This window comes from Ranitomeya imitator, chromosome 3, assembly GCF_032444005.1.
Source record: "Ranitomeya imitator isolate aRanImi1 chromosome 3, aRanImi1.pri, whole genome shotgun sequence".
NCBI lineage: Eukaryota > Metazoa > Chordata > Amphibia > Anura > Dendrobatidae > Ranitomeya > Ranitomeya imitator.
The window spans coordinates 380,851,107-380,983,184 of record NC_091284.1 but is presented as its reverse complement, the minus strand read 5'-3'; the positions used below and the strand labels follow the sequence as shown (position 1 = coordinate 380,983,184).

Sequence of the window (132,078 nt, the reverse complement as noted above, 5' to 3'; positions counted from 1 at the left end):
TTCAGTTGTTTGGCGTCAGTCTAAAACCGCCATTTTCCTCAAATAACAGATCCGTCAATTTTTTTTTGACGGATCCGTTATTTTCCCATAGACTTGCATTAGCGACGGATGGTCGTCCGTTCCATCCGCCATGCGACGGATCCGTCGAAATTTGGCGGACGTTTTCTGAAAATAGACGGACATTGAAACGTTTTTTGTCAACGCCGAAATGGCGGATCGCGACGGATCCGTCACGTCCGCCATTCCATAGAATGGCCGCCTATGGGCGACGGATCCGCCGCAACCGTTTTTTCAGCGGATCCGTCCCCCCAATCCGTTTTTTCAATTGCGCATGCTCCATATAGTAGATACTTTTCCCAGACAACCCCCAAGTAACGGATCCGTCAAAAAAACGGATCCGTTAGAACCGTTTTCTCAACAATTGTGATGGATCCGTCAATCCGTCACTAGGTCGGTAGTGACTGACGCCAAACAACTGAAGTGTGAAAGAGGCCTTACTGACCAGGTGCCGTTTTTCAGAGTTAACCAGTGTCTCTTTCTGTGGTAATAACAATGGATTCTGAGACTTTCTTGTGAACACAGTGTACTTTATATAAGTGGTAAATTAAAGTGAATCTGTCACCAGAAATAAAGCTACTACCCTGCAGCTATGGGGTTAATCTGCATGGTAATAGCATAACACTGTGGGGAGAAAATTAACTTCATTCCCCCAGCAGCGTTCGGGTGTCAGTCACGAGGACGGCGCAGGTTCAGTTACCGTTCTGAGTATAGAGAGCAGCAGCGGTAAGGCTACGTTCACACTAGCGTTGTGCGCCGCTGCGTCGGACGCAAGAAAAATGCAACTTGTTGCGTTTTCTTGGTCCGACACTTGTGGCAAAAAAGACGCATGCGTCGCACAACGCAACAAACAAAAACGCATGCGTCCCCCATGTTAAATATAGGGGCGCATGACGCATGCGTCGCCGCTGCGTCGCCCGACGCTAACCCGACGCACACTAGCATAACGCTAGTGTCAACGTAGCCTAACCGTGCTACAGTATTTTTTTTTTTTTTACATTTTATTTTTTATGTAGCGCTAACATATTCCGCAGCGCTTTACAGTTTTGCACACACTGTCCCCAATGGGGCTCACAATCTAAATTCCCTATCAGTATGTCTTTGGAATTAGGGCCGGCGGTGCGGATGCAGCCGCCATTCTGTATACTCAGAGCGGTGACTGAACCCACTCCGCCCCCATGACTGACACCTGAACCCTGCTGGGGGAATGACGTTCACAGGATTGTCTCCATCCTTACGCAGTTCTTTATCACATGCAGGTAGGAGTGAGGTTGACATTACTGGCTCTATGTATTAGGCCGGGATCACACACAGCGAGATACGGCCGAGTCTCATGGTTAAACCTGCTCCTGGCGCTGTGCCCCTGCTTCATCCAGCGTTGCATCTTCTTCCTGTATTGAGCGGTCACATGGAGGTGGAGCCGCATACTCATTACTGTAATGAGCGGTAACTGTGACCGCTCAATACAGGAAGAAGATGCAACGCTGGATGAAGCAGGGGCACAGCGCCAGGAGCAGCTGAGTATACAGGGAGGGGGAGCGCAGCGCTGCGCAATATTTACCACTCCTCGTTCCGGTGCGGCTCCGTCTTCATCAGGGATGTCAAACTGCAATCCTCAAGGGCTGCAAACAGGTCATGTGTTCAGGATTTCCTTGTACTGCACAGGTGATAATTTAATCACCTACACACATGATTCCAGCACCTTGTGCAAAGCTAAGGAAATCTTGAAAACACGCATGGTTTGCGGCCCTCGAGGAATGCAGTTTGACACCCCTGGTCTTCATCGTCATTTGACTGTGACGCTCAGGTCAGAGGGCGCGAAGAGAGGTGAGTATGTGATTTTTTTTTTTTATCGCAGCAAAAGCATAAGGGGCAAGTGACTGTATGGAGCATCTTATGGGGCCATAACGCTTGTGCAGCATTATATGGGGCAAGTGACTGTACGGAGCATCTTATGAGGCCATAACGCTTGTGCAGCACTATAAGGGGCAAGTGACTGTACGGAGCATCTTATGGGGCCATAACGCTTGTGCAGCATTATAATGGGGCAAGTGACTGTACGGAGCATCTTATGGGGCCATAACGCTTGTGCAGCATTATAATGGGGCAAGTGACTGTACGGAGCATCTAATGGGGCCACAACGCTTGTGCAGCACTATAATGGGGCAAGTGGCTGTGCGGAGCATCTAATGGGGCCATAACGCTTGTGCAGCACTATATGGGGCAAGTGACTGTATGGATGATCTTATGGGGCCATAACGTTTGTGCAGCATTATATGGGGCAAGTGTCTGTATGGAGCATCTTATGGGGCCATAACGTTTGTGCAGCACTATAAAGGGCAAATATCTCTATGGAGCATCTTATGGGGCCCTTATTACCCTTTATGCATGATTATATGGGACATATTTTAATATGGAGCATCTAATGGGGCCCATCAAACTATATGGAACATTATATGGGGCTCCTGATTCAATATGGATATTCAAAAACAGCCTACTGATGTCTCAATTAATTTTACTTTTATTGGTATCTGTTACGTACGCTGCGCATACTTACCCGGCTTCTCCCGTCCCTCGGCGCACTCGCGATCCTGTCCAGCGCCGCTCTGCTTCCTCCTTCGCCGGCTCACGGCGTCCGGTCCCTCTGCGCATGCACGGTCACGTCTCCTCCATCGCAGAGCCTTCTGGGAGGTCGCGACCCTGTGGCTCCGCCCCAACATGGCGGCGCCCATCGGGTATTTCTTCCCGGCGTCTCCCTAGGTAAGACGCCTTTGCTTTGTAGGTGCACTGTCTGCCGTCAGTGTCCCTATGCCCTAGGCTCCCCTGCACCAGTGTCTTCTCTCAGCCCAGTCTTTACTTTGTCTTAGTGTCCTGCCAGCCCGTGTTCCTGCTGTGTCTTGCCTGTCCATGTTCCTGCTGTGTCCTGCCTGTCCGTGTTCCTGCTGTATCCTGCCAGTCCATGTTCCTGCTGTGTCCTGCCTGTCCGTGTTCCTGCTGTATCCTGCCAGTCCGTGTTCCTGTTGTATACTGCCAGTCCGTGTTCCTGCTGTATCCTGCCAGTCCGTGTTCCTGCTGTATCCTGCCAGTCCGTGTTCCTGCTGTATCCTGCTAGTCCGTGTTCCTGCTGTGTTCTGCCAGCCCGTGTTCCTGCTGAGTCCTTCCGGTCCGTGTTCCTGCTGAGTCCTGCCGTTCCGTGTTCCAGTCATTTTCAGTTAAGTCTTGTTTTCCTATTATTCCCTGCCATCCTTATAGCCTTTGGTTTCCTTCTTTATCTTGGGTCGCCCCTTTGGCTCTAGCTGTTGTGCCTCCATTCCCCCGAGGTCCTGCTCCTAACACTCCCTGTATAGGGGGTGATTCCATCTGGTCCGCTCGACCCCGGGGGCTCTAGAGTCACGACCTAGAGGGTCCACTCTCGGATTTCTGCCCGAGTACTTACAGTAAGCAAAGGCCATGGACCCCGCTGGGGCCTCTGCTGCGCAGAAAGAGCTACTCTTTTTGCGAGAGAATCAGTCCCGCATGATGTCTTTTATGAAAGCTATGGATTCTCGTTTGTCCACGCTCCAGTCCTCCGATCCTGGCAACGCCGCTCTACTCGTTGGCTTACAGCAAGAGTTAGCTCAGCAGCGTGACACCCAGGCCCATATACTTAGTTATATGTCTTCTATTGACGATCGGCTGCTTTCCATCCAGACAGCCACTTCTACGTCTGCTCCTGCGTCCCACCCTCCACCCCGCTTGGCTAAACCGCCTCGGTACAATGGGGATCCTAAGTCCTGCCGAGGATTTCTAAACCAATGCCGTCTTCACTTTGAGCTTCAGCCCCAGCATTAACCAACGGATCGGTCCAAGGTTGCGTTTTTGATTTCCCATCTGGAGGGTGACGCCTTGGCATGGGTTAATCCACTCTGGGAGCGAGACGATCCTCTAGTCTCCCGGTTGTCTGAATTTTTGGAGACTTTCCGTCTTGTCTTTGACGAACCTGGACGTCTGGCCTCTACAACTGAAGCTCTATTTTCTCTCCATCAGGGGTCGTTATCCATAGGCCAGTACGCTATTCAGTTCCGCACACTCTCCTCTGACTTGGGCTGGAACAATGAGGCGTTGGTGGGTGCTTTTTGGCGGGGTCTCTCTGGGCGCATAAAAGATGAGTTAGCCGGTCGGGACACCCCTACTGTTTTGGAGGAATTAATTTCCTTAGCTACCCGTATTGACCTTCGGTTCCAAGAACGCGCCCGTGAGCGGAGGTCTCTTCGTCCTCCTTCTGCCACCCGTAAGCCACTCAGTCCTCAGCCTAGAACCTCCTCTCAGGCGTCCGCACCGGAACCTATGCAAATGGACCGTCTTAAGATGTCCGAACAACGTCGTAAAGAGAGGCGCACTCAGGGGTTATGCTTTTACTGCGGGAGTGCTGCTCATTTATTACGCTCTTGCCCTGAACGTCCGGAAAACTCCTCCGCCTAGGTCAGGTAAGAGAGGCCTCCCTAGGTGTGTGTGATCCCTCTCAACCCCTTACTTTGTCCGTTCTTTAGCATATTGCGGGCAAAGGCATTTCTCTGGATGCGTATGTGGATTCGGGCGCAGCAGGGAATTTTATTAGGTTGGAGGAGGTTTTGAAATTCTCCGTTCCAGTCAAAACCTTAGAGGCTCCTGTGATTCTTGCATCTGTGGATGGTAAACAGTTACAGGAGACCATTACTCAAGTAACACTTGAGGTGGAACTTCAGGTTGGGGCTCTACACATGGAGAGAATTGCATTTTATGTTTTAGCGGGTCTGTCTCATCCTATGCTCTTAGGTCTTCCTTGGTTACGGAACCACGAGCCCATTTTAGATTGGCGCAATGGTAATATCTTGCGCTGGGGTGAGCTTTGTCGGGAACGTTGTCTGCTGCCGGTGCGTCCTGTGGGATCTTCCTCTAATTCTTCTCCTTCCTCTTCTTTTCCCGCCTTACCCTGTGTCTACAGCGCTTATTCTGATGTCTTCAACAAGAAGGAGGCTGAGGGTCTTCCGCCTCACCGGCTCTATGATTGTCCCATAGATCTCATGCCTGTAACTAACCCGCCCAGGGGCAGGATCTATCCTCTCTCTCCTGCTGAGATTCAAGCTATGTCTGAGTACATTCAAGAAAATCTTGCTAAAGGATTCATTCGCAAGTCTTCTCCGGCCGGAGCAGGGGTTTTTTTCGTGAAGAAGAAAGACGGTTCTCTCCGTCCCTGCATTGATTATCGAGGCCTAAACAACATCACGGTGAAGAACAAATATCCTCTGCCACTCATTCCGGAACTCTTCGACCGTCTTCGAGGTGCGCAAATTTTTACCAAATTAGATCTACGTGGCGCATATAATTTGGTTCGTATTCGTGCAGGCGATGAGTGGAAGACTGCCTTCAATACTCGTGACGGTCACTACGAGTACTTGGTTATGCCGTTTGGTCTCTGCAACGCCCCCGCGGTTTTCCAGGAATTTGTGAACGATGTATTTCGGGATCTTCTCTACTCCTCGGTCGTAGTTTACCTTGACGACATTCTCATCTTTTCTCCGGATCTCTCCACCCACAGGCGAGATGTCCGTCGTGTTCTGCAAAGGCTAAGAGAGAATCATCTGTTCGCTAAGATTGAGAAGTGCGTCTTTGAACAATCTTCTCTTCCCTTCCTGGGATATATTGTCTCAAGATCTGGCTTAGAGATGGATCCAGAGAAGGTTTCTGCTGTCCTGAATTGGCCTCGTCCTCTTGGAACAAAAGCAATCCAACGTTTTCTTGGCTTTGCCAACTACTATAGACAATTTATTCCTCATTTTTCTTCCATGACCAAGCCTATCTCTGCTCTAGTTCGCAAGGGAGTCAACTCCAGTCTTTGGACCCCTGAGGCTGAAGAGTCCTTTCTGTCTCTTAAACAAAGCTTCGCTACGGCCCCTGTGCTTCATCGTCCTGATGCTAATAGACCGTTTGTCCTTGAGGTCGACGCATCCTCTATTGGAGCTGGTGCTGTACTTTTGCAAAGATCCTCGTCTGGACGTTTGGTGACCTGTGGTTTTTTTTCTAAAACCTTTTCCGCTCCTGAGCGTAACTACTCTATTGGAGATAAAGAACTTTTGGCTATCAAGCTAGCCTTGGAGGAATGGCGTTATCTCCTTGAGGGGGCTCTTCATCCATTCACCATTTACACAGACCACAAGAATCTGGCCTATATTCAGTCTGCCCAAAGACTAAATCCACGACAGGCCAGATGGTCTTTATTCTTCGGTCGATTCGAATTTGAACTTCATTTCCGACCCGGAAATAAGAATGTCAAAGCAGATGCTCTTTCAAGATCCTTTCAGCCTCTGGACCTAGAGGATTCTCCGGCTCACATCATTGATCCTGCGAAGATCGTCACTCTTGCTCCTCTAAGAGTGATTTCAACTCCTCCTGGCAAGACTCTTGTGGCTAACCAAGACAAGGAGAGAGTTTTACGTTGGGGTCACTCCTCCAAAATTGCAGGTCACGTAGGAGTCAAGAAGACACTTTCGCTTATCTCTCGGCATTACTGGTGGCCATCTCTCTGACAAGACGTCACCAAATTCATCGCTTCTTGTCCTTCTTGTGCAAAAAGTAAAGTCCCTAGGCAGCTTCCTTCCGGTCTCCTGCATCCTCTGCCTGTGCCTTCCGTCCCTTGGAGTCATATAGCTATGGACTTCATCACTGATCTACCTTGTTCCTCGAATTGCTCTGTCATCTTGGTTGTTATAGATCGGTTCTCCAAGATGGCTCACTTCATCGCATTACCTGGTCTGCCTTCCGCTCCTGAGTTGGCAAAGATCTGTTTACACCAAGTCTTCCGTCTTCATGGTTTTCCTCATCATATCGTCTCAGACCGTGGAGTACAATTTACCTCACATTTTTGGAGAGCTCTCTGCAGTCTATTAAAGGTTAACTTGGACTTTTCTTCCGCCTATCACCCTCAGTCCAACGGACAAGTGGAGCGAGTTAATCAAGTCCTGACTACATATCTGCGACATTTCTCCAATGCACACCAAGATGACTGGGTTTCTCTTCTCCCCTGGGCCGAATTCTCATATAACAATCTTCCCAGCGAGTCTTCCTCCAAAACCCCCTTTTTTGTAGTCTATGGTCAACATCCGAACATTCCTCTTCCTGTTTCTCTTTCCTCGGGGGTACCGGCAGCGGATTTCTTGTCCCGGGAATTCTCTACGATTTGGAGTGAGACCAAAGTGGCTCTTGAGAGAGCTAGCCTTAATATGAAAAAGTTTGCTGACAAAAGGCGTTTGGATGCTCCGCCATATTCTCCGGGTGATAAAGTTTGGCTTTCCTCTCGCTATATCAAGCTTAAAATTCCCTCTTGCAAACTGGGTCCCCGCTATATTGGTCCTTTTCCTATCTTGAGTCGCATTAATGATGTTTCTTATAAGTTGAAGTTGCCTGCCTCTTTACGCATTCCCAATGCCTTCCATGTGTCTCTTCTCAAGCCTGAAGACCCAAAAGAGAATAGTGAAACCAAAAACACTCAGTTTGAAAAAATGTTGCAGTAATCCGCAAGTGCTAGTAAAAGATGTAAAAAACAGGGTATTTGGTTGATACGTTTTTTGCAAAAAATGTATACTAAGCTGCTCTACCAATCTTCACGGTATACCCTTATCAGAGCAGTCCTAACTAATGTATGCAATCCCTATCTGATGTATTTAAAAACCTGATCATCTGTATATAACCTGTGTGAACAGGGTTCAGAGAGGAAAAATCCATGTGTGCATACAGGGTAGAACAGCTTTTGTGCAGATAGCCCAAGAGGAGTGGTGGAACTCCCCAGTCTTGTAGACACAAGAGAACAATTATGGAAACAGGAACACATGGGCTACTTGCAGAGTGAACAAGTCTGTATGATCATGTTCACACACCACCAAGAAACCTGAAGACACAAAAGAGAATAGTGAAACCAAAAACACTCAGTTTGAAAAAATGTTGCAGTAATCCGCAAGTGCTAGTAAAAGATGTAAAAAACAGGGTATTTGGTTGATACGTTTTTTGCAAAAAATGTATACTAAGCTGCTCTACCAATCTTCACGGTATACCCTTATCAGAGCAGTCCTAACTAATGTATGCAATCCCTATCTGATGTATTTAAAAACCTGATCATCTGTATATAACCTGTGTGAACAGGGTTCAGAGAGGAAAAATCCATGTGTGCATACAGGGTAGAACAGCTTTTGTGCAGATAGCCCAAGAGAGCTCTCTGCTCTTCTCAAGCCTGCAGTCTTTAATCGTTTTCACTCCGCTACCTCTTCCTCTCCTCAGCTCTGTACTTCTGATGGAATCTTTAATGTTAAAGACATTCTTGCCAAAAAGGTAGTTAGGGGTAAAACTTATTTTTTGATTGATTGGGAGGGATTTGGCCCTGAGGAGAGGTCCTGGGAGCCCCGAGAGAACATCAATGCTCCTCTTATCATGAAAAGATTCCTTTCTAGCCTTAAAAAGAGGGGGACTAAGGAGGGGGGTACTGTTACGTACGCTGCGCACGCTGCGCATACTTACCCGGCTTCTCCCGTCCCTCGGCGCACTCGCGATCCTGTCCAGCGCCGCTCTGCTTCCTCCTTCGCCGGCTCACGGCGTCCGGTCCCTCTGCGCATGCGCGGTCGCGTCTCCTCCATCGCAGAGCCTTCTGGGAGGTTGCGACCCGGTGGCTCCGCCCCAACATGGCGGCGCCCATCGGGTATTTCTTCCCGGCGTCTCCCTAGGTAAGACGCCTTTGCTTTGTAGGTGCACTGTCTGCCGTCAGTGTCCCTATGCCCTAGGCTCCCCTGCACCAGTGTCTTCTCTCAGCCCAGTCTTTACTTTGTCTTAGTGTCCTGCCAGCCCGTGTTCCTGCTGTGTCTTGCCTGTCCGTGTTCCTGCTGTGTCCTGCCTGTCCGTGTTCCTGCTGTATCCTGCCAGTCCGTGTTCCTGCTGTGTCCTGCCTGTCCGTGTTCCTGCTGTGTTCTGCCAGCCCGTGTTCCTGCTGAGTCCTTCCGGTCCGTGTTCCTGCTGAGTCCTGCCAGTCCGTGTTCCTGCTGTGTTCTGCCGTTCCGTGTTCCAGTCATTTTCAGTTAAGTCTTGTTTTCCTATTATTCCCTGCCATCCTTATAGCCTTTGGTTTCCTTTTTTATCTTGGGTCGCCCCTTTGGTCTAGCTGTTGTGCCTCCATTCCCCCGAGGTCCTGCTCCTAACACTCCCTGTATAGGGGGTGATTCCATCTGGTCCGCTCGACCCCGGGGGCTCTAGAGTCACGACCCAGAGGGTCCACTCTCGGATTTCTGCCCGAGTACTTACAGTATCTATTTTTACTTTTGAAATTTACCGGTAGCTGCTGCATTTTCCACCCTAGGCTTATACTCGAGTCATTAAGTTTTCCCAGTTTTTTGTGGCAAAATTAGGGGGGTCGGCTTATACTCGAGTATATACGGTAATCTGTGTCTCCTCCCATTCAGTTTCATCCCATTGCTTCTAGTCTTTCCTTGTGCAAATGAGAATAAAGATGATCCCTCTACAATGTGACAGCCCTTGAGATATTTGTAGACAGCTATTAAGTCTCCTCTCAGTCTTCTTTTTTGCAAACTAAACATTCCCAAATCCTGTAGCCGTTCCTCATAGGATATGGTTTGCAGACCGGTCACCATTCTGGTCGCTCTTCTCTGAACTTGCTCCAGTTTGTTGATGTCTTTTTTTAAATGTGGTACCCAAAACTGGACACAGTATTCCAGATGAGGTCTGACCAAAGAGGAGTAGAGGGCAATAATGACTTCACGTGATCTAGACGAGAGGTGTCAAACTGCAATCCTCAAGGGCTGAAAACAGGTCATGTTTTCAGGATTTCCTTGTACTGCACAGGTGATAATTTAATCACCTACACACATAATGATTACAGCACCTTGTGCAAAGCTAAGGAAATCTTGAAAACACGCATGGTTTGCGGCCCTCGAGGAATGCAGTTTGACACCCCTGATCTAGACTATATGCTTCTGTTAATACATCACAGAATTGTATTTGCCTTTTTTGCTGCTGCATCACACTGTTGACTCAGTGTGTTGTTCAGGCTGTGATCTATTAGTGTACCCAAGTCCTTTTCACATATGCTTTTGCTTAGCCCTATTCCTCCTATTTTGTATATGCTTTTTTCATTTTTATTGCCTAGATGTAGTACTTTGCATTTTTCCCTGTTAAAAAACATTCTGTTAGTTGCTGCCCACTGCTCCAGTTTATTTATATCTTTTTGAATCCTATCTCTTCTCTAGTATTAGCTATCCCTCCTAGCTTTGTGTCATCAGCAAATTTAATCAGTTTACCCTCAATTCCTTCATCTACACTCCCTGACAGAAGTTATGTCGCTTATCCATGTTATGTAAATAAAAGCTTATAACCTGATGTTAAATTCATCCATTGGTTGTATAAATTATTCTTTTGAAAGCTGAAACCCTCCGAAATGTGGTTTAAGGTAAGAAAATAAATTGGCATCAAAGCAGAAATATTGATCAGTCAATGGACACAGAATGGTCAGATTTTGGCAAGAAAAAGTTTTGTCGCCTGGTCATATAATGCACACAGTCCTAGTTTACATCCCCACCTGTGTTCAGTAAATGATCGGTTAATTAGTGTTTGTATAAAAAGAAACCCAGCACCCGAGACCTTCACTTGAACTGAAACTTGAGCTCTGACAACATGACAAACATCCACCCTTAGACCAAAGCCTGGATTATCAAGAGGCTGAAGACCAGATCCACTGCAGAGGTGGCTGGCACCTTTAATGTGTCTCAGCATCAAGTACAAAGAATTAAAAAAAGATTTTAATGAGACCATTCTGTGTCCATTAACTGATCAATATTTCTGCATTGATGCCAATTTATTTTCTTAACCTAAACCACATTTCGGAGGGTTTCAGCTTTCAAAATAATAATTTATACAACCAATGGATGAATTTAACGTCAGGTTATAAGCTTTTATTTACATAACATGAATAAGCGACAACTTCTGTCAGGGAGTGTAAATCATTGATAAAGATGTTGAACAATACAGGGCCCAGGACAGAGCCCTTTGGTACCCCACTTGAGACATTCTTCCAACTGGATGTGCAGCCATTTACAACCACTCTTTGGGTCCGATCACTAAAGCCAGTTATGAATCCACCTAACAGTTGCCTTGTCCATTCCATACTTAGTCATTTTTTCAATAATGATTGTGTGAGATACTTTGTCAATTGCTTTGCTAAAGTCAAGATATACTATATCTACAGAATTTCCCTGATCCACCCAGTCAGTGATTCTGTCATAGAAGGAAATTAAGTTAGTCTGACATGACTTATTAGTTACAAACCCATGCTGACTCTGGTTAATCACTTCAATCTTATCCAGGTACTTACATACATGTTGTTTAATAATTTGTTCAAAGATCTTTCCTGGTATAGACGTCACCGGCCTATAGTTCCCTGGGTCCACCTTCTTCTCCTTTTTGAAGATTGGAGCAACATTTGCTCTTCTCCAGTCTTCTGGGACTTCTGTTCTCCGAGAATTTTCACAGATTATGGAGAGTGGTTAAAAAATTTCTTCTGCTATCTACTTCAGTACTCTGGGGTGTAATTCATCTGGACCTTGACATTTGAATTAATTTATATTAGCAATAGGGTTGTCTAGAAGAGATGCATTCAGATGCCAATAGCACTGTTCTGTTTTACTCTAAAGGCTGGAATAGCGACTGTGACACTTACCAACATGTGATCTGAAAAGAAGATATTATCTATATTTGCTTTTTGAAGCAGGGGTAAGTCCTGATGTCTCAGCAGAAAATAGTCAATTCTTGTGTAAACATTGTGGGCATTTGAGTAGAAGGAATAACCCCTGTCTGCTGGGTGAAGTACTTGCCAAGAGTCTACTAATTGGTGGCCCTGCAATCATTTCTGTATGCGTCTTTGTGTGGGACATACGTGGGAATACACTCCCTTGGAATTATCTATAGATGGGTCAAGGGCTGTGTTAAAGTCACCCCTTATAATCTGAATACCCTCCGTGAATACTGCTAGTTGTTCTAGATAAGTGTAGAGTGCTTTGTCTTGACCAACATTGGGTAGATATAGGGAGGCAAACGTGACCCTAATAGAACCGAACAGACCTTTTACCATTAGCAGACAGCCCTCTCCATCAGTGTGAGACTCAGTGAACGTCAATGGAACTGACCGTTAGATGAGGATACAAGAACCTCTGGATTTAGAATCGGGTGATGGGCTGTGGTAACACGTGGGGAACCTTTGACTCGAGATCTTGTAGGGTTTGTTTTGACAGAAATGGGTTTCCTGTAAAAACACTACATCTATCTTTTTTTTTTATATAAAAGATTCAGTAAGATAGACCTTTTCTCAGGGCTACGTAGGTCTTTGATATTTAAGGAGCCGATTGTAAGTTCCAGTTGATGCTCCGGCTGCATTAGTATATAGGGTTGGGACACATATTCTGTTACAGAAGGGGGTAAGGTATAAACACAAGGGAGAGACACTATCAGAAGATGAGTGAATAGGAGTGAGGGAAAGAAAAGAAAGTAAGAAAATAACAGATATTAGAATAGACGCCCCACCAACTAAGGGGTAGATTATACAAACAGATGAACAAAGAAAAGAACAAAGCTATCGCTAATTACCAGGCAAAAATCCTGGGTAGCCTCCAATCTCTTGGAAGCGATCAGAGGGGGCAAACCGCGGTTAGACAACCACCAGGGGGAAATAGTGCCGAATGTCACCGGACATCTCTTAGTTAAAACACTGAGCCAAATCCACATCTCACCCACCCGCCACTCAGGGGAGTCCCCATGGGGTGAGGGGAGGTACGATTATTTAACTCGTTAACAGTCTTATAATGTATAATCCTTGAAAATTAAAATGAAACAGCATTAATATTACATGTAGGGTAAATACCGAAAAACAGAGAAATTAACCACACATATACATAGTATTCAATGTTTCCCTCCACACTCTTTCCCCCCTTATATATCCCATCCATATCCTCTGCTATCCCTTTCTCCTGATGAAAATCTGTACAACCTTTAAAACTCTAAACCCATATGTTTTCAGTTAATGTCTCGGAGTCCAGCCAAACTTTCCAGTGATATCTTCTGGTAATTGTAAGGGAAACAAAGGATATAGGAGAATAACCAATTTGGCAAAACACTATAAATAAAATCATCCTTTATTACAATTGAGAGAGACTACTAAACTTAGTCAAGTTGGATCTTGTGAAGAACGATCACGACGTCTTGGATGGGGACGTTGTGCAGAGGAGGGTATCCGTCTGTTACAAGCCAATTGGTGATGGGAATCAGATCCTGGCCTAAAAAGTTGAAGAGTGCGGGCAGATCTGCATGTCTTTTGAGAAAAAAGTTGTTCTTTCCTTTTTCACAATGAGATTAAAGGGGTGTCCCCATCTGTAAGTGGCTTATATTTTTCAAAGTAGAGGCTGCAGGAGACGTCTCGTGTAAATGATACGGCCAGAGACAACATCCGGTAAGAGTTTGACCTCTGCATCTTCCATAGTTATTGTGTTGGCCAACCAACCATATCTTCCTTATCTGTGAAGTCTGCACAATACAGTTGGTATGGTAAGTATTCAGACCCCTTTAAATTTTTCATTCTTTGTTTCATTGCAACCATTTGGTAAATTCAAAAAAAGTTTTTTTTCACATTAATGTACACTCTGCACCCCATCTTGACTGAAAAAAAAACAGAAATGTAGAAATTTTTGCAAATTTAATAAAAAATAAAAACTGTCCATTTCCTTGTGATCCTACTTGAGATGGTCCTACTTCTTCAATGGAGTCCAGCTGTGTTTAATTAAACTGATAGGACTTGATTTGGAAAGGCACACACCTGTCTATATAAAGGTACCGTCACATTAAGCGACGCTGCAGCGATCTAGACAACGATCCCGATCGCTGCAGCGTCGCTGTGTGGTCACTGGAGAGCTGTCACACAGACAGCTCTCCAGTGACCAACTATGCGAAGTCCCCTGGTGACCAGGGTAAACATCGGGTTACTAAGCGCAGGGCTGCGCTTAGTAACCCGATGTTTACCCTGGTTACCAGCGTAAACGTAAAAAAAAAAACACTACATACTTACATTCCGGTGTCTGTCCCCCGGCGTTCTGCTTCTCTGCACTAATAAGCGCCGGCCGCAAAGCAGAGCACAGCGGTGATGTCACCGCTGTGCTTTCCGGCCGCTGCGCTTACATAGTGCAGAGAAGCAGAGCGCCGGAGAGGACAGACACCGGAATGTAAGTATGTACTGTTTGGTTTTTTTTATGTTTACGCTGGTAACCAGGGTAAACATCGGGTTACTAAGCGCGGCCCTGCGCTTAGTAACCCGATGTTTACCCTGGTTACCAGTGAAGACATCGCTGAATCGGTGTCACACACGCCAATTCAGCGATATCTGTGGGACTTTCTGCGCCGACCAACGATGGCACAGCAGGATCCTGATCGCTGCTGCCTGTCAAACTCAACTATATCGCTAGCCAGCACGCTGCAACGTCACGGATCGCTAGCGATATCGTTCAGTGTGAAGGTACCTTAACCCCTTACCGGCATCGGACGTACTATACCGTCCGATGCCGGCTCCCCTGCTTTGATGCAGGGCTCCGCGGTGAGCCCGCACCAAAGCCGGGACATGTCAGCTGTTTTGAACAGCTGACATGTGCCCGTAATAGGCGCGGGCAGAATCGCGATCTGCCCGCACCTATTAACTAGTTAAATGCCGCTGTCAAACGCAGACAGCGGCATTTAACTACCGCTTCCGGCCGGGCGGCCGGAAATGACGTCATCGCCGACCCCCGTCACATGTCCGGGGGTCGGCGATGCGTCTCCATTGTAGCCATAGAGGTCCTTGAGACCTCTATGGTTACTGATTGCCCGTCGCTGTGAGCGCCACCCTGTGGTCGGCGCTCACAGCACACGTGCAATTCTGCTACATAGCAGCGATCAGCAGATCGCTGCTATGTAGCAGAGCCGATCGTGCTGTCCCTGCTTCTAGCCTCCCATGGAGGCTATTGAAGCATGGCAAAAGTTAAAAAAAAAAGTTTAAAAAAATGTGAAAAAAATAAAAAAAACATAAAAGTTTAAATCACCCCCCTTTCGCCCCAATCAAAATAAATCAATAAAAAAAATATCAAATCTACGCATATTTGGTATCGCCGCGCTCAGAATTGCCCGATCTATCAAATAAAAAAAAGTATTAACCTGATCGCTAAACAGCGTAGCGGGAAAAAAACTCGAAACGCCAGAATTACGTTTTTTTGGTCGCCGCGACATTGCATTAAAATGCAATAACGGGCGATCAAAAGAACGTATCTGAACCGAAATGCTATCATTAAAAACGTCATCTCGGCACGCAAAAAATAAGCCCTCAACCGACCCCAGATCACGAAAAATGGAGACGCTACGAGTATCGGAAAATGGCGCAATTTTTTTTTTTTTTTTTTTAGCAAAGTTTGGAATTTTTTTTCACCACTTAGATAAAAAATAACCTAGTCATGTTAGGTGTCTATGAACTCGTAATGACCTGGAGAATCATAATGGCAGGTCATTTTTAGCATTTAGTGAACCTAGCAAAAAAGCCAAACAAAAAACCAATGTGGGATTGCACTTTTTTTGCAATTTCACCGCACTTGGAATTTTTTTCCCGTTTTCTAGTACACGACATGCTAAAACCAATGATGTCGTTCAAAAGTACAACTCGTCCCGCAAAAAATAAGCCCTCACATGGCCAAATTGACGGAAAAATAAAAAAGTTATGGCTCTGGGAAGGAGGGGAGCGAAAAACGAACACGGAAAAACGAAAAATCCCCTGGTCATGAAGGGGTTAAGACCTCACAGCTCACAGTGCATGTCCGACCAAATGAGAAACATGAGGTCAAAGGAACTGGCCAAGGAGCACAGAGGCAGAATTGTGGCAAGGCACAGATCTGGCCAAGGTTACAACAGAATTTATGCCATACTCAAGGTTCCTAAGAGCACAGTGGCCTCCATAATCCTTAATGGAAGAAGTTTGGGACTACCAGAAGTCTTCCTAGACCTGCCGTCCAGCCAAACTGAGCAATCGTGAGAGAAGAGCCTTGGTGAGAGAGGTAAAGAAAAACCCCAAGATCACTGTGGCTGAGCTCCAGAGATGCAGTAGGGAGATGGGAGAACGTTCCACAACGTCAACTATCACTGCAGCCCTCCACCAGTTGGGCCTTTACAGCAGAGTGGCCCCACAGAAGCCTCTTCTCAGTGCAAGACATATGAAAGCCCACATAGAGTTTGCTATAAAACACATGAAGGACTCCTAGACTATGAGAAGTAAGATTATCTGGTCTGATGGGACGAAGATAGAACTTTTTGGTGATAATTCGAAGCTGTATGTGTGGAGAAAACCAGGCACTGCTCATCACCTGCCCAACACAATCCCAACAGTGAAACATGGCATAGCATCATGCTATGGGGGTGTTTTTCAGCCTCAGGGACAGGATGACTGGTTGTCATTGAAGGAAACATGAATGCGGCCAAGTACAGAGATATCCTGGATGAAAACCTCTTCCATAGTGCTCTGGACCTCAAACTGGGCCGAAGGTTCACCTTCCAACAAGACAATTACCCTAAGCATGCGGTTAAAATAACAAAGGAGTGGCTTCAGAACAACTCTGTGACCATCTCTGGCTACCCATCCACTCCAGAATCCAGTACAAAACTACTACCCTCATCCACAAAGCACTCCATGGCTCAGCACCACCCTACATCTCCTCCCTGGTATCAGTCTACCACCCTACCCGTGCCCTCCGCTCCGCTAATGACCTCAGGTTAGCATCCTCAATAATCAGAACCTCCCACTCCCGTCTCCAAGACTTTACACGTGCTGCGCCGATTCTTTGGAATGCACTACCTAGGTTAATACGATTAATCCCCAATCCCCACAGTTTTAAGCGTGCCCTAAAAACTCATTTGTTCAGACTGGCCTACCGCCTCAATGCATTAACCTAACGATCCCTGTGTGGCCTATTTACAATAAAAAAAAAAAAAAAAAAAAAAAAGGTTCCTCGCATCATGTTCTCATACACTTTATGCAGTATTAGCCCTCTGTGTCTGTACTGCTACATACTTAGGCAGGTAACTGGTTCATGCAGCTTTACATGAACACCTGAGCCTTACACTATAGCTGGTCCGAATAACTAAAGCAATTGTTACCATCCACCTCTTGTGTCTCCCCTTTTCCCCATAGTTTGTAAGCTTGCGAGCAGGGCCCTCACTCCTCCTGGTATCTGTTTTGAACTGTATTTCTGTTATGCTGTAATGTTTATTGTCTGTACAAGTCCCCTCTATAATTTGTAAAGCGCTGCGGAATATGTTGGCGCTATATAAATAAAATTATTATTATTATTATTATTATCTTAAGTGGCTCAGCCAGAGCCCTGACCTAAACCCAGTTGAGCATCTCTGGAGAGACCGGAAAATGGCTGTCCACCAATGTTCACCATCCAACCTGACGGAACTGAAGAGGATCTGCAAGGAAGAATGGCAGAGGATCCCCAAATCCAGGTGTGAAAAACCTGTTGCATCTTTCCCAAGAAGACTCATGGCTGTACTAGCTCAAAAGGGTGCTTCTACTCAATACTGATCAAAGGATCTGTATACTTATGACCATGTAATATTTCAGTTTTTCTTTTTAATAAATTTGCAAAAATTACTACATTTCTGTTTTTTTCAGTCAAGATGGGGTGCAGAGTGTACATTAATGAGAAAAAAATGAACTTTTTTGAATTTACCAAATGGCTGCAATGAAACAAAGAGTGAAAAATTTAAAGGGGTCTGAATACTTTCCGTACCATCTGTATATCTGTACAATAAGGAATGGACAGATATTGTGTGTACTTATGGAAGAAATACCATATTTTTCAGATTAAAAGACCCACTTTTATGATCCCCAAAATTAGTGGGACAATGGGGGTGCGTCTTATAACCCGAATACTGTTGTTACTAGGGGGTCAATGCTGCGGGCCCAGAGCCGGGAGTGTTGCGGCGGTCCTGTGGTGTGCAATGGTGGTCCTGCGACGGCCACCATTTTTCCAGGATCCGGTGTCCAGCCTCTCACTAGGCACAGGCGCAGATGGAGGAAAGCCAAGATCTCCATCCACGCCTGCCTGTACGCGATGTCTGTAAGAAAATGGCAGCGGATGCGGCGTGGATGGAGCTCTCGGCCCAGCCGTAATGATGTCACCGCTGGTCAATGATGCTGCACTTGCAGCAGCTCATTCACCAGTGGTTCTCAGCCTGGACGGTCACATCTTGGCACCGTCCGGGTTGAAAACTGTTTCTACCCCAGAAATGGATTACGGTGTGGGACAGCACAACCGACAGGTATGATATATTGTTGTTTTTTTATTCTAGTTTTATTACAGGAGAACAAAGCCTGCAGTGAAATTAGGCGTTAGGTGAGTATAAGGACGGGGTCACACAGCGTAGGGAAATACTTTTTTTTTTACACTCGTAATATGCAGAAATGTTTCCTAAACAGTGTTCCGTATGTAATCCGTTGGCAAGGTGTAGCAGCGTATTTTGCGCATGTAATCCTGCGTATGTAATCCGTATGGCATCCGTACTGCGTTTTTTCTCGCAACCTTCCAAAATGGACATTTAACCGTTTTCAGGCCTGAAATTAATTTGAATCATCATCAGCAACCCTATTTAAGGCATGTACAACAGGTGGCAGCCTCCAATCTGGCCATTTTGTTGCTGTGCTTCTGTTGGTGGTACTTTGGCAACATGTCGCACCTACTGCACTTCACCCCAAATGAGAAAGTGTTATATAACTGAGTGTTGTCACGTCGCTTTGGCCAGCCATACCCAGTGATAGTGGATCCACGGAGGAGGAGGAGAAGAATGTGGGTGCATCCACTTTTGAGGCAACACCTCACTAAAGGACATTTTCACAGGCTATATACATCTCTGCGGACACATCCCGACAAATTTTACCAGTACTGTCGCATGACCATATCCACCTTTGACATTTTGTTGGAGACAGTACGACCAGGCATTACGTATCAGAACACCAGGATGCGGAAATGTATATCCGCAGACGAGCTTCTTCTCCTTACTTTATGGTATGTATTCACCATCCTCACATACTGTATGGTGATAATGTTTTCCTAATCTAAATGTGTGTTTTTCTCTGGCCTAACAGTTGATTTAAATTGGTTAATATTATATTGATAAATTATACCAAAATCCAAAAGAAAATATGTAGTTAATTTTGAATTCCTGTAGGCAGTGTATATTTTTGAAGGTACACTGGTATCCTTCCTTTTTATATCCACACATTATTTGTGTTGATTGTGATTTTTCACAAACATTCTTACATTGGTAATAATTTATATTTTTGTCTGCTTTCAGCTTCCTATCAAATGGATTTTCATATGCTGGCCTCCATCTTGAATTTCTAATTGGGAGGTCCACTATTTCCAGCATAGTGCAATCAACGTGTATGGAAATTTGGGCAAGACTACACAAACTGGTGTTGCCTGTGCCCAAAATGGATGATTGGGTGAAGATAGCATGTGGATTTCAGGACAATTGTGATTTCCCACTGTGTATTGGAGCCCTTGATGGGAAACATATCTGTGTGCGTAAGCCGCCAAACTCTGGGTACCAATTCTACAATTATAAACAGTTTTTCTCTGTAGTTCTGTTAGCTGTAGTTGACACTTCAGGTTTATAATTGTAGATATTGGGGCTTATGGGAGAACTGGAGACTCTAGAGTCTTCAGTTCTTCCATTATGGGTCGGCGGCTGCGTGAAAACCAGTTGGACCTACCACCAGCACGATAACTCCCAGGCTTCAATGTTGAAGCAGTGCCATATGTCCTTGTGGCAGATGAGGCCTTCCAGTTGACAAGGCATGTCATGAGGCCCTATCCTCATCGCAACCTGGACCACCGGCGGAGGGTCTTTAATTTGCACTTATCACGGGCACGGCCACTGGTGGAGTGCGCCTTTGGCATTCTGTGTGCGAAATGGTGGGTCCTCCAGTCTGTAATTCAGTTGAGTGAGTCAAATGTCAATGAAGTAATCAAAGCTTGTGTAGTTTTACATAACTTCACCAGAATACATGAGTGCTCCTCAGCTCATAGTGGTGAAGGCATGTTGACCAATGTGGGTAGGCCTACACCACCTGGCCTTCCTCAGCGTCGTGCCCTTTGTGGACTCAATGTTCGGGATATTTTTACCAATTATTTTGTTTCACCTCAGGGTTCTACTCCCTGGCAAAATCATGCTGTTTCTGTGTTGTGATTTGTTAAGTTTATCTTTTTCGATGAAAAAATATATAAAGTAAGTTACTTACTAGTGATGAGCGAATATACTCGTTACTCAAGATTTATCGAGCATGCTCGGGGTCCTCAGAGTATTTTTTAGTGCTCGGAGATTTAGTTTTTCTTGCCGCAGCTGAATGATTTACATCTGTTAGGCTACTTTCACACTAGCGTCGGAATCTCCCCGTCGCAATGCGTCGGGCAGAGATTCCGACGCTAACGTTTGACGCACTGCACAACGGGTGCAGCGGATGCATTTCTCCGGCGCATCCGCTGCCCCATTGTGAGGTGGGGGCGGAGTTCCGGCTGCGCATGCGCGGTCGGAAAAAGCGGTCCGTCAGGAGCAAAAAACGTTACATGTAACGTTTTTTGCTCCCGGCGGTCCGCCACAACGCGGCGCAACCGTCGCAATGCGTCGCTAATGTTAATCTATGGGGCAAAAACGCATCCTGCAAGCAAGTTTGCAGGATGCGTTTTTTGCCATAAACGACGCATTGCGACGTCTGGCAAAAAACGCCAGTGTGAAAGTAGCCTTAGCCAGCACAAGTACATGTGGAGATTCCCTAGCAACCAGGCAACCCCCACATGTACTTATGCTGGCTAACAGATGTAAATCATTCAGCTGCGGCAAGAAAAACTAAAGCTCCGAGCACTAAAAAATACTCGGAGGACCCCCGATCATTCTTGAGTAACGAGTATATTCGCTCATCACAAGTAACTTAAGTTTATTTCATCTCATTCGCTCATCACTATTACTTAACTGTGTGTGTTGTATTGACTTATTTAATAGATGGGTTAGAATATAGTAATTGTGTATGGTGTGTTAATGATTGGTCCAACAACAGAAAATTGTCTTTTTACTAAATTATTTTATTTTAGCAAAAGCCTAATTAGTTTTTTTAGAACACCATATTAGCATCATATGGCTTTTGAGGCCATTTAAAACTTGGCCAAAATATTATTATTATTTTTTTTAAATAAATGCTATCACAGCAGACTAACAAATCTGTGGTTATTAACCAAAATTTGCAACAAAGTCCAAATTGTTTTACAGATTCCAGTAAGTTAGTGGAGGTGATGGCGGCAGTTCGGGTTGTTGTTCTGGTGGCATTTGTTGGGCCAATTGTCCTTCACCCTGTGTGGATGCTCTCAGTTGGCCCTGCTCCAAATAGTGGGCTTGCTCCATTTGGCCAGTTGTGGATTGGCCATAAGAGTTCAGACTATGGGCCTCAGGAGGATAGTAATAATCACATGCCTCATAACATCTTCCACTGCAATGACAGAAGAAAATAATGTATAAGGCCGTTGTGCACAGTGGTACCACTATGATTTTACAGATTAATGTGGCCTAGTAAGCTGCATTTTTTACAAAATATCTTCAGTAATCAAAATACACACACAAACAGCACAATAGGTTATAAGGGGATCCAAATAGAATGTAAGTCCACAAGGACAGGGGCCTCTCCCCTCTGTACCAGTCTGTCTTTGAAAAGTTTTGAACTGTAAACGATATCTATAAACTCTGTACGTAACCCCTTTCTCATGTCCAGCACCATGGAATTAATGGTGCTATTTAAATAATAATATTAATAGTATGAAATAATGCTAGTTACTGCATTTTAGAATATTAAGAATAGAGAAACATGAGTGTACTTATTTGCCTCTGCCCCTCACGTGGCCGCTGTTCATAATCAGGGAAAAGGAGGCCACATATGCTCCTCCCAGCAGCCTCTTTTCTTGCTCGGCTTGAGTAATGGGCATCCCTTTGATCCCAAATTTCAGGCCTCTCTTGGACCAGGAGCATATCGACATTTATGATAGACCAGATGGTGGCCCGATTCTAACGCATCGGGTATTCTAGAATATGCATGTCCACGTAGTATATTGCCCAGCCACGTAGTATATTGCCCAGTCTCGTAGTATACAGCACAGAGCCACGTAGTATATTGGCCAGTCACGTAGTATATTGCCCAGCCACGTATGTTACAGGTTAAAAAATAAACATATACTCACCTTCCGAGGGCCCCTTGTAGTTCGGTCACATGACCGTGACGTCATGGCAGGTCCTTCTCGTGCAGGGTCTGTGATGACGTCGCGGTCATGTGACCGCGACGTCATCACAGACCCTGCACGAGAAGGACCTGCCATGACGTCACTGTCATGTGAACGTGACGTCATCACAGGCCCTGCGCGCGAAGGACCTGTGATGACATCGCGGTCACATGACCGTGACGTCATGGCAGGTCCTTCTCGCGCAGGGCCTGTGATGACATCGCGATCACATGACCGTGACGTCATGGCAGGTCCTCCCATTCACGGCACCGGAACCTGCCGCTTGCATGGAGCAGTCACCGGACCGTCGCGAAGGGTGAGTAATGATTTTTTTTTTATTAATTTTTAACATTAGATGTTTTTACTATTGACGCTGCATAGGCAGCATCAATAGTAAAAACTTGGTCACACAGGGTTAATAGCGGCGGTAATGGAGTGAGTTATCCGCGGCATAACGCGGTCCGTTATTGCTGGGATTAACCCTGTATGAGCAGTGACTGCGGGGAGTATGGAGCGGGACTGCAGGGGAGGGACTAATCGGACTGTGGCCTTCACTGATTGGTCTCGGCAGCCATGACAGGCAGCTGGCGAGACCAAACAGCGACTTGGATTCCATGACAGACAGAGGCCGCGACCAATGAATATCTGTGACAGACAGAAGGACAGACAGACAGAAAGACGAAAGTGACCCTTAGACAATTATATACTAGATGCCATGCTGCAGGAGACTCCGTGGAGGCGTGCGTCAGACTTCCAGAATGTCTGGCTTTTTCAGCTAATTAGCATGTCTAAGCTTCCTGATTGAGGGCTTGGCACATTTCCTGTCACCTGCAAAAGTCTTGCGTATTTTTCGCAAGTCACACTTGTGGTCCGTGTGTAATCCATATTTTCATCATCCCCATAGACTTTCATTGGCGTATTTGTTGTGCAATACGCTGACAAACGCAGCATGCTGCGATTTTTTCAGCCCGTAAAATACGGATGCGAAATATACACCAGATAGGAGCTGCCCCATAGAGAATCATTGGTCCATGTGCAATGCGTAGTTTTTGCACATCGCATACGTCCGTAAAACTCTCTAGTGTGACGCCGGCCTAACTGTGTTTGTTATTTTTAAATTAAAAAAAAGTAAAACTGTTTAGTCTTATTTCTAATAAAGGACTTTATTCTGGCTGTGTCTTTATTTACAATACAACTATAGGATTAGTAATGGATAGGTGTTATAGACCCCTCTCCATTACTAAGCCGTGGGCTTGATGTCACCTGACAATACAAAGGTGACATCAACCCCAGAAATATGAACCCGATTTGCCACCGCTACAGGGCAAGTGGGAAGAGCTTTGCAAAGTGCCAGAATTGGCGCATCTAATAAATGCACCTTTTCTGGGCAGCTGCGGGCTGCTATTTTTAGGCTAGGTGGCCTATATCAATGGCCCCTTACTGACCTGAGAATACCAGCCCCCAGCTGTGAGCTTTAGCAAGGCTGGATGTCAAAAATGGGGGTGACCACACATCGTTCTTTTTAATTAAATCATTAAAAGGGCGTGGGGACCCCTCTATTCTTGTTAGCCAGCCTTGCTGAAGTTGACAGTTGAGGGTTGCAGCCCTTAGCTGGGAGTTTTGCCTGGCTGGTTATAGAAAATACGGGGGGAACCCACGCTGGGTTTTTTATTCATTTGTTTAGTTATATCGCATTCGGCGTGTGAGGAATACCCCCTCATCAGCTCCTGCTGGCACTGTGATGTGCGTCAGCAGGTGTAGGTTGATGGGAGTAACATTCCAAAAAAAAACCACGTGCTGTCATTGTTCTGACTTCAGTATAACTCATCATTCTCCTCTGCTCGCGCCGATCGCCGGCAGAGCATGGGAGAATGATGAGTCAACTTCAGCACTCGGGAACAGAGCTTACCGTAGCGCTTCTTCCCCGATACCAATGCGTGTCATATGGATGACATCCATGCATGTTCTCCGTGTGCGGGACGTTTTGCCGTCCATGCTGACGGTAAAAAATGGACATGTCTACGTGTGGGGCACATGGACACACGGTCCGTGAAAACACACTGACGTGCACAGATACGTGTGTCAGTGTCTCCAGTACGTGTGAAAACTGTCACCACACGTACCAGTGACACAGATGTGAAAGAGGCCTAACGCTGAGGAGGGAGAGAAGAGCGATTCTCCTCCACCTCTGCAGGGATGGATAGTGATTGGTGGAGGGAACTGTTGCTGAGCTGCCTCCACCAATCACATATCTGTCCCTGCACACTATTTAATGTTGCAACTACAGTACTCACAAGTGCGAAATCCTTTTAGGAAAGGTGAGCAAACAACCCCCATCATCCTTCAGAATATACTGTATCAATGGGTATATTCTGAAAGATGATGGGGGTTCTAGACATATTTAGTGTACACACTGTAAGTGTCCAAAGCGTTTATTGCAAATGTGACTACCACCTCCCTCTTCTCTCCGAATACATCCATGTATACAGTAAGTGGGTGTATTCCTGAGGATGGGGGTGGTAGTCACAATATACGGTACTGGAGGCACTATACTGTAATTCACAGATCCCCATAACAGCGTCATCCACAGATATATTTTTGTATTTTATTAAAGGTTTTTGCACACTAATTAGTTCAATTTTTTTTTTCTTACTTATCTGAAATCTAGGTGCGTCTTACAATCAGGTGCGTCTTATGATGCAAAAATACGGTATATATTGTGATTGCCCCTGCTATGTAATTTGAGTGTGGTGCCAATTACTGATTTTCCCACTTTATTATTATTACACTCATATTTTGTATATTTAATAACATTTCATGTTTTATATTATGGTTCATTGTCATTTTTTCTCTTGGATTGCATTCTTTGTTGTACTGAACCGTGATCATTCCATGAGCTATATTGGGCACATACATTGCATTATTGAATCTTTAGTGCCCTCTGTGTCTGCTTCTTCTGCTTCAAAGATAAAACTGGTAGAAAACACATGATTACAATTTTCATGGAAAGGATCATAATCTCACTTTACAAGAAGCTTTGGAATGTTTTTGTTAAAGCTAAGCTAGTGCATTTGTATTCATCTATAGGTCACCTTACTCAAAAATCATTGGCATGATATTTTTATAGGATTTAGACCTTCAAGAACTCAAATAGTCAGTTACCTTTTCCAACCATTACTACTGCTGTTATTTGTATGTTTCATTCTTATGATCGTTATTAATGTGTTTTCCTTTTGTAAGTTAAGGCTTCGTTTTCGAGAAGACTCCACCTGAGGGAGGAAAGAGTGTTATGGGTTCTAAGAAACTCAAAGTTATCCGATGTCCAGAATCCGGTGAAGAGTTGATAAATTCGGTAGGACAGATTAGCCCTTGAAGTACGGGCACCGGAACATTTCTGGTGTTATAGAATCACAAAAAGGAGGGAATTGTGGGAAATCAAAATCATTTTGTCTTTTCAGTTCTCATTTTATACCCAATCTATCATAAATGCACCAAAGAAAAAAGCACTAAGCGAAAAAATAAAATATAGAAATTTTATTTATAACAACAATAAAACCAATAATAAATAAATACCATACATAACCAAGGGGAACAAAAAAATGCAGAAAAAAACCCACCAGGTATGGCTGGAGAAGTGGTAACAGTCAATATGGAGTAACCTTCACAGTATCAGTATCATCATAATAGCAACCACATGTTCAAAGAACTTATGTATGAAACATTAATAATTCACCTGATGCCACAGCCGTCAATGATTGTGAACCCAAAGCCAGTGCGTATATATCATAAAATAGTACGGTAATTTATATAGAGAAAAGGTGCAAAATACCAGCTAAGAATAAATATAAACAAATAGTAGAATTTTTAAGGGTGCAGGATCATTGTGAGCCGAAGCATCAGAGGATATAATGACATCATTAGAATAAGGCAATTAAAAGGAACATATTTACCCAGTTTAAACCACCAGCCAGGGACCCATGACACCCGACGCGCGTTTCGCTGAGGAAAGCTTCGTCCAGGGGTGGTGGGTAACTGGAAAGGAGGCCTATTTATGGTTGTCATTGGCCAATGACAGAGAGGCACATTGACTCTCTGATAATCTACCCAAAAAAAAAGACCTTTACAAGATATGCAAACCACAGACGCATTATCCAAAGCATCAGATATATACATAAAAATAGAATATTAGTTAATTCAACATCTTAATAAAATATTGATATCGCTGATCAGGCAATCACTTCCGGAGTATCTCCCTTTGTTTCCGGCTCCTGTGAGTGCGTTTACTACTGTAGTCATAGTGATGGAGCTCCGGTCACGTGAGCGGGAAAGACCCGCATCATTTCCGGTTAGTGACGAACACATTGCCATGGAGATGAGACGCTCCTCCGTCCATGCCCCATCATATGATCTCCATACGACATACATGATATAGGTGAGTGTAACAGCCATAGTAAAGAAAACGTAGGCGGCATATCATCCTGAAGAAAAGACACCCGACAGAGTGTCCTGTGCTGTCTCTACGCAATAACAAATGAATAGCAGCCATAGCTGCAATAGCAGATAATGCTCATATGCGCGCCGCTCAGCATATACTTCGAAGCATGACATTTGGAATGCCACCACAGTTGCCATAACATCAAAAGGAGAAAGGACGTCCTTACCCATCATGTAGATCCAGAATGGTGGCACAAGCGCCAGGCTGTATAGCACACGGGGCAAAAGCGACCCACATCCTCCATGGAGTCCTAGAAGCATGCAAGTTGGTAGGATTTAATATAATTCTTTTAGCATGGTCGCCAATTATGCCTCCAGCTGGATGTACCTATTGGATTCAAACTCGTATGCTTCTGGGACCTTATGGAGTATGGAGGTCATCTTAGCCCGGCGTGCTATACAGCCTGGAGCTTGGGTCATTATTACTCTGGATCTGTATTATGGGTAAAGACGTCCTTTTCCCCTGTGATGTTATGGTAATTGCGGTGGTCCTCCAAATATCGTGTCTCCAAATTTGTTCCGAGTGGTGCTTATGACAGCTTTGTTTGCTATCGCAGCTATGGCCGATACGTGCTTATTATTGCGTGGGGACAATTTGTCTCCATGCAATGATGGGTACGTTTGATAGACGTATTGGCATATTCACACCTTTATCACGTTATATTTATTATTCATTTTTTATTCTTTATTTTTCACTTCATTTTAATAATTGTGTATTTATTGTTATGCATCTTGATAATCACTTGTTTATTCATTATTGTGCAAAGGGTTGGTATAACTTATTATATTACCTTCATTGTGTCAAATAAGTTGTACGTTTCACTTATATTTTTCTTTTTTATTTTTTTCTCACGTGGCACTTATCATAATTCCTTATTAATGACTAGTTTTTTGTAGGATCTAATATAAAAAATTTTTTTAGTATCATCTTCAAATATGCTTTCTGCCGGACGTACCTGTTGAACTCGAACTTGCATGCTTCTAGGACTCTATGGAAGATGTGGGTCACCTTTGCCCCATGTGCTATACAGCCTGGCGCTTGTGCCACCATTCTGGATCTACATGATGGATAAGGACGTCCTTTCTCCTTTTGATGTTATGGCAACTGTGGTGGCATTCCAAATGTCATGCTTCGAAGTATATGCTGAGCGGCGCGCATATGAGCATTATCTGCTATTGCAGCTATGGCTGCTATTCATTTGTTATTGCGTAGAGACAGCACAGGACAGTCTGTCGGGTGTCTTTTCTTCAGGATGATATGCCGCCTACGTTTTCTTTACTATGGCTGTTACACTCACCTATATCATGTATGTCGTATGGAGATCATATGATGGGGCATGGACGGAGGAGCGTCTCATCTCCATGGCAATGTGTTCGTCACTAACCGGAAATGATGCGGGTCTTTCCCGCTCACGTGACCGGAGCTCCATCACTATGACTACAGTAGTAAACGGACTCACAGGAGCCAGAAACAAAGGGAGATACTCCGGAAGTGATTGCCTGATCAGCGATATCAATATTTTATTAAGATGTTTAATTAACTAATATTCTATTTTTATGTATATATCTGATGCTTTGGATAATGTGCCTGTGGTTTGCATATCTTGTAAAGGTCTTTTTTGGGGGGAAGATTATCAGAGAGTCAATGTGCCTCTCTGTCATTGGCCAATGACAACCATAAATAGGCCTCCTTTCCAGTTACCCACCACCCCTGGACGAAGCTTTCCTCAGCGAAAGGCGCATCGGATGTTGTGGGTCCCTGGCTGGTGGTTTAAACTGGGTAAATATGTTCCTTTTAATTGCCTTATTCTAATGATGTCATTATATCCTCTGATGCTTCGCTCACAATGATCCTGCACCCTTAAAAATTCTACTATTTGTTTATATTTATTCTTAGGCCGGTTTCACATGTCCAGATAATGCCAGTACCGGAAAAAAATCGGTACCGGAATTATCTGTGTCCGTGTGCCCCTACGTTTCTGTGGCACATCAGTGTGGCACACGTGTGCCCACTGGGTACCACACGCACTGTGCTGGGTACCACACGTACCAGCATCTGGTGCTGAAGCCGCTATTCATATCTTCCCTGCAGCAGCGTTTGCTGCAGAAAAGATATGAATAATAGTGTTTAAAATAAAGATCTATGTGCCCCCTGCCCTCCCACCCCCTGTGCGCCCCCCCGCTGTTCTGAAAACACCAAGCTCCCTCGTTGGCTGTCGCTGCTTCCTGTTCTGGCCGCATCTTCTCCTGTATGCGGTCACGTGGGGCCGCCGATTACAGTCATGAATATGCTGCTCCACCCCTATGGGAGGTGGAGCCACATATTCATTACTGTAAATGATAGATAGATCATAGATCTTTATTTTAAACACTATTATTCATATCTTTTCTGCAGCAAAAGCTGCTGCAGGGAAGATATGAATCGCGGCTTCAGCACCAGTGGGGGAACAGCGCTTAATGTAGCGCTGTCTCCTGCACGGCACACGGACAACGTCCGTGTGCGGTACGTGTTTTACACGGACCCATTGACTTTAATGGGTCCATGTAATACGTGCGCTCCCACGAACACTGACATGTCTCCGTGTTTGGCACACGGAGACACGGTCTGCAAAAAAAAAAATCAATGACATCTGCACAGATGCATTGATTTTTATGTGTCTACGTGTGTCAGTGGCTCCGGTACGTGAGGAAACTGTCACCTCACGTACCGGAGACACTGACGTGTGAAACAGGCCTTAGCTGGTATTTTGCACCTTATCTCCATATAAATTACTATTTTATGATATATACGCACTGGCTTTGGGTTCACAATCATTGACGGCTGTGGCATCAGGTGAATTATTAATGTTTCATACATAAGTTATTTGAACATGTGGTTACTATTGTTGCTATTATGATGATACTGATACTGTGAAGGTTACTCCATATTGACTGTTACCACTTCTCAAGCCATACCTGGTGGTTTTTTCCTGCATTTTTTGGTTCCCCCTTGGTTATGTATGGTATTTATTTATAATTGGTTTTATTGTTGTTATAAATAAAATTTATATATTTTATTTTTTCGCTTCGTGCTTTTTTCTTTGGTGTATTTATGATTACTTGCCTTTCGTAATAGTGACTTAGGTGCGGTTTATAGGTGTAATAATACCCAATCTATCATGTAGCACCTTTACACAGAAAACCCCATACACATTCTGAAAACCTGAGAAACTGAATAAAAGCAGACACATCTATGTCTAAATCCCACAAAGCAATTGCTTTCTTCTTGGTTTAAAGCCCTTTCTGTCAGGGGTGTATACAAACCTCACCCGCATTTCATTACGGTGGAATCTCTTTCTGGATACTGTGTGCAGTCTGTTGATTCTCTTACCTTGTTCATCACAACACCACTAATCTGGCCTTGCAAAATAACACTGTTGGGCCCACTGTGCCCAGAGTAAGTTCTCAGTGTACCTAGGTTAGGGCTCCTTTCCACTTGCGAGATAAACGTCCGTGTCTCGCATGTGAAAACCATGCTCTGGCGCCGGCACTTGGAAGCGGAGCGTGCGGCTCCATGTAATTGCTATGCAGCCGCACTCTCTGCTCTGGAATGCCGGCACCACAACTTGGTTTTCACATGCGAGACACGGACGTTTATCTCGCAAGTGGAAAGGAGCCCTTAGGGTGTAGTACAGTCATGGCCAATAGTTTTAACACCCCTGCAATTCTGTCAGATAATACTCAGTGTCTTCCTGAAAATTATTGCAATCACAAATTCTTTGGTATTATCTTCATTTAATTTGTCTTAAATGAAAAAAAACACAAAAAGAATTGTCCTAAAGCCAAATTGGATATAATTCCACACCAAACATAAAAAAGGGGGTGGACAAAAGTATTGGCACCGTTCAAAAAATCATGTGATGCTTCCCTAATTTGTGTAATTAACAGCACCTGTAACTTGCCTGTGGCACCTAACAGGTGTTGGCAATAACTAAATCACACTTGCAGCCAGTTGACATGGATTAAAGTTGACTCAACCTCTGTCCTTGTGTGTACCACATTGAGCATGGAGAAAAGAAAGAAGACCAAAGAACTGTCTGAGGACTTGAGAAACCAAATTGTGAGGAAGCATGAGCAATCTCAAGGCTACAAGTCCATCTCCAAAGACCTGAATGTTCCTGTGTCTACCGTGCGCAGTGTCATCAAGAAGTTTAAAACCCATGACACTGTGGCTAACCTCCCTAGATGTGGATGGAAAAGAAAAATTGACAAGAGATTTCAACGCAAGATTGTGCGGATGTTGGATAAAGAACCTTGACTAACATCCAAACAAGTTCAAGCTGCCCTGCAGTCCGAGGGTACAACAGTGTCAACCCGTACTATCTGTCGGCGTCTGAATGAAAAGGGACTGTATGGTAGGAGACCCAGGAAGACCCCACTTCTTACCCCGAGACATAAAAAAGCCTGGTTGGAGTTTGCCAAAACTTACCTGAAAAGCCTAAAACGTTTTGGAAGAATGTTCTCTGGTCAGATGAGACAAAAGTAGAGCTTTTTGGGCAAAGGCATCAACATGGAGTTTACAGGAGAAAAAAAAAAAAAAAGAGGCATTCAAAGAAAAGAACACGGTCCCTACAGTCAAACATGGCGGAGGTTCCCTGATGTTTTGAGGTTGCTTTGCTGCCTCTGGCACTGGACTGCTTGACCGTGTGCATGGCATTATGAAGTCTGAAGACTACCAACAAATTTTGCAGCATAATGTAGGGCCCAGTGTGAGAAAGTTGGGTCTCCCTCAGAGGTCATGGGTCTTCCAGCAGGACAATGACCCAAAACACACTTCAAAAAGCACTAAAAAATGGTTTGAGAGAAAGCACTGGAGACTTCTAAGGTGGCCAGCAATGAGTTCAGACATGAATCCCATAAAACATCTGTGGAGAGATCTAAAAATGGCAGTTTGGAGAAGGCACCCTTCAAATAACAGGAGCCTGGAGCAGTTTGCTGGAATTTTAGACCATTCTTCTTTGGCAGAGCATTGTAAGAAACTCATTGATGGTTACCGGAAGTGGTTGGTCGCAGTTATTTTGGCTAAAGGTTGTGCAACCAAGTATTAGGCTGAGGGTGCCAATACTTTTGTCTGGCCCATTTTTGAAGTTGTGTGAAATGATCAATGTTTTGCTTTTTGCTTCATTCTCTTTTGTGTTTTTTCATTTAAGACAAATTAAATGAAGATAATAATACCAAAGAATTTGTGATTGCAATCATTTTCAGGAAGAAACTGAGTATTATCTGACAGAATTGCAGGGGTGTTAATACTTTTGGCCATGACTGTACAAATAAGTATTGTACCAGGTGAAGTATTACACCACACATGCCCAAATATCACAAATGTAAACATTTTATTGAGCCAAATCAGAACATATACAAGTTTTATTAAACAAAGAAAAAAAATATTGGTACATAATTACACACACATACGTAAACCTATGTATATTTAAGGCAATAGGGAGTCAATTGGTTGGGTCAGTAATCTGTGAATCTTTTCACCTCCTGGCTCCTCTTTTGATTAGACATAATGGTGAGACATCATCTGTGCAAGTGACACACACCGGAAAGATGATGTTGCGCCAGCATGGCAAATCAAAAGAGAAGCCATGATTGCTGAGAGGTAAGGAGGTTTCGTTTCTCCCATCAAGTGGTCACAGATTACTGACCTGGCTGATGGATTTGACTCCTGCGATTTTACTCTCCCACCTCTAGTTCTGAAGAGTTAAACAATTTGTAATCTACGGTAGATCTCTTACCCAAAAAAAATGTTTTTAAATCTAAAGCTCTCATACACTGATTAAGATGGTGACAACTTGGAGCTTTCGTCAGGTCTGCCCGAGTATGTAGCAGCAGTGATCTCCCCTCTCCTCATTTAAAAAAACAACATTAACGATCGTCCAAGCTGAAAGTCCAAGTGTATTAGGGAATCAAAAAAGAGCAATAGGTTGAACAAGCCATCAAAAATGTAAGGCCTTAATTCACAGACTATGGTCTGATTTTCTGACTTGTGTATTGTGGCAGCATTTAGATTGTTAGAGGAGAGAAGGGTCGAGCAGTTTGAATTTTAACTCCTGAGGTTTTTGTTTTGTTTGTTTTTTATTACAGGCTTTTTCTTCTCCACTCTTCCTTTGAAAACACATGAACATTGTGACTAGTGATGAGTGAGTGTACTCATTGCTCAGGTGGTTCCCAAGTATTTATGACTGCTCGGAGATTACGCTTTCATCTCCTCAGCAGCATGATTTATAGCTGATCACAGCTTGATTACATTTTGGGATTACCTAGCAACCGTCAACCTCCACATGTACTCAGCCTGACTAATAGCTGTAAATCATTCAGCTGCCGTGATGAAAACGAAATCTCCGAACACTAACAAATACTCGGAGGGCACTCACTCATCACATACTGTGACGAATCAAACATTCATGCGTACACGGAGTTGGAAGAGATAGCTGTCCTAATGTCTATGATGATCTTAAGGCTGGATTCACACATGAACCATTAAATGCAGTTTTTAGAGACAAAAGGAAACAATATGCATCCCTTCCTTTATACATTTAGACTAGTGATGAGCGACTGTACTTGTTGCTCGGGTTTTCCCGAACACGCTCTGGTGACCTCCGCGTGTTTGTTAGTGTTCGGAGATTAAAGTTTTCATCGTGGCAGCTGAATGATTTACAGCTACTAGCCTGCTTGATTACATGTGGGGATTCCCTAGCAACAGGCAACCCCCACATATACTTAGCCTGGCTAGTAGCTGTAAATCATTCAGCTTAGGCAATGAAAACTTAATCTCCGAACACTAAGGGTATGTTTCTATGTTCAGGAAACGCTGCGTGCTTGACGCTGCGTTAAGCCGCAGCGTCAAACCCGCAGCGTCCAGATGTTACAACATAGTGGAGGGGGTTTCATGAAATCCCGTCTCCACTATGCATTAAAAGACGCATGCGGCAGACCCGCGGAAACGGACATGCGGCGCGTCTTTTAAGAACGCAGCATGTCCTTACATTGCTGAAACAACGCAAGAATAACGCAGGTGACCTGCCAGTGGCCTCAGGTGCAGATTTGGTCAGGATTTTACCTGCATAAAATCCTGACCAAATCCTGATGCAATCCTGAACGTGGACACATACTTTAACAAATTCTCGGAGATCACCCGAGCGTGCTCGGGAAAACCCAAGCAACGAGTATACTCGCTCATCACTAATTTAGACCTACACATGGTTTTGGCTGTAACAACTGTGCACATCAATGCAGTATGATACATATCTGTCTCATGAAACAATGTTTTGTAAATTAGTACATTTTGTGAAGTAGTATCTGTATGTGACAAAATCATAGTTTTCTTGCTACCAATATTCCTATTTAAAAAGTAAACTTAGACTGTAATATCTGTTAGGTCCTTTAACTCTGAGCTGATTGTTGGGACTCCAGGTCCTGAGAATCCCACTGATCGTTCAAAAGACCCCTTAGAAATGAGAAGATCAGGAGGTAGGAGCACACAGTTCCTGCCTGAACATGTGCGTGTGTGTACACACACATGTATATGGATGCAACAGAAAGCCCATGACTTTTTACTGCATCCATACTTAGCTACGTGCGCACTTTCAGACAAGAGCTATGTGACTCCTAAACTGCGCACTTCTCAGAGGTCTTTTGAGTGATCAGTGGGTGTCAGAGGACCCAGACCCCCACCGATCTGTTGAGGGCCAAAAACACACACACATTATATAATATAGCATAAAAGCTAACTTAATCTTTAATGTAAACCTTACGCAATATGCTATATCTGGAAACTTTGAATAATCATTTTGAACCCAATGCTAGATGTCTTCATCCATTTTCCCCTGGTATTTTAGAAATACAATGAGCATAATAATAGCAAAAACAGTACACAAAGAGCCAAAAACAAGATACGCAATTCCCAGGAATGGATTCTTTCCTCCCATCCAGGACACAGTGCTAAAAACGATTTTTTTTCTTCCATTAAAGCTTAAAACGTGAAAGTCTGTTGAGCAACAGTTAAGGTTGAACATGAATATAAGCTTTATTTTCTACATGGGGTCATCCAGGACTTTACAATTGATTAAATACGTCATGGAAGAGGTCCAACGCTCAGAAACCTGACTCCGCTGTCTCAGAGGGATGTAGAATTCTGGGATTACTGTTGCTGTGAATATGAACACATACTGGTATATTTCTATATCCACAATTAACTTATTACACTGGGGAACACAATTTTTTAGGAGTTAGGTCAGACAACTGTTCTTAACTAATTTTTGGATGCTGAATCCAGAAATGATCTGTTTTTCTCCATCACGTCAAGTTTTTGAACTATAGGATTTTTGTCTTCTCAAAAATATGTAAACTACTGTACCTAAAAAGTTTTTTTTTTTTTAAATAGTACAAGTATGAACAAAAAATGAAATATATAAGAAGCAGACATGATTTGAAACAAAAGAAATATGTACATATGTAAATAAAACACTGAGATGGAAAGTTACAAGCTTTGAAAACTAACAAAGAAAAAAAATCATAAAAGATATATAAATTACGACTAAGCGCCCAATGTAAAGAGAAAAGCCATCACAAATCCTATTTATTCCTACTATGATAAATTTTGTGTGTAAAGATATTGATAATTATGACGTATTGGGAGCTGCACACACCTCTCACCACACTGTCTCAGTTGTGACTACTCTTACAAGTTGCCACGTAGCTCTATAGGAGTCGAATTGTAATCAGATAACAAGTCTTATTACAGATATCAGTGCAATTGTGCTTCTCTGGCAGGTAAGTTGTGGAGGAAAAACTTGACGTGCTAGAAAAAAAACTGACTACATTTTTGGAATCAGCATGCCAATTTTAGTATAAATAAGCTCAAAAACCTAACTCAACAGAATTTTTTTTTTCAAATTGTTCCCCAGTGTTATTTATGCTGCACTGTATTTATACTGCATCCTCTTAGAGTTGTTATACCCAATCATGTTTCCATACCCTGATATTTTCCCTCTAGTGAGGTCACCCCATTTCCCTTTCATGTGATCCCATTTTTTCATCTCTTTAATAATCTTTAGTGCATATAATCAATTAATACATGCTATTGTGTAATTATTACCTGGCATGGGGTCATAATGTAGGCGTATAGTCAATTTTGCTGATGCTTATCAGGTAGCAGGTATCAAAATAGAATTACACACCACGGTATATTAATGTACTTAATACAAATTCCTTTTTGTGCTTAAGTCATTTTGGCATTTTATACATAAAAGGTGCACTGCCTAGAAAACAATTAAGAGGACAGAAGGTTTTTGCTTTTATCCCTTTCCCAACATGATGTACAGTTACGTCATATGCCGGATTCCGTACTTTGGCTTTCGAGTCTGCATCTTTCCAGACAGCCGCTCAGCTCAGCGCTGAGATCTCATCTCCCGAGATCTTGGTACCGAGATCTCCATCCCCGGCCGGCAGCCATTTTCCCAGAGTCGAGTCCACCATATAGGAAACCATGTAACTGCTAGGCTCTGGGCTTTCACAAGATATCAGCAGAGCCCCTGCAGCACCGAACACCCGCAGCAGCGCTCTGCACATCCAAACACCCCCTCATCCCAGCCTGCAGCAATGCTCAACTCTTGCCTCCTCCCGCGGTGACCCTGGGACGCCGCTTCACCGCAGCCACCACCACTGGTAAGCAATAAGACGCATGGATTATAAGAAGCACCAACATTTTATTAAAAAAGGTTTTTATTCCTATTTTTCTCCTCAAAATTTGGCGTGCGTCTTATAATCCAGTGCATCTTATAATCCGCAAAATACAAAGAGCAACATTTCCTACATGTGTGCTTTACATCAACAATTTTGGAAACAAAAGTCAACAAAAGTTTACCAGCTTTTTTTTTTCAGGGACCACATCATATTTGAAGTCACTTTGAGTGGTCAATATGATAGAAAATACCCAAATACCCAAAAGTGACACCATTCTAAAATCTGCACCCCTCAAGGTGCTCAAAACCACATTCAAGAGGTTTATTAATCCTCAGTTGCTTCACAAAAACTAAAGCAATGTGGAAAGGTAAAAAAATGAACATTTTACTTTTTTCACAAAAAATTTACTTTAGACCCAAACGTTATTTTCACAAGGGTAACGGGAGTAAATGGACCACTGTTGTGAATTCTGTGGCTGAATTCACTCCTGTGGTCACAAGTGGTACTGCAGCTTCTGAGCTCCCTCCCTCAGGTGTTCTGGTGAGCTCGTTAACTGCTTCATTACTTAACTCCGCCTGATGCTGCTATCCTTGCTCCTTGTCAATGTTTCAGTGTTGGATCTGAGCTTCTCCTGATTGTTCCTGTGACCTGCTGCTCTGTATAGCTAAGTGCTTTTTGCTTTTTTGTTGCTTTTTTTCTGTCCAGCTTGTCTTTTGTTTTGCTGGAAGCTCTGAGACGCAAAGGGTGTACCGCCGTGCCGTTAGTTCGGCACGGTGGGTTTTTTTTTTGCCCCCTTTGCGTGGTTTTGCTTTAGGGTTTTTTGTAGACTGCAAAGTTCGCTTTACTGTCCTCGCTCTGTCCTAGAATATCGGGCCCCACTTTGCTGAATCTATTTCATCCCTACGTTTTGTCTTTTCATCTTACTCACAGTCATTATATGTGGGGGGCTGCCTTTTCCTTTGGGGAATTTCTCTGGGGCAAGTCAGGCCTATTTTTCTATCTTCAGGCTAGCTAGTTTCTTAGGCTGTGCCGAGTTGCCTAGGTAGTTGTTAGGCGCAATCCACAGCCGCTTTTAGTTGTGTTTAGGATAGGATCAGGTGTGCAGTCTACAGAGTTTCCACGTCTCAGAGCTCGTTCTTGTATTTTTGGGTATTTGTCAGATCACTGTGTGCGCTCTGATCGCTAAGCACACTGTGTTTCTGGATTGCCTTCATAACACCTGTCATTAGCAAACATAACAGACCACAAAATTTGCTGTGCAATTTCTCCAGAGTACAATGATACCCCGTATGTGGAGGAAAGATACTGTTTGGGCGAATGGCAGGGCTCAGAAGGAAGGGAGCACCGTTTGACTCTTTAAATGCAAAATTTGTCTGGAATCAATGGTGGGCATCATGTCGCATTTGGAGAACCCCTGAAGTACCTAAACAGGGTTGGAGCTAGAATTGGGCTTTTTTTACTAACACCAACCCTAGCCCGAAAGAATGGAAAAAATACATTTTTGTTTATTACTTTTACCTAACTAAGCGGGTGACAAACGGGGGTTTGATTTACAATTTTTTTTATTTCGATCACTGTGATAGACCCCATCACACTGATCAAAATGTACCAATAGGAAAAAAAAAAAAAATCTACTGTTGCTGGGTACTGGCCAGCAGATTTCTACGGGTGCACTGCGTATGTGCCCGCCATGTTCTTCCAAGAAGACGACACTGGGGGACAGAGCCGGAGAGTCCAGGGATGGCAGATGTACTGTGGGGTGTGGGGACCCCATATCTCTATCCCTTCTAATATTTTAGATCATATCAGAGGAGAGAGAAATGGAAGGGAAAATTTGACTTTTTTTTGCGATCGCCGTTGTTCGGTGAAGAACGGCGATCACAAGACTGGGGACATTAAAAACTGACCCAAATCATGTTCTCCGGGGTCTCAACTATCCCCCGATAGCCGAGACCCCAGAGATTTTCCGACGTTGGGGGGGGGGGGGGCGCCCTTATTTCTCAGCGCAGTTAAAAAGCAGCACTGAGGAATAAATACTCTTAACTACCGCCGTTAAAGCACTACAGGAGCGCAAATGACAGAAATTTCAACGGGACTCCGAGGATTATTCCAATAACTGAGTATACAAATGGACGGACTCTTCCACCACTACGAACTCCTGGCGCCGACCCCGATACCCACGCAGAAATGGATCCTTCAGCTCGGAAAGCGATTCCTCAACAACTTCCAGCCATCAACGTTTTTTATCGAAGGGCCGCAGGGGAGGACACCAATACGCAGACCCTCAAGGCGATCCAGGAGAAAGAATGACCACACGGTCACAGGTGAGACTTCGAACCTGGTAATCAATATATCAGATCATCTTCTCTCCCCTGCAGAATTTTCGGTTCTACAAAAAGGACTTTCTTTTTGCCCTACACCAATTTGGGACGCGTTCCAGTTGAATAAGGACCATGAACATTTCTATCGGACTATCAGGCTGAAAACTCATTTTGGCCTAACCTGTAACTCTATTCAGGACCCGGTGCCACGCTCAGGGGTTGACCGGGTACCCGAACTGTATTTCATCTCTCGACCTTCATAACCGGAGCAATTTCTGTCCTCCACGTATGCACCACGAGACCTTTATCTCCCTAGTGGACCGTGAGGTTCGTTTTCTTTCACACCAGCAACAACTGGGTTTTTTTCATCACATTCTAACCTTTCATCAACCGGAAAAACAAGCTCTCTCATCTCTTCACACCAATAAAACTATCATTATAAAACCTAAGGACATAGGGGGAGCGATTGTGGTAATGAACCGCACACCATACATGAATGAAATAACCCGCCAATTGTCAGACACTGACACCTATGGTATCATATCTAGAGACCCGGTTGCCTGTATCAGCAACAAGATTCATAGACACATATCAATAATGTGTCGTGTGAGACACATATCTCACACGACACATTGACCAGAAAACGGCAACCTTTCTGGTTAATCCTCATCCTATCACACCAGTTTTCTATGTACTACCCAAGATCCATAAATCACTTCACAATCCCCCTGGCAGACCTATTGTGGCCTCCACAGATTCTGTCTTGTCTCCCCTCTCCATTTTCCTTGAAAAAAATCCTGACTCCATTGATTAAATCAACTCGCTCCATTCTCCTTGACACTGGGCACTTTTTAGAGGTGGTTAAACAACTGGGTACAGTGCCCCCAGATAGCCCCCTTGTCACTTTGGACATCAATAGTCTTTACACCTCGATTGAAAACAGCAAGGGAATTGAAGCCACAAAGTACCTACTGAATTTATCCACCATGTGAAGTGATTCTATCCAATTTTGTCTTGATCTTCTCTTACCTGGTACTCTATGAAAACTATTTTTTTATATGAGGATACATTTTACATTCAGAAGTGTGGCACAGCAATGGGTTCGAATGTCGTGCCTGCTTATGCCTTTATGAACCACTTTGAAGTCACCCATGTATTTACTAACAACTTATTTTTACAATACTTCTCAGGATATCATCGTTACATAGACAATATTTTTTTCGTCTGGATGGGCAGATCTGATTCCCTAATGACCTTTCATTCTTATCTTAACTCCATTCTCCCTGAGCTTCAATTTACTATCCACTTTAACACTGAATCTGTACCGTTCTTAGACACAAAAGGTTCTTAAGGACATCAATGGATGCCTCTCAACGGACATTTACTGTAAACCTACAGATTGCAATAGTCTTTTGCATTACACAAGTTGCCATCCTAGAACCTTTAAGAACAGTCTACCATGTTCTCAATTCAACAGTCACACGCATCGTCTCTGACTTTAGAACCCTTAATGACATTTTGGACACTATGGCTCAAATTTCAGGAAAGATGTTACCCTGCGAGACTTCTCAATGATGAGAGGACACGCACCCTAACACCTCCATCTCCCCCTCCTCAGGCACGTTCCAGGGAGAGGATTCAGTTCATACATACATTACATCCGTTGATGCCCAAAGTCTATTCCATCATCAGGAAACATTCTCCTCTTCTAACAAGAGCTTATCCCAATATCGATCCCTTCAGTGAACCAGCATTGATGTGTACTAAAAGACCATCCAATATTAAAGATAAACTTGTGAGAGCCGACATAGGCAGCGCACGTTCTACCACTTCACAAAGACTTTTAGCTACCCGACGAAATGGTACCTTTCCCTGTTTAAGTTGCGCGGCATGTTCGAATATCAAACCAGACAGTATAACCCATCCCAGGACCGGTAAATCTTATCCGATACATGGTTTCTACACTTGTGACTCCAATTTTGTGATATATCTGGTGAAGTGCTCCTGTGGACTCCTCTATGTGGGGGAAACCACACAACACATAAAAGACCAAATTGCAAGTCATAAATAAGTCCACCATTAGATGTGGCAAAACATGGCTACCTTTGCCAGACCATTTTGCAATATTTAGACATACAGTAGCTCAGCTCAAATTCCAGGTTATTGAGCATGTCCCCCGCCCTAGAAGAGGCGGTGATCATATTCGACTACTCAAGTCACGTGAGACTTATTGGATACATAAGTTGGACACTTTTGCCCCCCAAGGGTCTTAATAGGGAGATGGATTGGCTACTTTGAGAATTTATTAATATTTTCTCCACTATTTTACAGACTCGCTAATCTACTGTGACCATAGGAGAGTTCCCAACCCCCCTACTATTTTAAGATTTTAATATTACTCTATAATTACTCAGTACTTTCCATACATAATGATATCTTAGGTAATTCCCATTAAATAACTTTAGTATATACCTTATCCTGTTGCCATATTTATGCTCCGCTCTATACTTAATATTAGCCCTAACACACCACCGACACCAATACCCGGTGATCCATATCCTATACATGCATGTATTCCTGATCCCATAGAGGACACTAGCGCTGCTGCTTTACTTCAGAGATGCACACATAACCACCATCTATATAACACACGTTGCCAAGCCTCTGGTTGCCCTAGCGACGGCTGCACCTGCGCATTGGATACACAGCGGCCGCGACACGTCGCTTCCGGGTCCGGGCCACTCACTTCTGGTCCGGCATCACAGGGAGGCATTAAAAACAGGGATCCACAGCGGAGAACACACGCCGACCCAGCCAGGCGCGGGAGCACCGCTTTTAACAGCTATTTCCACAGGTAACTACCACTCTTATGACTCTGCTCCTAAATTATATAGATTTAGACATACCTGGTACATATATCTATTACTCAATTTGCAGATCCCCAGCTGCCAGCAATGTGGGTCTAACATTTACATATGGACATGGACATGAACATAATAATAGGTACTCTATAGTTCTATGGGCACTCAAGTTGAGTCTTTACATGCTAACTAATTTTCACTATTCCCCACAGTCTCTGTGTGACACTACTGGGGTCCTCATCCCCCTTCTCTCTGTACCTCTTTCTCGTCAGGCACTGAAACAAGGTAATCATGCTTCTTCTGTTACCTTTCGCTTCATTTGCTACAGGTCCTTAGACAGTCTATATATATGAAGAACTCTCTATTATTGAGCACATGGATTTTTATAGGGTGATCTACTTGATCAGAACACCAATTTGCACTAGGATAACCTTTTTATTGTATTCATTTTGGATGTTTTCTTTTTGGATTTATTGTTTGTTTTATCGTGCCCTCCGCTCCGCTAATGACCTCAGGTTAGCATCCTCAATAATCAGAACCTCCCACTCCCGTCTCCAAGACTTTACACGTGCTGCGCCGATTCTTTGGAATGCACTACCTAGGTTAATACGATTAATCCCCACAGATTTAAGTGTGCCCTAAAAACTAATTTGTTCAGACTGGCCTACCGCCTCACTGCATTAACCCAACGATCCCTGTGTGGCCTATTTAAAAAATAAAAACACACAACATAATCAGGTTCCTCGCATCATGTTCTCATTCACTTTATGCAGTTAATAGCCCTATGTGTCTGTACTGATACATACTTAGGCAGTTAACTGGTTCATGCAGCTTTACATGATCACCCGAGCCTTACACTATGGCCGGTCCGAATAACTAAAGCAATTGTTACCATCCACCTCTCGTGTCTCCCCTTTTCCTCATAGATTGTAAGCTTGCGAGCAGGGCCCTCATTCCTCCTGGTATCTGTTTGGAACGGTATTTCTGTTATGCTGTAATGTCTATTGTCTGTACAAGTCCCCTCCATAATTTGTAAAGCGCTGCAGAATATGTTGGCGCTATATAAATAAAAATTATTATTATTATTATTATTTATATGTTTCTATTTTTACAGTGATTATGTGAAAGGCTCTGATGGAGCTGAAATGTTTTCTTGTATATCGCTTCCATTGTGCTATTCTGTTACGCTCCCAGATTATGTAACAATGAAATTTATACGTTTTTTGCATGATAATCCACAAGAGTGTGCGGTGAATTATAAATTCTACTTTAGACTAGGGCCATCTGGTCCGTTACACCAGCACCTTGCTAAAACCATCCCTATACCGTCGTTAAAAAGGGGCATCGGTGGTCGTTAAGGGGGTTAAAGGAAAATTATTCATTTCATCTTTCCTTTAACTGGTTGATAGTGGTTTGTGGGATTGCTACTTCCAATTTGTATATATTAATAAAGTGAACTATTTTTATAATGTATGAACCAGTATATACTCAATGAATAGGAAATCCTAGTAATCACACCCATGATTAGTAAGTAGGCTGTATTGTAGGTCTGCATCAGTACTAACAAGGAAACTGATTTGCGGGAGTCTCAGTTTTTGGATGTTTTTTGTTGTAAAAGGATACTGTATTGAATTCTTAGTTGATATTCTCCAGCACGAAGACCATCTGTGAAATTTCCACTCTCGATTCTCCTGTATAGTTTCCGAAATGTAGGTAATGCTGCACTTCTCATCCATACAAGGAAGTCCTCATTTATAAATCCTGTATTGAATGGGTCACTTGACAGGTTCCATACTTCTGTTAGCCAGTTCTGAGGTTTTGATGTCCCTGTTGGTATGAGAAAAAAAAAAATATTATGGACAGAATAGATGATCACTTATGTTTATGCCGCACAGATAAATCTCATGACAATGCACAGGACACAGTCCTACATGATTGGACTACGCAGCTGAAAGCCTGGATATCAGGCATACATTCTGGAGAACTCACTAATCCATGAAGCATTGTGGCCCCTTTGGCTTTTATTTCACACAGCACCAATCAGAAGAAGTCCAGTGCCAGTAAACTTAAAAAGAACAGTTATGCATAACAGCAGCAGACCCTGGGATTCACTGAGGACCCAGTTGGGGGAACCATGATTAAGACCGGAGTGTCAAAACGCGTCGGTTGGTAGCTCTCTGGGATCTATAGGTTGTCCGCATTGTGCCAGATTTTATTAATTTTTTCCATTAAAGACGAAGTTTTATATTTTTCTGTGCTGGAGTACCTTTTTTTTCTTCATTCTTTGCAACTTGCATGCCCAACCCCAGGCGGCTACATGCGTGGAACTCATTCTTGGAAGGAGACTGCAAATGGTGAGCTTACTTTTCCCGTTCCCTATTCCTCCTTTACACACACCATAAGTCAATTACATCCCATTAGTGGACTGCAATAATCAGTCTGCACAAAAGTAAAAATTTGCTGCTCCTTTTGTAGGTCCGAAGAGTGTGTATGAAAGTTGTTTTTATGTGTTGCCCTCCTCCATTTTACTACCCCAAGCTATTTACCATAATATTATATACGGTATATTTATATTAACATGTGCAGCAACTATATAATTTTGTATTACCTGTATAACATGTTTGATAATTACCTTTAAAGAGGTCAGTTAAGCTCTGATTGCCATTTTCTGGGTTCCGGAACTTAATGTTGTAATCCGTCCACCAGGATATCCCTTTTCCATTAAGTGGAACTTCAACAAATGTGCCATTTTCATTGTAAAATAGAGTCAGGACATCTAGAAAAAAAAAATGACGACTATATACAGACGAGAACACATACAGGGACTAGTAGGATAGGGAGAATGGGGTTTTCTGATAAAGCAAAATTACTAAAGTATTTGGGGGTTAAAAATATTTATATAAAGGCCATTATATGTGTCAGACAACCCTTTTAAAAGACCCCACAAATTTATCTTTTTTTATCTACAATTTCTGAAAGATATTTAATTTCCGGTCTACAAAAGGTCTGGTTTTTTTCTGCAAAATGACTTAAAATGAAAAAGTTGTAGACACACACACACACACACTTCGTATCTCTGTGAACATAATGACCCACAAAATAAAGATAAGTCAATTAATTGCTATAACATTACACCCCCCAAAAACGATGGTAGAATTGCTGTCCACTTTCCCAGTTTTGTAGTAAAGATAAAAAAAGTGTAGTTTTTCTTCTTCTTTCCCATAATAATGCATTTTGTAAGCAAAAAGATTTAAAAAAAAAAAATTTTCTTCTTTAACCACACAATTTCCTACAGCATTTAAGGAGTTAAATTGTCAGGACTAGAGTAGGCAGGAGACTGTGCAGTCTTAAGGTACCGTCACACTTAGCGACGCTGCAGCGATACCGACAACGATCCGGATCGCTGCAGCGTCGCTGTTTGGTCGCTGGAGAGCTGTCACACAGACAGCTCTCCAGCGACCAACGATCCCGAGGTCCCCGGTAACCAGGGTAAACATCGGGTAACTAAGCGCAGGGCCGCGCTTAGTAACCCGCTGTTTACCCTGGTTACCAGTGTAAAAAAACAAACAGTACATACTTACATTCAGCTGTCTGTCCCTTGCCGTCTGGTTCCTGCACTGACTGCTGGCCGTAAAGTGAAAGTGAAAGGATGTTTACCCTGGTTACCAGTGAAGACATCGCTGAATCGGTGTCACACACGCCGATTCAGCGATGTCTACAGGGAGTCCAGCGACGAAATAAAGTTCTGGACTTTCTTCCCCGACCAGCGATCTCCCAGCAGGGGCCTGATCGCTGCTGCCTGTCACACTGGACGATATCGCTAGCGAGGACGCTGCAACGTCACGGATCGCTAGTGATATCGTCTAGTGTGACAGTACCTTTAGCTCACAATTTTAATTCCATGACAATGCTGTACATTTACATGTAAAAGTTTGGGCACCCCTGGTCATTACTTTTATTGTGAACAGTTTAGCAAGTTAAAGATGAAATGATCTCTAAAAGGCCTAAAGTTAAAAGGGGTTGTCCTGTCAAAACCAATAAATCTGCAGTCACTGTGTGACCCGCACACACTGTGGGGACTCTCCATTTTCAGACCTGGAGGGTATGTATGCGTTATACATACTCCCGGCAAGTGGGTGCAGCCTCACTCCATACAAGTGCATGGAGCGAGGCCGCACCCACTGGCCAAGGGTATATATAACTCATATGTACCCACCGGTCTGAAACCAGGGAATCCCTGAAGCACACATTGTTTTTGACTGGACAACCTCCTGAAAGATTACATTTCCTTTGCATTTTAGGCACACAAAAAATAAAAAAAAAATTTCCATATAAAATTTTTCTTCATCTATTACATTTTAGGAGTTAAAGGAAAATGGGCCAACGCAAATATTTGGGCACCCTGCATGGTTAGTACCTAGTAGCACCCCTTTTTTGTAGCCAGCCAAGAGCCTTTCAGCTCTTGTTTAAGGGATTTTCTTGTATTCTTCTTTGGAAAATTCTTCCAGTTCTGTGAGATTCCTGGGTTGTCTTCCATGCACTGCTATTTTGAGGTCTAGCCACAGATTTTCAATGATGTTCAGATCAGGGGACTGTGAGGGCAATTGTAAAACCTTCAGCTTGCGCTTTTTGAGGTAGTCTGTTGTGGATTTTGACGTGTGTTTAGGATCATTAGCCATTCGTAGAAGCCATCCTTTTTTCAATTTCAGTTCTTTTACAGATGGTGTAATGGTTGCATCAAGAATTTGTTGAAATTTCATTGGATCCTTTCTTACCTCTACCTGTAAAGTGTTCCTCGTGCCATAGGCTGCAACATAACCCCAAAGCATGATTGATCCACTTCTATGCTTAATGGTTGGCGAGAAATTCTGTGCCATTTTTTCTCCACACATACCTTTACTCATTGTGGTCAAAGAGTTTTATTTTAACCTCATCGTTCCACAGAACTTGTTTCCAAAATACATCAGGCTTTTCTAGATGTTCTTTTGTATACTTCTGACACTGAATTTTATGGTGAGGAGGTAGGACAGGTTTTCTTCTGATGACTCTTCTATGAAGGTCATATTTGTGCAGCTGTCTTTGAACAATGTACCAAAACTCTAGAGGCTGCCAATTCTTTCTGAAGGTCTTTTGCATTCAAGTGGGGGTTCCGATTTGCCACTCAAACGAGGAGCTCAGCACTCACAGCACGCCTGATTTTCTGCTACATAGCAGCGAACAGCAGATCGCTACTATGTAGCAGAGGCGATCGTGCTGTGCCAGCTTCTAGCCTCCCATGGAGGCTATTGAAGCATGGCAAAAGTAAAAAAAAAAAAAGTAAAACAAAATGTGAAAAAAATTAAAAAAAAAATATAAAAGTTTAAATCACCCCCCTTTCGCCCCAATCAAAATAAATAAAAAAAAAACTACACGTATTTGGTATCGCCGCGCTCAGAATCGCCCGATCAATTAAAAAAGGCATTAACCTGATCACTAAACGGCGTAGCGAGAAAAAAAATGCGAAATGCCAGAATTACGTTTTTTTGGTCGCCGCAACATTGCATTAAAATGCAATAACGGGCGATCAAAAGAACGTATCTGCACCAAAATGCTATCAAAAACGTCATCTCGGCACGCAAAAAATAAGCCCTCAACCGACCCCAGATCATGAACGAGTATCGGAAAATGGCGCAATTTTTTTTTTTTTAGCAAAGTTTTGAATTTTTTTCACCACTTAGGTAAAAAATAACCTAGTCATGTTAGGTGTCTATGAACTCGTACTGACCTGGAGAATCATAATGGCAGGTCAGTTTTAGCATTTAGTAAACCTAGCAAAAAAGCCAAACAAAAAACAAGTGTGGGATTGCACTTTTTTTGCAATTTCACCGCACCTGGAATTTTTTTTCCCGTTTTCTAGTACACGACATGCTAAAACCAATGATGTCGTTCAAAAGTACAACACGTCCTGAAAAAAATAAGCCCTCACATGGCCAAATTGACGGAAAAATAAAAAAGTTATGGCTCTGGGAAGGAGGGGAGTGAAAAACGAACACGGAAAAACGAAAAATCCCAAGGTCATGAAGGGGTTAAAATGTTAAATATTTTTTGGTTAAAATAAAAAGGAAATGTGTCATATTTAAATTCAGGCCTTTTAGAGGTCATTTCATCTTCAACTTGCTTAACTGTGCACAATAACAGTAATTTTGACCAGGGGTGCCCAAACTTTCACTTGCGACTGTATGGCACTCCTCAGGAATGAGCAGGCGGAAGTGGGTGCAAGTATAAAACCTGGGACACAAATAATTTCAGAAGCAATGGCAATGAGCAATTTAACAATTTTATTGAAAATGAAATCTAATCTTGCATAGAAATACAATAATATGACCTACTACATGGTGCATATTCTGTTCTGAAAATATCCATTTCAGTAAATTGAAAAAAAAAAAAAAAGAAAAATGTTAAACAGAAATTACACATACTAAAAGGTAAAATGATATTTCCAACTGCATGAGGAAGATTGCATTACACTTACCATTAAACATGCTGTTTGCAACAGCCCCACATGGAGCAATTGGCTTTTGTCCAGAATCCACTCTATACGGGGCACATTCATTGGCTGGATTCTAAAATAAAAATCAGGGGGAAAAAATACTTGGTTCAGCACAAATAAGGCATATATCCCTGTAAAGGTATATAAACACATTGAGTGGATCAAGGATGCCTATAAACATATCCGCAGTTTTAACCCCTTAACGTCCAGGGGTATTTTTGGTTTTGCATTTTCATTTTTTGCTCCCCTTCTTCCCAGAACCAGAACTTTTTAATCTTTTGGTCAAAATGGCCATGCGAGGGCTTGTTTTTTGCAGGACGAGTTGTACTTTTGAACGACACCATTGGTTTTACAATGTCATGTAATAAAAAACGGGAAAAAAATTCCAAGTGCGGTGAAATTGCAAAAAAAAAAAAAAAGTGCAGTCCCACACTTATTTTTTATTTGGCTTTTTTTACTGTTCACTAAATGCTAAAACTGACCTGTCATTATGATTCTCCAGGTCACTACGAGTTCATAGACGCCAAACATGACTAGGTTATTCTTTATCTAAGTGGTGAAAAAAAATTCCAAAGTTTGTTAAAAAAAAAAAAAAAAGTTGCCATTTTCCAAGACTCGTAGCGTCTCCCTTTTTTTTTTTGCGCGCCGCTCTGATGTTTTTAGTGATACCATTTTGGTGCAGATACGTTCTTTTGATCGCCCGTTATTGTATTTTATTGCAATGTTGCAGCGACCAAAAAAACATAATTCTGGAGTTTCAATACTACGCCGTTTACCAATTGGATTAATTCTTTTTATATATTAGATAAAATAGGTACACACTGGTGCTACACCAACTTTAAAAGGGGAAGGGGGGTTTGTGAGAAGGGGGAATAAAACTAGAGGCCGAGCTGCTGGTGATGTAACAGGGTCTGTGTAACTCCCTGTTTAGAATTAGAACATTAAAATATATATAAGTTGTCACCTGCGCTGAAAAGGTTTGTTTATGAGTGAAAAATAAAGATGGACATAGGGAGATTTAATACCCGCACTGAGGAAAAAGATGTTCAGTTCCGGTAATCAGGGAGCAATATAATGGCACCAGTTGCAACTTAATCCATCGCTACACATTGAATGTTTTGATAAAAGGACAGTTTGCGTACATACACTTACAGTGTTTATCCGTAATGATATCTTAGAGTGGCTAGGTGTGTCGGTCTTCTCCCGATAAATGATATGTGGTAGGTCCCGCACCGCAGGACCGTGGGGTTGGGAGATAGTGCAGGAGCGTTCTCCCCTGCAATGTTCCTCCTCGCTGGTCACAGGGAGCTAAGCTGAACCGCCGGCTTCGGGTGTGCCCTGGCCGGAAGCGACGCCGAAGCGGTGGCGGAGTGTGAAAGGGGCGTGAAAAAAAATTGTGACGTCACACAGCTGGATGGACGGGCGCGTGAAGGGACAAAGCAATCCACATGTTTTGAAGGATACGATCTTTCTTCGTCAGGGCTGCAGTTCCCTGTAAGGCCCATCCTTATATAGTACTGTATCACTGGCCCTTTCCTTGCCTGTTCAAATGACCTGCAGAGCGGATCAGATGGATGGTCCACTACCTGGAGCTTAGAATAGTGGTTGTAATAAACCTTTTTTTTGGGGTTCAAATATATAAAAAGACCAAAACTGGGCATTCCAATAAAAACAAGAACAAATAATAGGTGCACACGAGATCTGTTGCACATATTAAAAATATATATATATCATGCAATTATGCGGATTATTGAGTGATGGGTTATTCAAGCAGTAATGAATATTGCTAGGTATTGGATGTGTTTATCATAGAATAGATGGAACAATTCAGAAAATATGGGTTATATGAACAATATCTTAAAAACATGCCTTTATTAGAATAATGGGCTAGAAAATAAATATATGTATATGCGGACCTAAAAGAACAGGTCAGGGTCACCTGATCGAGAATTTAAAAACAATTAAAAGTAGGGCTGCCTTACTTTTGTGTAACATATAGTAAAGTTAAAATTAAATAAGCCATGATAGATTGAGTTTAAAGGATAGTATGTATTTCGAATGTAGCTATAAATCAATAAAATATGCATTTGTGATTGCTTATGGTTTTATTGGCAGGTTGGAGAACTAAAAAGCATATTGCTCTATCTCCTGATTGAGTCCTTTTGGGGCTAGGCTGTCTAGGGTAAAAATCCATTTGGATTCCACCCTAGACTTTAATTTTATAAAATTACCACCCCTAGCATTCTGCTGGACTGATTGGATTCCAAAAAAGAAACGTCAGCGCATGAGCGACTATGATATTTTACAAAATGCCGGGATAAAGGATGTCCTTTAAAGCCTTTATTAAATATTGTCTAGATGTTCTTTTATTCTGACCCTTAGGCGCCTTTTTGTCCGGCCCACGTAGATTTTGTTGCAGGGGCATTTCAGTATATAGATTACTCCTGTTGTCTTGCAAGATATATTGCTTTTAATGTGGAACTTCCTTGTCCCACTTGAGTCCATAAATGTGGTTTGTAATGATTTATTAAAAGTTGTGCGAGCACAGCACGAACATTTTCCACATGGTTTGAATCCATAATTTTGGCATATGATTGCTGTTTGGGGTACTCCTTTATTTAGACAAACCGGTTTTGTTTTTGTCAGAGTTTGACAGCGGCACTTAACATGTTAAGAACCACGGGTGAATTGAAATTCCACCCGCGGCTGTTCCAAACACATGTCAGCTATTTAGATCAGCTGTCATGTGCTGGACAAGGTGCAGGCTCATCGCCGGAGTCCACACCAAACAGGGGGAGGTGTCCAAGGGGTTAAGCACAAAGTCAAAAAGCTATGAGAATTTGCTAGAAACCTGCATGCATTGCTAGTGCTGCACCAACCACTACAGCTGAGAACTTTAAATGCAAGTTAACCCCTTCCCGACCCATGACGCCACGTAGGCGTCATGAAAGTCGGTGCCAATCCGACCCATGACGCCTATGTGGCGTCATGGCGGGAATGCTTCCCTGCGGGTCCGGTGACCGGGGTCATTCAAATGTCACCGTACCCGCAGGTGCAGGGGGACCTGTACTTCACCCCAGGGTGGGTGGCTTTGCCCCCCCGGGTCTACGATCGCTCCTGGTGACTTTTTTTTAACCCCCTCCAGCTCTGATTGGAGCTAGCGTCCATGTGACGCTAGCACTCCAATCAGAGCTGGAGGGGCGGAGAAAAACAGTGTCTGCCTCGCTCCTCAGCTTCATCCCATCCGTGGAAGCTGAGGAGCGAGGTGCCCGACTGCTCACCTGCCCCCCCAGACACCGCGATCGCCGCCGCCGCTGCTGCATACCGCTTGAGAGCGCCGCCGCCGTATCCCCCACTGCTACCGCCGCCTCCCCCACTGCTACCGCCAGTACCACCGCTGCTGCTGAGGACAGGTACCTCCCCTCTCCTGTCCTCCACTCCCCTCAACCTCCGCTCCCTCCCCCCTGCCCCCCCCGATCATCCCCCAGCCCCCCTTTATCACCAGCTCCTGCTCTATTTTCTTTTCTCCTATCGCCCCCTGCATCTGTTAGCCCCTCCTCCCCTGGTGATCACCCTCTTTAGTGATCACTGCTAATCACCCCCTGCCCCCCCCCCTGATCACCCCCTACCCCCCCGATCACCCCCTGCCCCCCTTTATCACCTGCTGCTGCTGCTGTGTTTTCTCTCCTACTGCCCCCTGCGTCTGTCAGCCCCTCCTCCCCTGGTGATCACCCTCTTCAGTAATCACCGCTAATCACCCCCTGCCCCCCCTCTGCTCACCCCCTACCCCCCCTGATCACCCCCTGCCCCCCCCTGTCCACCTGATCACCCCTCTGCCCCCCTTCATCACCCGCTGCTGCTGCTGTGTTTTCTTCTCTCCTACCGCGTTTGCGTCTGTCAGCCCCTCCTCCCCTGGTGATCACCCTCTTCAGTGATCACCGCTAATCACCTCCTGCCCCCCCTGCTCACCCCCTACCCCCCCTGATCACCCCCTGCCCCCCCTGTCCACCCCTCTGCCCCCCTTCATCACCTGCTGCTGCTGCTGCTGCTGCGTTTTCTTCTCTCCTACCGCGTTTGCGTCTGTCAGCCCCTCCTCCCCTGGTGATCACCCTCTTCAGTGATCACCGCTAATCACCCCCTGCCCCCCCCGATCACTCCCTGCCCCCCCTGATCACCCCCTACACCCCCTGATCACCTGCTGCTGCCAGCTTCATCTCCATCTGACGCTGCATCTCCTCAGCCCCCTCCTGTCCCCCCGCGCCTGACAGCCTCCTCCTGCAGAAGAGTTGCACCAAACACTCGCACATACACACGCACACGCAACACTATAATAAAGTTTAGATTTTTTTTTTTTACACACGCACACGCACCACACACACACAATGTCCCGCTCATCCCAGTCACAAAGGCTGTACTCAGCTGAGGAGGCATATTCCTTTCTTGCCTCCGAAGCTGATAGTGACTTTTCTGTATTCCTCCCACTCTTCCTCCCCTAGTGACACCGACTCGCCACCCCCAAGATGTCGCAGGTCGAGAAATCGTCCGGAGCCCAGGGGAGTGGAGCCAGAGCCCAGGGGAGGAGAGTCGGAGCCAAGTGTAAGTGACCCCCAACCTAGTGCTAGTGACGCCCAACCTAGCACTAGTGCCCCCGTCTGGACCCCCATCCCTGAAAACTTTGCTCCACGGATTCCTGATTTCATTCCCCAATCAGGAATCCAATTTGAGACTGCCAACCTCCGGGAGATAGACTTTTTCAAAGTCTTTTTCTCGGAGTCAATCGTCAGTCTCATGGTGGAGCAAACAAATTTGTACGCCCTGCAATTTTTTGCCCAAAACCCAAGTTCATCATTTTCTACTTGGAATCCCGTTGACTCTGTAGAAATGATGAAATATTGGGGACTGGTCCTTCACATGGGAATTGTGAAGAAACCAGAAATTCGCCAATACTGGAGTACTGATATTTTATATCAAACTCCAATATTTGGCATGGTTATGAATCGCAAACGTTTTGAGGCGATTCATAAATTTCTCCACTTTAGGGACAATACGGACATCCTTCCTCGCGATGACCCGAATTTTGATAGACTGTTCAAAATTCGGCCGGTCATCGAACACTTCAGCAACAAGTTTGCTGAAGTGTACATTCCCCAAAGGGAAATTTGTGTGGACGAATCCCTCATCCACTTCAAAGGGAGGCTTCAGTTCTGTCAGTACCTGCCAAGCAAAAGGGCGAGGTACGGGATAAAACTCTACAAGATCTGTGAGAGTACCTCAGGGTACACTCTCAGCTTTAGAGTTTATCAAGGAAAGGACAGCAGTATCCAGCCCCCAGATTGTCCACCTGCTCTGGGGGTGAGTGGGAAAATAGTGTGGGATTTGGTCCACCCACTGCTTGATAAAGGTTACCATCTGTACGTTGATAACTTTTATACAAGCATCCCACTCTTTCAATCCCTCTCTGCCAGAGCTACCGTCGCTTGCGGTACTGTGCGCAGAAACAAGAGGGGTCTCCCTTTGTCACTAATTGAGCAGGTTCTCCCAAAGGGTGAGAGCCGGGCCCAATGTAGTGGCAACATGCTTGCGGTCAAGTTCAAAGACAAAAGGGACGTCTTTTTCTTGACAACAATCCATGGTCCCGGCACCACGGCCAGCACTGTTCGAGGTACCCCAGCACAGGTCCACAAACCGGACTGTGCGCTGGGGTACAACAAACACATGGGGGGAGTTGATCTTTCTGATCAAGTCCTCCAGCCCTATAGTGCCATGCGGAAAACGAAGGTGTGGTATAAAAAACTGGCTGTGCACATCGTACAAATGGCACTGTATAACGCATACGTGCTATCACGATGTGCAGGCCAGACCAACAACACCTTCCTTCAGTTCCAGGAGGCGGTGATAAAGGCCCTGATTGGAGGCGTGGAAGGAGCGGGCCCCAGCACCCCTGGAACTCAAGGTTCCCGTATGGTACCGGTGCAACATTTTCCCTGTGAGGGGAGAGCAAAAAAAAGGTGCCGGGTGTGCTATAAAAGGGGGATAAGAAGGGAAACTCGTTTCCAATGTGAAACGTGTCCCGACAAACCTGCACTGTGTTTGACTGAATGCTTCAGAATTCATCACACGTCCGTGGACTAGCCACATCCTGATATTCCACTACAGAACTCACCCACGCCAGGCTGATATACACAACACCACACACACACACCAACCTGACATACACTACACCACACACACCAACCTGACGTAGTGTGTCAGATTGGTGTGTGTGGCGTAGTGTACATCAGGTTGGTGTGTGGTGTGGTATAGTGTACGTCAGGTTGGTGTGTGTGTGTGTGTGTGTGTGTGTGTGTGTGTGTGTGTGTGTGTGTGTGGTGTACACTACACCACACACACCTACCTGACGTACACTACACCACACCCCAACCTGACATACACTACACCACACACACCAACCTGACGTAGTGTGTCAGATTGGCGTGTGTTGCGTAGTGTACATCAGGTTGGTGTGTGGTGTGGTATAGTGTACGTCAGGTTGGTGTGTGTGTGTGTGTGGTGTACACTACACCACACACACCTACCTGACGTACACTACACCACTCACCAACCTAACATACACTACACAACCCAACCTGACGTAGTGTCAGGGTGTGTATGGCGTAGTGTACGTCAGTTTGGTGTGGTCTGGTATAGTGTACGTCGTGTGTGTGTGTGTGTGTGTGTGTGTGTGTGTGTGTGTGTGTGTGTGTGTGGTGAATACTACACCACACACACACCAACCTGACATACACTACATACCTTCCATACACAACATAGTGTCCGCTAAAGATTGGAGCTATTTTTTCATTCAAAAAGTCAAATGGCGCTCCTTCCCTTCCGAGCCTTGCCGTGCGCCTAAACAGTGGTTTACGCCTACATGTGAGGTACCGGTGTACTCAGGAGATATTGCCCAACAAATTTTAGCATCCATTTTACCCTGATGCCCATGTGAAAATGAAAAAAATTGAGGCTAAAATAAAATTTTTGTGAAAAAAAAGTACTTTTTCATTTTTATGGATCAATTTGTGAAGCACCTGGGGGTTCAAAGTGCTCAATATGCATCTAGATAAGTTCCTTGGGTGGTCTAGTTTGCAAAATGGGGTCATATGTGGGGGAGCTCCAATGTTTAGGCACACGGCGGCTCTCCAAACGTGACATGGTGTCCGCTAACGATGGAGATAATTTTTCATTCAAAAAGTCAAATGGCGCTCCTTCCCTTACAAGCCCTGCCGTGCGCCCAAACAGTGGTTTACCCCCACATATGAGGTATCAGCGTACTCAGGACAAATTGGACAACAACTTTCGTGGTTCAGTTTCTCCTTTTACCATTGGGAAAATAAAAAAATTGTTGCTGAAAGATCATTTTTGTGACTAAAAAGTTAAATGTTCATTTTTTCCTTCCATGTTGCTTCTGCTGCTGTGAAGCACCTGAAGGGTTAATAAACTTCTTGAATGTGGTTTTGAGCACCTTGAGGGGTGCAGTTTTTAGAATGGTGTCACTTTTGGGTATTTTCAGCCATGTAGACCCCTCAAACTGACTTCAAATGTGAGGTGGTCCCTAAAAAAAATGGTTTTGTAAATTTCGTTGTAAAAATTAGAAATCGCTGGTCAAATTTTAACCCTTATAACTTCCTAGCAAAAAAAAAATTTTGTTTCCAAAATTGTGCTGATGTAAAGTAGACATGTGGGAAATGTTATTTATTAACTATTTTGTGTCACATATCTCTCTAGTTTAACAGAATAAAAATTAAAAATTTGAAAATTGCGAAGTTTTCAAAATTTTCACCAAATTTCCAATTTTTTCACACAAACGCAAAAATTATCGACCTAAATTTACCACTAACATGAAGCCCAATATGTCACGAAAAAACAATCTCGGAACCGCTAGGATCCGTTGAAGCGTTCCTGAGTTATTACCTCATAAAGGGACACTGGTCAGAATTGCAAAAAATGGCAAGGTCTTTAAGGTCAAAATAGGCTGGGTCATGAAGGGGTTAAAAGAAATTGGTCATGTGCGAAAACGTCATTTACCTTTAGTTATAGGGTTAATCTGCATGTAAATAGCATTAAAAATATAATGTTCGGCTTTTTGGAACAGCTGCTATAAAAGGAGAAAATTTACTCCTATCCGCTCCCTGTGGAAGCCAGTCATTGGGGTGCTGCATGGAGCAGTTATAGTTACTGCTCACTATACAGTGAGCATGGTGCAATCACTCTCCAGCAAGTTAACAGCCTGTGCTGCACACACACTTTGCAGAGCTGGCTGTCAAAGTGCCAGGGAGTGATTACAGCACGCTCACTGTATAATGATCAGTTACCGTAACGCTCCATGCACTACCCCAATGACAGGAAGAGAGTGGCTACAGGGAGGATATAAGTTAATTTTCTCTCTGTAGCTGCTGCCCTACTTATACAGCCTAGCATGATCTTACCATTTACCTGAAGATCAACCCTATATCTGCTGGTAATTAGAGTTTTTGGACTTGACAAGTTCCCTTTAAACTGTGCTGCTCTCATACCACTTGTTACCCATGATTTCCAGACTCCTGAATAGCAAATCTTTATAGCAGTACACACTTTCTCCCCATGACTTTCGATTAACTGATCTTGTTTTAGTGTGCGACGTAATAACTCTGGAACACTTCAACGGATCCTGGTGATTCGGAGATTATTTTTTCATGATATAATATAATTAGTGATGAGCGAATATACTCGTTACTCGAGATTTCCCGAGCACGCTCGGGTGCCGACCGAGTATTTTTTAGTGCTCGGAGATTTAGTTTTCCTCACCTCAGCTGAATGATTTACATCTGTTAGCCAGCTTGATTACATGTGGGGATTCCCTAGCAACCAGGCAACCCCCACATGTACTTATGCTGGCTAGCAGATGTAAATCATTCAGCTGCGGCGCTGAAAACTAAATCTCCGAGCACTAAAAAATACTCGGAGGTCACCCGAGCGTGCTTGGGAAATCTCAAGTAACGAGTATATTCGCTCATAAGAAAAAAAAATTATGCCCAGCCCATGTTTCTGGAGACATGCACACGTAAGTTAGACTGGCTGTCATCACTTCAGAAATGCCAAACATGGACGAAATATGTGGTTTAGGTACACTGTGGGGCTTAGAAGGGAGAGGGGCATTTGGATTTGAGAGCGCAGAATTCACTGAATTTCTTCTGGCAAGTGAGGCGCCATTTCACTTTTCCAGAGCCTTTGTGCTACCAGTAACATGGAATCCCCCTATATTTCCATTAACAGATGACATGCCTGAGTGGGGACTAGCTTTTTTGTGGATTGAATTGAAGCTTTTATTGGGAATATTTTACATAACGTTTGGGATCACATTTATCCGGTGCACTACGCTGACCACTTACTTTGGGGTTTCCATCTGAGTCTCCAAGTGACGTGACAGATGAAACCACTGAAGGAGCAATTCACTATAATGAGGCAGCAAAGTTAGGCCGGCCTCACACTAGCGTGTTTTACAGATGTAAGAGAGGTGCTGAAAATACGGATTGCATATGGTATAATGCTTCTCTATGCCCCAGCTCCTATCAGCCGTATTTTACTGATCCTTATTATACGGTGTTCTACGGCCGTAGAAAATCGCAGCATGCTGCGTTTGTCACCGTATTGCGCAAAAAATGCCAATGAAAGTCTATGGGGGCCAGAAAAATACGGATTACACATGGACCAGCAGTGTGACTTGCGAGAAATGCGCAGCGGTGTTCTAGAGAAAAGCCGGCAATTCAGTGCGTTGTACAGTAAAATCACACTGACAGCTTACAATAGAATAGCTAAAATAAATGTCCACACATAGTATAGGGAGATATATATATATATATATATATATATATATATATATATAGTGAGACACATGTATATATATTAATATTTCATACAGCGCTAGATGGCTTAAAAGCCGGTAATTCAATTGCTGGCTTTTCCTATCTCCTTCTCAAACCCGACATGATATGAGACATGGTTTACATACAGTAAACCATCTCATATCCCTTTTTTTGCATATTCCACACTACTAATGTTAGTAGTGTGTATGTGCAAAATTTGGGCACTCTAGCTATTAAAGGGTTAAATCGCGGAAATTGGGCTCCCGCGCAATTTTCTCCGGCAGAATAGTAAAGCCAGTGACTGAGGGCAGATATTAATAGCCTGGAGAGGGTCCATGGTTATTGCCCCCCCCCCATCCCCCCGGCTAAAAACATCTGCCCCCAGTCACCCCAGAAAAGGCACATCTGGAAGATACTAACATTAGTAGTGTGGAATATGCAAAAAAAAAAAAAAAGGGGGATATGAGATGGTTTACTGTATGTAAACCATGTCTCATATCATGTTGGGTTCGGAAAGAAGATAGCAAAGCCGGCAATTGAATTACCAGCTTTTAAGCCATTTAGCGCTGTATGATAGATATATATATATTTATTACATACACACACACAGTATATATGTTTTTTACGATTTTTTGAGGACATGGATCCATTCTATGTCCGTATGTCGGTTTTGCAAGCCTGCAAGAAAATCTCGCAGTACGGATGCCATACGGATTACATACAGAGGATGCCATGCGCAAAATACACTGCCACACCCTGCCTACGGATGAGATACGGACCACTACTTTGGGGACTTTTCTGCGTATTACGGACCGTATTTTTATACACTGAGTGTGAGGCCGGCCTTACTCTGGCCTCTCTCTTCAGCGGTGTCCTTTTCAGAAGTGCAAAAAACTGTGGCCAATGGCACTTTAATGCAATCCGATAAAGACGGACACCGCCGGATCACAGGTCAGACAGCGTCCACAGTGTCTTCATCTGCCTCATTATAGGGAATCTTCCGCCAGAGATTCCGTCTGAATCATGCATTTCAGAGATTTTTATGGAAACCCCAATGCAATCGCTCAGCGTAGGATAATTGTGCGCCGAGCCTTACTGCAATCTTTGGGAGACAAAATGGGGGGAAAACACCACCAACAGCAGCTGAAGAAATGGTTTTATTTATTTTTACGCCGTTCCTCGTGCAGTATATCAGGCAACTTTATTCTTCGGGTCGGTGCAATTACAGCAATACCAGATTTATATTAGTTTTTATGATTGGCTGCTGTCACACACTAAAAGACATTATTTATTGTAAAAAAAAATAGTTTTTGCATCACCACATTTTGAGAGCTTTTTTTCCTGATATCATCCTCTGACCCCTCGTACCTGTACCTATTTTTACAGACCCACTAGGTGTCTAACGGCCCTCACCACCCAGATTCTGTGCTCCCGGGACACTTCTGCCCGGACTGGCTTTATTATAAGGTACAGCATAAGTTTACTCTGTCCCGTGTGTTGCTAGTTTCAAATGCTCTTGTGGTTCCCCTTTATGGTACTTTATCCCAGTACCCTACACCTATCAGTTCTATGGCTGGACTAACCCCATTATCTCCTATCTGCCCTTTTAGGCCCCCGTAGCATTATTATTCCTCTCCTATCTCTATAACCTGACACTACTCTCTAATATATGCCACACTGGATACACGTGTCCGGATCCCACCCTCCTCCGTTAGGCTCTATCGACATTCCCTACTCTTCATTCCTATTTAATTATGTCATCTTGCCACTATGACAGGTTGTGCCTTAACAAGGGATCGGTCGTATACCCCCTACCACTGCCACTATTATGCATCTATGTCAAAGGACTTGAGGTAATACACTGTACAGTTCATTACCATGCTTCTCTATTATTATACCTTGTTTATTATTATACCCTGTTACTAGAACCTTTTGTTGTTCCTGACCATACTACCTCGCCTTCTAGGTTGCTTTGTACGTAATAGTTCTTCTCGTTCTCTTATTGGTCTTTTATTATTGCATGTAATGTTTTGTTTTCTTGTTTTGTTCTCCTCTTGTAATTTTCTCCCCCCCCCCCCTTTTTTTTCTCTTTCTATAATGTTGCCCTATGTAAAACATTGTCTTATACAGTTTCTTTGCTTTTCAGTAACCCCATGAGTAAGACCCAGGAGGGTCGAAACGTCGGGTTTTTGTCTATTTCAAATGAATATGAATGTGGCAACCACTTAGTGCCGGGTGTCAGCTGTCAGAATCAGCCAACACCCAGTGGGAATCGCCCCAATATCCCCCGTGTGCTCAGGCGATCGCACAGACATAATAATCCTTCCCTGGTCAGTTAGACCCAAGGCACAGGGACGGAATATTACATCTAATGTCAGAAAGGGGTTAGATATGTTTTACATTATAACATGCATAAAAAATCCTAATGTTTCTAATAAGTTTTAAATGGTTTTAATCATTTGTATCCATTGCAATTACAACAGGGGCATCCTAATGTTTTCCACTACTGTTAATAAAACAGTTATCAAGACCACAGAATTACATTAGTTTCCATGGTGAAATCTCAATTTGTAACATGTCAAAATGTTACATTTGTGATAACTGTTGAAACATTGAGATCATTCATTACTACTTAGGATTGAGAAAGCCTCAGTTTAGTTTAGTTTATTAAAGTATGTTCGTTCTGTTTGACAACTTGTTCTGAAACCTACTGGTGACAAGCTCATTCTGTTTGTTGCCTAGATTAGGGTGTCATAAGATCGTTGAAAATATAAACTCCTCAACATTGAAATAGCAAAACCAAGAAGGAAACATCGTGGAATTATGGAAATCACACGATAAACATGATATCGACCCTACTTGGGGATTATGGTAGCCGGACCCTCTAGTCTTCATTTCAAGTACACCAACAGCTGAACGTTACATTGATTTGGTCGTGGAACCATGTTTTTTCAACACCAGACCAGATATTGCTCGTGTTACTGTGGACAACCTTCAAGTCTCAAATGTGCCATGCATCGTCTATGGACTTGTCTCCCATTGAGCACATCAGGGATGTCACATGCTGCCAAGTGCATTCAGCGTGGCTAAACATTCTTCAGGCAACCATTATTAACCTTACTGATAGCATGCCAATGTTTATAAGTGTGTGTATATATTTCAGGTTGTGGAGCTCATATTTGATACTGAATAAATCGTAGTGTTTTAAAAATTGAGTTTCCATTTTTCTTTATCATTCGAATATCGTTGACAATTCTATTGTTCTTCTAATTTACATAATATCTTGCCTTTTCCTTCTTGGTGTTACAATTGCAATGTTGAGGAGTGATATACAGCTCTATCTTTTGGATACACGTGTCGGTTATATTTAGTTTGTTATAGAAAAACAATGCAAAGTAAGATTTTTTTTTTTTTTTTCATTTTGCGTGTTGATTGAGAAAAATAAATTAAAATGGAAATTTAAAGAAAAGAGAAATTAAGTAAAATCAATATTTCAGTGTATCCACCCTTTGCCTTCAAATCAGCAGCAAAGCATCAGTTCTTCTAGGTACACTTGCACACACTTTTTGAAAGACCTTGGCAGTGACGTTGTACCAAACATCTTGGAGAACTAGTGGCCAAAAATGGGAAAAAGTGCTGGTATAGTAAAGCTTTTGGTAGTGAGGCAGGCTCTGTGTTCTAGCCTGCCAGCAAAGTGAATAAGTAGTAATAACAGTATTCACTACACGATGCTTTTGGTGGAGATATCTAGAGCCACTTGGTTGATTTACACCAACCTAAAATCGGGATATGTCCACTTAATACACCTGTATTCGATCTTGGTTTACATGCTTATGTCTATTCTCATCATAGCCAAATGTTTGTAAGTAACACAAAATCTATATTCATCATGATTATCAAAGTTTGCTCTTACCTTTAGGCTATCGAGGTCTCCACTTAACTGATTCTCATCCCTAGATATCATATAGCGATAATGATTTTGGTAGAAGTCAGATAATTCATAGTACATAAAAACAGGGGCCTAGAATGAGAGGATTTTACAACCATGAATATAAACCAAGATACTAGAATATATACAGCATCAATTGGAAATTGGAACTACTCAAAAAAAAAAAAAAGAAATAGGCTAATTGCATGTCAAGACACACTAGAATGACACTTCATGGCATGTATAGGAGCTGGGATTTCAATAGATTCATAAAGCTCACATTTTATGGCATGATAGAACTTACATAAGTAAACCTTAACTCTCTAATATAAAAGGATGATGTTCATGTATTGTTGGAGAGATATTACATATGAAAAAGAAGAGTAATCCAGCGGGAAATAACGTTGAATAAAATTTCACATGTTTATTAGTCAAAAAATATAAAAAAGGGAATTAAAGGGTAAATTCTTTTATAGAACGATAAAAAAAGAAAAAAAATGTAGAAGCAACATCGGAATACATTACATTCACATCTGATTACAGTCCACAATTTGGAGACAGTTAGTATTATTAAAAAATATATTCCTATATTAAATCAGGACAAAACTGACACAGATAATCAACAACACTATACAGCAAAAAATGCACCAACATTAAGTTCTATATTGTCGCCTAGTCTATATAATAGTAGAAGAAAAGAAAAGGGAATATCCAGCACGTCCATCCAGTGTAAGTAAAATATCCAAAATTTATTAGAGCATTTTAAAAAACAATATTAAAAAAAGAGAGAGAGACCCTCTCTGCCTGACGCGTTTCTGGCGCACCACGGCGCCCTTAGTCATAGGAACTAATACCATATAAATGAACAGGTTTATATATAGCAAGGAACCAATCACAGACATAGCAATCAATTACATTGAAAAAAGCTGCAGCTAAACACACATAAGACTTTTTTTCTATATAAAATACATTGAAATTGCATGAATATATACTTTAAATCAGGGGTCCCCAACTCCAGTCCTCAAGGCCCACCAACAGGTCATGTTTTCAGTATTTCCTTTGCATTGCACAGGTGATGCAATTATTACCTGGGCAAGACTAAGGAAATCCTGAAAACATGACATGTTGGTGGGCCTTGAGGACTGGAGTTTGGGACCCCTGCTTTAAATTGCCGCAAAATCTGTTAGTTCAATATATGTAAAAAAAGGTCATTCCTGTAATTCATACCGTGTGGATGTTTAGTGTCTAGAGTCCGAATCTAAAAGTTTTCCCGCAGTGCTAATTGTTTCTTCCAATCTCCACCTCTAGGTGACTGACTAACCCTTTCTATGCCAAAAAATCAAAAATCTGATAGGCATATAAAGGGTTAGTCAGTCACCTAGAGGTGGAGATTGGAAGAAACAATTAGCACTGCGGGAAAACTTTTGGATTCTGACTTTAGACACTAAACATCCACACGGTATGAATTACAGGAATGACCTTTTTTACATATATTGAACTAACAGATAGATTTTGCGGCAATTTAAAGTATATATTCATGCAATTTCAATGTATTTGATATAGAAAAAAAAAGTCTTGTTATGTGTGTTTAGCTGCAGCTTTTTTCAATGTAATTGATTGCCATGTCTGATTGGTTCCTTGCTATATATAAACCTGTTCATCTATATGGTATTAGTTCCTATGACTAAGGGCGCCGTGGTGCGCCAGAAACGCGTCAGGCACAGAGGGTCTCTTTTTTTAATATTGTTTTTTAAAATGCTCTAATAAATTTTGGATATTTTACTTACACTGGATGGATGTGCTGGATATTCCCTTTTCCTTTCTTCTACTTCAGCTGAAATCACCAGCAGGTACGGCACCCACCAGCTACATTCATTTGCAACGGCTTACAGATGCATGTCTCGGCGTGTCAAGCTCCTAACCTTCCCTCTCCCCCCTCCTCTTTTTCTCGAATGTCTATATAATAGTAATCAATCTTAATCTAAGAAATAAGGAAAGAAAACATGGTTGGATGTCAAGGTGTTTTTTTTTTGTTTGTTTTTTGTTGTGGTGCCCAACGCTGCTCAGTGTGTCAGTATGTATGGAAAACAAATATATATCAATCACGGGTTAATTTCATGGAATTTCATATTAATGATTTTATTAATTGTAATGATAACTATGTAGTCTACCCTATTGAATGTACGCTTTGCTAATTCCAATATGTGGGATGCACTACATGCCCATTAAAAACGAGAATTAGACGTCACTTATCTGATGTAGTTAACCCTGCGGCTATTTCCTCGTCAGCTGTATCAAGACACTTTTTGAATGTCCATAAAGGAGATACTTCTGGTTTTGTTTTCTGTGGTATAGAAAAGGTCTACAGACATTACAGAGGCCGAGTTCACAGAAGGAAACTCCTGAACTGGGAGGCCTTTTGGATTTCCTTCTGGAAACAAGAGTACCACATGGCTTAAACCATAGACAGGATCTCATCCTACAATATTAATATATTAATTTTGTATTCTTTGGGTATTTTTCCTTCATTATTCTTTTTAATCCCTTTGTGTGATGTTTTCACAATGTGTTATCTTGCTTTGTATTTGTATTCTCAAGATCTGTTCCCTTGTATATCCCAATAGCCAGCAGATAGGTTTTTCTAAATTAATGGACACTATTCGAAACAGCTGTGCAATGGAGCAAGAGAAACTATAAGAACTCACTCAATCTTCATGGGACTAGGCCATGGATAAGACGGATGTCGAAACGCGTTGGCTAAATGCTATTGTTTGTGCATAATGCTGTCAAGTGCTGTTGAGGTTTACCCCTTAATTCCTTTTTTATAATTTTGGACTAATAAACATGTGACCCTTTATTCAAGATTATTTCCCGCTGGATTACTTTTCTTGTCCATGTCATACAACCAGTTGCTCTAGCCATTCTGTGCGGGAATAGATGTGGAAGAGTCTTGATGCAGGTGAACTGACTTTTCTTATTTTTCTTCTACCGAGATATGACATATACTGTAGTACACTGGGTTTGCTGACTTTCGACATCAACTTTAATTTTTCTAGAAAAAACAATTTATACCAAAGGTTTTAACATACCACCATGTAAAAGGCCTAAAATATCACTTGCCCTGGTTTTGGCAAAAAAATGGTAGTCCACCATAACAAGGGCACGGTTTATACCTAGTCCAAGACAACTTTGATTGGATGAATCCAATGTACCGTTTTCTTAAAGAAGATCTCCCATGAAGGTTTATAGACTCTTAATATACTGCAATCATATTATATTGCAATAATATTATATAGCATTGTGTACTTACAATTGCTCATTTAGCCTTTCTACACAGCTAATTCTTCTCTTTTCTCTGCTCTATGGAGAAACAGGAAGTCTCTTTTCCCTGCATTTATCATTCCTTTCTTCAACTCTTGACCCACCAGCTGCTCTCTCCTCCCATTGCCATTGACTTTTGCAGTGACTGATGACTCATACAGGAAAAAATGACCTCCTGTTTCTACATAGAGCTTGGAAGAAAAACACGCTAACAGAAGTCCACGACCATGTGGACATGAGAATTGTGGTGTATACTAAAATTGTCATTATAATAAAGTCAACACAATGGAACTTACCGGAAAGAATTCTGTTATATTAAAGGTAAAGTCACAGAGGCAGCGGTCGGAGGCATTAACACAATTATTGCAAGGTTCTCCTGGCTGGGCACCTGTGTAATCATACTAAGAAGAAAAAAAATATATAATTATAAATTACTGTATGGAAAGCCATAAAGGTGCCAAGCAAAGATAAGTGTAGCTTATTGGTTAACAAATGTCCCTGTTATGGTATTTGTGGAATTTGTTATTCTGCAATTATCATTTTTGCAGTGTTCATGGCAAATAAATGTCAAAACTTTTTGGTACAATTTTTTTGGGGGGGAAAAAAATTATATTTTCTTTACATAAATACATATTAAAATAAGAATGCTACCATCAATAGGTAAACATCCTGGAAGTATTTTGCTGTGTTCCGTAACATAGTGCACTGGTAATGCTTTTCGGCTTTGCCCACAGTTGGGCAAAACATACTGCGCATGCGCGAGCGAAGATTGCATTGCGCACGTGCAAACTATGGAGTACACAATCAAATTCCCGAAAATATTGCGGACAACAGGGAAGGATGGCGTGGAGGAAAGAAGAAGAAACACTGCCCATCAGACCGGACACAGGGCATTTACATAGCCCCGCCAATCTGAGGTGACAGATTCCCTTTAAAAGCTTTGCAGACCGTCTCCATTCAGATTTTTTTTTTGGTTGGAGTATACCGTCCGGAAAAAAAAAAAAAAAAAAGCCTGAATGATTGCTACAAGAAGAACACAACGGTTACCAAAATTCATGACAGACTACAAACATTAATAACCCATTCCCACAATAAAATGTAAATAAACATCCTTGAAAAGAGTGTGTGGATGGGGCTCAGAGGATCACGATTTGCACTTTACACTGCAATACTGTGTGTCATATATGGAGTTACAAGTTATACAGATCCAAGGACATTGGATCTCTGCCTGCACCCCCCTGCCATGAGCAGGTAATTGAAGCAGGTTATCTGATGGATAGCAGACATGGAGTATACAGAGTAATTAACAAGTAGGAAGTTCCATATTTCCCATGCCATATCTATCAAATCTGAGTTTGACACAATCCGTGGATATATCCGTGATCAAGGAGCTTTTGTGGGTGAACGTTTTGGTAGCTGGCAACCCACAAGAGTGCAGTCTCTCCTTGATTTATGGATATATCATTCATGTGTGGCATGTATAGAATGCTTAAAGGATATTCAGTAAGAAGACGGCCATATTGTTTTTCTAGGAGGTTCCTGGGGGAAAATATTACAGCAGACATCTGGCCTAAAACTGGTTTCGAATAAAATCTAATTAGCCGTACTCTGATCTCAGCTGAGGGAGAAGTGAGAGGGGTCTGGTAGACCTTTTATAACATGTCATCTAAGGAATATCCATATCCGATCCCTGGAGAAGCAATGAGTATTGCAGATCTGTCTGTTTCAGGCAGCATTCTCCTCTGCTAGAAGCTCTAATTCTTAAGACTGTATGTTATCCTTTTTATTTGTTTTTGCCTATACGAATGTCTTTATTATTTAATCTCAGCTTATACACGAGTCATTGTCCAGAAAGACGGCGAGCGAGGGGGAATGGCGGAGTAGCAGCAGGAGCCGGCGACTGTGGCACAGTGACAGCTGCAGTCATCGGCAAACAGAAGACATCATACCTACCCTCCTCGCACAGTCGCTGCATCTTCGTCCTGGCAGCTCTTCCTGTGCTCAGCGGGCACAGGGTACCCCTCATTAAGATAATGAATATGCACGCATCTCCACTCCCATAGGTGTGGAGCGCATATTCATTACCTTAATGAGCAGTACCACGTGACCGCTGAGCACACATACAACAGGGGGAGCCACACAGCAGGACATGGATGTGGGGTCAATGCATACCCAGCTTATATCAATAAGCTTACCCAGTTTTCCGTGGCAAAATTAGGTGCCTTGGCTTATACTCGAGTAGATACGGTAAATCAGAATTACTTTTTTTTTTTTTTTTTGCTGGCGCAATATTCCAATAAAAGGCTAAAACTGGTATCAGTAAAAATGTCTGCTCAGGGCGCAATAAAGAATCTCCATATTCCGAAAACGGTTCTCGAAAAATGCAAATATATTTTAATTTTTTCTCCATCACTTGAAAGGGAACCTGTCAGAAGTTTTTTGCTACTTCGTCCGAGAGCAACATGACGTAGGCAAAGAGATCCTGAATCAAACGATGTATCAGGTTACTGGGTGCAGCCGTTCTGATAATTTTTTTGTAATGTGTAGATTCAAACCAGGGATTCAAGCTTCAGGAGGCTAATTTGCATATTCCAGGTGCCTTCTGGGAGAAGCGAAGTCTCCCTAAGCTAGAAGATCGTTGGGTACAGCCGGGACCAGCTGCTTCGAAAGCATCACCAAACCGCGCGCCGTAAGGCGCGCGAATTTTTGCCTGTAGGACATTATTGCAAGAGAGCTTGGCTGAGTAGATTACACAAGAAGGAAAACACACAGCAACTCAGCAGGATCTAGGAGCAACATGGCAGATGTGACAACCTACTTGGTGAGCTGCAGCATGTGCTACATGTTCACAGATCGACCAGAAGAAGAATCCAATTTCACCTGTCAGAAGTGTAGACTAGTGGCCCTTTTAGAAGAAAAGGTGCGGGGTCTGGAAGAAAGAATAGCAACTTTGAAACTCATCAAAGAGAATGAAGACTTTCTAGACAGAACAGAAGCATCTCTACTGGTCACAGAAGGTGCAAAAAGTGTCAGAGAACCTCCAAAAGCAGATGAGTGGAAGCATGTGACCAAAAGAAGCAAGAAGACCATGGAGAAATCACCAACCACACAACTGAAGAACCGATATCAAATCTTTGTAGAGGATGAAGATGGCACACCTAAGAATGAAGCAATACCAGCAAGCAAAAAAGAAAAGGGCACACAGCAACAAGTGACAGCAAAAAGTACAGCCAAGAAGCAACGAAGAGTGGTGGTGGTGGGAGACTCACTACTGAGAGGCACCGAAGCAGCCATCTGCAGACCGGACATAACTGCAAGAGAAGTATGCTGCCTTCCAGGTGCGATGATCAAGGATGTGACCGATAGGATACCAAAGCTCTTCAGCTCCAAGGACGTCCACCCATTTCTTCTGATACATGTTGGCACCAATGACATGGCAAGGAAGGACCTACCGACAATCTGCAAGGACTTTGAAGAGTTGGGGAAGAAAGTAAAGGAACTGGATGCACAGGTAGTTTTTTCTTCTATCCTTCCAGTAGACGGGCATGGCACCAGGAGATGGAACAGGATCCTTGATGCAAACAACTGGCTAAGACGATGGTGCAGACAACAAGGATTTGGATTCCTGGACCACGGTGTGAATTACTGGTATGATGGACTCCTCGCCAGAGACGGACTACACCTCAACAAACCTGGGAAACACACATTCGCCAGAAGACTCGCTACACTCATCAGGAGGGCGTTAAACTAGAAGAAGAGGGGACGGGAAGAAAAACATTAGACTCGAACAAAGACGACCCAGGAAAACATACTCAGAAGGGAGGTAAGAACATTTCTAAAACAATCCACAGTGAGGAGATTGGAACAAAACAAAATCCTCTAAACTGCATGCTCGCAAACGCCAGAAGCCTGACAAACAAGATGGAAGAACTAGAAGCAGAAATATCTACAGGTAACTTTGACATAGTGGGAATAACCGAGACATGGTTAGATGAAAGCTATGACTGGGCAGTTAACTTACAGGGTTACAGTCTGTTTAGAAAGGATCGTAAAAATCGGAGAGGAGGAGGGGTTTGTCTCTATGTAAAGTCTTGTCTAAAGTCCACTTTAAGGGAGGATATTAGCGAAGGGAATGAGGATGTCGAGTCCATATGGGTTGAAATTCATGGAGGGAAAAATGGTAACAAAATTCTCATTGGGGTCTGTTACAAACCCCCAAATATAACAGAAAGCATGGAAAGTCTACTTCTAAAGCAGATAGATGAAGCTGCAACCCATAATGAGGTCCTGGTTATGGGGGACTTTAACTACCCGGATATTAACTGGGAAACAGAAACCTGTGAAACCCATAAAGGCAACAGGTTTCTGCTAATAACCAAGAAAAATTATCTTTCACAATTGGTGCAGAATCCAACCAGAGGAGCAGCACTTTTAGACCTAATACTATCTAATAGACCTGACAGAATAACAAATCTGCAGGGGGTTGGGCATTTAGGAAATAGCGACCACAATATTGTGCAGTTTCACCTGTCTTTCACTAGGGGGACTTGTCAGGGAGTCACAAAAACATTGAACTTTAGGAAGGCAAAGTTTGAACAGCTTAGAGATGCCCTTAATCTGGTAGACTGGGACAATATCCTCAGAAATGAGAATACAGATAATAAATGGGAAATGTTTAAGAACATCCTAAATAGGCAGTGTAAGCGGTTTATACCTTGTGGGAATAAAAGGACTAGAAATAGGAAAAACCCAATGTGGCTAAACAAAGAAGTAAGACAGGCAATTAACAGTAAAAAGAAAGCATTTGCACTACTAAAGCAGGATGGCACCATTGAAGCTCTAAAAAACTATAGGGAGAAAAATACTTTATCTAAAAAACTAATTAAAGCTGCCAAAAAGGAAACAGAGAAGCACATTGCTAAGGAGAGTAAAACTAATCCCAAACTGTTCTTCAATTATATCAATAGTAAAAGAATAAAAACTGAAAATGTAGGCCCCTTAAAAAATAGTGAGGAAAGAATGGTTGTAGATGACGAGGAAAAAGCTAACATATTAAACACCTTCTTCTCCACGGTATTCACGGTGGAAAATGAAATGCTAGGTGAAATCCCAAGAAACAATGAAAACCCTATATTAAGGGTCACCAATCTAACCCAAGAAGAGGTGCGAAACCGGCTAAATAAGATTAAAATAGATAAATCTCCGGGTCCGGATGGCATACACCCACGAGTACTAAGAGAACTAAGTAATGTAATAGATAAACCATTATTTCTTATTTTTAGTGACTCTATAGCGACAGGGTCTGTTCCGCAGGATTGGCGCATAGCAAATGTGGTGCCAATATTCAAAAAGGGCTCTAAAAGTGAACCTGGAAATTATAGGCCAGTAAGTCTAACCTCTATTGTTGGTAAAATATTTGAAGGGTTTCTGAGGGATGTTATTCTGGATTATCTCAATGAGAATAACTGTTTAACTCCATATCAGCATGGGTTTATGAGAAATCGCTCCTGTCAAACCAATCTAATCAGTTTTTATGAAGAGGTAAGCTATAGACTGGACCACGGTGAGTCATTGGACGTGGTATATCTCGATTTTTCCAAAGCGTTTGATACCGTGCCGCACAAGAGGTTGCTACACAAAATGAGAATGCTTGGTCTGGGGGAAAATGTGTGTAAATGGGTTAGTAACTGGCTTAGTGATAGAAAGCAGAGGGTGGTTATAAATGGTATAGTCTCTAACTGGGTCGCTGTGACCAGTGGGGTACCGCAGGGGTCAGTATTGGGACCTGTTCTCTTCAACATATTCATTAATGATCTGGTAGAAGGTTTACACAGTAAAATATCGATATTTGCAGATGATACAAAACTATGTAAAGCAGTTAATACAAGAGAAGATAGTATTCTGCTACAGATGGATCTGGATAAGTTGGAAACTTGGGCTGAAAGGTGGCAGATGAGGTTTAACAATGATAAATGTAAGGTTATACACATGGGAAGAGGGAATCAATATCACCATTACACACTGAACGGGAAACCACTGGGTAAATCTGACAGGGAGAAGGACTTGGGGATCCTAGTTAATGATAAACTTACCTGGAGCAGCCAGTGCCAGGCAGCAGCTGCCAAGGCAAACAGGATCATGGGGTGCATTAAAAGAGGTCTGGATACACATGATGAGAGCATTATACTGCCTCTGTACAAATCCCTAGTTAGACCGCACATGGAGTACTGTGTCCAGTTTTGGGCACCGGTGCTCAGGAAGGATATAATGGAACTAGAGAGAGTACAAAGGAGGGCAACAAAATTAATAAAGGGGATGGGAGAACTACAATACCCAGATAGATTAGCGAAATTAGGATTATTTAGTCTAGAAAAAAGACGACTGAGGGGCGATCTAATAACCATGTATAAGTATATAAGGGGACAATACAAATATCTCGCTGAGGATCTGTTTATACCAAGGAAGGTGACGGGCACAAGGGGGCATTCTTTGCGTCTGGAGGAGAGAAGGTTTTTCCACCAACATAGAAGAGGATTCTTTACTGTTAGGGCAGTGAGAATCTGGAATTGCTTGCCTGAGGAGGTGGTGATGGCGAACTCAGTCGAGGGGTTCAAGAGAGGCCTGGATGTCTTCCTGGAGCAGAACAATATTGTATCATACAATTATTAGGTTCTGTAGAAGGACGTAGATCTGGGTATTTATTATGATGGAATATAGGCTGAACTGGATGGACAAATGTCTTTTTTCGGCCTTACTAACTATGTTACTATGTTACTAATGTAGCAGAGCTGAGAATGCTAACCCCGTCCGCACCAGGCTCTCTATATGAGCTGCTTATCATATGAGGGGGTGGAGTCTATAATGCTTGGAGAAAGTATGTAACGAAGACCATGTAGCTGCCCTGCAGATCTGTTCTGCTGATGCACCTGTTCTTTCTGCCCAGGAGACTGAAGTGGATCTAGTTGAGTGGGCCTTGATCCCCACTGGGGGACTTTTGTCTTGAGCGAGATATGCTTCTGCTATAGCTCTCTTGATCCAGTTAGAAATAGTGCTTTTCTCTACTTTCTTCCCTTTATTTTGTCCAGAGAGATGGACAAATAGATTTTGGTCAATTCTGCAAGAGCTGGTTTGCTCTAAATAATGTAGTACAGTACGTCTGACATCAAGAGTATAGAATCTTTCTTCTTTTGTATTTGCTAGATTTTGGCAGAAAGAAGGTAGAACGATTTCCTGAGAGCGGTGGAACTCGGAGACTACCTTTGGAAGAAAGGAAGGGTCGAGACGAAGTACTATGAAGTCATCCCTAATAGACAAGTAGGGCTCTCTTATTGATAGGGCTTAAAGTTCTCCTACTCTTCTTGCCGTGGTTATAGCCACCAGAAAGATTGTTTTGTAGATAAGAGTTTGCGGAGAACAAGAGGATAAGGGCTCAAATGGTGGACCTGTAAGCCCCTGGAGTACTAAATTAAAGTCCCATAAGGGAACCACGGACTGCATTTTAGGGTTAATTTTGGAGGCTGATATCATGAACCTCTTAATCCAGCAATGACCTGCCAGATCGTGGTCGAAGATAGAACTGAGGGCAGAGACCTGGACTTTTAATGTGCTAGGCTTGAGGCCTATCTCTAAGCCTTCGTGTAGAAAATCTAGAATTTTCGACAAATTTGGACAGGGGGGTCTGGTAGATTAGGAAAGCAGAAAGATGAAGATTTCTTCCAGACCTTACTATAGATAGCATTGGTTACTGGTTTTCTTGATCTCTGAAGTGTAGCAACTACTGAGTCCGACGGCCCTTTAGCTCTCAGCACCTGGGCTTCAGTAACCATGCCGCTAGATTCCATTTCTGGTGATCCAGGTGATAAATGTGTCCTTTCAAGAATAGGTCGTTCTCTACTGGTAATTGGATCGGGCCGTCTAGTCGGAGTTTGTTCTTCTCGGATTTTCTGTAAAACCTTCGCCAAAATCGTGACTGGAGGAAACGCATAGGCCAGGCGAAAATTCCACCTCTGGGCTAGAGCATCCACTCCTCTGGAGCCGTCCCTGGGATTTAGAGAGAAGGCGGCTTCGACCTGAGTGTTTTGACAAGATGCGAAGAGGTCGATTTCCAGCAGACCCCATCTGTCCACAAGCATTTTGAAGCTTCGACTGTTCAGGCTCCATTCCCCTGGCTGTATATCTTGACGACTCAGTCTGCCTGGGAGTTGGACGAGCCTTACAAGTGGACCGCTGTCAGAGACAGTAGGTATTTCTCTGCTCAGGAGCATATTCGGGTGGAGATGCCCTTTAAGTTGTTGAACTTTGTACTGCCCTGATGTCGGATATGAGCAACTGCAGTCATATTGTCCGAATATACTCGGACACGTTGTCCTATGATAAGTCGACCTGCTGCAAGAAGGGTCTCGTCTACAGCTTTTAGTTCTCTGTAGTTGGACGACTTCCTGCTCGTTGTCTGTTCCCAGAGTCCTTTGAAAGGGATGTTGTTTGCCATCGCTCCCCAACCCCTCTTGCTTGCATCTGTTGTGATTGTAGTCAGTGGGATCTGAGTCTAGCTGACACCTTTGTGGAGATTTCTTAGGTTTACCCACCATGCTAGAGAGGCTCTGACTCGACCTGGCGTGTGTAGCTTTTTGTTTAAAGAGCTGGGATGGCCGTTCCAATTCTCTAGAATATGAGTTTGAAGGATTCTGGAGTGGGCCTGAGCCCAGGGTACTGATTGGATGCAGGCCATCATGGAACCCAGAAGCGACATGCCCTCCCTGAACGTAGGAGATCTCGTGTCTCTGAATGTCTTGACCTTTGATACCAAGGTTAGACGGTGGTCTTCTGGAAGAAAAGACATTTGTTTTGCGGAGTCCAAAAGCACTCCCAGGAATTTCCTGGATTTGGAGGGCCGTGGCTGAGATTTCTTCAGATTCGGGACCCACCCCAGGGATGTTAGGCCATGTTCACACTATGCGGTTTTTACTGTGGAACCGCGGCGATTTTGCCGCTGCGGGTCCGCAGCTGTTTTCCATGCAGGGTACAGTACAATGTTACCCTATGGAAAACAGAAACCGCAGTGCACATGATGCGGAAAAACCCGAAAAAAAACGCGCAGAATTGCTGTGGAAAAAAAGAAGGACCATGTCACTTCTTTGTGCAGAATCGCAGCGATTCTGCACCCATAGAAGTGCATTGATCCGCTTACTTCCCGCATGGGGCTGTGCCCACCATGCGGGAAGTAATGCGGATAATGTGCGGGTTATACCCGGGGTGGAGGATAGGAGACTCTCCTCCAGGCCCTGGGAACCATATCTGTATTTAAAAAAAAAAGAATAAAAATAAAAAATAATGCTATACTCACCTCTGAAGTCTCAGCGCTGCACGCGGCCGTCCGGTCTCAGGTTTGCTATGCGACCAGGACCTTCGGTGACGTCGCGGTCACATGACCGTGACGTCACCGAAGGTCCTGGTCGCACAGCATCTTTGGAACCGGACCGCCGCCTGCAGCGCCGAGGAGATCGGGACGTCAGAGGGTGAGTATATCATCATGATTTTATTATTTTTAACATTACTATTGATGCTGCATATTGCTGCATATGCAGCATCAATAGTAGGGGTAAATCCCGCAGCGGAACCCGCAGGACAAACCACGATAAATCTGCAGGGATAACCGCAGTGGGTTTGCCCTGCAGATTTATCAAATCCGCTGCGGGAGAACCCGCAGAATAAAAAGGAACGTGTGAATGTGGCCTTAGAGTATCGAGAGTCTTTGATACATGGGATTCTAGGGTCATCTTGGTAGAGGCCACTATTAGCAAGTCGTCCAGGTAAAGAACAATATAGATGCCTTGGTTCCGAATATAGGACACCACCTCCGCCATTATCTTGGAAAAAACTCTTGGTGCAGAGGAGATTCCAAATGGGAGAACGTTGAACTGATAATGTTCCATCAGGTGATTCCCCTGTACCGCAAACCTGAGGTATTTTCGGTGTCTCGGGTGAATTGGAATATGGAAGTATGCGTCCTTTAAGTCAATGGTCGACATAAAGGAGTGAGGACCTATCAAAGGATTGCGGTATTTTACATGCTGGTTGAGTCCTTTCAAATTTATAATGATACGAGACTCGCCCGAAGGCTTGGGTACTAGAAATAGTCGGGAGTAATGTCCTAGACCTTTTTCCGACTCTGGAACTTGAGATATTACATTTGATCTTATTAGGTCTCTGAGACCTACTAGCAAAGTTGTTTGGTCTCTCAAAGAGGGAAGGGAGGTGACCTTGAGACCCCGTGGAGGGGAAAAGATGAACTCTATGAACAGGCCCTCAATGACGACATTGAGGACACAGTGGCAACTGGTGATATTTTGCCACTTTTAGGAAAAATCTTGAGTCCCCCCCCCCCCCCCCTACCGGGTCGAAGTCACCGCTTCTGTTGGGACTGCTGCTGTTGGAGGATAAGGATATTCTTTCCTCCACCTTTTGGACAGCTCCACCTCCCAGGCTTGCCTTTTCCTCTCTGAGAGGCTTGGGGCTGTGAGGGATGAAAAAAGCCTTTTCTTAGGTGGTTTTTGTTTTAGAAGAGCTTTTTTCTTGTCCGTGGCCTTCTCCAAGATTTCGCCTAGCAAAGGTCCGAAAACATAGTCCCCTTTAAAGGGTATAGCACATAATTTGGCTTTGGAGGTGATGTCACCAGACCACATCTTGAGCCATAGAGCGCTCCTAGCCGAATTCATTTGCACCAGGGATCTAGCAGCAACTCTGATGGTTTCCATGGAGGCATCAGCCAAAAAAACAGTAGCCCTAAGGAGGCTAGGTAGGGAGTCCAGCAGCTCACCTCTGGAGGTACCCTGAGATATGTGGGACTCTATCCCGCTGGTTAGGGGAACTAGAGCTCTAGCTACACAGGTTGAGGCAATATTAGCTTTCAAGGCTACTGTAGAAGTCTCACAGGATTTTTTCAAGAGACTGTCAATCTTCCTGTCCATCGGATCCTTCAACTGCGAAGAATCCTCAAATGGAAGGGCTGTTCTTTTCGCAACTCTTGCCACCTGTGAGTCAACCTTGGGAACGTACCATTTAACAGAATCACCTTCTATGGGGAATCTGTGTTTCATCTTAGAGGGAATACTAAGGCGTTTTACCGGAGATTCCCACTCTTGAGAGATCATGTTGAGTATATTAGAGTGTACAGTGAGCTCCACACGTTAACCTTTTGTTATTCCGCCAAACATCTGGTCCTGAATGGACTGTTCTGACTCCTCCTCCATACCCATAGTGCTGCGTACTGAAGATACTAGATCCTCAATCCAATCCGAGGAAAAAAGATATTTCCTGGTTCAAGAGGCTATGGGTGACATGGGTTCTTCTCGTCTACAAGAGGATGAAGCATAGGAGAGGTCTGATTCAGATTCAGAGTCCTCAACCTGAATTTTCCTTTTATTCCCTGGAGAAGGTGGTGGAAGGGGTAGAGGGGTAAAAGCCGCTAGGGAAGATTGCACTTCTTGCTTAACAAGTGAGCAGATTTCTTCCAATAGGGAGGGTTGCTCTGCTCGGACTATTTTATCAGTACATGATTGGCAGAGTTTTTTATCCCATAATGAGGGCAATTTAATATTGCAGATGGCACACTTCCTCTTTATAGCAGTTTTAGGGGTAGACTTGTCTCCCTGGAACGAGAGGGAGAGTAATGTCAGAGAAAAATAGGGAGACCCTTAGACTATCTATGTAAGGACCCATCCCAGCACACTTACTGTGGCAGGGGCAGCGCTGGGCTCTGCAGGCGCAGGGCAGGTATTGCCATCCATGCTGAAGCATAGTCTTACCTGCGATGTCTTCAGGCAGGTTTTATACTGAATAGTAGGCCCCTGCCCCCCAGCGACGATCATGTTCCTTCATCCTCTCCTGGTCCGAGAGCAGAGGATGGCGTCTTGCACGAGGCGCCGCCGGCGGAAGTGTTGCGCTCCATGGAACAGATTGACCCGGAAGTGATGCGCGCCACCACTTCCGGGACGCCGGCTGGGCGCGAGGAGGGAGAGGAAACCGGAGAGCTCAGGGAGGACTCCGATCGGGATCACTGGCCTGCCTTACCCTCAAAGGGGTGCGGGAAGGCCAGGAGGAGGTCCTGAGGTTACCGCTGAGCGGAACGACAGGAGCATCAAGAAGGGGAGGCGGATGCGACCACATGCTGCCCGGCTTAGGAGAGGCAAAGCCGGGAAAACAGGAACTGTAGTTGCCGGCCACCACAGCACATGGAACCTCTCTCTGTCCCATGGGGAACAGGAAAGATTCTGACAAGTGGGAGGAGGGAGGCAAAGAGGCAGCCTCCGTATGCCGTCGTGGAAGATGACTAGAGAAATCAGTCTTGGTTGTTGTTTAATCTTTATTTTCAGTTATAAGTTAATTATATGCTCGTGCCCCGGGGCAGCCTGTGGGGGTGAGAGGAATCTTCATGTGGTGCTCTAATTAGATATTCACTAGTATGGCTTCTGACTGGTCATTGATCCCTCAGTGGCATGCCCCCATTACAGTCAGGGGTGGAGCCGCATATTCATTACTGTAAATGAGCGGCCCCATGTGACCGCTCATACAGTAGAAGGTGCGGCTAGGATAGGAAGCAGCGCCAGCCAGCGAGGGAGTCGGGTGAGTATTTTAATAACAGCGGGGGGCGCACATGGGGTTGGAAAGGGGATGGGCACATGGAGCTTTATTTTAAACTCGATTATTCATATATTCTCTACAGCAAATGCTGCTGCAGGGAAGATATGAATCGCGGCTTCAGCACCAGATCAGGGCCGCCATCAGGGCATTACAGCCATTACTACTGTATGTGGCACGATGAGCTGAAGCAAAAAGGGGGGGCCCGCACATGCTAGCAGCCCGGTCAGGGCGGGCCCCCCTCTCTTTGCTAATGCTCATCGGGCCCCTGGGATATTTTGTTTAAAGCTGCCGCAGACCAGATACATAACAACACTGTGGTGATTTAAAGTTACACCTACAGCGTTGTTAATTTATTCGGCAAAGAGAAATGGGCAGTGTACCTTTAGTTTGCGGGGCCCGGGTGCATCATGGTCCCGACGTCACGTTACACACTGTGAGCACTTCCTCATTCTGGAGGAGTCACGTGTGGCGTGTGTTGTCGTCGGGCGGGCTGAGGCAGAGAGCAGGAGAAGTGAGGAGACTGCATCCAGTGAGAAGAGGCTTCGGGTGGCTGCATCTGCCGGCGCTAATTCAGGTCTCTCCTCCTCCCCCGTCTGGCAGTTGTGCAGCTCTGTGCTCTTAGGCTACGTTCACATTTGCATTGTGCGATGTTGCGTCTGAGACGCAACGCACAACGCAAACAAAAACGCAACATAACGCAGCGTTTTGCGACGCATGCGTCCTTTTTTGCCGAATTTTGGACGCAAAAAAAAATGCAACTTGCTGCGTCCTCTGCGCTCTACGCTTGCGGCAAAAAAAAATGCATGCGTCACAAAACGCAGCACAACGCATGTCCATGCGCCCCCCATGTTAAATATAGGGGCGCATGACGCATGCGTCGCCGCGGCTGCGCCCGACGCAGCCCCGCAAAACGCTAATGTGAACGTAGCCTTAGTCACGGAGAACTGTCATTCCAGTCCTGACATCTATACAGGACAGCAAGGAGCAAATAATGGGATGGGGGAGAGGGGAGGAGGTTGTATAATACAGGGAGAGCATGGAGTCTCTGCTGTGATAATAGGTGGGAGATGAGGGATGGAGCAGCTGCAGGGAAGTTATTGATGAAGGAGAGGTAATTGACCCCAAATTATAAAACACAAGAAAGTTTATCCATATTTTACTTTGTTCTAAACATCTACTATATAATTGTCTAGGGGGTACTTCCGTCTGTCCGTCACGGTTATTCATTCGCTGATTGGTCTCGGCAGCTGCCTGTCATGGCTGCCGCGACCAATCAGCGACGGGCACAGTCCGGAAGAAAATGGCTGCTCCTTACTCCCCGCAGTGTCCACGGCGATCCGCTCCATTATCTCCGCAGTCAGTGTCCCCGGCGCTCTGCTCCATTATCTCCACAGTCAGTGTCCCTGGCGCCCGCTCCATACTCCCCTCCGGTCACCGCTAACACAGGGTTAATGCCGGCGGTAACGGACCCCGTTATGCCACGGGTAACGCACTCCGTTACCGCCGCTATTAACCCTGTGTGTCCCCAACCTTTTACTATTGATGCTGCCTATGCGGCATCAATAGTAAAAAAAAAGTAATGTTAAAAAAAGTAAAAAAAAAACAAACCTGCTATACTCACCCTCCGTTGTCCGCTCGCGCCTGCTGCCATCTTCCTTTCCCAGCGATGCTTTGCGAAATTACCCAGAAGACCTAGCGGTCTCGCGAGACCGCTAAGTCATCAGGGTAATTTCGCAAAGCATCCTGGGAATGGAAGATGGCGGCAGCCGCGCGCCCATCGGCACAGCGCCGTTGGATCCCAGGAGGCGGAGAGACGGGACGCTGAGGAGCAGCGACCAGGATGGTGAGTATGTTCAACTACAAGGGGCCCTCGGATCGTTAGGTGAGTATATGTGCAATATGCTACGTGGCTCTGTGCTGTATACTACGTGGCTCGGTAATATACTACGTGACTGGGCAATATACTACGTCACTGGGCAATATACTACGTCACTGGGCAATATACTACGTCACTGGGCAATATACTACGTGGCTCCGTGCTGTATACTACGTCACTGGGCAATATACTACATGGCTCCGTGCTGTATACTACGTCACTGGGCAATATACTACGTGGCTCCGTGCTGTATACTACGTCACTGGGCAATATACTACGTGGCTCCGTGCGGTATACTACGTCACTGGGCAATATACTACGTGGCTCCGTGCTGTATACTATGTCACTGGGCAATATACTACGTGGCTCCGTGCTGTATACTATGTCACTGGGCAATATACTACGTGGCTCCGTGCAATATACTACATGACTGTGCAATATACTACATGACTGGGCAATATACTACGTGACTGGGCAATATACTACGTCGCTGGGCAATATAACCGATCACGTGATGCCCCCAAACTCCTCGCAGTCTTCCCTGATTCTCTATACTGTCCCCCCGAGCTTTCAGGTATTCCCCGGTACAAGGACTTATAAAAAAATATATATAAATTATATATGATGAAACGATACACTATATATAAAGGGATTCTGATAATAAGTAAGAAATGAGGAGGGAGGAGACAGGAGGGGCCAGCACCTTATATACAAGGAGGACTATATACACAACCATCTCATTAATAGAGGAAAGGTGATTACGGGCTTCCCTTGTAGATGAGAAATAATGGACACATAGAATTATGTATTGATCAGTGGCAGTATTTGTTCCTTGCATGTTCTATTATTCAGTCACTGTGGTGGTAATATGTGATTCAGTCATAGTGCCGTGGTATTTGTTCCTTGTATGTGCTATTATTCAGTCACTATGTGGTGGTAATATGTGGTCTGGTCATGTTGTGTTGGTATTTGTCCCTTGTATGTGGTATTATAGGTCACTATGTGGTGGTAATATCTGATCTGGACATGGTGCGGTGGTATTTGGCCCTTGTATGTGATATTGTTCGGTCACTGTGGTGGTAATATGTGGTCTGGACATGGTGTGGTGGTATTTGTCCCTTGTATGTGGTATTATAGCTTACTATGTGTTGGTAATATGGTGTCTGGTCATGGTGCGGTGGCATTTGTCCTTTGTATGTGATATTATTGGTCATTTTAAACACAGAAAAATAAATACAAATATACCTAAATTGTATTGGATATTTTCACAAATGTTTACAGCAGAGTAGGGCTCGGCAAAAGGAGTCGGCCTTGTCATGGTGACAGACTAAAAAATCTTTTGGCCAAAACAAAAGCTGCTGGTTATGTATATGGTGATGGGAACTGTAAATGTGTGATTGTCAAGGACATGGTGCAGAAGTGGAGTTTTTCCAAGAGAGACTGGTGGGACTGTGGAAGGTTCGAGGGGTGGAGGCGGGGCTGGGGTGGAACCTGGGCGGAGTCTCAAGGGGCCCCGAAAATGTTGCCAGTATGGGGCCCCAAAATTCCTAGTGGCAGCCCTGCATCAGATGCAGGGGACAGCGCTGAACTTTAGCGCTGTCTCCTGCACGGTGCGTGTGGTACCCAGTGGGCACACGGGCGGCACACGTGTGCCACGCTGATGTGCCACAGAAACGCACTGGCACACGGACAATTCCGGTACCGATTTTTCCGGTACCGGAATTATCTGGACATGTGAGACTGCCCTTATACTCTAGGTTCTTCAAAGTAACCACATTTTGCTTTGATGACTGCTTTGCACACTTTTGACATTCTCTTGATGAGCTTCAAGAGGTAGTCACTGGAAATGGTTTTCACTTCACAGGTGTGCCCTGTTAGGTTTAATAAGTGGGATTTTTTGCCTTATAAACGGGGTTGTGACCATCAGTTGTGTTGAACAGATGTCTGGTTGATGCACAGCTGATAGTCCTACTGAATAGACTGTTAGAATTTGTATTATGGCAAGAAAAAAGCAGCTAAGTAAAGAAAAACGAGTGGCCATCATTACTTTAAGAAATGAAGGTCAGCCAGTCTGAAAAATTGGGAAAATTTTGAAAGTGTCCCCAAGTGCAGTTGCAAAAACCATCAAGCGCTACAAAGAAACTGGCTCACATGAGGACCGCTCCAGGAAAGGAAGACCAAGAGTTACCTCTGTTTCTGAGGATAAGTTTATCCAAGTCACCAGCCTCAGAAATTGCAGGTTAACAGTAGCTCAGATTAGGGACCAGGTCAATGCCACACAGAGTTCTAGCAGCAGACACATCTCTACAACAACTGTTAAGAGGAGATTTTGTGCAGCAGGCCTTCATGGTAAAATAGCTGCTAGGAAACCACTGCTAAGTACAGGCAACAAGCAGAAGAGACTTATGTGGGCTAAAGAACACAAGGAATGGACATTAGACCAGTGGAAATCTGTGCTTTGGTCTGAGGAGTCCAAATTTGAGATCTTTGGTTCCAACCACCATGTCTTTGTGCGACGCAGAAAAGGTGAACGGATGGACTCTACATGCCTGGTTACTACCGTGAAGCATGGAGGAGGAGGTGTGATTGTGTGGGGGTGCTTTGTTGGTGACACTGTTGGGGATTTATTCAAAATTGAAGGCATACGGAACCAGCATGGCTACCACAGCATCTTGCAGCGGCATGCTATTCCATCCGGTTTGCGTTTAGTTGGACCATCATTTATTTTTCAACAAGACAATGACCCCAAACACACCTCCAGGGTGTGTCAGGGCTATTTGACCAAGAAGGAGAGTGATGGGGTGCTATGCCAGATGACCTGGCCTCCACAGTCACCAGACCTGAACCCAATCGAGATGGTTTGGGGTGAGCTGGACCGCAGAGTGAAGGCAAAAGGGCCAACAAGTGCTAAGCATCTCTGGCAACTCCTTCACGATTGTTGGAAGACCATTTCTGGTGACTACCTCTTGAAGCTCATCAAAAGAATGCCAAGAGTGTGCAAAGCAGCCATCAAAGCAAAAGGTGGCTACTTTGAAGAACCTAGAATATAATACATATTTTCAGTTGTTTCACACTTTTTTGTTAAGTATATAATTCCACATGTGTTAATTCATATAGTTTTGATGTCTTCAGTGTGAATTTACCATTTTCATAGTAATGAAAATACAAAAAATTTTAAATGAGATGGTGGGTCCAAACGTTTGGTCTGTACTAATATATATAGTACAATATATATATATATATATATATATATATATATATATATATATATATATATATATATATATATATATATATATATATATATATATATATATATATATATATATATATATATATATATAGTACTATATATATTAGTACAGACCAAACGTTTGGACCCACCATCTCATTTAAAATTTTTTGTATTTTCATTTATATATATATATATATATATATATATATATATATATATATATATATATATATATATATATATATATATATATATATATATATATATATATATATATATATATATATATATATATATATATATACACACACACTAGATTGTGGCCCGATTCTAACGCATCGGGTATTCTAGAATATGCATGTCCCCGTAGTATATGGACAATGATGATTCCAGAATTCACGGCAGACTGTGTCCGTCGCTGATTGGTCGAGGCAACCTTTATGACATCATCGTCGCCATGGCAACCATTATTACATCATCGTCGCTGTGCCCATCGCTCGACCAATCAGAGACGCGGGATTTCTACGTCGATACTGTGCCCGTCGCTGATTGGTTGAGGCCTGGCGGCATCGACCAATCAGGGACGCAGGATTTCCAGGACAGACAGACAGACGGAAAAACCCTTAGACAATATAAATATATAAATATATATATAAAAAAACGAGAGCAGCACAATGCTCACCGGTGGGTGCCAAGCCTCCTGGATAGGACCATCCACATGTCCAACCACGTAATATGCCAAGCAGAAAAAGAAGGCAGCACTCCAACAACAAATGAAGGTGAAAAAAGGCTGTGAAGTTTATTTCAGACCCACATCTCGCGACGTTTCGGCTCGCACTGAGCCTTTCTATATATACACACACACATACATATACACATGCAGCGCCCCAAAGTCCTGGTTCGTTGCAGTAATGTTGTTCTTCCACCAGGGGGAGTGATGTTACGTCTGAAGGCAATGAAGGAGATCTGCTGTCCAGGTAGCACAGCCACACACACACACACCAGTCCACCAGGGGGAGCTAAGGGTTCTATCTATTAGGCCACTCCTCACATAGGGTAAAACTGGAGGGTTGGTTAGGAAGTTAGTCAGAGAGTCAGAGGGAGAGTCAAGGAGGAGAGGAGAGTTCCTGGCTGGGGACCAACGAGAAAAGGTCTCCCGGTCGAGCTGGCTCGGGTGATTCCTGGTCAGATCCAGACTGAAGTCTGAGGAGGAGAGAAAGAAGGACACGGAGCTGCGCCTGCAACCCATGCGACAGCATCCTAAGAAAGGACACGAAAGGAATTGTGCTGTATTGAGTGAGAAAAGAAGTCATAGCAACAGGAGTGAAACATCAGTGGGAGACCAGCTAGAAGCAGGCTGCCTCCATCTGAAGCGCAGATCCGGTGGCCAGAATACTGAGGAAGTAAAGAGCTCTATGCCGTTGCTTCAGAGACTGGCAGGGCAGTCGATTCCAAGTTGGCTGTCCGACCTTTATACCTAAGAAGACACAGTGGCAACTTGTGGGGGTCGGGGCGTCTCTAGGGTCCCTATAAACAAGCCTCAGGCCATTAGTCATACGGGTTTTGTCCTATCCGTACCATCTGGGGGACAGAGAGGAGTAACAACAGTGAGGACCTTATGGTAGCTTATGCAAGTAGGGACCTACTACGTTACTGTGCGCTAGGGGAAGGCTATTGAATTCCTCCTGGACACGGGGGACACTGGATTTGCCTTCAGACTGGCCGGACTCTGCCTACCCTGTGGTCCCTACTCTGGACTGTGGATGCTGAACCTTCAGTAAAAGGTAAAGAGACTGCACCCCTGTGTCCTCGTTATTCACTGCGCCTTGCACCATCCACCACCTACACTCCGGGAAGCCCTGGGGACATACTTCACCTGTGGGAAGGTATACCATCTAGCTGCCATAACATCACCCCAGTGGACCCCTAAGCAGCGTCGGTCACCCTGACCGAATACCACAGGTGGCGTCACGAACATTATCCGTTTAAAGACCTTTCCCCAATTTACAACGGACGTTCCCCTAGGGCCACGGACCGGGTCAGCCGCCATGACATCCCCATTGACTACATAAGGGCCCGGTACAGAGTATCCCCTAGCCCTTGGGGGCGATCCACACACAACACCCCTGGCAACAATTGTGGAATCACTGTTCTTGGAGGATGTTCATTCAGTTGTTTACTTTAGTAGAAAAAAAAAAAGCAGATCACAGACATGGCACAAAACTAAAGTCATTTCAAATGGCAACTTTCTGGCTTTAAGAAACACAAAGAAATCAAGAACAAAAAATATGATAGTAATTGTTACTTTTTTTAACCAAGCACAGGGGAAAAAAAAAAAAAAAAAAAAAGATGGAATCACTCAATTCTGAGGAAAAAAAAATTGTGGAATCACCCTGTAAATTTTCATACCCAAAAATAACACCTGCATCAAATTAGATCTGCTCGTTAGTCTGCATCTAAAAAGGAGTGATCACACCTTGGAGAGCTGTTGCACCAAGTGGACTGACATGAATCATGGCTCCAGCACGAGAGATGTCAATTGAAACTAAGGAGAGGATTATCAAACTCTTAAAAGAGGGTAAATCATCACGCAATGTTGCAAAAGATGTTGGTTGTTCACAGTCAGTTGTGTCTAAAATCTGGACCAAATACAAACAACAGGGGAAGGTTGTTAAAGGCAAACATACTGGTAGACCCAGGAAGACATCAAAGCATAAAGACCTGAATCTTAAAGCAATGTCTCCAATACAAGAAATGCACAACAAAACAAATGAGGAACGAATGGGTGGAAACTGGAGTCAACGTCTGTGACCGAACTGTAAGAAACCGCCTAAAGGAAATGGGATTTACATACAGAAAAGCTAAACGAAAGCCATTATTAACACCTAAACAGAAAAAAACAGGGTTACAATGGGCTAAGGGAAAGCAATCTTGGACTGTGGATGACTGGATAAAAGTCATATTCAGTGATGAATCGCGAATCTGCATTGGGCAAGGTGATGATGCTGGAACTTTTGCTTGGTGCCGTTCCAATGAGATTTATAAAGATGACTGTCTGAAGAGAACATGCAAATTTCCTCAGTCATTGATAGTATGGGGCTGCATGTCAGGTAAAGGCACTGGGGAGATGGCTGTCATTACATCTGCAATAAATGCACCAGTTTATATTGATATTTTGGACACTTTTCTTATCCCAACTGAAAGGATGTTTGGGGATGATGAAATCATTTTTCAAGATGATCATGCATGCTGCCATAGAGCGAAAACTGTGCAAACATTCCTTGAAAAAAGACACATAAGGTCAATGTCATGGCCTGCAAATAGTCCGGATCTCAATCCAATTGAAAATCTTTAGTGGAAGTTGAAGTAAATGGTCCATGACAAGGCTCCAACCTGCAAAGCTGATCTGGCAACAGCAATCAGAGAAAGTTGGAGCCAGATTGATGAAGAGTACTGTCTGACACTCATTAAGGCCTGTCCCACACGTCCAGATAATTCCGGTACCGGAAAAATCAGTACCGGAATTATCTGTGTCCGTGTGCTTACGTAGCACATCAGTGTGGCACACGTGCGGCAGCCGTGTGCCGACTGAGGACCACACAGACCATGCAGGAGACAGCGCTACAGTTAAGCGCTGTCCCCTGCGTGCGGTGCTGAAGCCGGAATTCATCCCTTCTTCCCAGCAGCGTTCGCTGGAGAGAATGAATGAATAATCTTTTTTTTTTTTTTTTTTCCCTTAAAAATAAAGTTTGTGCGTCCCCTCCCATCTCCCATCCCCTGTGCCCCCCCTCCCCCCCCCCCCCCCCGCTTGCCAGGAGATACTCACCGACACCCAGCTCCAGCGATGTCTCCTCTCAGTGCCGGCAGCAGGCCCTGTGTGAGCGGTCACATGGTCCCACTCATTACAGTGAGGAATATGCGCATATTCCTCACTGTAATGAGCGGGACCACGTGACCGCTCACAGAGCACAGGCTGCCGGCGCTGAGAGGAGACATCACTGGAGCTGGGTGTCGGTGAGTATTTCCTGGCAAGCGGGGGGGGGGGGGGTCGCACAGGGGATGGGAGGCGGGAGCGGACACAAACTTTATTTTTAAGGGAAAAGAAAAAAGCCGAATTACTTACGGTTTTGTGAATTCTGTGGCAGAGCTCCCTCCTGTGGTCACAAGTGGTACTTCGGCTGATTCTCTCTGTGAGCTTCCGTTGGTGGAGGAAAGTGGTACTGCGGCTTCTGAGTTTCCTTCCTCAGGTGATGTGGTGAAGTCGTTAGGTGCTGCTCTATTTAACTCCACCTAGTTCTTTGATCCTGGCTTCCAGTCAATGTTCTAGTATTGGACCTGTTTCCTCCTGGAGCGTTCCTGTGGCCTGCTGCTCTGCATAGCTAAGTTCCGCTTTTGCTTTTTGTTTGCTGTTTTTTTCTGTCCAGCTTGCTTATTTGTTTTCTTGTGCTTGCTGGAAGCTCTGGGACGCAGAGGGTGTACCTCCGTGCCGTTAGTTCGGTACGGAGGGTCTTTTTGCCCCCTTTGCGTGGTTGTTTGTAGGGTTTTGTGTTGACCGCAAAGTTACCTTTCCTATCCTCGCTCTGTTCACAAAGTCGGGCCTCACTTTGCTAAATCTATTTCATCTCTACGTTTGTCTTTTCATCTTAAAGGGAACCTGTCACCCCGTTTTTTGAGATTGAGCTATAAATACTGTTAAATAGGGCCTGCGCTGTGTGTTCCTATAGTGTATGTAGTGTACCCCGATTCCCCATGTATGCTGAGATATAACTTACCAAAGTCGCCGTTTTCGCCTGTCAATCAGGCTGGTCAGGTCGGGAGGGCGTGGTGACATCGCTGGTTCTTCCTCAGCTTTACGTTGGTGGCGTAGTGGCGAAGACACAGCGCGCGATCTGCGCTGTCATCCCTTTCGTCGGTGGGGGCGGCCATCTTCCTGGGGCCGCGCGTGCGCAGATCGAGTGCTCTGCTGCACGGGGCTTCAGGAAAATGGCCGCGGGATGCCGCGCGTGCGCATTAGAGATCGCGGCGGCCATTTTCCCAAAGCCGAGATGCAAACTCGGCTTTGGGAAAATGGCCGCCGCGATCTCTAATGCGCACGCGCGGCATCCCGCGGCCATTTTCCTGAAGCCCCGTGCAGCAGAGCACTCGATCTGCGCACGCGCGGCCCCAGGAAGATGGCCGCCCCCACCGACGAAAGGGATGACAGCGCAGATCGCGCGCTGTGTCTTCACCACTACGCCACTACGCCACCAACGTAAAGCTGAGGAAGAACCAGCGATGTCACCACGCCCTCCCGACCTGACCAGCCTGATTGACAGGCGAAAACGGCGACTTTGGTAAGTTATTTCTCAGCATACATGGGGAATCGGGGTACACTACATACACTATAGGAACACACAGCGCAGGCCCTATTTAACAGTATTTATAGCTCAATCTCAAAAAACGGGGGTGACAGGTTCCCTTTAACTCACAGTCATATGTGGGGGCTGCCTTTTCCTTTGGGGTATTTCTCTGAGGCAAGGTAGGCTTATTTTCTATCTTCAGGCTAGCTAGTTTCTCAGGCTGTGCCAAGTTGCATAGGGAGCGTTAGGCGCAATCCACGGCTGCCTCTAGTTGTGTTGGAGAGGATTAGGGATTGTGGTCAGCAGAGTTTCCACGTCTCAGAGCTCGTTCTATGTTTTTGGGTTATTGTCAGGTCACTGTATGTGCTCTGACTCCTATGTCCATTGTGGTACTGAATTACCTTATCATAACATTACGGTAATACTCTTTTAATGAGTCCACGACAGCACCCCACATGAGAGAGAGGGATCCGCCCATAGGAACAGGAAACCTACAGAATAAAAGGAGGCGGTCCCCTCTCCTCCTCATTTTAGTTTACAGAGTATAAAAAGGGAACCACAAAAAGCTTTAGTATTAATTCTTATTCAGCAATATCAATTTCTTAAACTCTATACAACCATTATTTGTGAACTTAAGAGAAAGAGCTGTGTAAAACTAGGGAGGGTTGTAAATGGGTGCTGTCGTGGACTCATTAAAAGAGTATTACCGTAAGTAATTCAGCTTTTTACCCTTCGCCACGACAGCACCCCACATGAGAGATTTTCAGAGAGTCATTATCTGGGTGGGATTACTGTACTAAGAACAGCTCTACCAAAGGTTAGATCAGAAGATGTGGATAGATCAAGTCTATAATGGTTGTAGAAGGTAGAAGGTGTAGACCAAGTTGCGGCCTTACATATCAAATGGATTGGTACATCCGCCTGCTCCGCCCAAGAGAAAGCCATGGCCCGAGTTGAATGTGCCTTTATGCCCACTGGAGGAACTTCACCTTTTGACGTATAGGCCAAACAGATTGCCTCTTTGATCCATCGAGATATGGTAGCTCTTGTGACCCCAAGTCCTTTCTTGCTGCCCTGAAAGGAGATAAACAGAGCCCTACTCTGCCTCCATGTCTGAGACCTCTCTATATAAGTCAGGATGGCTCTTCTGACATCTAAGGTGTGGAATTTATGTTGTTCTGGGGTTACAGGAGAATAAAAAAAGGAAGGGAGAAATATCTCCTGAGATCTGTGATAGGTGGATGCTACCTTAGGGAGGTATGAGGGATCAGGTTTTAGGACTATACGATCTTGAAATACTAGCAAAAAAGGTGGGTCTACTGATAGGGCCTGGATGTCACTAACCCTCCTAGCTGAGGTTAGGGCTACCAATAGGGCTACTTTATACGTTAGAATATTTAGAGGTATAGAATCTAGTGGTTCAAACGGGGAGTCAGTTAAGGATTCCAGTACTAAATTTAAATCCCATGGGGGTAGACGGGGAATATGAACCGGATTACTCTGTTCACAAGACTTAGCAAATCTGGAGACCCATCTATCAGCTGCTATATTACAACCATATAGAGCTCCTAATGCTGAGACCTGGACTCTCAAGGTGTTTACTGATAATCCTAATTCTCTGCCTTTTTGTAGGAACTCTAGAATAGGTGTCACTGGAACTTGTCTAGTGAATGGTATCGTATAAAAGTTTAAGAATTTTTTCCAGACCCTACTATATATTAGGGTGGTAGATATTTTTCTACTTAGTAGCAGGGTATTTACTAATTGTTCTGAGAATCCCCTTGAGCTTAGTAACTGCCGCTCAAATTCCACGCCATCAAGTGAAGTCCTTTCACTTGCGGGTGGAAGAAGGGCCCCTGGAACAGTAGTTTCTTGTCTGATGGAAGAATCCACGGGTAGCATAGACACATGCTCTGGAGACAAGAGAACCATGGTCTCTTTGGCCAAAAGGGTGCGATTAAGATTACCCTCGCTTGTTCTCTCCTGATTTTCCTGATCACTAGTGGAATCAGACATTGGAGGAAAGGCGTACGCCAGTTTGAACTTCCAGGGATGGTGTAGAGAGTCCAACATGTCTGGATGATCCCCAAAGTTCAGAGAAGCGAATCTTTTTACCTGTGTTGCCTCTTGTAGCGAACAGATCTATTTGAGGTGTACCCCATCATCTTGTTATTGCTCTGAATATGTCTCTGTTTAGGGTCCATTCTCCCTGGCGTAGCCTGTTTCGACTGAGATAGTCTGCTTTGATATTTTCCACCCCTCTTATATGCAGGGCTGTTAAGGATGCAAGATGAGTCTCTGCCAATTGGAAGATCTCTCCTGCTATGGTCATCAGACTTCCTGACCATGTACCACCTTGATGGTTTACATAGGCCACTGTGGTAGAATTGTCCGAGAAAACTCTTACATGTGCTCCTTGGATCTGTGGAAGAAAATGATTTAAGGCATTTTCCACCGCTCTTAATTCCTTCCAATTGGAAGAACATGACAACTCTGCCTGATTCAAGGTGTCTTGGACCACATAATCCTCCATATGTGCACCCCACCCGGTAGGGCTGGCGTCGGTAGTAATTATTTTAGACGGGTCTACTATCCAAGGTACACCTTCTGAAAGGTGTCCCATATCTAGCCACCATGATAGGGATTCTATGACATTCTTGGAAAGAGTTAGTTTACTCTCCAGATGTCGCTTCTTCCCCTGGACTAATAAAACTTCATACTGTAACTAACGGGTATGAAAATGAGCCCACGGTACAGCTGGAATACATGAAGATAATGATCCTAATAAGGACATAGCTTTTCTTCGAGTCATATGGGGATTTTTTATTGCCTTTGACTGAATGGTTACTTTTTTAGAATGCGGGAGGAAGCTTTTTTGACTTACGGAGTCTAGCTGGATCCCTAGAAATATCTGAACGGTGTTTGGGTTCAGTCTGGACTTTTGGAAGTTGACGATCCAGGGACGAGATTATGTTAGATAATCGCATTTTACATTGAGAATCTCCTACCACCAGAAAATCATCCAGGTAGGGTATTATCAAAGTGTCCTGTTGGCGTAGATAAGCCATCACTTCTAATATCACTTTCGTGAAGATGCGTGGAGCCATTGAAAGCCCAAAGGGCATTGCTACATATTGAAAGTGACGAACCTGTCCCGCCAGGATGACTGCTACTCTTAGGTTCTGCTGGTGTTCGGTATGTATGGGAAGATGATAGTAGGCATCTTTTAGGTCTATCCCAGCCATGACACACCTAGGGGACAAAAGTTTGATGGCAGAACTAATAGATTCCATTTTGAAAGTATGGTTACGTAGAAAGGAATTTAATCTTTTGAGATTCATGATGGTTCTAAATGAACCATCTGGCTTATTGATCAAGAATAAAGGGGAATAGAAGCCCCTTCCCTCTTGATCTCGGGGAACCTCTATCAATACTTTTTTAGATAGGAGAGATAGAATCTCGGATTCTAGAGCCTTTTGTTGTTCTTGTCTTGGAGATGTTATTATAAAGGAATCCCAAGGGATTCTCTCAAATTCTAGTTTTATTCCATACTTAATAATGTCCAGAATCCAATAACTGGATGTTATTTGCTCCCATTTAAAAAGGAAATATTTTAATCTCCCACCCACTTCGTAGTTAGCGGTACTTGTTACGTTTTGGGTTATAGGATACGGTAAACAGAGCACCTTTTTGTTTTGGGTCATTTGTTTCCCAGCACTCCCTTTGCTCAGTAGGCCTGTTCCTGGTAAAGGGGCGTCTTCTGAAGGCTCTCCTGTAAGATGGAAGATATTGGTTAGGGAAACCCTTCTTCCGCTCTCCTGCTTTATTTAAGAGCTCATCTAGTGTTTTCCCGAACAGGAACTCACCCTGGCAGGGGAGCGCACAAAGTTTTGCTTTGGCCTGTGCATCCCCTTTCCAGTTTTTTAACCAGAGTGCTCGCCGGGCTGTGTTCACTAGGCCGGCTGACCTGGCTGCTAGGCGTAGCGAATCCACATCAGCTAGGAACGCTACTGCCTCTTTCATTAGAGGGATTTTCGATAAGATTGTACTTCTTGAAGATCCACCTCTAATTTGCTCCTCCAGCTGCTCCGTCCACACTAGCAGCGACCTTGCAGTACAGGTACCAGAAATAGCTGGCCTGAACGCCCCTGTGTTGGCCTCCCATGACCTTTTAAGTAAGGCTTCTGCTTTCCGGTCTAATGGGTCAGCTAGAGTCCCTGAGTCTTCCACAGGCAAGACTGACTGTTTGGAAGTTGAGGCTACTGCGGCATCAACTTTGGTATTTTGACCAAGAATTTAGCTCTTCATCGCTGAAGGGATAGCGTCTTTTGGCAGATGATGGCAAGAATCCCCTTGTATGCTGTTTTTCCCACTCCTTTTTAACTATTTCTTTAATTGTGGGTATGACGGGGAAGGATCTACGCTTTTTTTGTCCTAACCCCGCAAACATAATGTCTTGAGCCGACTTCTTCCCTTTCTTGTCTGGGCACCCCATCATATTTCTAACAGCTTTTACTAAGTTGTCAACGCTGCTATTGGGTAGACACAGTCCCCCTTCATTTTCGGATTAACTCGGCTGAGTTTCATCTCCCTCTGAGGATCTATGTTCCGACTCCGAGCTTGCTGGAGATTGGGACCTGCTTGGCTGTTTGGTACTGGTGCTACCTGCATGCGCCAAACCCTGCATCTCTTCGCGGATAATGGCTCTGACGTCAGACGGAGTCATTACATTCTCCTGCCGTAAGGTCAATATAATGCATTCTGAGCATAGCCTCTTTGTATAGGAGTCCGAGAGGGGTTGCAAACATAAAGCACATTCTCTGTGTTTGGATTTATGTATCCTTTTCTTATTCTAGAGGGGATACAGGAGGAGCATATATCAGCATATGGGAAGAGACTTTTTCAACAACTCACCCAGTGAAGCTGACAGGTACCGGTTCTGGAGGCGGATTCTTTGATGAAAGATCCCTCTGTTTGGTGGCAGATCGTTTCTCCTGAGATCGCTTTTCCTGAGATCGATCCCCACTTTTAGCGCTGCTTCTGGCGCTTGTCTCCATACTGGGAGAGCGCTCTGTTGCAGGCAAGTGTGCTACATCGGCCGGTGAAGCCATACACACACCGGCCGACGCTAGCGCTGGATTTTTAAATGTGGCGCCGAATCTCCTGCCTCCCCGGACCTAACCCGGAAGTGCTCCGGCGACTTCCGGGTTAGACGCGCCGCTCCTTTTCACCATGCGGCGACTGCTGATAAAAAGCCAGCCGCTGAGCGCGCGCGTCCTCATGGAGCCGGGCGGACCAGCGGCACCGAACCCGGACCATGGCCATCGATCAGACGAGGGGGGGAGGCTGCAAACAGTGGCTCCCCCGCCGCTGCTTCTGGAACCGCAGCCCCTGCCATTCCTTACAGAGACTGACGCAGGCGGGTGCATGGCTCAGGGATCTTCTTCTGTAGGTAAGTCCTGGGATTCCCATAGGAACAGGAAACCTAAACTTAGGAGGAGAGGGGACCGCCTCCTTTTATTCTGTAGCTTTCCTGTTCCTATGGGCGGATCCCTCTCTCTCTCATGTGGGGTGCTGTCGTGGCGAAGGGTAAAAAAAAGATTATTCATTCCTTCTCTCCAGCAAACTCTGCTGGGAAGAAGGGATGAATTCCGGCCTCAGCAGTAGCGCTGTCTCCTGCACGGCACACGGACAGCATCCGTGTGCAGTACGTGTTTTACACGGACCCATTGACTTTAATGGGTCCGTGTGATCCGTGCGTTCCTACAAACACTGACATGTCTGTGTTTTTCAAACGGACACACGGTCCGTGAAAACATGCTGACATGTGCAGAGACACATTGATTTTAATGGGTCTACGTGAGTCAGTGTCTCCGGTACGTGAGGAAACTGTCACCTCACGTACCGGAGCCACTGACGTGTGAAACCGGCCTAAGTCCATGCCTCAGACACTGCAGCTGTTATAAAAGCCGGAGGTGATACAACAAAATACTAGTGATGTTTTGGAGTGTTTTTCTGCTTGTTTGTTTTTCATGATTCCATAATTTTTTCCTCAGCATTGAGTGATTCCATAATATTTTCCCTATGCTTGGTTAAAAAAAAAAATTAACCATTACTGACTAGTCTACCATATTTTTTTTTCTTGATTTCTTTTAGTGCTTCTTAAAGCCAAAAAGTTGCCATTTGAAATGAGTTTAGTTTTGTGCCATGTCTGATCTGCTTTTTTTCTACAAAATTAAACAACTGAATGAACATCCTCCAAGGCCGGTGATTCCTTAATTTTTGCCAGGGGTTGTATATACACACACACCAGTCTTATCAGGTCTAATAATAGGTTTTTATAGTGTTAGCCTATGATATAATAAAAGCAAGGAGAGGAAATACCGGATTACGTACCGGTAATGCTCTTTTATAGAGCCCACGACAGCACCCACTAGAGAGAGGGGATCCGCCCCTAGGAACAGGAAACCTACAGAGAGATAAAAGGGGCGGCCCCCCCCTCGCTCCTCAGTTGTTTTACAGAGAATAGGAGGAACCGCCGCCAAGTTTTAGTTAACAGGTTCAGGTATATACATATATATACATATTTACAACCTCATATTATATCTTTCTAATATTTACACCTCACCAAACAAGCACCATGTGCAACTATATACAGAAAAGGGAGGGATGTGAACGGGTGCTGTCGTGGGCTCTATAAAAGAGCATTACCGGTACGTAATCCGGTATTTTCTATTCGCCACGACAGCACCCACTAGAGAGAATTGCAGAGACTATAGACTGGGTGGGTTTACTGAGTCAAGGACCGATACACCAAAAGTTAGATCAGAAGTAGAGGATAGATCTAATCTATAATGTTTATAAAAGGTATTTGGTGAAGACCAAGTTGCAGCCTTACATATAAGGTCTATTGGCACATTCGCCCTTTCTGCCCAGGAAGTCGACAAGGCTCTTGTAGAGTGCGCTCCGACATGCATTGGAGGATCTCTCCCTCCAGCTTTATACGCCAAGATTATGGCCTCTCTGATCCAGCGAGATAATGTGTTCTTTGTGACTCCGGCACCCTTGGTTTTACCCTGGAAAGACACAAAGAGAGCCCTACTCTTCCTCCAGTCCCTAGTTCTCTCTAAATAGGCTAGGACAGACCTTTTTACATCTAGGGTGTGAAGTATTTCTTCTTCTGGAGTTGAGTGGTTCTCATAAAAAGGTGGGTAACAAGATCTCCTGGGATCTATGAAAGGTAGAAGCCACCTTAGGGAGATAACAAGGATCTGTTTTTAAAAGTATCCTATCTGATGTTACCGTTAAAAAGGGAGGATCTATAGATAATGCATGGAGATCGCTCACTCTTCTGGCAGAGACTAACGCCACTAACAAAACCGTCTTCAAAGAAATATTCTTTAGTGAGGCTGTATGGAGAGGCTCAAAAGGTGGTTGTATTAATGCATTTAAAACTATCGAAAGATCCCACTGAGGAACCCGAGGAATGTTAATTGGTTTTGATCTTTCACAAGCGGATATAAACCGGGATATCCATTTATTTCCTGCAATGTTATGATTAAAAAGAGCTCCTAATGCTGAAACCTGCACCTTCAGAGTGCTCACGGAGAGCCCTAATTCCAGCCCTTTTTGTAGAAATTCTAACATTGCAAATATAGGAATCTCAGAGGAAAATTGTGTAGTATGAAATTGAAGGAATTTCCTCCAAATTCTAACATAAATCCTGGTAGTTGAAGGTTTTCTGCTCTTCATAAGAGTATCGATTAATCCATTAGAAAACCCCCTGAGATTTAGTAACCGCCTCTCAAACTCCAGGCAGTTAAGTTCATGCCCTTTGCCTGAGGATGGAGGAATGGACCTTGAGAGAGTAGGTCCTTGGACTGAGGCAGAATCCATGGATCTGACACCGACATCGCCCTCAGCCATGAGAACCATGGCCTCTTGGGCCAGAATGGGGCTATCAACAGAACTTTTGCGCCCTCCTCCCTTATTTTTCTTATTACTATAGGTAATAGATTCCATGGAGGGAAAGCATAGGCCAGATCGAATGTCCATGGCGTCTGGAGGGCATCGAGTATGTCTGGCTTGTCCTCCCTGTTTAGAGAGGCAAACATCTTGACTTGACGGTTGGCTCTTGTGGCAAACAAGTCTATTTGAGGAACACCCCATCGAGCTGTTATTGCTTTGAAAATTTTCCTGCTCAGCATCCATTCCCCTTGATGAAGAGTATGACGGCTCAGGAAATCGGCACGAAAGTTGTCTGTGCCTCTGATGTGTACTGCCGATAGTGATAGTAGATGATCTTCGGCTAACTCCATGATGTCTGATGCCACCTCCCTGAGTTTGTCCGACCTTGTACCTCCCTGATGGTTCAGATAAGCCACCGCAGTGGTGTTGTCGGAGAATACTCTTGTATGAGAGCCGCTGAGCTGGGGAAGAAAGTGGAGAAGGGAGTAATATACCGCCCTCAACTCCTTGACATTCGAGGAATTATTAAGATCTGAGCTGGACCAAAGATCCTGAACCCATTGATCCTGAAAATGAGCCCCCCAGCCTTCAGGACTAGCATCTGTGGTCACAACACTAGAAGGAGTGATTACCCATAGAACCCCCTTTGAAAGATTATTCTGATCCAACCACCACCTAAGGGAGTGTAATACTTCCGATGTTAGGAAAACTGTTCTATCCAGACATCCTCTATTCTTAATGTCCTCCTCCAATACAAATTTTTGTAGCTGCCTAGTATGGAACTGTGCCCACTGTACCGCAGGAATGCACGATGTTAGAGAGCCTAGCAATGACATGACCTATCTTAGTGACATACTACGTCTTTTTATTGCTGAGGACACCTTATCAACTATGGAGAATTTCTTATCCTCAGGCAGTTTACAAATCTGGTCGACCAAATCTAGAAGGAGCCCAAGGAATTTCTGACACGTTACAGGCTGAAGTCTAGATTTTTCCCAATTAAATAGCCAACCCAGGGATTGTAAGGATATCACTACTTCCTGTAATCTCTGCTCACACTGTAGGGGGCTCTTTCCTACAATCAACAGGTCATCTAGATATGGGATGACCAAAGTATCCTTTACCCGTAAAAAAGACATTACTTCTGATAGTAACTTAGTAAAAATCCTTGGGGCCATAGATAACCCGAAGGGCATTGCTCTATATTGTAGATGACGAATTTGCCCCTCTATACAAACTGCTACCCGAAGAAATTGTTGGTGTGAATTATGAATGGGAATATGGTAGTAAGCATCTTTAAGATCCAATACTACCATGTAACAATTTGGAAATAGATTTTTTATAGCTGAACGAATGGATTCCATTTTGAATGTTTTAGGTTTTATAAAGGAATTCAGCTTCCTCAAATTGATTATAGTTCTGAAAGAGCCATCCGGCTTACTAATCAGAAACAAGGGAGAGTAAAAGCCTCTCCCTATCTGGGAAGATGGAACCTCTACTAGGACATGTTTGCGTAGGAGGGATTTAACCTCGGTTTCAAGTGCCTCTTGCTGAGGCTTGGATCTTAAGGTGGTAAGAAGGAAAGAATCCGGAGGAATTTTAATAAAGTCTAGTGTGAGGCCTGAGGATGTTAATTTAATAGCCCATTGATTAGTTGTTATTTCTTTCCATTGATGACTGAATTGTTTTAGTCTTCCACCCACCGGAGAAATATCACTGATGGAATTTATCGGTTGGCTTGAAGGGGCGTTTATTAAACAGATTTCCTTTTTGTTTGAAATCTTTATTATTCCACCTGTCTCTGAAGCCTCCCTTTCTTCCGAATGGTGGCTTCCTGAACGCCCTTCTGTAAGACGGAATAAAGGGATTAGGGAATCCTTTCTTCCTCTCGCCCGCCTTAGTGAGAATATCATCAAGGACTGTTCCAAACAGGTACTCACCCTGACAGGGTATGGAACATAATTTGGATCTTGACTGGGCATCCCCCTTCCAGTTTTTTAACCATAAAGCCCGCCGAGCCGTATTAGCGAGATTAGCTGTTCTGGCCGCCAGGCGGAGGGAATCAATTGAGGCATCTGATATAAAAGCCGCAGCACCTTTAATCAAAGGGATAGATGCCCTTAATTTTTCTCTGGATACGCCACTCTTAATCTTTTGATCCAGCTGATCCAGCCATACTAGCATTGATCTGCCAGTACATGTGGCTGAAATAGCCGGCTTGAATGCCGTGACACAGGCCTCCCACGATTTTTTAAGGAGTGCATCTGATTTCCGGTCCATAGGATCCGATAAGGAACCTGCATCCTCCACTGGTAAGGAGAAACGGCGAGATGTAGATGCAACTGCCGCATCGACTTTTGGTATCTTGGCCCAGGTATTCAAATCCTCATCGTCAAAGGGGTAGCGTCTCTTACAGGATATTGGGACCAACCCCTTTTGACCTCTACTCCATTCTTTTTTAACGAGATCTTTTATGGCCTGATTTATTGGAAATACGTGGCCTTTCTTCTGAGAAAGACCAGCGAACATAACTTCTTGTGGCGTCTGGGGTTCTTTTGATTCAGACACCCCCATCGTATTTCTCACTGATTTTACTAGGTTGTTTATGCCCTCAGTTGGAAAACAGACGAAGTCCTCTTCCTCTGAGGAATTAGATTGCTGAGAAATATCAGAGTCGACCTCCCCACTCTCTGCTGATGTGTCAGCTCTAGGAGAGGATGTTTTTCTCCTTCGTTTCTCCATATTTACTGAAGAAGTAGGACCACCTCCCAACGACTGAAGTTCTTCCCGAATTATGAGCCGTATCTCATTCATTTTAACCGATTCCTCCTGCCGTAAGGTGTAGTCTATATATGCCTGACACAGATTTTTAAGATAGGAGTCAGGCAGGGGTTCGGTACATATGGCACATTGTTTGTGCTTACTCTTCCCCGTCCTCTTTGCCTAGAAATAATATAAGCAAAGGAATCAATATAAGCTTCAGTGAAGCTATATACGCACTCACCCAGCGTAATATTTATACCGGCTGCGGAGATGTCTTAGCCTGGGGTGTGGAACGGGAGGATTTTCTTCCTGACTTATCAGTGGAGTCACTTATTTTAGAGTGTCCACTATTCCTTTTCCTGGCTTCACCACTAGGGACTAATGGCTCTTCCATAGGGTGCACCCTGACCTCCTCTTGGGACGACATAATGGCACACTGACTGCACTTACTGACTACACTTTATAGTGTAGCAATGTACACACCCCTTGCTGTCTTTTTTTTTTACTTACAAATCCGGCGTTCAGAGTAATGGCACCGCATGGGGGAATCCAATATGGCGGTTCCCCCCGGAAATGATCTCCAACACCGTGCCCCGGAAGTTCATCTCCATTTCCGGGACGCCGACGCTACTGCGCATGCGCCCGCGTCCTGTATGCCGGGAGACGCCGCTGCCTGCTGCATCCCACCATGTCACCTCTTACCTTGGAGGGACAGGAGGGCCTCGGATCGCGGAACCGTCTCACCGCTGCTCAGACGCACACCGGAGGACGTCCTCTATTACCGGCCGCACCAGGTACCCGCACTGTCGGCGTCTCCACAACGGTGTCCCAGCAGGGAGACCGTTGGATATCTTCAGGCTGCCTGTCAGCCGCACCAGATGAGGGGGGAGCCCGCAGGATCCTTCCCCCGACTGTCTACCTGCTCTGGAACCCCTGCCGCTCAGCAGAGTCGTACAGGCGGTAGTCCAGGCAGGTCTTCCTCTTCCTAAATCCATAGAGTCTTCTCTGTGGGTCTCCATCTAGGAACAGGAAACCAACTGAGGAGCGAGGGGGGGCCGCCCCTTTTATCTCTCTGTAGGTTTCCTGTTCCTAGGGGCGGATCCCCTCTCTCTAGTGGGTGCTGTCGTGGCGAATAGAAAATATTAATGTTGTGTATAACAAAATTACATATGGCAAAATGTTCTTTTAAATAGTTGTCCTGCAGCATTCACATCTCGCTGTAGAAGTTTTTATCCCCCCCCCCCCAAAAAAAAAAAAAAATCACGTTAACCCACCTCCCCAGGAAAATGGATAATTTGTAGATTGCTTGGAACCACAGCTATCCTAAGATTGGAGCCTTAAAAAGCAGGGTGCTGCAGCCCCATCCTAAATGCAGCAGAGATGTGCATGTGTGGCCTATACTTCATTCATTGTCTATGGGACTTCTGGACAAAAGCTCTGAGCTTTATTCTTCAGTCCCAAGGACAAGGAATATGCATGCCTCTTCTCCATTCAGGACAGGACCGCAGAGCCCATTTTTTGCAGCTTCAAAGCCTCCATCTCATGATCACTGGAAGACAGAGTTGGGATCGCAAGTGATCAGCAAGTCATCTGCTACCTTAAGAGTAGGAGATAACTTGATTTTTTGGGAATAACCATTTAAAATGTGGTATGAACTCTGAAAAGGGAATTAGAGGCATTTGGAGTTTAATGGAGGTTATTAAAAAATAACGTTTTCTGAAACACTTACTTCAAATTCTTTTATGCTGTTGGAAGAATAATATAATCCAATACCAATTCCAATAAAAGATAATCCTATAAGAAAGAAAAATGGTAGAATGATACTGGCAGAGAGAAGAGGCTGCCAGGCTGGAAGTCTCTGCTGTGTAAATGCCGTGTTGTCAGGTCTCTGAGATGGGAGGGGTTCATGATCATTTGCAAAGTTCCTGGATGACGGCCTCATTCTGCTTCAGATTTCTTGAAAAACAAAAACACAGATTAGAAGGTAGTACAAGGTGTCAGATTATCATTACTTGATATGTAGTGGCATCCTGTGCTGACAGATTCTTAAATCACGCCATAGAATTCCTGGCCATATATGTGAGATTTATGGCTCATTCATGCGTACAATTGAATTGTGGAAAGTAGACAGAAAAGCGGGGAATACCATAGATACAGGAACAAGGCCACAGACAGAACAAGTATCCATTACAAATCCATGAAAATCCTGGATAGAGAACATCAAATTAAAAAAACATGTCTAAGAGGAGGTCTCACGTGCAAAAATTTGGTCAGTCACTGGTCAAAAAAAAAAAAAAAGCTAGGAACAATTTAATGAATCTTCTGCCAACATGTATCTCTTCTTCTAACATGTATCTGACCTATGGCCAGATTAGTGCTCACAACATAAGGGACAATCCTTACCGTGAAGAAGAACAATAATACGCAGTTGACAGTATATTAATATATTTCTAGGATAAAAAAAAAAAAAAGCACAACCTTCAAGCACTTATGTTGGGAATGTAAGAATATACTGGCTTTTCAGGGCAGTAACAGCTTCTCTTTAAGGAACATCTCATGCATTTTATTATTAGTTTGTAGAATAAAACTTTTTTTCTTTAATGTTGTATCTACATTTTTGAACATTTCAATGAGTTGGTTATATCATTGGCACACCCTTCCCGCATGGTCTGTATAAACAGTACTTTTATGGCCGCTTTAGTAAATTGGAATTGGTAGAGTATGTCAGATGACAGTAGCGATGGTGTTCAATGCCAGAAAAATGTGTACAGGGCCAAATTCAAAGGTTTTGCGCTAGTATTTTGGTGTAAAAAGTGTTTATAAGTCTCACAATTAATGTGGAACTTGAGACTGTGCTAAAATTTTGTGGCTCTTAGACTACTTACACACAAGGAGGTTTTGGTTAGTTTTTGGCGCTATTGAATTTTTGCACCTATTATTCAAATTATGTTATTTGTCGTGTTTTACATAGCATTTTTGTGTGCGTTCTTTTTGCCCCTATTTGGTGTGTAATGCTTTACATAAAGCCACTTTGTTTTTGATACTTCTTGTTTTTTGCCTTGACAAAAAGCTTTATTAATATGCTTAGATTCAGATTATATGTGTTTCCGCCACGGAAACACGGTAAAAAGCACATGTGCATTTTTTACCTGCTGATTTTATGCATAAAAAGCAAGTCTATGGTTAAAATCTGCAAAGAAAACGCCACGTATTCGCAAGAGAAATTGACATGCTGCAGATTTGAAACCCGCACCGCAGGCAAGTTTACACTGTGCAAAATAAAAGCACTGTGGGTGGGAGATTTCTATAAATCCCATCCGCTTTGCTAGAACTGAAAGACGCTGCATTTTTGAAGCAGGAAAAATGCACCAAAATCTCATCATGGGAACATAGCCTTAGGGTATGTGCACACGTAGGTTGCATCTCTGCGGATTTTTCGACACCAGTTTTTGTAAATCCGCAGGTAAACTGCACTGCGGATTACCTGCGGATTTACTGCGGTTTTTGTGCGGATTCCACCTGCGGTTTTACACCTGCGGATTCCTATTATGGAGCAGGTATAAACCACTGCGAAATCCGCACAAAGAATTGACATGCTGCGGAAAAAACAACGCAGAGTTTCCGTGCGTTTTTTTCCGCAGCATGTGCACTGTGGATTTTGTCTTCCATAGGTTTACATGGTACTGTACACCGCATGGAAAACTGCTGCGAATCCGCAGCGTCAAAACCGCTGCGGATCCACAGCAAAATCCCCAGCATGTGCACATAGCCTTAGGGTTTGATAATTTTTTTTTATTTCCCCCCCCCCCCCCTTTTTTTTTTTTTTTTTACTCTGCAAATTTTTGTAAAAAAAAAAATGCAATTTTACTTAATGGGTGCGGAATGGTGCAGAAAATCTGCAAAACCCCATTGTGGAAACAGAGCCTCAAGACATTTTCGACCAGCTCCAGAGCAAGGGTGTGATGGGGACATGGCATGTATGACAAGCGGCGACGTTCCCTATTGCCGCTTGTTTGAAAACAGTCGGCCTGGATGATTCGGGGCCACAGTCTGCTGTGTAGGTCAAATCGGTTTTCTATGACAATCCTAAACCAAAAGACCTTTTGAGAAAAGTACACCAAATTTAGTAAGAAGAATACAACTTACTAAATTTGGTAATTTGCGCTGGCCATACTGCAAAGTGGAAAATAGGGGGGGGGGGGGGGGGGAGGGAGGCTTGTACAGCAGGCCACTAAAAGTTTGTGCACGGATAGAGTCCCAACCATTTAGAAGGATGGGCGTGCAGCCTATTCGCTCCTCGAACAGCGTATAAAGAGATTTTTTGACGTTTTGGTCTCCCTGACCTTCAGCAGATATAGGCCGGGCTCACTCTTGCAATGCGAGAAACTTGCGTGAGTCTCTCACCTCAATACCCGGCACTGCCGCTGGCATTCAGGACCAGAGCATGCATGTGGATAGCCCCCACGTAAGGGCAATGGGGTACTCGGTACCGGGTCCTTCAGTTCCCTCAGCGAGGATGTTATGGTGGCCCGACCCGGACCGTGGCCCTATGAGGAGCGCCCAATAAAAGGCAGAGTTCGTAAATAACGGTAGTGTTCATGACGCCACCTGTGGTATTCGGTCAGGGTGACCGACGCTGCTTAGGGGTCCGCTGGGGTGATGGAATGGTAGCTAGATGGTATGCCTTCCCACAGGTGAAGTATATCCCCAGGGCTTCCCAAAAGTGTAGATGTTGATGGTGCAAGGTGCGGTGAATAACGAGGACACAATGGGTGCAGTCTCTTTACCTTTACTGAAGGCTTCAGCATCCACAGTCCAGAGTGCCAGATGACAGGGTAGGCAAAGTCCGGCCGGTCTGATGGCAATTCCAGAGTCCCCTTATCCAGGTGGAAATCAGTAGCCTTCCCCTTGCGCACAGTAACGTAGTAGGTCCCTACTTGCATTAGCTACCATAACGTCCTCACTGTTGTTACTTCTCTCTCTCTGTCCCCCAGATGGATAGGACATGCCCTATGACAGTGGTGGCCTGAGGCTATTTTATAGGGACCCTAGTGTCGCCCCTCCTCCGCGTTGCCACCTTGTCTGCTTAGGTGTTTAGGTCGGACAGCCAATTTGGAATCAACTGCCCTGCCGGTCTCTGAAGTAAAGCGTAGAGTCTATTACTCCCTCGTAGTTCCGGCCACCGGATCTGCGCTCAGATGGAGGCAGGCTGCTTCTAGCTGGTCTCCCACGGTTGTTTCACTCCTGTTGCTACGACTTCTCACTCACTACGGCACACTTCCTTTCTTGTCCTCTCTTAGGAGGCTGCCGCATGGTTTGCAGGCGCAGCTCCGTGTCCTTCTTTCCCTCTGAGCCACTGATGTGCTTTCCTTTTTCCTCTGTCTGCCTGACAGGAATTACCTGGGCCGAGCCCAGTCTGCTTCTCTCCCTCTCCTTCTCCAACTGCCTGACTTCCTAACCAACCCACCAGTTTTACCCTTTGTGAGGAATTGCCTAGTACATAGAACCCTTAGCTCTCCCTGGTGGACCGGTGTGTGAAGTGTGTATGTGGCTGTGATACTTGGCAGGGTGAACTCCTTTGATGCCATCAGACGTAACATCGCTCTCCCTGGTGGAAGAACGACAATTACTGCAACGAGCAGGACTCTGGGGCGCTGCACATGCATTTCTATGCAGCTGAACGCTCTGATCCCGAGTGCCGGCGGCAGTACCAGGTATTGATGAGAGTTTCTCGCATTGCACTCGCAAGTGTGACCCTGGCCATACATGGCTAAGCAGTAAGATGCTCATCGCGACGTCCGTTGCCAGGAGTAGTATGCATATTATATTAACCCCTTTCCGACATCGGGCGTAATATATTTTTTTTTCCTTTTGCATGCTTCAATACTCTCCATGGGAGACTAGATGCTGCTAGAAAATATTATATATATATATATATATATATATACACACACTAGATGGTGGCCCGATTCTAACGCATCGAGTATTCTAGAATATGTATGTATGTAGCAGCCACGTAGCACATAGCAGAGGCCACGTAACACAGACAGCCACGCAGTATATAACACAGGCCACGCAGTATGTAACACAGCCCAATATAGCACTGTGGGCAACATATCCCTGTTAAAAAAAAAAAAAAAAAAAAAAAGAATGAAAATAAAAAATTATATACTCACCCTCCGGCGTCCAGCGAAGCTGTCCCTATGTGCGCGATGCGGCCGCCAGCTTCCGTTCTCAGCGATGCATTGCGAAATTACCCAGATGACTTAGTGGTCTCGCAAGACCGCTACGTCATCATCTCGCGAGACCGCAATACATTGCCCGGAGCGTCGCGATAAGTGGGAAAGGCGCCTGAAGGTGAGTATATATTGATTTTTCATTTTTTTTTCTTATTTTTAACATTAGATCTTTTTACTATTGATGCTGCATAGGCAGCATCAATAGTAAAAAGTTGGTCACACAGGGTTAATAGCAGCGTTAATGGACTGCGTTACACCGCAGCATAACGTGGTGTAACGCAGCCATTAACCCTGTGTGAGCGCTGACTGGAGGGGAGTATGGAGGGGGCACTGACAGAGTAGGAAGGGGCGAATTCGCGGCCAGATTGTGCCCGTCACAACCAATCAGCGACATGGGATTTCCGTGACAGGAAGACAGACAGACAAGCAGACGGAAGTGCCCCTTAGGCTTGAGAAAGGATTGTATCCGAAACGTCGCCACGCCATTTGGGCAATAAAAATCTTTTTTTTTTTTTTTCTGGAAGTCTGCTGTGCGGTTTCCCCTTTTTTTTTTCTACCATTGCAAGGAGCCTTCTGAAATTGCTGACTGGGGATGCGTGAACTTTGTTAAGGTACTGCGTTTGGTGCTGTTCCAATTTTTTAACACACACATTATATATATATTGTCTAAGGGTCACTTCCGTCTGTCTGTCCTTCTGTCACGGTTATTCAATCGCTGATTGGTCTCGCCAGCTGCCTGTCATGGCTGCCGCGACCAATCAGCGACGGGCACAGTCCGGAAGAAAATGCCTGTCACCCGCATACTCCCCTCCGGTCACCGCTAACACAGGGTTAATGCCGGCGGTAACGGACCGCGTTATGCCACGGTTAACGCACTCCGTTACCGCCGCTATTAACCCTGTCTGTCCCCAACTTTTTACTATTGACGCTGCCTATGCGGCATCAATAGTTAAAAATGTAATGTTAAAAATAATAAGAAGAAAAAAAAAAACTGCTATACTCACGCTCTGTTGTCGCCGGCCGCCATCTTCCGTTGCAGGAGGAACTGCCATGACGTCACGGTCATGTGACTGCGACGTCATCACAGGCCCTGCGCTACAAAGACCTGCCATGACGTCACGGTCATGTGGCCGCGACGTCATCACAGGTCCTGCGCTAACACCAACCCTGGGACCGGAACCTGCAGTGGACTACATGGGCTCCCTCGGAAAGGTGAGTATGTGTTTATTTTTTATTTTTTCACCTGTGACAAACCTGGCTGGGCAATATACTACGTGACTGGCCAATATACTACATGGCTCTGTGCTGTATACTACTTCGCTGTACAATATACTACGTGGCTCTGTGCTGTATACTAAGTCACTAGGCAATATACTACGTGGACTGTGCAATATACTACGTGGACTGTGCAATATACTACGTGGCTGGGCAATATACTACGTGGCTGGGCAATATACTACGTGGCTGGGCAATATACTACGTGGCTGGGCAATATACTACGTGGCTGGGCAATATACTACGTGGCTGGGCAATATACTACGTGGCTGGGCAATATACTACGTCACTAGGCAATATACTACGTGGGCTGTGCAATACACTACGTGGTTGGCCAATGTACTACGTGGCTGGGCAATATACTACGTGGACTGTGCAATATACTACGTGGCTGGGCAATATACTACGTGGACTGTGCAATATACTGCGTGGCTGGGCAATATACTACGTGGGCTGTGCAATATACTACGTGGACATGCATATTCTAGAATACCCGATGCGTTAGAATCGGGTCACCATCTAGTGTATATGTATGTATGTATGTATGTATGTATGTATGTATGTATGTATGTATGTATGTATGTATGTATGTATGTATACACACATTTCATTCAAATCACCCCCTTTTCATCCCATTCACAATAAAACAATTATAAAAAAAAGAAAAAAAATCAAACACACATTTGGTATCGCCGCGTTCAGAATCACCCGATCAAAAGAAAAAAAAAAAAAAGATTAACCTGATCGCTAAACGGCGTAGCGAGAATAAAAGGAAAGACACCAGAATTACGTGTTTTTGGTCGCCATGACGTTGCATTAAAATGCAATAGCGGGCAATCAAAAGATCATATCTGCACCAAAATGGTATAATTGAAATTGTCAACTCAGCACGCAAAAAATAAGCCCTCACCGGACCCCAGAACACGAAAAATGGAGACGCTACGGGTACTGGAAAGTGGTGCAATTTTTTATTTATTTTTTTTTAAATCAAAGTTTGACTTTTTTTTGTTACCACTTAGGCTACTTTTACACTAGCGTTGGTACGGGGCATCGGATGCATTTTTCCAGCGCATCTGCTGCCCCATTGTGAGTTGCGGGGAGGTGGGGGCGGAGTTCCGGCCGCGCATGTGCGGTCGGAAATGGCGGACACAACGCAGCAAAAAACGTTACATGTAACGTTTTTTGCTGCCGACGGTCCGTCACAACATGACGCAACCGTGTGGCAAAGCGTCGCTAATGTTAGTCAATGGAGAAAAAACGCATCCTGCAAGCAATTTTGCAGGATGCGTTTTTTCTCCTAAACGATGCATTGCGACGTGCAGTGCACGACGCTAGTGTGAAAGTCGCCTAAGTTGATAAAAGAACCTAGACAGGTTTGGTGTCTATTAACTCGAAATAATCTGCAATTTTGGCATTTTTCATTTTTTTCTGTTAATAGTATTTCCTGATCTGGTTATTTTATACTTTGATAGACCAGACCTTTATGAGTGCAGGAATACAAAAAACATGTATTTAACATTTATTTTTAAATAAGGGAAAGGAGCAATTCGATGTTTTATGTTTTTTGTTTGTTTGCTTTTTTCCCCCCCACTTTGTTATAGTCAACTTAGGCTACTTTCACACTGGCATTTTTTTTAATACGTCGCAATGCGTCGTTTAGGGGAAAAAATGCATCCTGCAAAGTTGTTTGCAGGATGCGTTTTTGCCCCATAGATTAACATTAGCGACGCATTGACACATGGAGCAACCGTCGTGCGACGGTTGCGCCGTGTTGTAGCGGACCGCCGGGAGCAAAAAACGTTACATGTAACTTTTTTTTACTGCCGACGGACCGCTTTTTCCGACCGCGCATGCGCGGCCGGAACTCCGCCCCCACCTCTCCGCACCTTACAATGGGGCAGCGGATGCGCAGGAAAAATGCATCCGCTGCCTCCTTTGTGCCTCCGTTTCACTGCTAGCGTCGGAACCTCGGCCCGACGCACTGCGACGGGTTGGGTCCGACCCTAGTGTGAAAGTGGCCTTAGAGGACTTGGACTATAAGTAGCAAAAATCATGGTGTCCTCTGGAGCCACATGTTGGATTGCCCCGGAGCTCATTGACAAAAGGTAATAAATTCAGCCGTGGTATAGTCCTCCCAAAAAAATGTCAACTCCTATAGGACTAAAACATAACTTTTACTAAACCGATTAAAATAGGTACAAAAAGTGCAAGGTGCAGACTAACAGACAAACAAACACATATACGCTGCGCTACAGATATAACTCATGGAGTCTCAATACAACATCAAACGCAGCATACCCCAATATCCTCTACCATACTCCAGAAAGCCCTCAGGCACGGGTTAGAGGACACAATAGGTATCAAAACACGGGTATATGACACCCCTCTCTACGTCCGCACTTTATAGGGTGAAAAGAACCGGATACACTGATAACCCATATACAGAGTGCTATGGACGGGGGTTGCGAACATTAAACACTCTATAACACAACTAACTTGGCATTTAAGCCCACTACTAGCGTGTAACCCTAATTAGAGTGCCTGTCCAATAATAGTAAGACTGGTAATAGAAAATACAGAACGGTCTCACCCGCCCGGAACCGTATATTAACTCCTTGTTCGGTACTTTATCTGGCGGTGGACACTATCCCCTCCTCTCCCGACGCGTTTCGGTAAATCCTCATCAGGGGGTGATTACGGGGTTCCTTGCATGTACATCATCCAGCCGACGCCAACATCCGTGTGCGTGCTTTAGACTTGCGCGTCAGTCTTTTAAATAAGCGCGCCTTGCTAGTCAACATCCGGTACGCTCGACACGTCTTGCCGCTCACGTGACCGGAAGTGACAACATAAAGAGTATTAGCTGTCCGGGGATACGGATCGCCGAAGACCGTGCCCACTCCAGAGCGCAGAATATACACTGCGCCTGCGCTTCATGGTAGGCACCATTCACCGCTTAATATGGCCTCATTCAGGCTCATACTGAGGTTCGGTGCGCTTCGTTTTGTATACATCATCAGGGGGCGTGTATCATACTTACTCACATCCGTGAATGATCAATTACACCCAGTCCTGGCAGTACCACTATTGTAATGTGCAGGTTTACACTGATTTCGGTAAGACACTCATATATACTTGGCTGATATAAGACAACCAATGACAGAAGATACGTTGAGTACAGATACTATTTGTTAAAATGAAAAAATGAAAAAAGGGAGAGAGCGCAGTGGGGCAAATAATTATAAAGGCCCATAAAAATATGACCTAATAAATTGATTATATTAATTGTGAATGACGACATAAACTCAGGAGAAAGGAAGGTTTCTGAAAATACAGGTAAAGACGGAAAATAGAGGCCCCAGATAGAAACAGCCTGCCATCGCCCTAGGGTACCCTGTTCTCACTCTTTCCTACCTACCGCAGAGGTTGGCACCCTAGGTCCTGCGCAGTGGCGCCCCCACTCGTCGGCGGCTGTCCCTACCTATATTCCCTAATAAACCCTATATCATAGGAAGGAAGTAAAGGAGAGCTGTTCATTCAACCCGTGGGGGTGAACTGTATGCAGCCAGAAAATCCATTTACATTCTCTCTGAAGTATGAGCTGGTCCCAGTTACCTCCTCTGCTTGGGGGTTTGATCCTATCTATACCTATAAATTTAATTTTACTGATATTTCCTTGATGATGTGTGTTCATATGATTGGCTATAGAAGTGTCTTTCTTGTTTTTAATGTCGCGTATGTGTTCACACACTCTCCTACAGAGTTTTCTCCTCGTCTTTCCTACATATTCAAGCCCACACTCGCAAGTGGCCTTATACACCACTCCCTCAGATTGGCAATTGATGAATTGTCTAATCTCGTATATTCTGCCTGTATTGTTACTCACAAATGTGCTGTCAGTTTGTATGGAGGTACAGGCCTTGCATCTGCCGCACCTATAACACCCTGCTGGTTGCGTTCCCAGCCATGTGTTATTTTTGTTTGTAGGACCTTGGTAGTGACTATGGACGAGCCTGTCTTTTATCGATCTCCCTCTTCGAAATGTGAGTTGGGGGGCAATGTGAATGGACTCCTTGATGTCCGGGTCCATGCACAGAATCTGCCAGTGCTTCTGTAGGATTTTTCGGATCTCCTCAGCTCCGTTTGAGAACCGTGTTATAAAACGTGTGGTCCCTTCCTCTGATTTAAGGGTTTTTTGGACCAGAAGGTCTCTACGTTCTTTTGTCAGTGATGATTTATACGCTTCATTTAGTACATGGTCAGGATAACCTCTTTCGAGGAAACGTCTTCTAAGATCGTCCGCTTGCTCCTTAAAGTTACTTATGTCGGAGCAATTTCGACGGAGTCTAAGATACTGTCCTTTCGGAATACCCCGTTTAAGGGGTCTAGGGTGATTACTCTCCCATCTTAGAAGCGCATTTGTCGCTGTGGGTTTTCGATAATTCTCTGTCCCAACAGTACCATCATCACTCTTTTGGACCAGGACATCAAGGAAAGCCAATTTACTCGTATTTGTCTCACATGTAAAGTGCAGACCCAGGTCATTCACATTTAAACCCTCCACAAATTTATGGAATCCAACTTCATCTCCCCTCCAGATCACAAAGACGTCATCTATATAGCGTAGCCATATCAATACCTTGTCCTCCAGACTGTTCGACGTGTCGTTAAAGACAATTTTTTCCTCCCACCAGCCCAGGAGCAAATTTGCATAAGTTGGTGCACAAGGACTACCCATCGCGGTGCCCCTGAGCTGGTGGAAGTACTTACCGTCGAACATAAAGACATTGTTCGTGATGCAGATTTGCAAGGCCTTGAGCACAAACTCGTTGTGTCTGCTGTACTGACATCCTCTTGTCTGTAGGTAATCAGACACTGCCCTCAGGCCAATGTCATGAGGTATTGAGGAATACAGCGATTCCACATCAATACTGCAAAGAATCATATCTGATTCGATGCAGATACCATCCAGTCTCCTGAGGAAATCCGTCGTATCACGTACATATGAGTTTAGCGAGAGAACAAATGGTCTCAGTACTTGGTCAATATATAGGCCCAGATTCTGTGTCATGCTATTGATCCCCGCCACTATGGGTCTGCCCTTTAGGGGGTTTATCCCCTTATGAACTTTGGGCAGGCAATAAAAAGTGGCCATGACTGGGTGCAGTGGGGTAAGGAACTCTTTCTCATTTTTATCAATTACCCCCATCTTAAACCCCTCATTAACCATACTTCTGAGTTCGTTCATGATAGTATTACTAGGGTTTTGGGGTAGAACTTCATACCCACTGGCATCCCCCAACAAACTCATACACAGTGATCTGTACTCAGACGTATCCATGACAACAATATTGCCCCCTTTATCAGAGGGCTTAATCGTTATACTCTGATCTTTCTCTAAGTTATTGAGACTTAACATTTCCTCACGGGAAAGGTTGCGACTCCGCATGTGGACATATTTTGGTACTCTCAACAACTCCTCCGTTACCAAATTAACAAAGACATCTATCGAGTTTACCTCAGTCGTTGTTGGAGGCATACTTATACTTTTATTTTTGAGGTTAGTAAAAGGGCCTTCCCCCCTAAAATTGGGGTCCATATCTCCCAAGTGAAACAATAAACGGACATCTGACAACATACTGTCCGGGATACCCAATTCATTAGATATTCTTTTTTCCTCCTTTGCAAAGTGTTTCCTCCATTTCAACTTACGTGCAAAGAGATGTAAATCTTTAATTGTCTCAAAACAGTCATAATCACTAGATGGAACAAAGGAAAGTCCTTTACTTAGGACACACATCTCACTGTTGGTGATGTTACGTGAGGATAGATTGAGGACTTGGGGCTCTATTGGGCGTTGTGTTGATTCTGTCGATTTCTTAGTGGGTAACTTAGCTCTAAAAAATCCCTTTGTGGAGACCTTTTTCCTCCTCCCCTGCTTCCACCCCGTCCTCCTCTACCTCTTCCCCTTCCTCTCTGATGTCTTGATTTGGACTCTGAGTCCGAGAAATCTGCCTCCGAAGAGGAGATATCCGTTTCTTGACCTTTGGGATTACGGTTGACCGCTATTGAGTAGGCCTTATTTTCTTTGAATTCAATCAGGTCTCTATTATAGAGTTTATGTTTACGCTCTTTTAGATGGAACTGAAATCTTTCTAAACTATTTTGTAAGCTGATCTCCTTCACTGAAAAATCTGGTTCGTTTGAGAACTTTTTTGTGACCTCTATGTGTTCTTTTAGAGTCTCATTTAGTTTACTCAGAGTGTTTTTTTCTTCCTCTAATAAAAGTTTCATCAACCTAATTGAACTCTCAGTAGCCTCTTTTTCCCATTTGACCACCAGGCCTGAGTTCTTATATCTATATCCAGGGGTCAGGGAGATCCTCAAGTGTCTGGGGACGATTCCTGCTTTGATGTAACTATCCAAACTTTGGACTTCCCACCATGATGTAATTTGACTTTTGTAGGTTTTTTCCAATTCTTTAAATGCCGCACTATATGAGGGAGTATACCTTTTCTGTACAAACGTTCTGTCTGAAAAAACGTCCCTAGCCTCTGATATCCAGGTGTTAGTGTCTATTCCTGTGGACAGGAAACCTGCCATACTACGTCAATAATAAATTCAGCCGTGGTATAGTCCTCCCAAAAAAATGTCAACTCCTATAGGACTAAAACATAACTTTTACTAAACCGATTAAAATAGGTACAAAAAGTGCAAGGTGCAGACTAACAGACAAACAAACACATATACGCTGCGCTACAGATATAACTCATGGAGTCTCAATACAACATCAAACGCAGCATACCCCAATATCCTCTACCATACTCCAGAAAGCCCTCAGGCACGGGTTAGAGGACACAATAGGTATCAAAACACGGGTATATGACACCCCTCTCTACGTCCGCACTTTATAGGGTGAAAAGAACCGGATACACTGATAACCCATATACAGAGTGCTATGGACGGGGGTTGCGAACATTAAACACTCTATAACACAACTAACTTGGCATTTAAGCCCACTACTAGCGTGTAACCCTAATTAGAGTGCCTGTCCAATAATAGTAAGACTGGTAATAGAAAATACAGAACGGTCTCACCCGCCCGGAACCGTATATTAACTCCTTGTTCGGTACTTTATCTGGCGGTGGACACTATCCCCTCCTCTCCCGACGCGTTTCGGTAAATCCTCATCAGGGGGTGATTACGGGGTTCCTTGCATGTACATCATCCAGCCGACGCCAACATCCGTGTGCGTGCTTTAGACTTGCGCGTCAGTCTTTTAAATAAGCGCGCCTTGCTAGTCAACATCCGGTACACTCGACACGTCTTGCCGCTCACGTGACCGTGAAGCAGGGGAGGAGGAAAAAGGTCTCCACAAAGGGATTTTTTAGAGCTAAGTTACCCACTAAGAAATCGACAGAATCAACACAACGCCCAATAGAGCCCCAAGTCCTCAATCTATCCTCACGTAACATCACCAACAGTGAGATGTGTGTCCTAAGTAAAGGACTTTCCTTTGTTCCATCTAGTGATTATGACTGTTTTGAGACAATTAAAGATTTACATCTCTTTGCACGTAAGTTGAAATGGAGGAAACACTTTGCAAAGGAGGAAAAAAGAATATCTAATGAATTGGGTATCCCGGACAGTATGTTGTCAGATGTCCGTTTATTGTTTCACTTGGGAGATATGGACCCCAATTTTAGGGGGGAAGGCCCTTTTACTAACCTCAAAAATAAAAGTATAAGTATGCCTCCAACAACGACTGAGGTAAACTCGATAGATGTCTTTGTTAATTTGGTAACGGAGGAGTTGTTGAGAGTACCAAAATATGTCCACATGCGGAGTCGCAACCTTTCCCGTGAGGAAATGTTAAGTCTCAATAACTTAGAGAAAGATCAGAGTATAACGATTAAGCCCTCTGATAAAGGGGGCAATATTGTTGTCATGGATACGTCTGAGTACAGATCACTGTGTATGAGTTTGTTGGGGGATGCCAGTGGGTATGAAGTTCTACCCCAAAACCCTAGTAATACTATCATGAACGAACTCAGAAGTATGGTTAATGAGGGGTTTAAGATGGGGGTAATTGATAAAAATGAGAAAGAGTTCCTTACCCCACTGCACCCAGTCATGGCCACTTTTTATTGCCTGCCCAAAGTTCATAAGGGGATAAACCCCCTAAAGGGCAGACCCATAGTGGCGGGGATCAATAGCATGACACAGAATCTGGGCCTATATATTGACCAAGTACTGAGACCATTTGTTCTCTCGCTAAACTCATATGTACGTGATACGACGGATTTCCTCAGGAGACTGGATGGTATCTGCATCGAATCAGATATGATTCTTTGCAGTATTGATGTGGAATCGCTGTATTCCTCAATACCTCATGACATTGGCCTGAGGGCAGTGTCTGATTACCTACAGACAAGAGGATGTCAGTACAGCAGACACAACGAGTTTGTGCTCAAGGCCTTGCAAATCTGCATCACGAACAATGTCTTTATGTTCGACGGTAAGTACTTCCACCAGCTCAGGGGCACCGCGATGGGTAGTCCTTGTGCACCAACTTATGCAAATTTGCTCCTGGGCTGGTGGGAGGAAAAAATTGTCTTTAACGACACGTCGAACAGTCTGGAGGACAAGGTATTGATATGGCTACGCTATATAGATGACGTCTTTGTGATCTGGAGGGGAGATGAAGTTGGATTCCATAAATTTGTGGAGGGTTTAAATGTGAATGACCTGGGTCTGCACTTTACATGTGAGACAAATACGAGTAAATTGGCTTTCCTTGATGTCCTGGTCCAAAAGAGTGATGATGGTACTGTTGGGACAGAGAATTATCGAAAACCCACAGCGACAAATGCGCTTCTAAGATGGGAGAGTAATCACCCTAGACCCCTTAAACGGGGTATTCCGAAAGGACAGTATCTTAGACTCCGTCGAAATTGCTCCGACATAAGTAACTTTAAGGAGCAAGCGGACGATCTTAGAAGACGTTTCCTCGAAAGAGGTTATCCTGACCATGTACTAAATGAAGCGTATAAATCATCACTGACAAAAGAACGTAGAGACCTTCTGGTCCAAAAAACCCTTAAATCAGAGGAAGGGACCACACGTTTTATAACACGGTTCTCAAACGGAGCTGAGGAGATCCGAAAAATCCTACAGAAGCACTGGCAGATTCTGTGCATGGACCCGGACATCAAGGAGTCCATTCACATTGCCCCCCAACTCACATTTCGAAGAGGGAGATCGATAAAAGACAGGCTCGTCCATAGTCACTACCAAGGTCCTACAAACAAAAATAACACATGGCTGGGAACGCAACCAGCAGGGTGTTATAGGTGCGGCAGATGCAAGGCCTGTACCTCCATACAAACTGACAGCACATTTGTGAGTAACAATACAGGCAGAATATACGAGATTAGACAATTCATCAATTGCCAATCTGAGGGAGTGGTGTATAAGGCCACTTGCGAGTGTGGGCTTGAATATGTAGGAAAGACGAGGAGAAAACTCTGTAGGAGAGTGTGTGAACACATACGCGACATTAAAAACAAGAAAGACACTTCTATAGCCAATCATATGAACACACATCATCAAGGAAATATCAGTAAAATTAAATTTATAGGTATAGATAGGATCAAACCCCCAAGCAGAGGAGGTAACTGGGACCAGCTCATACTTCAGAGAGAATGTAAATGGATTTTCTGGCTGCATACAGTTCACCCCCACGGGTTGAATGAACAGCTCTCCTTTACTTCCTTCCTATGATATAGGGTTTATTAGGGAATATAGGTAGGGACAGCCGCCGACGAGTGGGGGCGCCACTGCGCAGGACCTAGGGTGCCAACCTCTGCGGTAGGTAGGAAAGAGTGAGAACAGGGTACCCTAGGGCGATGGCAGGCTGTTTCTATCTGGGGCCTCTATTTTCCGTCTTTACCTGTATTTTCAGAAACCTTCCTTTCTCCTGAGTTTATGTCGTCATTCACAATTAATATAATCAATTTATTAGGTCATATTTTTATGGGCCTTTATAATTATTTGCCCCACTGCGCTCTCTCCCTTTTTTCATTTTTTCATTTTAACAAATAGTATCTGTACTCAACGTATCTTCTGTCATTGGTTGTCTTATATCAGCCAAGTATATATGAGTGTCTTACCGAAATCAGTGTAAACCTGCACATTACAATAGTGGTACTGCCAGGACTGGGTGTAATTGATCATTCACGGATGTGAGTAAGTATGATACACGCCCCCTGATGATGTATACAAAACGAAGCGCACCGAACCTCAGTATGAGCCTGAATGAGGCCATATTAAGCGGTGAATGGTGCCTACCATGAAGCGCAGGCGCAGTGTATATTCTGCGCTCTGGAGTGGGCACGGTCTTCGGCGATCCGTATCCCCGGACAGCTAATACTCTTTATGTTGTCACTTCCGGTCACGTGAGCGGCAAGACGTGTCGAGCGTACCGGATGTTGACTAGCAAGGCGCGCTTATTTAAAAGACTGACGCGCAAGTCTAAAGCACGCACACGGATGTTGGCGTCGGCTGGATGATGTACATGCAAGGAACCCCGTAATCACCCCCTGATGAGGATTTACCGAAACGCGTCGGGAGAGGAGGGGATAGTGTCCACCGCCAGATAAAGTACCGAACAAGGAGTTAATATACGGTTCCGGGCGGGTGAGACCGTTCTGTATTTTCTATTACCAGTCTTACTATTATTGGACAGGCACTCTAATTAGGGTTACACGCTAGTAGTGGGCTTAAATGCCAAGTTAGTTGTGTTATAGAGTGTTTAATGTTCGCAACCCCCGTCCATAGCACTCTGTATATGGGTTATCAGTGTATCCGGTTCTTTTCACCCTATAAAGTGCGGACGTAGAGAGGGGTGTCATATACCCGTGTTTTGATACCTATTGTGTCCTCTAACCCGTGCCTGAGGGCTTTCTGGAGTATGGTAGAGGATATTGGGGTATGCTGCGTTTGATGTTGTATTGAGACTCCATGAGTTATATCTGTAGCGCAGCGTATATGTGTTTGTTTGTCTGTTAGTCTGCACCTTGCACTTTTTGTACCTATTTTAATCGGTTTAGTAAAAGTTATGTTTTAGTCCTATAGGAGTTGTCATTGACAAAAGGCACTGAAGTCTTCAACAGACACCTAGCAGTTATGTTGCCCTGTATTTTCTATGATCAGCCAGGCAAAACTGACAGCTGCAACCCTCAGCTGTCATTGTTAGCAAGGCTGATTATCAAGAATAGAGGGGGCTCCATGCTGTTTTTTTTAAATTTAAATAAATAATTAAAAAAAAAAAAAAAACCTGTGGGGTCCCCCCCCCCCCCGTATTTTTGACAACCAGCCTTGCTACAGCTGACAGCTGAGTACTGGTATTCTCAGACTGGTAAGGGGCCATAGATATTGCCCCCCCAGCCTAAAAATGGCAGTCTGTCGCCTCCCAGAAAAGGCACATCTATTAGGCCGGCCTCACACTAGCGAGCTTTACGGACGTAAGAGTGGTGCTGAAAATACGGATTGCATACGGTACAATGCTTCTCTATGCCCCTGCTCCTATCAGCCGTATTTTACTGATCCGTATTATACGGTCTTCTACAGCCGTAGAAAATCGCAGCATGCTGCGTTTGTCACCGTATTGCGCAAAAAATCCGCCAATGAAAGTCTATGGGGGCCAGAAAAATACGGATTACACACGGACCAGCAGTGTGACTTGCGTGAAATACGCAGCGGTGTTAGAGAGAAAAGTCGGCAATTCAGCGCGGTGTACAGTAAAATCACACTGACAGCTTACAATAGAATATATATATATATATATATATATATATATATATATATATATATATATATATATATATATATATATATATATATATATATATATTATATTATATATATATATATATGACACATATGTATATATTAATATTTAATACAGCGCTAGATAGCTTTAAAGCCGGTAATTCAATTGCTGGCTTTTGCTATCTCCTTCCTAAACTCGACATGATATGAGACATGGTTTACATACAGTAAACCATCTCAGATCCCCATTTTTTTTGCATATACCACACTACTAATGTTAGTAGTGTGTATGTATAAAATTTGGGCGCTCTAGCTATTAAATTTAAGGGTTAAATGGCGGATAAAATTGGCGTGGGCTCCCGCGCAATTTTCTCCGCCAGAGTAGTAAAGCCAGTGACTGAGGGCAGATATTAATAGCCTGGAGAGGGTCCACGGTTTTTGGCCCCCCCCCGGCTAAAAACATCTGCCCAAGTCACCCCAGAAAAGGTACATCTGGAAGATGCGCCTATTCTGGCACTTGGCCACTCTCTTCCCATTCCCGTGTAGCGGTGGGATATGGGGTAATGAAGGGTTAATGTCACCTTGCTATTGTAAGGTGACATTAAGCCAGATTAATAATGGAGAGGCGTCAATTATGACACCTATCCATTATTAATGCAATAGCATGAAATGGTTAAAAAAAAAAAAAACACACATTATTAAAAATTATTTTAATGAAATAAACACACAGTTTGTTTTAATATTTTATTGCTCTCTCAATCCACCTGAAGACCCTCGCTCTGTAACAAAGGAAAGATAAACCAACAATATACATACCTTCCGATGATCTGTAACGTCCCACGATGTAAATCCATCTGAAGGGGTTAAAATATTTTACAGGCAGGAGCTCTGCTATAATGCAGCTGTGCTCGTGCCTGTAAAACCCTGGGGAATGAAGGTAATGTAGGTCAATGACCTATAGTTACTTTCATTCGCGGTGATGCGCCCTCTGCTGGTTGTTCCTGGAAAGCTCCCAGGCTCGAGTTCATATGAGGACATCCAGCAGAGGGCGCATCACCGCGAATGAAGGTAACTATAGGTCATTGACCTACATTACCCAGGGTTTTACAGGCAGGAGCACAGCTGCATTATAGCAGAGCTCCTGCCTGTAAAATATTTTAACCCCTTCAGATGGATTTACATCGTGGGACGTTACAGATCAACCGAAGGTATGTATATTGTTGGTTTATTATTTTTCCTTTGTTACAGAGCGAGGGTCTTCAGGTGGATTGAGAGAGCAATAAAATATTAAAACAAACTGTGTTTATTTCATTAAAATAATTTAATAATGTGTGTTTTTTGTTTTTTAACCATTTCATGCTATTGCATTAATAATGGATAGGTGTCATAATTGACGCCTCTCCATTATTAATCTGGCTTAATGTTACCTTACAATAGCAAGGTGACATTAACCCTTCATTAGCCCATATCCCACCGCTACACGGAAATGGGAAGAGAGTGGCCAAGTGCCAGAATAGGCGCATCTTCCAGATGTGCCTTTTCTGGGGTGGCTGGGGGCAGATGTTTTTAGCCAGGGGGGGGCCAATAACCATGGACCCTCTCCAGGCTATTAATATCTGCCCTCAGTCACTGGCTTTACTACTCTGGCGGAGAAAATTGCGCGGGAGCCCACGCCAATTTTTTCTGCCATTTAACCCTTACATTTAATAGCTAGAGCGCTCAAATTTTGCACATACACACTACTAACATTAGTAGTGTGGAATATGCAAAAAAAAAAAATGGGGATCTGAGATGGTTTACTGTATGTAAACCATGTCTCATATCATGTCGGGTTTCGGAAGGAGATGGCAAAAGCCGGCAATTTAATTACCGGCTTTCTGCTATATCGCGCTGAAATAAAATATATATATATATATATATATATATATATATATATATATATATATATATATATATATATGTTTTTATGATTTTTTTAGAACATGGATCCATTGTATATCGGTTTTGCAAGCCTGCGAGAAAATCTCGCAGTACGGATGCCATACGGATTACATACGGAGGATGCCGTGTGCAAAATACGCTGACACACCCTGCCTACGGAGGAGATACGGACCACTATTTTGGGGACCTTTCTACGTATTACGGCCGTAAATTACGGACCGTATTTTTATACGCTGAGTGTGACGCCAGCCTTAGATGCGCCAATTCTGGCGCTTTGCCCTGCTCTTTCCACTTGCCCTGTAGCAGTGGCAAGTGGGGTTCATGTCACCTTTCTATTGTCAACTTTAGCAAGGCTGGTTGTCAGAAATGGGGGAGTCCCCATGTGTTTTTTTTTTTTTTTTTTTTTTATAAATAAAGCAGTATGGGAATCCCTTTGTTCTTGATAATCAGTCTTGCTGTCAGTTTTGCCTGACTGGTTACAGAAAATACAGGGGAACCCATGCCGGATTAATTTATTTATAGCGCAGGTGACGGCTGATGAATACTCCCATCAGCTGCTCCTGCTGCCACAGTTATTAGTGGCAGCAGGTGTAGGCTATGTGAGCAGTAGTCCCATCAGCCACCGCCTGCTGTCATTGTTCTCACTTGAATACAACTCTTATTCTCCCCTGCTTGTGCTGTGCAGAGCAGGAAAGAATGATGAGAGCAGTCTTCAGCATCCGGTGCAGGGGAACAGCGCTTCCTGTACTGCTGCTTCTCAGGCACCAGTACGTGTCACATGGATGACCTCACAGTGTGTCAACTGTGTGCACGTGTGAAGGAAATTTTGCAGCCCGTGTTGCTGGTAAAATCGGACATGTCTACGTGTGGGTCACATGTTTAAATGGTTCTTGGAAACACACTGACGTGCACAGACCCATTCTAAGTGTGTAAGTGTCTCTGGTACGTGTGAAAACTGTCACCAGATACTGACGTATGAAAGATCCCAAAGGCGGGTGTCAGGATGGGTTAATAAACGTAAGGATGGAGGGAGCTATGCCAAATTTATGAAGAGGTTTTTCTCTACATTGAATTTGGTCCCGCAGTCAACTGCCTTATGCCAACACCAGAAATGTATGCCATTTCTGTTGCAAATTTGAGTTGCGCAGAAGTTTGGCAACAGGGAGTGACGAAGCGGAAAGCGAAACGTGCGTTGGTGCGTGCAGGGCAGTGGCGTCCTGATACTGGTTGGTATTGTGGTTACTTTTCTGTGGCACTTGGTCTTATATTTTATATATGGCACAAATTATTTTGGTTCTGGTATAAATTATTGTGGCTTTAGGCAGTAATATTTATTAATTACACATGTATGCACCTTGCACAAAATATTTTGTCTTTTTGCACCAATATTTTTATTAGTTTTTTGGATATATAATTTCACTAGATTGTATGAAATTTTTTGGTTTAACCTATATTTATTAGCACTTTTTTTTTTCTAGAGATCAGATGTGCCATGAGAAATCTAGTATAAAAAACCATCTGCAAATCAGGATAGAAGTGCGCTAGGTGCGTGTCAATGCACATGGACCTCTTCTTCCAAGTGCACAGAAACTCCCCCAGTGCACTTACAGCCTGACTTGCATATGGTTTCTACTCTAGATTTTTCATGACTGGCATCAGATCTCTACATTTTTATTGAGTCACAGACGCCTACACAGCATCTCCACTACGTCTATATGTAAAAGCATGCCCACAGTTTCCCATTAAGCTAATAGCGTCCTCCGTTTTAGACCCACAGATATTACTACAAATGTCCATATTCTTTTGAACAAGGTTTTAAAATTGTCTGAAATTGGGAACCTGACCTAGATAGTCACTATGAAATCTCACCGGTAATTTGGAGCTGCTCCAGGGTCACTGTATGGAGATTACAGACTTGATAAAGTGTCACCTACATATTCCAGCCCGGAGCCAAGCCAAATTTAGATGTACACTAATCCTCTGGCCCAAAGACCTATCGAATACAGTGCCTGGAAATATATCTGAGAGGCCTTTACTATTGAGAAAATGTTTCTCATCTTCTTCCTCCTTCAGTATGCAATCAATACATGGAGACACGTAGCTCATTGTGGATCCTGAGGAAGGCTGAATATTGCTTTATACATTACTAATGGAATAATAAAGGCAATTAACCAATGTAAAGTCACATCATTCCCAGCCTTTCGTAGGAGCCAGTATCCAAAATGTAAAGATTCATTAAAAAAAAAGTGGATGTAAAAAGACACAACTTACCAGACACACAAACACAGCAGCCGAGGGCGCAAACTCTTGTCACGCCACTCCTCTGAAGCGATCTAGATAAACCAGTTATCCCACTACCAACATTGTCTTACCTTTGCTCATACTACTCTGACACTTTTCTGTCAGGACCTAAACACATTCACCTGACTCCACCCCTGATCACATTAAGCGGCCATGACTATAAGGCTGCCGTCACACTAGCAGTATTTGGTCAGTATTTTACCTCAGTATGTGTAGGCCAAAACCAGGAGTGGGTGATAAATACAGAAGTGGTGCATATGTTTCTATTATACTTTTCCTCTAATTGTTCCACTCCTGGTTTTTACAAATACTGAGGTAAAATACTGACCAAATACTGCTAGTGTGACGGCAGCCTGATTATGACAAGCTGGACTCCACACATCCTTGGAATACTGATCGAATGAAGCATGGTGGACAGCTGCAATGTGTCCAACGGAATACCAGTCCACCACCAGATTGGAGGCGGCAGACTCTTTGTGGTTTAGTGACCCCACCAATTTTACAATTCAATGGAAGGCCATATTATCCCACCCCAAAAAAAAAAAAAAATTCCACAAGCGTTTTTGGTGGCAACCTATAAAGATTGCTATGGGACTACACACTGGCTCTGTAAGGCATCAAATTTTTTTTTACGCACCCATTGACTTGAATAAGTGAGTCTCCTCCAATTTAGGGAAGAAACTGGTGCATGTTGCGATTTTTTTTTTTTTTTTCATGCACATTGGGCCAGTGAATAAAGTCACTCATCTGCACTGCCCCAGTGTATGACATTGTCCCGAGGACGGTATGTTTTTTCCACGGACAGCACTCAGACTGAAAATATGATGGTGTGAACGAGTCCAAAGGCTACGTTTCACGTGGGCGCTGAATTTATCGGACCAGTCAGCTCCGTGTGCCTGCCTGTGCGCAGAAGCTGCTTGCTATCTACATACGCTAGTCTTGTGCAGAATTCAGACCAGACTAGTATACGCTGTGAATTTTTTTTTTTACATCCACCTGAGGTCCGTGTGAAAAATATCCTGTGAGCGCCAGCAGACAGGCTAACATCAGTCCATTTTTTATACGGACAGCACTTGGACTGATCATATGTTTGTGTAAACATACCCTAATGGTACGTATATTCGGTCTGAGTGATAGTGTAAAAAAAGGATTTCACACGGACAGCAGTCATACCAATATTATCCTATGGGCTAGTGCACAAGGGGGGCTTCTCACATGGACCTCAGGTCTGAAGCATGCTCTGGTGTGGTCCGATTAATGGACCAGAATAGCGCATGTAAATATCAGGCACCTACAGCAATGATCCGTTATATGTCCGCAGAGAAAATAGTCATGTATTTCAAATCATGGGCTAAATATACTGTGGCAATTTGCATTAAAAAACTGTCTTTCGTGACTTTAAACACTTTTTGTATTTTCCGTTTTTTTGGATTGTGTAAAAGGCCATTAATTTTTTTTATTCACAAATGTTTTACATCTTTTTTTTTCATGACTAAGAGCTCGCTCACACGATTGATGATTTTCTCTTTCGAGAGAATGAGCTCGATTATGGTAATGATACTAGGCTTTAACTCTGATGTGAGTTTGATCAGAGTGTCACTTTACCGTGATCCAATTTTCTCGAATAAGAGAATCGTATCACAGCTGCGGAGAAGATGGAGAACCTAATTTCTACACCTTCTCCATTGTCTATGTCCACGTAAATCGGACACCACTCTGATTTGCGGAGCCACTCGCAGCATGTTGGGATTTTCTACACAGTCTGTAGGAAAAATCACAGATCTGCACTGCCCCGAGGTAACCATTGGGGCAAGTGCTATCCGATAAAACATCTCATAGCACTTGTCTGAGTTATACGGCAGTGCGTGCAACACCTAACTGTGGTTTCACATTGTATTGCTCAGATAAAGCCATTTGACTTCCGGGGCTTGGATGTTACTGGATTGTTGTTGGGTGCCATGTTGCTTTTTCAGCGCCTTTGAAATACTAGGAATATGTAAAACCTCCATTTTTCCATTGATAGTCAACAGACCTGAGTAGTGATTTTTTTTTTTTTTGCAGGATGAGATAGTTTTTATTGGCGCCTTTTGTGGGGATATAATATTTTTTAATAGCTTTTTATTCTGATTTTTGGGAAATAGAATGAACAGCAATTCAGGAAATGTCTTTAACCCCTTAACGAACAGAGATATTTTTTATTCTGCATTTTTGTTTTTTGCTCCCCTTCTCAGAGCCATAACTTTTTTTTTTTTGTCAAAATGTCCGTGTGAGGGTTTTTTGCAGGACAAGTTGTACTTTTGAACAACATCTTTGGTTTTACCATGTCATGTACTAGAAAACGGGAAATAAATCCAAGTGCGGTGAAATTGCAAGAAAAGTGCAAGCCCTCACATGACTCTGTGAGCCAAAATATGGAAAAATTATAGTTCTCAAAATATGATGATGCAAAACTAGTTTTTGCAATACAAAGCATCTTTTATTGTGTTTTACAGCAGCCAAACATAAAAACCCAATATAAATCTGGTACCGCTGTAATCGCACTGAGCCAAAGAATAACGTCAACTAACCACTTATACCACACGAGGAGTGGCGTAAAAAATAAATAAAACCAATTCTTCACCTGCTGTTGATTTTTTTCATTCTGCCTCCCAAAGATCGCAGTAAGGCTCTGCACACATTTATCCTTCACTCTGCGCTGAGCGCTTACACCGGGGTTTCCTTCTAAATCTCTGAAATACGCCATTCAGACGGAACCTCTGGCAGAAGATTCCCTATGAGGCAAATGGAGGCACTGTGGTTGCTGTCTGACCTGTGATCCAGCGGTGCCCGTCTTTTTAGGATTGCATAAAAGTTCCATCGGCCACCGTTTTGTGCACTTCTGAAAAGGACACCGCTGAAGAGAGGCCAGACGGAGTCCAGAGTAACTCTGCTGCCTCAATATAGTGAATGGGTCTATCGGGGTTTCATCTGAATCACGTCACTCAGAGATTTAGATGGAGACCCCAAAGTAAGTGCTCAGGTTAGCGCACCGGATAAATGTGATCCCAAACATTGTGTAAAATGTTCCCAATAAAAGCTTCAACTCAATCCACAAAAAAGGAACCCCACACTCAGGTCTGTCTCCTCACCATCCAAAGAAATTCAACAAATACTCCAATCCCAAATCCAAATGCCCACTCCATTCTGAGCCTCACAGTGTACCTAAACCACATATAGCATTCACACGTTTGGCATTTCTGAAGCGATGAGAGCGATGAGGGTTCATGTCTCCTGAAGCACAGGCTGGGCATAATGTACTGGTGTCTGCAACATACTGGTCACTACTGTGTACTGCTCATTACAATGGCAGTTTGCAATTTTCACTTGCCAACATTCATTGCTGCTTGTTTCTGGAAAATATCCATGGAGTCAAAATCGGCACTACACCTGTAGATAAATTCCCAACAGGGCCAGCATTAGTGGCAGGCAGACCAGGCAGCTGCCGAGGGCTCTCCGCTCCCCCAGGGGCCCCCAGCCAGTCAATTGCCACCAGCGCCGACTCCCCCACGCCAGCGCCGACTGCCCCCACCAGCGCGCTGCATTGAACTATAACGGCATCTATGACGCCGACACAGATTAATGCAATGATGGAGAGAGCATCAGCTGATGCTCCCTCTTCCATCATTCCCCTCTGCCTCTGACACTGTGGATGCGTGATGACATCACATCATTGTGTACCTGCTGTGTGCCAGGCAGACTGCAGCCGCTGAGATTGGAGCCGTGCCGGGAGCAGCGCGGAGCACAAGGAGAGGTGAGGATTGTGGTTTTTTTTAATCTATCAATGAGTCAGTACTGAACTGTGGGGCCATTCTCGGGAGTGGGGGCTGTATTATATTCCATGGGGTGCTGTATTAGATTCTATGAGGGGCTGTATTACATTCTATGGGGGGGTTGTATTACATTATATGGGGCCGCTGTATTACATTCTATGGGGGGTGTCATACATTCTATGGGGTGCTGTATTATATTCTATGGGGGGGCTGTATTATATTCTATGAGGGGGCTGTCTTACATTCTATGGGGTGCTGTGTTGTATTAGATTCTATGAGGGGGCTTTATTATATTCTATGGGGGGCTGTATTACATTCTATGAAGGCTGTGTTACATAATATGGGGGGCTGTATTACATTCTATGGGGGCTGTATTATATTCTATGGGGGGCTGTATTACATTCTATGAGGGGGGCTGTATTACATTCTATGAGGGGGCTGTATTATATTCTATGGGGGCTGTATTAAATTCTATGGGGTACTGTGCTGTATTATATTCTATGAGGAGGCTGTATTATATTCTATAGGGGGCTGTATTATATTCTATGGGGGGCTGTATTATATTCTATGGGGGAGGATTGCATCATACTCTTTGATGGGGCTACATTATATTATATGGGAGGTGGGTTGTATTATATTCTCTGGGGGCTACATTATATTCTATGGAGGCTGTATTATATTCTCTGGGGGCAACATTATATTCTATGGGGGCTGTATTATATTCTATGAGGGAGGATTGCATCATACTCATTTATGGGGCTACATTTTATTCTATGGAGAGGTGGCCTGTATTATATTCTATGGGGGTACATTATATTCTCTGGGGGGCTACATTATATTCTATGTATTACATTTATTATGTATGTATTAAATTTATTATATTCTATGAGGGGTGATTGCATCATACTCTATGAGGGGGATACATTATATTCTATGGGAGGCTGCATTATACTATATGAGGAGGGCTACATTGTATTCTATGGAGGGGCTACATTATACTATATGAGGGGGCTGCATTATTTTTTATAGGGGGTTGCATTATATTGTATGGCAGGGCTGCATTATACTCAGGGGGCTACATTATATTCTGTGGGATGGCTGCATTATACTCTGTAGGGTGGCAGCATTATACTAAATGTGGGCTGCATTATACTGTATCGATGACTATGGGGAATACATTATACTATATGAAGAACTAAGGGGTGCATTACACTATGGGAAGTGAATTGTACTACATGGATGACTATGGCAGTGCATTATACTATATGGAGCACTATGAGGAGTGTATTATACTATATGGAGGACTGAGCAGTGTATTTTAATATATGGAAGAGTAAGAGGATTGTATTATACTATATGGAGCACTGAGGAGTGTATTATACTATATGGAGGACTGAGCAGTATTTTAATATATGAAGGACTATGAGGAGTGTATTATACTATATGGAGGGCTGAGGAGTGTATTATACTATATGGAGGACTGAGGAGTGTATTACACTATATGGAGGACTGTGGGGAGTGTAATATACTATATGGAGGACTATGGGGAGTTCTCAGTTGATTCTTTCTCAGTTGATGTAAAGAGGCCGGGAAACAAGCGAATGACTTCAATATTGTTGATCACGTTCGTTTAGCGTCCTGAACTCCCCTGACGAAGCTGCGGTGGCAGCAGCGATACGCATGGGGCCTTTACCTCACCCCCTAGGCTTGCATGGCTTTATTTTATAGCCTGTTCTGAGTTTATCATGGGACTTCACCCGCTCCCATCCTTTAGGCTTTGATAGCCTTTTTGTTATCCTCAGGCCACCTTGAGTGATTACTTATCAGGTTGTATATTTCCTTCTTTTGACATCTTGATCTTTTTTGTCAGTATTGGATTTTCCATTTTCCCCTTACTCCATCTATGGCTCCGTTTGTAGGACCTTCTCCCCATATTATCTGAGATCATATACCAGAGCTGTCTTGAGTAGAGGCACATAACTAGGCCGGTTTCACACGTCAGTGGCTCCGGTACGTGAGGTGACAGTTTCCTCATGTACCGGTGCCACTGACACACGTAGACACATTAAAATCAATGCATCTGTTCAGATGTCATTGATTTTTTGCGGACCGTGTCTCCGTGTGCCAAACACGGAGACATGTCAGTGTTCGTGGGAGCGCACGTAATACACGGACCCGTTAAAGTCAATGGGTCCATGTAAAACACGTACCGCACACGGACGTTGTCCGTGTGCAGTCCGTGTGCCGTGCAGGAGACAGCGCTACATTAAGTGCTGTCCCCCCCACAGGTGCTGAAGCCGCGATTCATATCTTCCCTGCAGCAGCGTTTACTGTAGAGAAAATATGAATAATTGTGTTTAAAATAAAGATCTATGTGCCTCCCGCCCTCCCACCCCCTGTGCGCTCAAATCCCCCCCCGCTGTTCTGAAAATACTCACCCGGCTCCCTCGCTGGCTGGCGCTGCTTCCTGTTCTGGCCGCATCTTCTACTGTATCAGTGGTCACGTGGTGATAAATTTTATATTATTGGGCAGTGAAAAAAATTACATTTTCACACTGAAAGATGAGTAAAAATGGCAATAAAATTTAAATGTAGAAATACCCTACATGTGGCTGTGCAGTACATACTGCTTAGCAATATGATGAAACTCTGGAGGAAAGGAGTTCTATTTGCCTCCTGGAGCGCTGATATTCCTAGAACAGTTTGTGGACTCCATATACAGAGCCACTAAGTGCTAAAAGAGCAGAATTCCCCTTCAAGTGACCCCACTTTGGAAACCCTTTGGAAATTGATCTACAGGTGTAGTGACAATTTTGATTCCATTGGTGTTTTCAAAGAGCAAGCTGCGGTGGAAGTTGCTGAGTGAAAATTGCATACTGCTGCTGTAGTGACCAGTACGTTGTAGTGACCAGTATGTTGTAGTGACCAGTATGTTTTAGTGACCAGTATGTTGTAGTGACCAGTCCGTTGTAGTGTCCGTACATTGTGCCCAGCTTATGCTTATGGAGACATGCACCTGGAAATTAGGTGGTCTCTCATTGCTACAGAAATGCCAAACCTGGACGCTAAATGTGGTTTAGGAACACTGGGGCTCAAAAGGAGGGAGGCATTTGGATCTGTGGGCGCAGAATTTTCAGAATTTCTTTTGGGAGATGAGGAGCCATTTTGCTTTTCCAGAGCCTTTGTACCATCAGTAACGTTGAAGCGTCCTATATTTCCATTGACAGATGATGGATCTGAGTGAGGGCTTTTTTCATGGATTGATTTGAAGATTTTATTGGGAACATTTTATATAACATTTTGATATCACGTTTATCCTGTGCCCTATGCTGAGCACTTACATCAGGATTTATATCTAAATCTCCAAGTTACATGATTTAGATGAAACCCATGAAGGATCCATTCACTATAATGAGGCAGCAATGTCACTCTGGACATCGTCCAGCCTCTGTTCAGCATTGTCTTTTTTTTCAGAAAAGCACAAAATTGTGGTGGACCACGCTTCTATGCACACCTGACAAGACAGACACCGCCAGATCATAAGCCAGCTGGCATCCACAGTGCCTCCTTCTGCCTGACTATAAGGAATCTTCCGCTGGGGGTTCCGTCTGAATTGCGTATTTCAGAGATTTATATGGAAACCCGGTGTTAGCACTCAGCGTAGAGCACAGGATAAATGTGAACTGAGCCTTACCTTTAGGGCTCTTTCATACGTCAGTGTGCTGACAGTTTTCGCACGTACCGGAGAAACTTACACACTGTGAAGGGTTGACTCACTCCGCTGCCTCACAAGGTAGTCACAGGAACAGTTCTGGTAGTAATTCACCTGCTGGTTTATTGTAGATGGCATAACCCTTAGCAGGGTTCAGAAAAATAAACATGGCCCCTCTGGCATAACGGTAAAACAAAGATAAAGTCTATCAGAGTACTTGTCCTGCAGGTTTCACTGCGGGTAACACACATCGTCCTTAGCTCCAATGGGAGCCACGTGGGAGTTCCACCTCTCTCCCAATACACCACACAGACTGAACCACAGGTCCAGGTATATATCACATGTACTGGTCATGTGATCATGACCTCACTACAGGTCCTCAAACTCCTGCAGGGAAAGGGGAACGGTGAGCACACTCCCTCCCGCATTGCGGGTCCTCACATGAAAAAAGCCCATTGAACTTTGTACATGGCCTCTCAGCACCTAGTGTGCTGGAAACACCAAAACACTCCGGTTTCACCTCACTGACCACTGCATGCGCAGTGACATGTGAAACACCCCAGGTAACCGGTTGTTACAGTGATGTTGCCTTCCTTTCGGGAAAGGTAATGTCATGCTTTGAGGTAAGGAGAATTCCCTTTACCAGATAAAGCACCTACATGCAACACATTCTGAATCCAGGCCAGAAGGGGGAGCTCTAAACCCGGATTCAGGGGAGCTTCCCCCAGATATATGTATTCTGGTCTGGAGAAGGAGTTAGTTAGTCTGTTGGAGGGAGTTGGAGAGAGAAGTTGGAAGAGAGAGGAGTGTGAGGAGAGAGTAGGGCCGTGCAGCCACGAGTGTGCTGCAGCTCCAGGACTGAAGAGAACCAGAAACGTTGCAGTGATAGTGAGCATTTGAGAGGAGAAACAAAGGAGAAGCAAGAAGCTTGGAGGGGAACTGTAACTGGGCACCCTCTGAGCTAGAGCGCAGGAACCGGGTATCGGGAGCCCAAGGCTGTGTCGTACTTCAAGTCTCACAGCAGAACTGGAAGGACAGAGGATTGCAAGTTATCTGTCCACATCCACACCCAAAGGTGCAGCAGTACACAGAGAGCCCGGGTCATAATACAGACCCTGTAAAAAGGCTTGCATTGCCCACCATACGGACTACACGTCACAACACCTGTTGCTGGTACCCTGGACTGTGGCTTACTACAACCAGTAAACCAGGTAAAGAGACTGTATTCCTGTGTCCTCTGTTTGTTTGCGGCACCACACCATCTTGGCCCAAACACACCAAGAGCCCTGGGGACCCCGCTTCACCTGTGGGAAGCAACACCATCTTTGCTGCAGCACCATCACCCCCAGAGGAGCCCTTTAGGCAGCGTCGGTCACCCCTGACCGAGTACCACAGATGGCGTCACAAATTTTTATTATTTTCACAACCCGTTTAAAGACCATCCTTTTTACTTGGGTGCCCAGGGCCAAGGACCGGGTTGCCGCCACCGTGACCACCCTTTTAACAACGACCGGACCCAGTGCCGAGTACCCCTAGGCCCTGTGGGCGTTCCACGAGTACCTCCGTTACTCTACACAGAAAGTGACTCTGTCATAACACATATACCCATTCAAGTGAATGGATCTGTGCAGGTTAATGCA

The 132,078-nt window shown here is 44.1% G+C and overlaps 1 protein-coding gene across 1 annotated transcript; it reads right to left on the bottom strand.

The window, feature by feature from the left end:
- Positions 1 to 32,295: 32,295 nt before the first annotated feature.
- On the bottom strand, positions 32,296 to 122,995 carry LOC138670004 (cell cycle control protein 50B-like). The gene is made up of 8 exons (XM_069756961.1): positions 122,888 to 122,995; positions 101,059 to 101,285; positions 65,806 to 65,910; positions 62,174 to 62,281; positions 48,362 to 48,452; positions 44,483 to 44,626; positions 43,474 to 43,677; positions 32,296 to 34,971 (listed from the first exon to the last, which is right to left on the bottom strand). Exons 2-8 carry the CDS (start codon positions 101,269 to 101,271, stop codon positions 34,787 to 34,789), a joined length of 1,050 nt encoding a protein of 349 aa, XP_069613062.1. The 5' UTR covers positions 101,272 to 101,285; positions 122,888 to 122,995; the 3' UTR covers positions 32,296 to 34,786.
- Positions 122,996 to 132,078: the final 9,083 nt, after the last annotated feature.

Coding starts and splice junctions, on each gene's coding strand:
- LOC138670004 (XM_069756961.1), bottom strand. CDS start 101,271: ATGAGGCCGTCATCCAGGAACTTTGCAAATGATCATGAACCCCTCCCA. Junction 62,282..65,805: donor ATATAACAGAATTCTTTCCG/GTAAGTTCCATT, acceptor CTCTCATTCTAG/GCCCCTGTTTTTATGTACTA. Junction 44,627..48,361: donor TGCAAACAGCATGTTTAATG/GTAAGTGTAATG, acceptor TTTTTTTTCTAG/ATGTCCTGACTCTATTTTAC.